At 36.6% G+C, this 121896-nt stretch overlaps 10 protein-coding genes, 2 long non-coding RNA genes, 1 other non-coding gene and 3 pseudogenes across 26 annotated transcripts; 6 read left to right on the top strand and 10 right to left on the bottom strand.

The window, feature by feature from the left end:
• Window positions 1-1062: 1062 nt before the first annotated feature.
• On the top strand, window positions 1063-2141 carry LOC137715203 (photosynthetic NDH subunit of lumenal location 3, chloroplastic). Its single transcript, XM_068454446.2, has 3 exons — window positions 1063-1431; window positions 1510-1796; window positions 1883-2141. The coding sequence occupies exons 1-3, from the start codon at window positions 1155-1157 to the stop codon at window positions 1979-1981; spliced, it is 663 nt and encodes a 220-aa protein (XP_068310547.1). The 5' UTR covers window positions 1063-1154; the 3' UTR covers window positions 1982-2141.
• Window positions 2142-2195: 54 nt separating this feature from the next.
• LOC137715202 (kinesin-like protein KIN-14N) lies at window positions 2196-8176 on the bottom strand. The gene is made up of 16 exons (XM_068454444.2): window positions 6740-8176; window positions 6425-6569; window positions 6238-6347; window positions 6035-6154; window positions 5745-5927; window positions 5257-5466; window positions 5095-5169; window positions 4831-4977; window positions 4622-4760; window positions 4423-4532; window positions 3754-3915; window positions 3422-3636; window positions 3084-3165; window positions 2857-2961; window positions 2670-2774; window positions 2196-2574 (listed from the first exon to the last, which is right to left on the bottom strand). Exons 1-16 carry the CDS (start codon window positions 6929-6931, stop codon window positions 2395-2397), a joined length of 2280 nt encoding a protein of 759 aa, XP_068310545.2. The 5' UTR covers window positions 6932-8176; the 3' UTR covers window positions 2196-2394.
• Window positions 8177-12274: 4098 nt separating this feature from the next.
• LOC137714781 (uncharacterized) lies at window positions 12275-29903 on the top strand. 4 transcript variants are annotated; one of them, XR_015960565.1, is made up of 7 exons: window positions 12275-12434; window positions 13283-13622; window positions 14052-14695; window positions 14829-14944; window positions 15120-15249; window positions 15394-15490; window positions 29752-29903. It is a non-coding gene; the product is annotated as an uncharacterized LOC137714781 (long non-coding RNA). The 4 variants fall into 4 exon arrangements; XR_015960568.1 differs by lacking the exon at window positions 29752-29903 and having other exon boundaries at window positions 14838-14944; window positions 15132-15249; window positions 15394-15830; XR_015960567.1 differs by lacking the exon at window positions 29752-29903 and having other exon boundaries at window positions 14838-14944; window positions 15394-15830.
• A 204-nt stretch (window positions 29904-30107) lies between these two features.
• On the bottom strand, window positions 30108-31291 carry LOC148697813 (uncharacterized). Its single transcript, XR_015960569.1, has 4 exons — window positions 30997-31291; window positions 30801-30862; window positions 30454-30599; window positions 30108-30309 (listed from the first exon to the last, which is right to left on the bottom strand). It is a non-coding gene; the product is annotated as an uncharacterized LOC148697813 (long non-coding RNA).
• Window positions 31292-41882: 10591 nt separating this feature from the next.
• On the bottom strand, window positions 41883-41955 carry TRNAA-AGC (transfer RNA alanine (anticodon AGC)). The gene has a single exon. It is a non-coding gene; the product is annotated as a tRNA-Ala (tRNA).
• Window positions 41956-42096: 141 nt separating this feature from the next.
• LOC137716463 (21.7 kDa class VI heat shock protein) lies at window positions 42097-44028 on the bottom strand. 2 transcript variants are annotated; one of them, XM_088690787.1, is made up of 3 exons: window positions 43346-43713; window positions 43166-43256; window positions 42097-42509 (listed from the first exon to the last, which is right to left on the bottom strand). In XM_088690787.1, the coding sequence occupies exons 1-3, from the start codon at window positions 43466-43468 to the stop codon at window positions 42208-42210; spliced, it is 516 nt and encodes a 171-aa protein (XP_088546913.1). In that variant the 5' UTR covers window positions 43469-43713; the 3' UTR covers window positions 42097-42207. The 2 variants fall into 2 exon arrangements, with proteins under 2 accessions (XP_088546913.1, XP_068312024.2); XM_068455923.2 differs by lacking the exon at window positions 43166-43256 and having other exon boundaries at window positions 43346-44028.
• Window positions 44029-48047: 4019 nt separating this feature from the next.
• On the top strand, window positions 48048-55751 carry LOC137716253 (formin-like protein 5). Of its 4 annotated transcripts, none has more exons than XM_088690786.1 (10): window positions 48233-48521; window positions 48709-48811; window positions 48911-49056; window positions 49658-50333; window positions 50424-50492; window positions 50587-51112; window positions 51203-51405; window positions 52772-53007; window positions 54079-54976; window positions 55133-55751. In XM_088690786.1, the coding sequence occupies exons 3-9, from the start codon at window positions 48916-48918 to the stop codon at window positions 54955-54957; spliced, it is 2730 nt and encodes a 909-aa protein (XP_088546912.1). In that variant the 5' UTR covers window positions 48233-48521; window positions 48709-48811; window positions 48911-48915; the 3' UTR covers window positions 54958-54976; window positions 55133-55751. The 4 variants fall into 4 exon arrangements, with proteins under 4 accessions (XP_068311781.2, XP_088546911.1, XP_088546912.1 ...); XM_088690784.1 differs by having other exon boundaries at window positions 48382-48521; window positions 48618-48811; XM_068455680.2 differs by having other exon boundaries at window positions 48048-48521; window positions 48618-49056.
• A 2681-nt stretch (window positions 55752-58432) lies between these two features.
• On the top strand, window positions 58433-61605 carry LOC137716283 (putative U3 small nucleolar RNA-associated protein 11). 6 transcript variants are annotated; one of them, XM_088690780.1, is made up of 9 exons: window positions 58433-58559; window positions 58842-58930; window positions 59034-59087; window positions 59203-59294; window positions 59375-59530; window positions 60207-60287; window positions 60945-61044; window positions 61131-61226; window positions 61343-61605. In XM_088690780.1, exons 4-8 carry the CDS (start codon window positions 59254-59256, stop codon window positions 61221-61223), a joined length of 471 nt encoding a protein of 156 aa, XP_088546906.1. In that variant the 5' UTR covers window positions 58433-58559; window positions 58842-58930; window positions 59034-59087; window positions 59203-59253; the 3' UTR covers window positions 61224-61226; window positions 61343-61605. The 6 variants fall into 6 exon arrangements, 5 of the variants coding, with proteins under 5 accessions (XP_088546906.1, XP_088546907.1, XP_068311815.2 ...); XM_088690781.1 differs by having other exon boundaries at window positions 58842-58955; XM_068455714.2 differs by having other exon boundaries at window positions 58453-58559; window positions 58874-58930.
• A 1246-nt stretch (window positions 61606-62851) lies between these two features.
• LOC137715251 (histone H2A.6) lies at window positions 62852-64381 on the bottom strand. The gene is made up of 2 exons (XM_068454506.2): window positions 64081-64381; window positions 62852-63361 (listed from the first exon to the last, which is right to left on the bottom strand). The coding sequence occupies exons 1-2, from the start codon at window positions 64267-64269 to the stop codon at window positions 63146-63148; spliced, it is 405 nt and encodes a 134-aa protein (XP_068310607.1). The 5' UTR covers window positions 64270-64381; the 3' UTR covers window positions 62852-63145.
• Window positions 64382-73693: 9312 nt separating this feature from the next.
• On the bottom strand, window positions 73694-74948 carry LOC137714519 (putative 2-oxoglutarate-dependent dioxygenase AOP1; annotated as a pseudogene).
• A 5434-nt stretch (window positions 74949-80382) lies between these two features.
• LOC137714137 (uncharacterized) lies at window positions 80383-82967 on the top strand. The gene is made up of 2 exons (XM_068453419.2): window positions 80383-81525; window positions 82215-82967. Exons 1-2 carry the CDS (start codon window positions 80838-80840, stop codon window positions 82844-82846), a joined length of 1320 nt encoding a protein of 439 aa, XP_068309520.2. The 5' UTR covers window positions 80383-80837; the 3' UTR covers window positions 82847-82967.
• Window positions 82968-88520: 5553 nt separating this feature from the next.
• On the bottom strand, window positions 88521-96611 carry LOC137714776 (putative anthocyanidin reductase). The gene is given in 6 exon segments (XM_088690228.1): window positions 88521-88693; window positions 95174-95278; window positions 95280-95355; window positions 95807-95966; window positions 96136-96348; window positions 96452-96611. Coding segments are annotated over 6 exon segments (744 nt in total). The 5' UTR covers window positions 96485-96611; the 3' UTR covers window positions 88521-88536.
• Window positions 92048-93928, top strand: LOC148697812 (uncharacterized; annotated as a pseudogene).
• Window positions 96612-102239: 5628 nt separating the features above from the next.
• Window positions 102240-103459, bottom strand: LOC137715360 (NADPH-dependent aldehyde reductase-like protein, chloroplastic pseudogene; annotated as a pseudogene). The gene has a single exon (XR_015960563.1). The product of XR_015960563.1 is annotated as an NADPH-dependent aldehyde reductase-like protein, chloroplastic pseudogene (transcript).
• A 1524-nt stretch (window positions 103460-104983) lies between these two features.
• On the bottom strand, window positions 104984-107322 carry LOC137715709 (large ribosomal subunit protein uL24c). The gene is made up of 4 exons (XM_068455049.2): window positions 107131-107322; window positions 105941-105979; window positions 105418-105648; window positions 104984-105318 (listed from the first exon to the last, which is right to left on the bottom strand). The coding sequence occupies exons 1-4, from the start codon at window positions 107233-107235 to the stop codon at window positions 105115-105117; spliced, it is 579 nt and encodes a 192-aa protein (XP_068311150.2). The 5' UTR covers window positions 107236-107322; the 3' UTR covers window positions 104984-105114.
• A 1807-nt stretch (window positions 107323-109129) lies between these two features.
• Window positions 109130-113615, bottom strand: LOC137716183 (calcium/calmodulin-regulated receptor-like kinase 1). Its single transcript, XM_068455591.2, has 8 exons — window positions 113389-113615; window positions 112137-112501; window positions 111210-111363; window positions 110808-110934; window positions 110592-110677; window positions 110404-110475; window positions 109991-110194; window positions 109130-109741 (listed from the first exon to the last, which is right to left on the bottom strand). Exons 2-8 carry the CDS (start codon window positions 112448-112450, stop codon window positions 109409-109411), a joined length of 1290 nt encoding a protein of 429 aa, XP_068311692.2. The 5' UTR covers window positions 112451-112501; window positions 113389-113615; the 3' UTR covers window positions 109130-109408.
• Window positions 113616-121896: the final 8281 nt, after the last annotated feature.

Raw genomic sequence — 121896 nt, 5'->3', positions numbered from 1 at the left:
GTCTTAACCATTAGGAAGACAATGTCTCTTTTACGTGTTAAGTTGACTCGAAACGTTATAAAAATAACGAGATTAATAATTTAATATGATAACTTATTAGATCGTTATACAAGATTATGAGTGAATAACCCATTTTAATCTGATAAGATAAAATTATATTTGCTAATTTTAAACTACTAAAAACATTTCTACAATGTATTTATTCTCACATAAAATTTCAGAGCACATTAAGAAAACCTTACTATAAGTGAGATTAAAAAAATTTCAAAGAAAATTAAAAATACCAAAGCACATTGAAAAATTCATAATATTTAATTTTACAATTGTAAAAAATGTAAAAAATAAAAATAAAAAAATAAAAAAGCAAAAGCTCATGAACACATTATCTATGCTGTGACAATGGATACATCGTCGTTTAGATTTTTAAATCCTATAAACCCTCGTGAACAGGGCTTTTAGGAGAAGTTCAAAATAAACAAAAATTCATAATAGTTAATGTAAATGTGTGAAAAAAATATACAAAATGCTCGTGATTGTATTCTCTGCGCTTAGATCATGAATAATGTTTATCATTTGAGTGCAAAATTAATAAAAATTCATAATAATTAACATAAAAAATGTGGAAAATCAGAAAATGTACAAAAAAATATACAATTACTCGTAACGACAAGATTTATAACTATTGTGAAGAGGTCAACTCCGAAATTCTTTACCATAATCCATAAACACTCTATTTATATTTAATCATCTATTGTTGTTTATATTCTATTTCACCGAATCTTGTTTTTCAGATTTTTTTTTTTTTTTAAGCATGATCTTTTAATAGATGCAGAAAAATCAACGGTTCGATATTCATGGTTATAAAGAAGAAAAACAGAGGGTGAAAAAGAAACCAATGGTTAATGGTTTTCCTGACGGTAAACGTCCCAAACACAGGCCAATAATTTGTTTGTAAAATCTTCTGACCTGGGCCCATATGGGCTTATGCATATATCACCGGGCCTTGTTACAATGACCAAATTATCCCATGTGAGGATATCCTTTTGGTGGTCAGTAGTAAACCTGCAATTTTGAAAAGGATATAGCTCGAATTCTTTCCAGTCCACTATCTCTGTTCGTTCAAGACTGCCATTTTCTCAGCCAATTCTTCTGCAATGGCTCGCTTGGCAAACTTAAACGGAGTCTCCGAAACACTGCCGGTCCTTCCAAGGTTTCCGAGCGTACAAACAACCCGAAAGAAAGCGAGCATTATTTGCTTTACGTGCAAGAAAAGCGATGATTTTCAGGAACAGCCACTACAAACTACAAGAAGAATTGCATTAGGCCTGGCCTCTGTTGCACTTGTTGGCAACTTCTGCAATGGTGTCTCTCTTGCTGAGGGCAACGGGTTCTGGCTCGACGGCCCTCTGCCCGTGCCTTCTGCTCAAAACAGTAAGTTTTGTACTGAGAAGTTTAGTGGTACAGCATTTGCTACATTGTCACTCACTCCAACCATGTGTTTTGATGCAGAAATTGCAAATGAGAAAACGGGAACGCGATCTTTTCTGAAGAGGGGACTCTACATGGCAAATATTGGAACCAAAGGGAGGAAGTTCAGGCTTAAGAAATATGCATTCGATCTCCTGGCAATGGCGGATTTGATTGCGAAAGATACACTAAACTATGTCCGAAGGTATCTGCGGCTGAAATCCACATTCATGTACTTTGATTTCGACCAAGTTATCTCTGCAGCACCAGTCGATGAGAAACAACCCCTCACAGATCTTGCTAACAGATTGTTTGACACCGTCGAAAAGGTAACGATAAAACAAACACATAACTTCTTAGATCCTACGCAGCTGCTTGAAAAAGTTTTAACTTGTGTCTTCCAATTTGTCAACAGCTTGATGGCGCCGTGAAGCAACGTGACCTCCCACGGACAGAAACATACTATAAAGACACAACAGTTGTTCTCCAAGAGGTCATGGATCGAATGGCGTGAATTCTTAAAACCTGTTCATCTGATAGAGAAAAATTAGTCTTTTCTACCGATGTGTAAGTCTCCTTCAAAGCATATAACTTGTACACGACGAATGAGTTATGATTTTGTGAGATTATGACTGAGGGCGGACTATTTTTCGCTTCTAGTCAGTTTTACTTCATCGACGTTCAACAAGCAATCAAGCATTACTACAGAAGACTCGAGAGGAAAAAGATTATCGAGTAATGAAGCTCAATCAAATCACTAGTTAGAGTAGAGAGTTCTCCGAATTTACTGACACGCATATCCTATTTCTTCACTATACAGACAAGCCTACGTTAGAACAACTCTTGAATTTCGCTTCACTGTACTACTGGTACATAATACAAACCAGTGGTTACTTTTAAATCAAAAAAGAAGTCTTGGATCAAAGATCAACCATAGCTCATACGTGACTCTGGAGGCCGCATGCTGGTCTGACGCCGTGGAACCCCAATATCGCAAGCGTTTACCCTTGAGGCAAAACGAAGGGAACAGAGTGATTCACCTGCTGAGGAGGGCTCGGGAGAAATGTTTACGAACATCAATGTCTTTGAGTCTCCTCCTAGACATGGCTGGTCAAAATTTCATTAAGAATTTAGAATATGATAGGATGTTTTAAAAATAAACTTAAAATCGTTTTCGCATATCACTTAAACAAGTAAACAACCTGAAGAAGATATGTAAGCTTTGAGTTCCTAAATGGTACGTGGTCCTCCTTCTTTGCCAAGGCAAATATCACGTCGCTTAAAGATGACAGACTTTTGTTGATGGCCTGATTTCAGGAGAAAACGATTACTACAAGGAAAAATAAGAAACATATAAACAAATAGACTAAGAAGGTTAACATAAAATACCTGAGTTTCTTTCAGTCGGTCCCCCGTTGACCCACTCTTGGAAAGTCGTTCACTCCCAGCAAGATCAATAAGATTCAGAACACCTTGAACTTGTTGTTCAGTGCTCTAAGATGAGATGATAAGTTAAGAAAAGTAAGCACAGTAATGAAAATATGAAAAAAGATAAGGCCAAAAAACTAATTTTTGCATACAGAAGAGTATCTGCAGAGAAAATGGATGTTGCTTACCTCATTAACACCAGATATCCGTAGTGTGAAAACAAAATGGCTTCTTGAAGATTGCTCGTTCATTTGAGTTTTGCCTACAGACCTGAAAGGAACCAAGCGGAACATAAGTAAGCGCCTTCTTTCAATAGCAATTTTCATCCTTTAAACAAAATCAGCAAATCCAATTTTCATTGAGTTAGAGTTAGATCCCCACTGTCAAGCATTGGTACTGCTGGGGAAAGTTAAGAAGGATTTAGAAATATGCATTGGAAGACTAGTTATATGTTGTAGTCTTATAGACAACTAAATTTCTCCAACAAAACAAAACTAAAAAAAGGCACATAGTTAGATTTAGAAACCTGCTATGCTCAGCCCGTTCTAAGAGATATGAGACCTCTTTAGCAGTGCACACATCCACAATGGTAAGATCAGAGACATGAGTGTTCCCATTTGCATCGTGTTTGATTGTATATTGCTTTCCACCAATACCATTTTCTCGCAACATATCTGAAGATGATCGATTGGGTGCTAACAGATCACGAATAGTTTCATTGTATATTTCCAACATCGACACCTACATATATTTGTCAAACAAAAATGAAAATTACATATGAAATGAATATATTCATTAATGCATTAACAGCAAAATAACTGTTTGTGTGAGTGAGTCAGAGAGAGAGATTTCCCCCACCTGCATTTCATATTTCCAACCTTGTGGTTGAAGAGACTGTATGGTTTTAAAAATTTGTTCTAATGAACGAGGAACCAACCCTTTTTGGTCTCGATCTCCTGGTTTACCCATCATGGTATAGGTTTTCCCTGATCCTGTCTGACCATAGGCAAAAATGCAAACCTGAAACAAGAAGCCACCATCATTAGGCTAAGAGTGTACAATTCAATCGCTGAACGGATATATAAAACCAATAAAGTGAATGCAAAAGAATATGCATGTTACCAAATTCCTAACCAAATACAATACACACTCCTAAAGACAATCAAGCACATAACATGTGTGTGCTTATGCACCATATGTTCCACTGCCCATACAACTTTCAGGTTATCAATTTGTTAAAAAGGAAACAAAAACGTGATAACATTCTAACAAATATACAGCATGCATCTATAAGTATCTTCACATATTGCATGAAAAAAAAAAAAAAAAAAATTAAAGATCCTAGATGAAGCATTTAGTATAACATGGATATAAAGTTAAATGTTGCTACGAAATTACAAATCGAAAGCTTTTCTACCAAAACTAATAAGACAAATTTGGAATGAAATTGATAAAACTAGATGATAAAGGCATTGCTTCGATGAAATGCAAAGAGTAACTTAAACAAGATAACAGGCTTTTAATCACCTTATAACCATCAAGAGCACTTTGTACGAGCTGTGAAATGTCTTCAAACACATCTTCTTGTGATATTTCAGGCATAAAAACTCTGTCAAATGTGAAAGAATGCTTTTGCCCTGATGACAAATACAGGCAATATGTGAGTTTGAAAAACACAGAATAGGACAGCCTACAAGAGAAAGCTATCTACTATTGCTTAACATACCAGGTTGCACTAAATCAATGCCCCGTCCAAGAGCATCCATTGATGTTGGATAAGAGATAACCTTCCCTTCAGTGCTTACGTCTTCATCCGCCAACAAAGGTCGCACTCGACAGAATACACGGATGTTCCCTTTTAGTTCCTATAGAACGAGAGAATTTACAAGCTGATAGCAGAAGTAGCAGATAAAAATGCTAAGGAAAAAGTTTTACCAAGATAGTGTTGTGCAACTTTTTACGCAGCATTTCTCCTTCAATAAGTTTGAATTCTGCATCTGCCAGGCGAGTTTGTAACTCACTTATAAGTTTCTTTTGCCCTTCATATTCAGTTCTTGTTTCCAGTGTAGTTAAGTTGGACATCTAGAAGAAAACATATCTATACTTAGAAAGTTTAATCAACATGATGAATAAGACGTTAAACATTGCATTTAACAACACCAACAATGTAGTAGTCACAAAAGAACCAGATATTATCACCTGTACTTTCTCCTCTGCAATCATTAGTTGGTCCTTCAATGTCCTTATCTGGTCAGTCTGAGACAGACATCTTACCTGAAGAATACCCGCCACTATAGTATCTTAACAAATGCTATTAGAAACAAAACCCACAGAACTACCAGAAAAGAATTATAAAATGACCTCCAGTTTGGTATATTTTGATTTGAGGTTATCCACATCAAAACTAGATTTCTCGGTGGATTCTTTGTATGTTGTATATTCAGCTGTTAGGGTCTGCACTTGGAGTTTATGACGATCCCGATCATCTCTCACTTGCTGCAACTCCATCCTAAGGGATGCAACTTCATTTACCAAAGCATCCCTTTGCTTTATAGCATCATCTTGAGTTTGCTGTATGTCATCCATCAAATAAAGGTTTGAAACAGTTCATTTTCAGAAGCAAAAATCTAAAATGCACCGAAGAAACAAAAGTCAGGACTACAAAACACGGTAAGAACTTTTTCAAGATTATTTGATCATAATGTGAGTCATAAAACGTACTAATAACAACACCCTACATAGAATTTTCAATACATGCCTACTTAGGAGAACACAGAAGTCAGATTTATAGATACATAATAGGAGAAATTCCTTATGCAATAAGAAACAATTCAAGATAATAAACTCACTCTGGACACTGAAAGTTGACCCCTTAGCATGCTCAGGTTCTCCACCATACAAACTTTTTCCTTCTCTACGCGCTTAAAGTCTTCCTCAACCGTAGAGAGGTCGTTGTGCAGTTTACTATTGTACTGTTGCAAGCTTGCAATGTATTCTTGCAATCGTTTGTACATATCATTCAGTGAAGTTATCTGCGGAGCTCATAAAAGAATATCATTCAGATTAAAACATTTGTAAGGAATTCCATACCTGTCAACATAAAAGCAAAAGAAGGAAGGGAATGCATATTCTACTTTACCTTCTGCGTAGCACTTGAAAGCTCTCTTTGAACTCTCCCATGCTCATCCGATAGGGAATTTTGTGATCGCTCAATTTCAAGTCTAGCCTCTCTTTCCCTCGCGAGAGATTCCATTGTAGTCTGATAGGCATATCCAAACATTTAATAATCTACAGAAATTAACCAAACTCAGCCAGATTGGATATCAAACCCACCCTACTTACCATCTTATCCAACTCTTCTTTCGTAAATTTCTCTTGTAAAGAAGCATAGTTTTTCCTCAGCTCCGCAATAATCGAATTCAGTTCTTCTTCCTTGTTTTTCAGTAAGATCCCTACAATAAAACAAGTATAATTACTCTAGTAAACAACTTCATTGAGAATTCAAAGACACAAAAGTTGTTATTCATACCCATTTCATCCCGTTGCCGCTCTGAAACTTCCACATCATTCTCTAACTTCTCGCGCCCAATTAAGTAGCTTTCTTCAAGCTCTTGAAACCACTTTATGCAAAGTTTCAGCCTTTTAATATACTCACTCATAGTCTCACATTTTTCCTAGAAAATCAATCAACATAAAATTGAAAAATACCCAAAACCCATCTCAGGTAAACTAATCCAAATAAAAGTTCAAAATCTCAATACATTCAATTTTCAAAGACAAAAAAAAAAAAAAATAATATATATATAATAAAAATTAAATTAAATTAAGAAGTGAAAGCTCAGACCTTGAGACTGAACCTGTCCTTCCTTTTGGGTCTCTCATTCAACAGTGCGTCAACATCCTCTCTGGTAAACTCAATACCACCGCTCTCCGAACCGGCATTACTCGCCGGAGCGCTGCTCGGACCCAACTCTTGGCCCCCGTTCACCACCGAGAAGGCGTGCCGGACCCTCCCATTTTTCGCAGTGCCCACCATTTTTGCCCTCTCGAAAATTTCGACACTTGTCAAAAACCCCACTTCAATACTTCATCATCTCACCGACCCAACACTTGTAAAAAGAAAAAGCAAACAATCTTAAGAACAACCCAGAAAAGAATGGCGAAAACAAAAGCAACCCATTCGTGAGAATGTGAAACTTGGTGCCCTAGCTATGTTTCTCCAGAAACCCAGAAGGGAAAATCCACCAATCCACCAAGTATACAAATTGAGCACGGATTTCAAAAACCCAAATGTGAAAAATCCAAAGAACCCTTGAAATACTAGTGGATGGAGTTGTATTGTAATCTTGTGGGAAATGAAGACTACTAAATCTGTCTCTTGAAAACTATTTGAATAAGCAGAGACAGAGAGAGAGAGGAGAGAGAGTTCAGAAAGTGTTGTTGTGTGGGGCCATGAATTGCATTCAAAGCTAACAGTGAAATCTCAGCCGTTGGTTCAACGAGCAGGAAGATGGATGATCTACAAGCTAGAAACCCAGAGACTGAAATACTTGAAATCTTTATACATTTGTTTCTCAGAAATAAATCTTATTTAAAAAATAAATAAAAACAGTTAAATTATTTTTTCAGTGATTGTTTCATTATTTTATTCATTGGCTGTTGCCCGGGTAAGGCTTGATTTTGAATTTGGGATCAGGCGGTGTGCCCTACAAGGCTCCAAGTTTGTTTTCATTCACTTTATTTCCTAATTTGATTTTTAAGTTTCATACGTTTTTTATTTCGGTTGGCCTCTTGAATTCGACCTTCCACTCAAAATGATCACTGGCATAGAAAATTCATCAACTTGATTTCTGAAAATGCCAAAATGGGTCTTGCAATCAATTTGATCATTCCATTAATTTTCCATGAAACTTTTTGTTAGTGTGCTGACGTTGTAAGAAACATTGAAATTTCAGTATGACAATTAAATTGGCAATTAATTTTGGATTGAATTTTTACATAAATGATCTATGAATCGAGAATTACAAAATAGACCATTCAAATCATTGAATTTCAATGTAGAATGAGTTTCACACTAATTCTTATCTTTCTTTCTTTTTTTTCAGAAACAAAAAACGAAAATCTCTTCTCTTAAAAACTTTGTGTGTGTGTATATATACGTACATATATTAGTAATGATCTCCTTTACTGGAGCTGAAGCAACCAAAAGCCAGATCCGGCTCCCCAACTTTCCAACCAGATAAAAATTAAAGAATTTAAAAACTGTACATCTCTTTCCCTTGCGTCAAATGGAGGTCAAGTATTTCTACTTTTATAAATTTTCCCGGAAAAGTTCCCATCATGCATGGTGGTGTGGTGTAGCTGGTAGCTGTGTTGGTAATATTGCCTTTTCGTTTCTTGGTGCTCGGCTGCATTCTTGACGACGTCACTTTCTGATAATAATTATATGATCCTTTTCTGGAAAGCTTCCTCATTAGCCATTCATCCATTTTATTTTGTTACTATGGCGTTTGATCCAATAATATTATGTTATGTGTTACGTGTGATTATCATCACCGTGACGTTTTAGTTCAATAAATATAATATTATGTGTTTCATTGGTTTACCGCTACTAGAGTGTTTGAGTCTAATAATACATTACATTATTGAGATTAAACTCATTTCCTTTAAATTGTTCTCGTAAACTAGACCTCTCTCTCAAGGTATATGCCAAACGTGTAAGCTGTGCTTATGTAAATTAAAAGAAAAAGAGATTATAATCAAGGTGATATATGCGCTATCAAGATTGATGATGATCACTTTTCCTGCTGAGAAGATGCTGATTAATATGGATTAGTGACTTTATTTAACAAATGGAATAAAGAGCTAAGTTCTTCCTGTCTATTTTGATGTTCATAGCTTGCCTTTCTATTTTGTCAGTTAATTTGTATGTGGGACCAAAAAACCCAATAAAATGGTGACATGTAGATTATACAAAAGAAAGATTTTTATCTTCATGACATTGATCAAACTCCTCATTTTGGTCACTGAGTTTCAAAAATCGATAAATTTGGTCTCTACCTTTCACTATCGCACATCAATAGAGTTCTTCTATTAAAATTTCATCAATATTTTTTGTTAGTGTGCTGATGTGGTTTCACTAATCCAATCATATGGCGCCAAGTAAATTAACTATAAGAAACTATTTTTTTTAGAGTGAACCAACTGACAAGCATTCCATGCTGACATTTCTCTCGCATCCCCCAATCCCAATTGGAAAATAAAATTCAATCTAAATTCGATAAAATCGAATCCAAATTATTCAAATATGATAGGATTATAACCAACTAGAGAGAATAAAAAGTGAGTTCATAGAGGACAAGAGCTTTAGTGTTGTCATGGTGCCTTTCTTTTCTTTTTAAGCATACCTAGATGAAGACGATGATTTATTTTTTTTTCTTTTAGTTTTTTTTTTTTAATTTCTTATAGTACTTTTAGTTTTAAATGTTAAAAAAAAAAAAAAAAATCATAGTTAATCTATGTGGGACCATATTATCACATTAACAAAAAATATTGACAAAATTTTAATGGAATGACTAAATTGATGTGTGGTAGTGAAAGTCAGAGACCTATTTGATTTTTGAAACTCAATAACCAAAATGAGGAGTTTGAATAATGTCAGTGACTATTTGAGATAAAAAAATTTCTTTTATGTAATCTACGTGTCACCATTTTATTGGACTTGTGGGTTCCACATACAAACTAACAGAAATAATTGACGGAATCTAAATGGAATGACCAAATTGATGTGCGGTGGTGAATGTCAAGAACTACATTGATTGATTATAAAAGTGAGGAACCAAAATGATGACTTTAGTCAATCTCAAGGATCATTGGTGATAAAAACCTAAAAAAAAATCGAATACTTTATATGTTTAGTTACTTGAAATGAGAAAATGAATATTTTGCTTTGACAATGGTAAATCACGCGCACTTAACCAACTAGTAAAGAATTAATTAAAAATGGTGACATATCTAAGTTGGTAATGGAAAACCAAAATAAACGCATCCAAGTAGATTAAGCTAGGTTTAATTAAGCTGTCTCTATAGTCAAACTATGAATAATTTTCTTTTTGTCACAAAGAAAAAGATATTGGTATATAATTCCTCATTCATTTTTTGATATAATGCTAATTACGTTTCACACCTTTAAGTTTGTTTTAGTTTTTAACATGGGACACAAAGTTTAAAATTTTTTTTTATATTACATCATAAGGTATTGAAATTGTATGAAGTTATGCTTTCGGCATAATTGATTGTTTGGCCTAATTGATTGTTTTATCTTGCATAAAATTAATGATATGATTGTCATGTAAGCCACGTTTGCAACCCATTGAATAAAAAGTTTATCAATTAAATGGTGTATTAAAGTTTATACAATTTCAGGATGCTTGAACGTTGTAGACTATAGATAGCCTTTTATATAGAGAATTGTTATTGGCACTTTAAATTTCTCATTTTACATTCCAAACTTTTTATATTTAGAAAGAAAAATACACTTGTGAAGAGTGTAGAATGAGATTTTTGGAGTGCCAATAACACTTCCCTTTATATATACTGATTGATGAATGAAGTTTGCATAAGACACTTTATTGCAATAAAGGAAAGCGATCATGCCGACACATCCTGGTGTGGGTTGATCCTACTTATTTCTCTCTCCCTTAACAACTAACAATTTAACCTACAAAAGCTATCTTAAAATAAATAAAAAATTTAAAAAAAAAAAACAATTGATAAATGAACTTTTGTATCTATTTTCATATATCTAACTCTGGTGTGTAGATTCGATCCCCAATATTTGTCTAGAGTGTTGGCAAGTGTTTGTTCTTTTTTGAATGCCAATTCGAGCCCTAATCCAATAACCTAAGCATTAAAATAAATAAAGATTTCTAAATGCTTGGGCGGCTGCATATTCCAATGAACTGATTGACCAGAAAACTTGTATAATAACCATGGTCTTCAAGTTTGTGCGTTGTACGGTGTCCCATAATCTTTGGATTACTTGGAGTGTTCGCCTGCATATGATTAAGCTGAATAATAAATCATACATTATGAAACAAATCGGGATTGCTTATTTATATACGTTGAATTAATCAAAATGTTTGAGTGGCGACATATGCACATCTTGTTGATTGAGTAATTATTTCTCAACTTGGTATTAGTTGAACAAAAAATGTAGGCTTCAACGCAATCTTATGTTCGATCGTCAACATATGACATTAGAGACAATCAGATTAGATCAGTTTAAAATAATTGTGACTATTGATCTAGCTGACAAATTAATGGTAGACTAACGGAAGGTATAACATTGACACAAATTCGTAAAATGAGGTATGACATTGTCAATTTTAAAAGATGAGGTATGAAAGTGTCATGACACCAATAGTTGAGGTAGTTTTTTTGTACTTTACCCTAAAAATTATTATGAAAATTTGAACTAACTTAAATTAAAATGATATAAGACGCATCCTAATCTCAAACAGGAATGAGAACAGACATTTGTATTAAACGAAGCGCTCCACACCTTAGTGGGCGAGATTTGACGGCTGCTAGTACTAGTATTCCTAATTTTGTTCTTTCTTCCACATTTTGATCACTTGATTTATCAGCATGACAATTTAAGCAACTAACTGGTTAGGTAGTGATAAGGTCTTCCATAGGACGTGAATTCCATTTAGTGTATCTTTCATCCGGTCTAATTATAATCGAATTTTATCCTTCACAACTATGGTCCAAATCCATTTGATTTGGAAATCCAATCCAAAAGAGAGTTAGCCAAGTTTGGGTTTTCATTATTTTAGTGTTTGATATATTCTCATATAATGATGGAACAAGTGAACAACCACGTGCCTTCACTTTTACGTTACAAAATTATTAGTGACGATTATCTATTTGTTGTACTTAAGAATTACATGCTCCCGCGTTACATAATAAAATGTTAACATGTGTTAAATTTAGTAGACTTGTGAGATCCTATATTTTTATGTATTATTTAGAGATATTAGAATGACTATAGTTAGACGTTATGCATGTAGCATGCAATGATTTATGCTCACTAGCTGTTGCATTCTAAGCTTTTAGGTTGGAATAGTCTAGATTAGCACTATGTGTGCTGCTTGGAGATGACTAAGTTATGTGCTTAGCTTGCTGGCGGATTAAGTTAGGAGGTGTCAGTAAAGTTACATGCAAATGGGATATGTAGGTGAGTCATAGTCATAGCATGAGCTGTGGATATCAGGCAAACATTTATCCACATTGGGATGACAGGTGTGCTTACTACCAATTCATCCAATAGGATGTGTTGTTTTGCCGTTATTCTTGTACTATAAATAGGAGCAAATGCTCCTGTTTAATATCGTGCAAGGGGCTAGTTTGCATACAAGCTAAGGTCTGATGTTTATATATATGTTGGGGATAGATTAGGAAAGAAAAGAGTGGAAGAAATGCATGGTGTTAGGAGTGATCAGGAACGCTCAAGTACGTGGAGTTCAACTATTACGGTAATGACGTGGTTCTTCGTTTTAGCTTTAGGGAATTGATGTAGGGGTTTCTTGGGAAACTTATCATTATTGGGGTATTTGTCTTGTTTAAGCTTTGTGAAATATGTGTTATACTTGATCTATCTCTACAATTGATATAATTGTGTATTTTGAAATATGGTATTCATATTACTAATATTGATAATGTTGATTATATGCATATGTCATTGCATATTGGAGCGGATGGACTCTATTGGAATATTTGAGTGGTTATGGAAATGGAATTATATTTTGTGTGGTTGAGTTCGAGTCTCGTAAGGACCAGTAAGGGTGGCAGAAGTGAAATTATAGGAATGATACAAAGTATTGAAGACTCTGGCGACCGAGAAGAGAACAAGATGACAAACAAAATGGGAAATTTGGGATGATTGAGTTATGGGGGTTAGTTTAAATAATAGAGCATTCAAACTACTACTGAAGTGGTAAAATGCATGGTATGAGACATGTAAGTTCGCGTGTTTTATTATAAATTAACGGGCTAAGTAATTGAAGTTAGGATGCATTCATGGAATGTAATATGTGTTTGATAACATGTTAAAATTGATTACATGTTGCATGAACCTTGGTTTAGCCTTGACAATTATCCTTGATAAGAGTTATGTTCCTACTAAGCTGTGGTTTTGCTCACACTATTTTAGACCTTGCAGACTTGGTACAAGATTAACATAGGGTAGAAGAGCTGAGGTTGTGTTAGACGAGGGATTTTAAGAGTTTTTATTATTTTTGTAAAGGCTTTTGAAGCTATTTGTATAAGAGAAGTTAGTTTTTTGTTTTTTTTAATATTTTTTTTACTCTCATGCCAAGCGTAGAGTCGTATTTTCCCGCCGACCCTAAGTCCGGGGCATGGCAAAACTTCACAACTAAAGGAGTGTTGAGAGTTCCGCACATTGAAGATGGAAGTCTTGAAGTGCTTAAAAAATCGTTACGTGCTCTACCGACAAGTAAATGATTTTATGTTAGAACTCACGTTGGAATACACATTTCAATTGAGCAAAAACTCTTCTATCAGTCGCTGGGCATATATTATCGAAGATTCAAAGGCGTTAATTGCCATAGTCATTAGAGTTTCTTCTATCCATGTTCGTTGTCAAGCTAATGGCATTGCTCATCGCCTAGCGCGTTTTGCTCTTCGGGAATCAATTGTACTTGGTATGAAAATCCTCTGGACCTAATCCCATACTTGTTATTTGGCGAAGCTTTGTTGTAATTGCTTTTGGTTGTATCTCTCTATTTTGTGGGCAATAATGTTATTTTTACCATGTTTTTGTACCACAATTGTATACCACCTTAGGTGACATCTGATATAGATAACTACATCATTTAAATTAATTAGCATTTAATTTTTGTTAAAAAAACTATTTAATTAATCAATAACTAATAAAAAGATGGTTAATTAAATGATGATTGTGGTATACAAAGAGTCTCATTCTTCCTTCCCCTTTCAATTCTTCTTCTTCCCTTCCCTTTCTTTTTCACGCCAATTTTTTTTATTAATTTATGTTGATTTCCATGATTATGATCAACTTTATAGAATTCACTCGGGTACCACAATCACCTTATATTGATTTCTATTTCCAGACTCATGCCTCGTAGCCCCAGTCCTCATTCCGCTTCAAGTATTTCCGTCTCCAATCTTCATTGGTCCACCATGGCTGTTCATCTCGTGATTTTTTTGTCTTCTTTTCAAAAATAAATAAATAAATAAAATGTTGCATCCTATTAAACACGGACGACGTGAAACTAATCGTAGTTTTGCCTTCCCACCGACTGGGGACTATTGGGCCATTTCGAAGTGGTCCACCGAGAAAAATCTTTATAGCCGTTAGAAAGAAAGAGCTCCCTTCCATTTAAACCGACGGTTCAGATTCACTCAATTCAAAATTGAATGCAATCAGAACACTACCCTCACAGATCCCTCCGGTTCTATAAATAAACGGTCTCTTTCTCTCTCTCTAGCTCTCCGAGATCTTCGTCTAAAATTCACAACCCCCCTCTCTCTCTAGAACTCGCATTCTTGCTGTGATTCGATTCAATGGAAGGTACACTCCTGAGCGTCCTCTCTCTCTCTCTCTCTCTCTCTCTCTTCAATTATTTTTTGTTTTTTATTTAATTTTTTGTTAAATCGTGGAGCGAGCGGTGTCAAACGGTGGAAATATTCCCCCAAAACTGCAAGGACTTCGTTCCAAATCACGACTCCAAGCCCTCTTCAACCTCTGAAGCAGGTTCTTGTTTTTGTTTTAATTTATTCAATTTGCCCACTTTTTAATTTTTTGAATTACAAGAAAGTGTTGAATTTGAGGTTTGGATTCGATTATTACAGCTTCTTATAGTTTTAATTTTGTTTTCCGGCACAAGAAAATGTAGAATCGGAGAATTTTCTGATTCGATTTCATCCCTCTTTGTCTGCGGAGTTAAAACTTAAAACCCTAGAGCGATTACAGCAAAGTTGGACAGTGACGTGAGCGACAAAGGTGGGTAATTTCTGCAATTCTTGGTTTTCAAGTCTTTAATTTTATAAAAGAAATTAGGAAACTTTTCAACTAAACTGTTACATTTTGAATTTCAATTGAGTAGTTGAGTTGTAAGAAAATCGAAAATTTTTGGGGTTTCGTTGAAGTCATGCTCTGATTATATCATTGTTTTCAGAATGTACTCCAGATTCTGATTTGATTGGTGAGACTAGCACATCGAACGGAACGCAACTCAACAAGGTTCTCCATGTCAGATGGTCCTTCCATTTTTCCAGAAGATCACTGATTTGGCTACCAAAATTCAGGTAATTCATTGTTCTAGCATTGTTTTTTGTTAATGTCGCTTTGAGGAAAGCTCAGAAAGTGATTGGAAGCATTTGTATACTCTTTCTGTTTTGAAATTTTCGACAAATTCACTAAACGTTTTTTGTTTTGTTCTCATGCTTTAGGATTTGAAGAGAGAGCATACTGCCTTGTCTGATGAGGTCAAGCTCACTATGAATTTCTTTCCGGACCCTGCAGTTCTAGACACCATTCAATTGCCAAGTGAGCCTTTTGTTTTAATCACTCACAATTATTTTCTAACTTCCCTTCTCTCTTTGACTGTAATTTGTTGTTTCTGGATATCCAAATCCATAAGCTTCATCGGAATTGCCCTGGTATGCTTTTTGATAACTCACTTTATAACTGCTGTTTGCTGTGACTGTGCTTAGAAACATGCATAGGAGTTAACTGCTAGACAAACAAGATTAGGAATGACTTTAGAGACCTAGCAATTCAATGAAAGACTAGGAACCCATATCTGCTTGTCTGCTTTGACTGTGCTCTGCGTGATATTCGATTGCTTTGAACTGCTTAAATTTTATGTAATATGATCGTCTTAGAACTGCTGTGGTTGATGTCAATGAATGAATCTGCTACTGGATGCAGGATCCAGTTTTTTCTTTATTTGCCTTGCACGTCTTAGATGAAATAGGGCCGCCTTGTATGTCTTGATTGCAACCTGCAAAAGCTAAAGTTTTTCAATCAATAATTTATTTTTATCAACTCAGTTTTTCATAATATAAGTTTCTCCAAGCAAAAATTTACTTTGATAAGATAAGAATTTTATCCAACAAAACAAATGCTTTTTCAAATTAAAAACACACTTAGGCAAACAACAATTTTACAATGATTTTCACAGCTAACAATTTGTACACACGAAAAAAATACTTTAAAATACAAAATTTTAAACTAGTATTATTGAAAGAAAACAAAACTAAAAGCGAAACGTAGTTTTTGAATTTTTTTTTTTTTAAACTTAGTGTTAGAAAATTAGGCTGCCTTTCAATAAACACTTTAGTTTGTTGTTACCACTTTACTCATTAATAATGTTGACAACCCCATAAGGATAAATCTTAGTAACCCAGTGTTGTCTGTTCCAGCAAGTCTTCAACTTCCCTAGAAACAACTTCAACCTTGAATTAAATAACATCACTTTCTGCCCTAGTTGAAACTCTTTTCTAAATTTGATTGTCATGAAACCCCTTAGTTTTCTCCTTGTAGATCTTCGCAGTTTCATATGCCTTATTATGAATTTTATCTAGCTTGTTGAGTTGCAATTTACGCTTACCACCAGCAAAATCATAGGCAAAATTTAGATGTTTGATAGCCCAGTACGCCTTATGCTCTAGCTCCATAGGTAGATGACATGTTTTCCCATAGACGAGCTCAAAGGGGAACATTCTAATCAGAGTTTTATGCGTTGTTTTGTACGCCTAGAGAGCATCGTTTAATTTCAAACTCCAGTCCTTGCAAGTGGAGCTGACTGTTTTCTCTAGGATGCGTTTTATCTCTGTTGGAGTTTTCAACTTAATCAGATGTCTGAGGATGATACGCAGTGGCTACACAATGGGTGATCTCGTATTTCACAAGGAGTGCAGCAAAAGGCTTATTCAAGAGGTGCTTACCTTGATCGCTGATAGTAGCTCTTGGAATACCAAAACTCTAATAAATCATACCTTGGAGGAAATTCAGGACCACTGACCATTGGTTAGTAGGTGCTGCAATTGCCTCGACCCACTTAGGCCATCTCCAACCGAAGGTTGGCCAGATGACTTGTTTTAGCCTTCTGGCCCTCCAAGAAATTAGGCTATCTCCAACCGAAGGGTTCAGAGGGTCGAAAATAGCCCAAAAATCGTCTCCAACCGAGGGCTAGGCCATAGGGCTCGTGAAATCTGAGAAGGCTCCACGGAATCTGAAAGGGCATACAGCCAGCCAGCCAACTAGCCCGGGGCTGGCCAGAAAAATCATTATTCCTGTCAGTTATAACCAACAGGAATCCTTAAGCTAAAATTCAAATGCAATGGCTAGCTGACGTCAGCTAGCTGTTGCATTTGCATTTTTTTTTTTTTTTTACAGTTTTATTATTATTTTTTATTTACAAAATTTTTCCTATAACTTCTATTTCACAAAATTTGTTTCATATATTTTTTTTAATTATATTTTTTTCCTATAACTTCCTAAGCTTATACAACATTAAATTAAATTAAGTAACATGCAACAACATTAAACAATATGAAACAACATTAAATAACATTAACCAACATACAAATTATACAACATGAAACTTAAACATTATTTTTCAAAATATTTAACAACATAAAACTTAAATGCCTACTCCATGCTTCTTTTGGTCCAAAGATGGGCAACAAGATCCTATTGTAGATACTTGTTTGTGGCACGAGAACATATCATTCTATAGCGCCTCATGTACTCATTTATAAAGATACTATTAGTTCTTAGATTGAAAGGCAAATTAGGCCCATCATATATTTTTGCACGAGCCCTTTTTGACCTATTTGGATTTTCTTGGTCGTCTTCAGACTCTCCATCAATATACCCATCTTGTTTATCCTCCACTATCATATTGTGTAATATGATGCAAAACATCATGATGGAGTCCAAATTTTCTCGACTCCATCATCTTGCCGGTTCGCTAATGATCTTCAATCATGCTTGTAGAATACCGAAAGCTCTCTCAACATCTTTTCGGTATACCTCTTGGTGTAAAGTAAACAACTTTTATGCGTCATTCCTAGGGTTTGGAATTGCTTGGACAAGTGTCGTCCACTTTAGGTAGATGTCATCTACCAAGTAATACCCCACTTTGGAATTGCTTTACCTTCCGTCAAGTTATTGAAGGGGGTGAACGCCCAAGAACTGTAATTTCATTTTGGGATCGAACTCTAAAGAAAGCATGCCGATTCCATGTGTCATATGAGGTAACCGCCTCTAACACAACAGTTGACTTTCTTGACTTTCTGCTAAAACCTCATTGCCATTCGGTGGGACAGTTCTTCCAATCCCAATGCATGCAGTCTAATAACCCTATCAACCCCGAAAACCCACGATCTTCAACTTTGCGAAGGAGCCGATTCAGATCTTCTTGATTTGGCTTGCGGAGGTACTTGTCTTTGTAAACCTGAACAATTGTGTCACATAATTATTCAGGAGTATTAAGCATTTAAACTCAGACATACCATGGGTTTTATCCATCAAATCAGTTGGGAAGCCATAGGCCATCCATCATTCGGAGTGCGACAGTAACCTTCTGATGAGGTGAGAAACCAGGGCGGCCTGCTATGTCCTGCTTCTGTCGAAAGTATGGATTTGACATGCTGGACATCATGAAGTAAATGCTCGAAGACATAACGCCTAATCCGGAAGCGACGTTTGAAATCCTCTTCTGTGTACACCGAGTTGGGGTTGAAGTAGTTGTTCATCATATTGGCATATGACATCGATCTGTTTCGTGGTTTGCAAGAGCAACCAGCAATAGAGCCACCCTATTGAGGTTGTTCCTCAGTTGGCTGACACACCATGGCCGCATCCATGGTTGCTACTCTGTTTTGTTTGTTGGATTTGAATTTTTCTTTTGCTATAAATAGGGTAGATATTGGGCTATAATTCACACAACTTTGAGTTCAATTTATTTCAATTCAATCTCTTTCAATTCAAGTTTGCAAATTCACACAACTTTGAATTTAATCTATTTCAATTTAATAATCTCTTTCAATTCAATCTTTTTCAATTCAAGTTTGCAATGAATTCCAACTTTGAATCCTTTTCGAATTCTAACTGGGGGCAAATGAGACGAGAAGATGAGGAGTTTGATGAAGAAGTTCAAGTAAGGCGCAACAAACAAAACAGAGCAGCAGTCATGGTGTGTCAACCAATTGAGAATCAACCTCAATGGGTTGACTCTATTGCTGGTTGCTCTTACAAACCACGAAACAGAGCGATGTAGTATGCCAATCTGATGAACAACTACTTCAACCCCAACTTGGTGTACACAGAAGAGGATTTCAGACGTTGCTTCCGGATAAAGCGTGTCTTCGAGTGTTTACTTGGTGATGTTTAGCATGTTAATCCATACTTTCGACAGGGACAGAGCAAGCCGCCTTGGTTTCTCACCTCATCAGAAGGTTACTGTTGCACTCCAAATGATGGCCTATGGCTCCCCAGCTGATTTGATGGATGAAACTCATGGTATGTCTAAGTCTACATGCCTTGATACTTCTGTGACACAATTGTTCAGGTTTACAAAGATGAGTACCTCCGTGAGCCAAATCAAGAACATTTGAATCGGCTCATTCGCAAAGTTGGGTCATTAGACTGCATGCATTAGGATTAGAAGAACTATCCCACCGGATGGCAATGAGGCTTTAGCGGAAGGTCGAGAAAGCCAACTGTTGTGTTAGAGGCATTTACCTCATATGACACATGAATCTGGCATGCTTTCTTTGGAGTCCCTCGATCCTAAAATAACATTATAGTTCTTGGGCGTTCACCCTTATTCATTAACTTGATGTAAAACACCTATTGACTACTACATCAACAACCGTCAATACAATATGGGGTATTACTTGGCAGATGACATCTACCCAAAGTGGGCGACACTTGTCCAAGCTATTCCAAACCCTAGGAATGACGTAGAAAAGTCGTTTACCTTACACCAAGAGGCATATCAGAAAGATGTTGAGAGAGCTTTCGGTATTTTACAAGCACGGTGGAAGATCATTAGCGAACCGGCAATAGGTTGGAAGATCATTTTCTACATGTCGAGAAAATTTGGACTCCATCATGATGTCTTGCATCATATTACACAATATGATAGTGGAGGATGAGCGAGATAGATATATTGATGGAAAGTCTGATGACGACCAAGAAGATCCAAATAGGTCAAGAAGGGCTCGTGCAAAAATATATGATGGGCCTAATTTGCCTTTCAATCCAAGGACTGGTGGTATCTTTATAAATGAGTACATGAGGGGCGCTATATAATGATACGTTCTTGTGCCACAAACAAGTACCTACAACAGGATCTTGTTGCACATCTTTGGGCCAAAAGAAGCATGGATTATGTGTTTAAGTTTTATGTTGTTAAATGTTTTTAAAAATATTGTTTAAGTTTCATGTTATTAAATATTTTTTTATGTTGTATAATTTGTATGTTGGTTAATGTTATTTAATGTTGTTTCATATTGTTAAATGTTTGCTTTGGCCCTTTGGACCCTATAGTTGGAGATGGCCTTAAAAACATATTCCATAACCACAAGAAATATTTAATAAAGTTTTGGCCCTTTGGACCCTATAGTTTGGTTCTCATGGGACGATGAGAATGGTCCCATGAAATCAATGCCTTAAACATCAAATAATTCAACAACTAGAATACGCTACTGTGACATCTTATTCTGCTTAGACTGATTGGCCACTCGTGGACAACGATCACAAACTTGACACCAATTATTTGCATCTTTGAAAAGTGAAGGCCAAAACAACACACTTTGCAAAATCTTAGTTGTTGTCCTCTTTGGCCCAAAGTGTCCTCTAAACGCATAATGATGGGCAAATATGAAAATATTTTCTTGCTCCTCATTTGGAATACATCATCGAATGATCTAATATAGGCAATTCTTGTACAAGTATGGTGTTAACATTGTGTGCTTTTAGGCCCACAGAATGGTGCAGGCCCAAGGAAATACCTAAAAGCCTAAGGCTCAAGGGGTTCATAGAAGGCCGCCTCAAGCACTTGAGCCGATTGAGATAAAAAAGGAGTTGCCCCCGATCGCATAGAACATGTGAGCAAACTAACAGCTTTATAGCAAAAGTCTCCAAGGGCAAAACTACTCAAGTGCCATTTAGAATATGTGGCGGTTCGTAGTTAGCAACAAAGACCTAATATAAGACGTAAAGGTAGCCGGGACAATGCTCATTTAGACCTAAAAAGATGTGCCACCCTGACTGCAGAAATGTCATTTCACTTATGAGAGCCTGACCGAATAAATGGAAAGGTGTTAGTGAGTTAGTACAAGTTGTTGGCGTCCAAGGCAACGAGTAAGCAGAAGCTTTGGCACCATCTATTAGAAACACATATGATTTAGTTGTGTTTTCTGCCCTGCTATTTTTGCTTCATAGTTTGTAGTCCACTAAGCAAGATGACTAGCAGACCTAAGCTGACACTCTGAAGAAGACAATGAGAGAAGAGGACTAGGCTCGCCACCTATAAGGAGAAGATAAATGACATACTTGCTGGTTTTGGATATATGGTAGGGAACCTTTTCCACACCTAAGACACCATTCTCCAGGAGAAGCACGATGACTTCCTAGAACAAATCAACCAAATGAACGAGAAGATTGACCAACATATCCAAGGGAGGGCTCGTGCTTCCGTTGGGGATGTCGAAAACGGGGGGGGGGGGGGGGGGGGCAAAGATGCCTATCAAGTTATCAACAAGAATCTCAAAGTAAAGGATGACGCTGGACGCTTGGGATGAATAGGCGAAAGTCGTTGAGCAAGTGCTGAAAAGCTTGATAGGAACCCTGGTTGGCACCCTGACCTGAAAAGCACCTTCAGAGAAGTAATGGGTAAGAAAATAATAACCTTTACACTCGAACGCTCAAGATACGAAGCTACAAGGGGATTATATACGTCATCGAGGGTTGAGAAAAACAACACCACTACCAAATGTAGGCTATTTCTGACTATCCTCAAGGGAGTTGCTCGGGATTGGTTTAAGCAAATAGTCTCAGGGTCTATATGCCTTTCTTGAGACTGAGGCAGGTTTTCCTTGACATTTTTATATGATCATCTTTAAGAGGCAATACACACCGAACAACCTTGCCTCTGTGAAATAGAATCCAGACGAATCCTCAAGTTATTATATAGCCAGATTCAATAATGAGTACACTAAATGCATAGGATGTGATGAGGTGATGACACATAATGCCTTAATGGAGGGATTTGTTGGTGGCAATTTATACTTTTATCTAACTCAAAATCCTTTTAACGCCTTTAAGGATTTGCTGTGTGAGGCAACGAGTTAATACTAAGCCAAACAACTAAACAAGACGACTGCCTTGAAATAAATTGGCATTTCGGATCAGAAGCTAGCTAAATGGTGTAGAGGCATCGCATTGGCTGAGTCATATCAAAGTGGTAGGAACCTTGATCTCCTTGAGGAGGGTGTAAAAGGTATCACGTGGAGATTTTGTTTCCAGTTAGTATAAAAGAGAAAAGAGTTTGTTGAAAAACAACTTTCCAAATTAGTCCCCCTTACACTAAAAAGTTTAAACCAGTCATCAGTGTTATGACGAAGAATAATCCATGTCCTATCAATCGCCCAAACCACGTTAAAGGATAAAGAAAAAAATGCTTAATAAAAATATTTAAAATGACCCTTAAAAGAAAAATTATTGCAAAAATTATGTTGAGGAGGCTAGTCTAGTCTTGTTTGCTGGGTCGACAACCAAAGAGTCTACGGCTGGTCTAGTTTGGTCGAAGAGGGTTTCTCTGGCTCCATCTTCCTCACCTTCGCCCTGCTCAGCACTGTCTTTATCATCTTGTAAAACTCCACATAGCACTGGAAACAGTTTTTTTAGTAAGTTTTTGGCTTGTTGACGATTTGAGGTTTATATCCTTACTCCTTACGGCGAATTTGAAAGAATTCATCCAAGGCCCTTTTTTGTTGCTCGTTCTCCTCCCTCAAGGCCCGAGCAACATATTTAGCCTCGCCTCCAACTCCAGAAGCTTGAAATTTCTTTGTACCTATCTCCCCAAGCGCTCGTTCCTTTGCTCGGCTCATTGCGACCCCAAACTTCGTCTCTTTAGTTGTTAAGGCATCTTAAAGCCTCTTAGGTCTCGGTCGAGTTGAACACTATGCTTCTTTTCAGATAAGAGGTGTCAGAATCTCTGGTATTGAGCAAAGAGATAAAGAAAAAAAAAACTATGTTAATTAACCAAGGAAAAGACGTTGCTTATGGGCATTCCACTCGGCGCACACCCAATTTGTTTGCGACGCTCGCTTCACGGAGTCTCCTTTCATTTGATCTGCAAGTTGGAGTAAGTTCTTCTTCCTATTTCACTTTTTTATGCTTACAAAACATATTTTCCTTGGTTTTCACAGTCTTTTTCATGAGCTTTAACACCTTTTCTATGACAAGAGCTCAACTAGAGCAAATGAACAAGTGCTTGTGCAGGCAGATGAGCGAAGCTGCCATAAACAAACTTCAGTTTGCTCTGGAACTAAAGAGGGCTGAACAAACTCCGCTTCTAAGGCTAAATGGAGTTTTACAATAAAGTGAAGTTATATGAGTAGGGCGGGGAGGAAAAAAATGGAGCTGGAGAAACCTTCATCGAGTTTATCGTTTTCAAAGCCTCAGAGCATTGGGTGTTCCTGCCGATTAAGAGGCCCAACAGCTCCACACTTAGCATCCGTAGACTCCATGGCTGCCGACTCTGTAACAGTGGTCGCCCAGACCAAACCAACCATCCCCTTAACATAATTGTTGTGTTGTTAATTTTAAGTGTTTTGTGACAGTGGTCACGATAGTGATGATTGGTTTAAATTTATGAGTAATTAGTGGACGGGGCAAAGATGTGTATGTGCAAGTTTTTTAGTGTAAGGGGGATTGATATGGAAAGTTTGTTTTTCAATTTATCCCCCCCTCAAACTAAACCCAACCCTCGACTAAAGCCAAAATGTCCCATTTATTCCCCCCCCCCCAAGATTTAGCCCACATGCGTGTAGACTTGCCCAAACCCAACCCAATCTCAGCCCGAGGACGTGCCCCACTCTCCCCACGCGGGCTGAAGCCTTCAACACCCGACATGGTAGGTGTGCAAGTTTTTTAGTGTAAGGGGGACCGATATGGAAAGTTTGTTTTTCAATTTATCCCCCCCTTCAGACCAAACCCAACCCTCGGCTAAAAGCCAAATTTTCCCATTATTCCCCCCCCCCACAAAAACCCAACCCAACCCTCGGCTAAAAGCCAAATTTTCCCATTATTCCCCCCCCCCCCCAAAAACCCAACCCAACCTAAATGTTTGGGCTAAAAGCCAAAAGCCCAATACCCCCCAAGATTTAGCCCACATACGTGTGGACTCGCCCAAACCCAACCCAATCTCAGCCCAAGGGCGCGCCCCACTTTCCCCACGCGGGCTGAGGCCTTCAGCACCGGACATGGTGAGACCTACTGTCAGGGTCGTTGTCGACCACCATCAGGAGCCCAGTGGCTCTTTTTTTCATCCAACGGTTGCTACTTTTGGACTGTTGGTTGATCCAACAGTCCAAATTCAAAATTTGTTTTAAAAAAAAAATGTAATTTTAAAATACATTAAATCCAACGGCTGAGATCGAATATAATGAAATCTAACAGTAAAAAAAAAAAAGATCTAACAGCCTAAATTTATATCCAATGTCTAAAATAATTAAAAAAATTATTTAACTCAAAATTCACCCAAAAACTCTATAAATACCTAGTATTTGTTCAAACATCCACACAAAACTCACTTTTCTCGTATAATTCTTCCAATTTTTCTTTCTACCATTTCTTCCCATTTCCAAATTTTTCAAGATGTCAAGAGAGCATATTAGAGGTCGTAATTGGACCTATGAGGAAGATGTTGCTTTATGCTTGCATGAGTTTCTGTTAGCGAAGATGGTGCAGTTGACACGAATCAAAATAAAAAGGTTTTGTGGGATAAAATCATTGAAAAGCATGCACTTTATGGAATTGAAGCTTGGAGAGAGCCGTGGTTGGCATGGCTAGTGGAAGGAGCGCCGCGAAAATTGTGAGTTTTTTTGTTGATATTTTATTTGTCATGTACATAATATTATTTTGCAACTAATTGTTTTTATGTATTTTTTGCATAGGGTGACAAAGCAATGGAAATTTACAAGACAAGAGTAACACCAAAAAATCAACCTTTTAAGTTGCATCAAGCTTGGGACGTCCTCAAGGATTGTTTGAGGTGGGGAACCGATGTGGACCAACAATGGGGAATATTATTTCAATGTGAAGATGCACCAACAAATGATGAAGATGAAGGTGTCAATGAAGGTGTCGATGAAATGACCCCAACTCCTTCTTTTGCAAGGCCCCCAGGAAGAGATAAGCAAAAGGAAGCAAAGAGAAAAAGGAAGTCCCAAGATCCGATGAGTGCACTCATTGCTACCAAATTTGCAAGCTTGATCGAAACCCATAGCACTCGCCAAGAAGAAACGGACCGAAACCTATAGCTATATTTGGCATGATGCTTATATTGCATAAACGAGTTTCCAAATTCGGCTTCTGCGTTGATCATTTCTGCATCCTCATTGTTAAGGCTTGCTTGGTATTGTGCCATCTGCATTGCCCTGCTACGCCTTCTTCTATCACCCATTGATGAGATATTGAGGATTTTTAGAAAACAAAAACACTTTGAAAGTTGAAAGATTAGTGAACATGTTGTGTGATGGTTTGATATTCAACTTGTGTTTATATAGAGAATGATTGAAGGTTTCAGTTTCATGTGTGTACGTTTGTGTTTCATGCATTTCATGTGTGTCATGTGTTTCACATGTGTTAAGTGTGTACTTCATCTCTATTATGTGTTTTCTATGTCCTTTACATGTGTTTTGTTATGTTTCACATGTGTTCTGTGTGTCATGTGTGTTTTATGTATTTTGTGTTTATACATCTCAATCATGATTTTCATATTCTTCCATAGTGTTTCATGTATCGATTTAGTGATTTTTCAATATTTATCAGAATTTAATTATTTTTAGATTAAAATGTTCATAAAATTAATTTACGATAGTCTACATAATTTTTTTTTTTTTAAGTTAATTTAAGAAAAAAATTAGTCTAAGTTCATTTTTTAATAATCTGAGGCTAAAATTTAGGCCAAAAGGGTTGGAGCAAAAAAACTGTTTCTAGACTAAAAATTTTGGCTTTTAGCCCAAGGGTTGGAGATTGTCTCAGGGAGATTAGGCAAGCTATTTACAATCAGTGGTTTTGATGTTCCTACTCTACACCAATTTAGCTTTTTTTTTTTTTTTTTTTCCCAATCCACACCAATTTTTCTGATAAAAATGCTTAACTTCTTTCAAGGCGGCTGTTCTTCCAAAAACTCTCTTGTTCACATTCCTTTGAGCGGCCTTGATGATTGATTTTGGGTAAAGTCCCGTACTGTTTTTCATTATGGTATTCTATCATATTTTATCTTTTTTTTGTTTTTGCCCTACCTACCTCTAGCTCCTAGCGCTTGACCCTACGTTGTGGTCGTTGCGAAACTCTTCCTTCTACTGTATCAATCGAAGACTTATTCTTCATGCTCAAATGTTATCATCCATAAGCAGGCTACGAAAGTCTTGCTTATAGAGTGTTATCTGCTGCTCATAGTAAATGCCTCAGACTAGGTCTTCCTTAACCTGCTATTATGTCCCCATCTTCCTCAACTTGTAGAATTTCATTAACGTGTTACCTTTCTGCTTAAACTAGCGGTCGGACCACTGTTCTAAAAAATGCCCTAGGCGCTAGGCGCCTTGGAACTGAGGCGATTTTGTACATAACAGCTGGAAAAATTGGGGTGGCTCTAGGCGGTGCTAGGCTACTGGGTGGTTTTTATTTTTTTTTTTGAAATTTGTTTAAAGTCTAAGTTCTAATTATACCTTGAAATTTTGTTAATTTTATAGAATAGGTGTATTGTGTATCAACTTAAATTCCGGGATGCTAAAGATAAGTATCTTGCATTACTAAATTTCCTTATTTTCCTCCTATTTTCCATTTTATGTTGTTTTAAATTGTGAACTTGTTTTACATGTGTCATCCTACAATACTCCTCACTATAGTTATATGACATATATGCTTAATGTGTTTTTAAATTTCGACTTGTTGGATACTCTTTTTGCATATCATTATTTAATTATATTATCCATGGATTTCATAAAGAATAATTTTTTGTGAGTGTCAATATGCACTTATTTATAAGATATACAATAAATTTACCTAAATCCACCTAGGTGTTAGGCTCTAACCCGCCGCCCGACTAGCGTCTAGCGTTTTTTAGAACCTTGGGTTGGACCATTTAACAAGTATTGTGATCTGGTGCAGGCGACCTTTTTATCATTCGTACAAACTACTATGTTGTCACCTTGGTCTTCATTTTTATTGCTGACGCATATCATACTTTTGCCAACGCCTGATTGCATCTGACCATTCTTACCTTTATAGAGGTTTAGAACTTCATCGCTAGCATCTTTTACAACCTAGTAGGCATATGACATTGGTTGCATGATGCCCGAGCATAAGCCTTCCTAGACCGGTTAGAATTCCCCGATAGTAAAGATCTTCTAGAAAAAGTGTAGATCACCTTGCTTTCAACCGAACCACAATTTGTAAGGGAACCCGACGTCGATGGAGCTCGACTGCGTCAACGATCTATCAGCTACGTGTTTCGCGAGTAGCAGAACGAGCGGTTCTAAGTCGACCTTGAGATCCATGCAATCGCCGATAAGGTGGTCGTGGTCTCTGTGATACCGACAATACCCTCATGTCTCCACCTGCGAAAATTGGGTTGCACCCTTCGTTCAAGTGATGGGAAGTTGACGCTACACAAGAGGGAAGATCTCCCCTTGAGACATATTCATTGAGGCTCTAAGATTTGTACCTGGCATATCGTTCGAGGTGACTCTGCGTTGGGCTAGTAATTCTTATACCTTTTCTTTTTAGGCGGGCGGTCACACACAACTTCTTGCTTGGCTTTAGCTGACGTGCTCGGCTAACTAATCCTTATTGCCTTTGTATCTTTATCTTGTTCAATTGTTCACAGAGCAAATCCTTAAAAGTCTTAGAGGGTCAGATAAAAGTAGAATTTGCCTCCAGCAAATCCCTCTATGAGGGTTTTATGTATCGTTGCTTCATTACATCATATGCATCTAGCGTACTTGTTGAATATGGATATATAATCAGGGATTCATCCGAACCCTATTTCATGAAGGTAAGGTTGGTCGGTAGCATATATGAACCCATCGAGATGGTTATACAGATCAATAAGCCCCTTGTAACTTTGCATCTTGAGTGCTCGAGTGTCCCGCTCGTAGGCTCATCGTGTAGCTTATTGGAGAATGGCAGTGACACATCCTCCTCAGAATAATCAGGGTTCTTTAGTTTGGATAATCGCTCAATGTCTCTAAGACGAGGTCGATGGGGTTTACCAGAGTTGCCATTGAGCATCCTAGCTCGTGCTCAACGATTCTTGCCCTTTCATCCCAAACGTCGTCCTCTTCTTTGAGCTTCTTGTTGATGACTTTACATGCATCTTCGCCTCCGCTTCCGAGCCTTTCCCTTGGATGTGTTGTCGATTTTCTTGTTCATCTTGTTGATCTTGTTGATTTATTCTAGGATGTCGTCATGCTTCTCCTAGAGTAGGGTGTTTTTGGCATGGAGGAGGTTCCCCACCTCATTCATCTTTCCGACACCAGCAAGTATGTCATTAATCGTTTCCTCATAGGTGGCAAGTTTGGTCCTTTCTTCTCGTCTTCTTCCTCAAGATTGCTGGTCATCTTGCTTGATGGACTACAAACTATTAAGCAAAGATAGTTGGGCAAAAAACACAACCAAATCGCATGTGTTTCCCATAGACATTTAAAACTTTGATTGGGATATCCCCCTTTCAGCTCGTCTATGGGAAAATGTGTCATCTACCTATGGAGCTAGAGCATAAGGCGTACCGAGCTAGCAAACATCTAAATTTTGCCTATGATTCTGCTAGTGATAAAAGTAAATTACAATTCAATAAGCTAAATGAAATTTGTAATGAGGCATATGAAATTGCGAAGATCTATAAGGAGAAAACCAAGGGGTTGCATGACAATCAAATTTAGAAAAGAGTTTCAACTAGAGCAGAAAGTGTTCTTGTTTAATTCAAGGTTGAAGTTGTTTCCAAGGAAGTTGAAATCTCGCTGGAACAGACAACACTGGGTTACTAAGGTTTATCCTCATGGGGTTGTCGACATTAATAATGAGTATAGTGGCGTAACATATTCAAGGTATTCAAAAGCTGAAACCATACATGGAGTCACTCTACGATGTCACATGCGAGTCAATGACTCTGAAGAAACCAGTGGTTTGAACATCGGACTTCTACTACGTCTAGCTATAGACTAACTAAAGCGTTTATTAAGAAGTAGCCTAATTTTCTAACACTAACTTGAAAAAAAAAACTAAAAAAATACGTTTCGCTTAGTTTTGTTTTCTTTCAATAATGCTAGTTTAAAATTTTGTATTTTAAAGTATTTTTTTGTGTGTACAAATTGTTAGCTGTGAAAATTCTTGTTTTTAATAAAATTGTTGTTTGCTGTGTTTTTAATTGAAAAAACATTTGTTTTGTTGGATAAAATTCTTATCTTTTCAAAGTAAATTTTTGTTTGGAGAAACTTATATAATGAAAAACTGAGTTAATAAAAACAGATTATTGATTGAAAAACTTTGGGCTTTTGCAGGTTGCAATCAAGAATTACAAAGCGGCCCTATTTCATCTAAGACGTGCAAGGCAAATAAAGAAAAAACTGGATCTTGCATCCAGCAGCAGATTCATTCATTGACATCAATTAACCACAGCAGTTCTAAGAGTATCATTTTGCAGAAAATTTAAGCAGTTCAAAGCAATCGAATTTCACTCAGAGGACAGTCAAAGCAGACAAGCAGATATGGGTTCCTAGTCTTTCATTGAATTCCTAGGTCTCTAAAATCATTCCTAATCTTGTTTGTCTAGCAGTTAACTCCTATGCATGTTTCTAAGCACAGTCACAGCAAACAACAGTTATAAAGTGAGTTTTCAGAAACCATACCAGGGCAATTCCGATGAAGCTTATGGATTTGGATATCCAGAAACAACAAATTACAATCAAAGAGAGAAGGAAAGTTAGAAAATAATTGTGAGTGATTAAAACAAAAGGCTCACTTAGCAGCTGAATGGTGATTAGAACTGCAGGGTCCGGAAAGAAATTCTTGGTGAGCTTGACTTCATCAGACGAGGCATTATGCTCTCTCTTCAAATCCTAAAGCATGAGAACAAAACCAAAAACGTTTAGTGAATTTGTCGAAAGATTCAAAACAGAAAGAATATACAAATGTTTCCAATCACTTTCTGAGCTTTCCTCAAAGCGACGTTAACAAAATACAATGCTAGAACAAAGAATTACCTGAATTTTGGTAGTCAAATCAGTGATCTCCTGGAAAACTGGAAGGACCATCCGACATGGAGAACCTTGTTGAGTTCCGACGTGCTACTCTCACCAATCAAATCAGAATCTCACTCGACGAGTTTGGTGGCAATATCTGGAGCATTCTGAAAATAATGATATAATCAGAGCATGACTTCGATGACACCCCCCCCCCCCCCCCCCCAAAAAACAAAAAAAAAATTTCCATTTTCTTACAACTCAACTACTCAATTGGAATTCACAATGTAACAGTTTAGTTGAAAAGTTTCCCAAATTCTTTTAGAATATTAAAGATTAAAAAACCAAGAATTGCAGAAATTATCCACCTTCGTCGCTCACGTCACTGTCGAACTGGGTTGTAATAGCTCTAGGGTTTTAGGTTTTGACTCTGCAGAAAAAGAGGGATGAAATTGAATCAGAAAATTCCTCGATTCTACATTTTCTAGTAATAATCGAATCCGAACCTCGAATTCAACATTTTCTTGTAATTCAAAAAATTTAAAATAAAACGAAAACAAGAACCTGCTTCAAAGGTCGAAGAGAGCTTGCAGTCGTGATTTGGAACGAAGTCTTTGCAGTTTTGGGGGAATATTTCCACCGTTTGACACCGCTCGCTCCACGATTTAACAAGAAATCAAATAAAAAACAAGAAATAATTGATGAGAGAGAGAGAGAGAGAGAGAGAGAGAGAGAGAGAGAGGGGACACTCAGGAGAGTACCTTCCATTGAATCGAATCACAGCAAGAATGCGAGTTGAGAATTTTAGGCGAAGATCTCAGAGAGCTAGAGAGAGAAGGAGAGAGAGACCGTTTCTATATACCGGAGGGTTTTGTGAGGGTAGTGTTTTGATTGCATTCAAGTTTGAATTGAGTGAATCTGTGCCGTCGGTTTAAATGGAAGGGAGCTCTTTCTTTCTAACGGCTATAAAGAATTTTCTCGGTGGACCACTTCGAAATGGCCCAACAGGCCCCAGTCGGTGAGAAGGCAAAACCACGCTTAGTTTCATGTCGTCCGTTTAATAGGATGCAACATTCACGTCGTTTACCAGTAGGACTAATTGCAAAGGGTAATGTTAAGAAGATCAACTTTTAAATTAAAATTTTGATGTGATTATTGATGATTATGTTATTGCTTAAGTGTTGATTAATGTACTTATTTTCTAATGGGGACACATTATATTATTTGTAAATTTAGTCTAAAAAATTGGTTTACGTAGTATTACTCAATTGCATATACAATTTGAAGTGTGATTCTACTTTCTAATAAGGCGATAAAACATTTTAATCTTCTCACGGTAGTATCCTCAAATACAAAACGTAAGCTCCACGCATGCTACATAAACGATTAACAAAAGCCTATGAAATTATATGCCTTAGTAGTTTGACTGGTTGATATTTTTAACACTTTTTCGATTAATACATAAAAAATGAAAGACCATATCCCTTTACGGAAATTATTTCTAGAACTTCCGGCGAATGTTAGCAACCTTCTCACTTTCTTTCTTATTCAACATTTTCACTTCTACTTATGTCAAGTGTATTCTACTAGCACGCAAACTAAAAAGCTAATTATTTTGTTTTATTGAAAAACTAAAATTTTAATTATACTAACAAAGTAAGAAAAATTGTAGAATTTTTAATAGGGTGAACTACCAATTTAATCCCTGAATTATTACCTCAGTGAAAATTAGGTCTCTAAACTATTTTTTGAGAAAAATCAATCTTTGAATTATAAAAATATGCCAATTACATTCCTAATATTATATTCGAAGCTACTATATTCAGTTTTTTGACAATTTAAGTCATGTTACTTGCATGTGATAACCATTGGATAGTAGATTGGTAGTTTTTCATAAAGAAATAAAGTTAACTTTAGAGGGTAAATTGGTAGGTTTTCATAAGAAATAGTGTAAGTTAACTTCGAAGGGTAAATAGACGTTTGATTTGTAACCTATATGAAATGTTAAGGGCTTATAGGCGAGAAAATAACAGTGTTACACTCTAAAGTGTGTCAAGTGACTTAAGTTGACGAAAAATTGGATAAAATAGCTTTAAATATAATGATAGGGATGAAATTAGCAATTTTTAATGAATTTAGGGACTTATTTTACCAAAAAAATAATTTAGGGACCTAATTTTCACTGAGATGATAGTTTAATGACTAAATCGGCACTTCACTCTTTTTAATATAATTAAAATTATAGCTTTGGGTGCTAATAGAGCACACGTGACATTAAAAGAAATAAGAGAGTTGAAATGAAAAAATAAATGAGAAGGTTGCTAGCATTTCTCAAACTTTAGTAGTGCATTTTATAATTATTTCTAAAATGTATAAATCACTCAAGACTCAAGTCAATCACAAAATAAATAAAAATAATATTTATCTATAAAAAAAATAAAATCTCTGCAACTTTTGTACAAGTAATGGTGGTGTTAGTGGGGAAGAGATCCTCTTCGGATCTCTCCTCCCAAAGCCCACCAATCAATTAATCCGTACCCTTGAAATTTGATCTAATAACTAAAATTATTATAACTTTTAAGGGGGGGCCTGTTTGTAGCCGTTGTATCCAATTTCAAAGACCCAGATTAATTGACTGGTGAGCTTTGGTAGGAGAGATCCGAAGGGGATCTCTTCCCGTCTCAGTGGCCGACTTCAATGATGGCATCCTCCACATCTCTGAACTGCTTGTTTCACTTCTGCTTCCTTTCTTTTTCTATTGCATTTTCACTCACCAAGTCTTCTTCTTCTTTAAGAATTCCCGCCAAGTTTGATAAGTTCCAAGGTCAGACTCCCCAGGAAATTCTTGAAGATGCCACACCACCATCTTTAGAAGCCCTTGAAGAAGATAATGAACAAGAAGACGATGACAAGTGAATTTTCTTACAATCAATATTCTACTTTAAACTAAGATAACAGGAAACTTCGGACCGTACTTCGTCGATCTCCACATTGGCACCCTTCCACATCATTTCTTTCTCGTCCCTGATATCGATAGCGATCTCGTTTGGCTTAACTGCTCCACATACACCTACTGCTCCAATCGCAAACCTAAGAAGAAGACCCATCTCGTTTTCCTAGCAATTGGGTCGCCTGTTTGGGAACAAATTCTCGTACTACCTCATGGACTACACCCTGTCCCCGTCGTTGACAAGTTAACTCCAAATCTGAGCTGCTATCCAAGAGTCGTTGTTTCGAATTTGACACTCGACCTTGATCTTTACGCTAACATGTTGGGGGCGGGTGAGGCCGAGTTTGCCCAGGCTGAGTTTTAAACTCGTTGGGAACTCGGTGTTTTAATTCCCTTCGTTTTTATTTTATTTTTTATTTTTTAATATTCACATGAGCCCTTGGTTGACACGTGGCACCTAGTCATTGTCCACGTGGGTGCCACATCACAAGTTAACTGCTGTTTTAACATGAAGCTTAACATATATATGAAACTGTCTAATAATTATCACTTTAGGTAGCAGACTAGGATGAAAAAAACTTGATGTATGAAATGTAGAAAACCAAGAAATTTCAGAGTAGTATAAACTGAGATTTACCCTAGTTTTTAATTTTTAATTTTTTTAATGTCCACGTGGCGCCAAAGCACACATGTGGGCAATCATTATCCATGTGGGCGCCACATCATTAGTTAACGAATGTTATAACAGAAAACTCAAGAGATGTATGAAAGTGTCACATAATTATGATTTTAGGTGTGGATGCAAATTTCTTCCTCCTTGATCTTGGTCAAAATTGCACCTATAAAACAAATAACAGCTTAGGTCAAGGCCAAGAGCCTTACACGCCCATGATGAATGGGGGAGGCTTTGGCCGAAGAACCTCCGATGCCAAAGTTAGAATTTTGAGGGAAAAATGTTGGGAGAATTTAGCAAAAGAATTGGAATTGAGTTTTGGAGAGAATTTAGCAAAAGAATTGGAATTGATTTTTGGAATTGGCCAAAAGCCTCCACTGCTTGGGTTGCTCGACTTGGCTAGAGCCAATGGCAGCTTGTGCGGTTGGGGTCGCGGATTGTAGTGTTGGGGCACAGTGCTAGGCAAGTCGCATGGCTCATGTCATTTGGGCTCTTGGACCTGATGTGGGCTAGGCCGGCGATTGAGAAAAATGAGGAGGTCGCGTGCCTCATGGGTTGCTAGAATGCTGGGCATGCAAGGTTTCTGCCTCCTAATCCGAGAGAAAAAAAATGAGGGAAAAACCAGTATGAGTTAAGCTCCCCTACTGAGTACTGTGAATGATGTTGGCTGCTTAGTTCTCTTTGCCGGGAGAAAGGTGGGCTGCTCTTGAGAAAGAAGGTAAATAGGATCAAGGCGGATGCCTTGGCTCGTCTGATCACTATCGTGGAGCCTACTGTGAATGAAGGTAGAAAGAAGAAATCTTCCCCGCTCATAAGGGTCCACCTGCTGCTGAGAAGCTTGTGATTGACATGACATCTTCCAATGGGAAGAAAAATAAGGCTGCTAGATCTGAGCATGTGGCGCCTACCATGTCGAGAATGTCTAGTACGATTGCTGATAGGATTGCTCAGTGTAAAGGTCTTGTTATATCCTCAGTGCCGAAGTCTATACCAAGATGTCCGTTAGGAGCTAAGTTCGGTTCACCTTTGGATAGACTTGCTATTTGAAGAGTGATAAGGTGGACTCTGTTGCTAAAGTGGCGCTAAGGCTCACTCTCTTTGCTGATGTGACTGATTCGCCTACTAGGAAAGATGAGACTGCTCACATGGGCAGCTGTGAGAAATCTATTAAGCTTGCTTCTGGGGAGGCTGTTGAGATCTGTACGCTTTTGAAACCAAATCTGCTTGAAGACATGGATGCTTGTGCCAAGTTTGTCGATGACGTTAGAGGGATTGTTTACCCAAGTTCCTTTGCGAAGCATACGGCCGAGTATAGGAAAACTGCTCTACTTGCAATGATGTATAAAACGGCTATTCTGACAGTTGAGTCTATGCTCATTGACCAAGAGGATACCAAAGCTGCCAAGGAGGTGGCAAAGGTTGTGGCAGTTGAAACTTATTCTTCTGTCGAGAAGATCGAAATGTTGGATTTTGAGCTCGTTGTTTTGAAGGGGTCTAATATTTCTACCTTCATTTCTCTACAGCTTGAGACCACTCACCAAAAGATTATTGACTTGAAGACTAGGCTTGACGCAATCCAAGTTAAGTATGAAAGTGCAGAGAATGAGATTGGATGTTACATACCTCATATTTAAGATCTTAAGTTTGCAGTTTCTTTGCTTCGTTTTGCTGTTTATACAAAGGATGAAGAGTTGATTGCTGCTTGTAATCAAGTAATCCACTTCAAAAGAATCGTCGATAGGCTTGAACCCCAAGTGTTGGAACTTCAAGGTGTACTGAAGATAAAAAAAAGTCTGAAGAAGGAATGGGATGAGCTGCATTGCATCCGTGTTTGTTTGCTCGAGGAGAATGAGCAGCTGAAGGGTAAGAAGGCTGGGCTCGAGGTTTCGAGACCTTCTCTCTCTGGAAGACTTGATTGCTTTTACTTTTGAGGCTTCCATTGGTGAAGTAGTTGGAAAAGTTGGTGCCCAGGCAGGAGCAGCCGGGGGTGAAGCATTGGATGATGCTGCTGCTAAGAGTGTCGCGGCTGTTGAAGGTGTGGTGACCGAGTAGTCGTGGGATGTCTAAGATGCTGAAGTGCAGTCTTCAAGGTAGCCATTAGGATTTTCTTTGTTTTCCTTGTAGCTCTTGTTTTGCTTGAACTCATTCGACCTTTGCTAGTCATTTATAAAAATGATTCCTTCATTTTTCTTCATCTTCCCTTTTTTTTGTTCATACCTTAACCTTAGACTTTATAAACCAATGGCAGACATGCTACTTTTCACGCAGTAGGAGATGCTCAACTGTCGGTATTGGGCCACTATAGAGTTAAATTATGGAGCAATGGTAGGCTGGGGTCGTGTGACACATACCAGAAGGTGATGTTCAATTGCTGGTACATGTTGCTCCTATGTAGAATCTTTTGGGGCGACGATGACAAAACTTGTTTTCGAGTATGTCCTTTTAGTATTTGTCTGCCCTTGGCTAGCCTTTTGGGTCGAGTTTTTGCTTTCGTCAAAAAACTTTTCATCCACCAATGTCTATGCCTTTATTGTCACGTGTTTGGATTGGTTGGAATAGTGGGAGTGCATGGTGAAACTTGAGCTTCCAGTTGCAACAATTATCGCCAAAGTTAGCTTTTGAATTTCTGGTAGCTAGTTTCCGCATCAAGGAGAGCTTTTGAAATGTGGAATACAGGTAGTTGGGCCCCCAACTCTTCTCGTATAAGGGTAGAGCTTATTGTTGCTTCAGATGCGGCTGCTCATCTAGTTAAACCTTGAATCTCTCCTTCAGAGTAGTGGGGGACTTCATATTCAAGATCGCTCGAATTTGCCTTGAATGAGCATCGGCGAACTTTGTCCCAAAGTGCATGCTTCTCTACCAGAGCGAAAGAGTCTGCCAAAGTTAGATCTTCTTTCATGATCGATTCTCCGAATAGCGAGTGATCTGTTGTGAGTCCTTTTTGGAAGACTGTTCTAGCTATCGAGTCGTTGCATCCGACTAACTTTATTTTCTTTGCTTTGAACCTCTTCACATAGTCGTGAAATGACTCTTTTAAGGTCTTCTTAACATTGAACAAATAATAGGACTTTTTCTTGATTGAGCGATATGATGAATATTCTTTGGTGAAAATCAAAGAAAATTTGTTGAAACTCCGGATGGATTGTGGCGGCAGGTTGTAGAACCAATCTTGCGCAGTGCCTTGTAGAGTGGTGGCGAATATCTTGCACATGAGATTGTCGTTGTTTTGATAGAGGATCATTGCGTTTCGGTAGTGCTTCAAGTGTCTCTCCGGGTCTTCATCTCTTTTGAATGATGTGGAATGTGGCATGCTAAACTTGCGTAGAGGCTCTGCCTGCTCGATCTCGTCCGTGAAGATGACCTACTTATGTTGGTCATGTCTCGTCGTAGTGCCTCTTTGGTGACCTTGTTACGATGGAAATCATGCAATCGCTCGGTTAAGAGTCTCTCTACTTCTTCCTAAATTTACCTTTGTTGGGGGTAACGGAGCTCTCGGATGCTTCCGATCGAGACCTACTGGTCTAGGCTGATCTTCTACTTGCTCGGCTCGTTTATGTCACGGCTGCGGTGCATGTGGTTCATTCCTAGGAGGTGAGGGAATTTTTAGCAGGTTGCTAGTTGATCTTAAGCCAGACTAAGTGACTGCTTCTTTCTGTCATTCAGCTGCCTACTCCGACTTGAGATGGAAGATGTTTTTTGCGGGCCTAGTCACGAATGAACGCTTCAATTGTAAGGCTGTTCATCTTGATTATCAGAGTGTGGCCCCAACCGTAAGTGTATGCTCGTCCGTGGGCCTAGTAGAGAATGCACGTTCCTCCGCGTGCTAAGATGCGAATATACACTATCTCGGGGGCTCAATCGAGAGTGTACACTACCCAAACGCTTGGTTCATAGCTGGTCGAGTGGCTGCTTATTGGGACGATGTTGGAGAGGTTCTTCATCTACCCTTGTCCTATTTCGGAACACCTCATATGGGGCACGTTGCATATTGGTGTGATGCAAGAGTTGGTTCAACAAGGCCATCTGCTGTGCGAGGGCACTCGTCAACTCTATGACTTGTCGAGACAAGTGTTGTTCTCTATTTGGGTTGAAAGAGCTTGGAAGGAATGTGTCTCCTTGAGCAGTGGAAGTGTGGTAGACTCCGAGCACAAGATTTGAGTTGGGAAATGTCAAATCCGTGGATAAATGTGGTGAAAATGCCCCCGATTCGATCGTAGGCCTAGAAATTTGAAGCCGGGATTGTTGAACTAATCTTGGATTAATTTGAGCTTCTTGGAAGGCCATAGAAGCAGGCTAGGCCACAAGAGTAGGTTGGGCTGCGGAAACAGGCTAAGCCACTAGAGTGGGCTGCTCGGTATGTAGTGCATACAGGTGCAACGCTTGGGCTCGGCTTAGCAATGCATTGGGCTCGTGTTGGGTTTGGGCAGCATGGGCCGGCTCGGCTAGGGCTTGGGCCCTTGAAGGTTAAGGTGGCACGGCTCGGGCCGTGGTTGTGCCGCTATGAGCCTTGTCGTGGGTGGTTGCCATGGTGGTTGCCAACGTGGTGCTTCGTGGGGGTGCCGCTCCACTCATCGCTATGTTAAGCCTTGTAGATCGATGTGGTTATACTCTTTGAACGTTGGAATTTCCGTTCGTAAAGGTTTCCAAATCTCTTACTATTGTACTTTTCTTTTACATTTTATCAAAGGATTTTTAGAAATAAAAATTCTTAGGACAAGAACGTACGAAAAATCTACAAATAAGCAAGGAAACGAAAAACCTTAAATGCGAGAGTCTTCTACAAGTGTGTGACTCTGCTCTCAATGAAAGCACCAATTTGTGGATGCAAATTTCTTCCTCCTTGATCTTGGACAAAATTGCACGTACAAAACAAATAACACCTTAGGTCAAGGCCAAGATCCTCAGGCCCCCATGATGAATGGGGGAGGGCTTTGGTCGAAGAACCTCCGATGCCAAAGTTAGAATTTTGAGGGAAAAGTATTTGGAGAATTTAGATAATTTAGTAAGAGAATTGGAATTGAGTTTTGGAGAGAATGTTGGGGTTTATATAGGGGTGTGGTCGGCCCCCTTGGGAGAGGAAGGACCGGCCACTTGGATGGTTTTGTGGATTAGGTTCTTGATTTGTGGTTAAGTAGCTAATTAATGGAATAATTAATTAATTAATTAGCTAATTGATATAATAAAAGAGGAATGATTTAGAGGTTACCTTGTGGAGAAGATATGATGAGGGATTGATGAAATAAGTTATAAATAAATACCTATTTGAGCACTTTTGACTTGATTGAGGGCTAATTGTCCACTGCTCACAAGTAGGGATTCCGGTGTGCCTTGAGGGTAATTTTGTTATTTTCACCTAAAAATTCACGTGTCGCCTCTTGATTATTTTTTGCTCTATATTAGGTATCAGACTGGGATGAAAAAAACTTGATGTATGAAATGTTGAAAACTAATAAATTTCAAGGTAGTAAACTGAGATTAACCTTTTCTTCTATGTACCAAAAAATGTGAGAAAAGATCGATGGATTCATTGCCAACAGAATGGAGAGACACAACCAAAAGCAATTACAACAAAGCTTCGATAATATGCCCAACGATTGACAAATTGATAGAAGAGTTGTGAAGTGCAGCAACAAGCTGGAGTTTTTAACCTGAAAAAATAGGAACGAGGGATTAGATGATGCTGATCCAAATCGACAAAAAGTTTTTGCTCAATTGAAATGTGCATTTCAATGAGTTCTAACATAAAATCATTTAAGTTATCAGTAGAGTAAGTAACGATTTTTAAGCACTGCAAGGCTTTCATCTTCAATGTGCAAAACTCTCAACACTCCTTCACTTGTGAAGTCTACCAAATTTTAACACATGTTAACATTTTATTATGTAATATGGGAGCATGTAATTCTTAAGTACAACAGATGGATAATCGTCATTATTTATTTTGTAACGTGAAAGCACGTGGTTGTTCACTTGTTCCACCATTATATGATAATATATATACCAAACACTAAAATAATGAAAACCCAAACTTGGCTAACTCTATTGGATTGGATTTCCAAATCAAATGGATTTCGACCATAGTTGTGAAGTTAAAATTCGATTATAATTAGACCAGATGAAACATACACTAAATGGAATTCAATTCCTATGGAAGACCTTATCGCTTCCTAACTAGTTAGTTGCTTAAATTGTTATGCTGATAAATCAAGGGATCAAAACGTGGAAGAAAGAACAAAATTAGGAGTACCAGTACTAGCAGCAGTCAAATCTCACGTGGAGCGCTCCGTCCAATACGAATGTTTATTCCCACTTCTGTTCGAGATCAAGATATCTTATATGAATTTAAGTTAATCAGCTAGATCAATAGTCGCACTCATTTTAAACTGATCTAATTCGATTGTTTTCGATGCCATATGTTGACATTGGAACGTAAGATTGCGTTGAAGCTTACGTTTTTTGTTCAATACCAAGTTGACAAATAATTAGACTTAATCAACAAGATGTGCATATGTCGCCACTCAAACATTTTGATTAATTCAACACACACACACACGTATAAATAAAGCAATCCCCGATTTGTTTCATAATGTATGATTTATTCAGCTTAATTATGCAGGGAACACTCCAAGTAATCCAAAATTTATGGGACACTGAACAACGCACAAAGGTCTCGTTTGGCAGCTTGGACTGTAGATAAGATAATCTATCGTTAGATAATATTGACTATTTAGTCACGCGTGTTGACTATTTAGTCAGGAGTTTGGTGCAAAATCGGATTAAATACCGATTTTTTTTATAAAAAATAAAAATAAAAATATTATCTATACTTTTTAAGAGTATAAACAAATTAAAGAGTATTGATTAGATTTGTTCTCAGTTGAAAAATAAAAATAAAAACTCAGTTCATCTTAGACTTGTTTTTGTTTGCATTTCTTCCTTAATAAAAGTTGTCACTAAACAAAGAATCAAAGTTTATCATGTTGATCTACTTCCTCAAAAGAGATTGAAGAATATTTAATGGCACTGAGTTTTAAAATCAAATTTGGTATTAGAGCCCGTGGATTTGATGGACAAAACACTAGAAACCACCACCTTTAATCCAGAAGCAGACGATGCTGCCATGAATATTTGCCACGAGTATCTGCAAATGCATGTCAACGGCCTATTCATCGATTAGCCCCAATTCCAATTTATTCCACCACCCAATCCCCATCCCTAACAACCATACACAGCCGCACCCCCAAACTCCAGTTCCTTTTCATCGAGAGAGAAAAGATGGAATATTGGTTGAGAAGATGGATCGGGATGGTGCTAAAGTAATCTACGAGAAAGGGATGGAAAAAGAGCCATCGTGATTTTATTTCCAACAATCTGACTAATAATACCAAGGATTTGGATAAATTATCCGGCATGCGCCGTATAAAATAAATGGGACCGCATAAAAATTCGATGTTAATTTAATACGGAACGGCACAAACTACCAAATAATATTAAATAGTACTATTCGATATCTAATACAATATTGCTAAACGAGGCCTTGAGGACCATGATTGGTAAACTAGTTTTCTGGTCAATCGGTTCATTAGAATATGCAGCCGCCCAATCATTTAGAACCTTTTTTTTTAAATTTCTTTTAATGCTTGGATAATTGGATTAGGGTTCGAGTTGATATTTAGAGAAGAATAAACACTTGCCAACGATAAGAGACAAATATTAGTACTTTTAGTTATATGAAATTCCAGCCCGTGATTCGCTAACTTTGGCGTCGTTTATTATTGACAAGAAGCTAAATAGCCGTCTGAATAAATATGAAAAAAAAGGCAAACATAATGGAGATGCGGGGTATCGATCCCCGTACCTCTCGCATGCTAAGCGAGCGCTCTACCATCTGAGCTACATCCCCTTTTTTCTGTTATTTTTCCTTTTTTAATCATTATATTTCCGTACTTAAGCTCAGCGGGGAACCGGGTTTACCATTACGTTGGACCGAGACGTCAGAATGACCGTGAACTTGTTTCATGTACGTCATTTTTTACAATAGGTATGAAAAAACTCTGTTGTATAAAAGTACGTCATCACATCACACAAATTTATGTCACAAGTATGTCAAAATTTAACAAGTCACAAATAGTATGTTATTGGGTTTTATTTGAACTTAATCTGCATCATTATCTTTTGCATTAGCCTCATAATCCAAGGGTTTGTTGTTGATCTTGTGAATTTTGAGTTCCAAAAGTAGGTCATTAGTGAGAGAAGCCTCTATCCTTTTGGAATCTGCATCTTGTGGGAGCTCAAGCCTCCGAACATAACCATGTTCCCACCAATTCCCACTTCTCCAATCCTTTGCGCTCTTCGAGGAGTTGGACTCTCCTCCTTGCTGCTGCTGCTTCCACTGCCCACTAATTTCCACCACCTTCCCATTTTCAGCATACACCTGAATATTATTTTTCCCTTCTCCTGTTTCACCAAATCATTAGTGTTGAGTACGTTTTCGATTTTTCTTTTCTGATACAAACGATTTCGGGTACATGAAAATAAATTTAAAAGCGTGGATGCAGAGTAAAATGCTTTTAACCTTTTTAAATAAAAGTCATGTTCATCAAGTTATAGTCTCACTACCCTCATCAATTTAGTTTCTAGTTAAAACCACTTTGGACTCTAGGCCTTATCCCTCGCTCTTCATTTATAAAACCTATGTAACACAGAAGGGTGATAATCCTCTTGGGCTAGTAAGTTAGAGCAAGTTCACCAGTTTTAGGTGCGTAAGGCAGTGGAATTGCCCTTACTATCCAATTTAAACATTAATTGTCTTTGTGCAAGTTAATCTGTTATGAAAAAATAAGACGATTACTATTCAAAAATATATATATTGTCCAACATGTGTCATTATCGTCCTAAGTGTATCTAAGGAGATTAGTAGTAAAAATAAATATTGAGTTGTGGTGAGGAGAATGAAGAAGATGGTTATCTATTTCTAGAATTAAATAAAAGGGTTTTTTTTTTGGATTTTTTCGCCGTTGGATTAATCATGGCCGTTGATTTTCAAAATCTTTTAAAATTAGACGCATCAGAATGTTCCACGGCAGAACCTATAATTTAAAAAACAAAATTACCGACGAAAATCCAACAGTCCATATGAGAAGACTGTTGCAAAAGCAACGGTTGAGGCCAAGGCAGACTTCTTGGGTTTGTAGATGCAGTCTTCTTAGTTCATGAAATTTAAATCATAATTAGGAAATTAAGAAGTCTAATTTCTGAAAACAAATAAATTAAAATTAGTTGAAAAACCTTACCTGGTAGCTCAACTTTAAGGACATAGTCTTGATCTGTTTGAAACCAATCAATAGTGTTTTGACCAGCGCTTCTGAGACCAGACAGAAAGATATCTGACTCAAACTCCCACAGTGGGAAGGCATCAGAAGGATCAAAAAATTTCCCAAACAACAAAGGACTGAAAAAAGATGCACCACCAAAGACCTTCTGGATTGTTGGATTTGGACTGCCCTGAGACATGAATCTTCTGAACACGTCTTCTCTCAATAAAACACACCATTTCTGCGGAGTTTTATCGTCTCTTACGACTTCAAGCTGCTTCCGAGTAGTAGAAGTAGTAGCCATTGGAGAAGATGGGAGGAGCTTGAGAGAGCAACTTTTGAGTGGACGGTGGAGAGAGGTTAGCGTTGTTTGGTGTTTATAGTGAAGAGGAAGCACTATGGAGAAAGCTAGAGCACCAATTCCTTGGTGAGAATATTTGGAGGGCTGTAAAGCAATTTGGAATATTTTCTTTTTCTAGATTTTTGCTCATGGGTGTGAAGAAAATCAAGCTAATTAAATTTTCTATCAAGCTAGCTAGTATTTCACTTGTCTCTAACGACACAAGGTTGGTTTTTGTTTCTTTTGTATACAAGACGAGTTATGATCCATCTCTATGACAATTTTGTAACTTTAGGTGAGTGCCAATGGTTCGAAGGGAGTTAAAACGAGTATCCAACTTAAAATCAATTAATAATGTAGATGTATGAGATTTTTCACGTGAAGTATCTTTAACATATTTTTTAATGTGTAGTATTTCTTGTGCATAACATGTGTTTAATTTATATAAATGACGTGAAAGCGCATGTGACTACGACACTTAATAAATTTATAAGTTATAAACTCTAAACCCTAAACCCTAAATCCCAAAGCTAAACCTAAACACGAATTTGTTACATCAAATACATACGTCACGCAGTTCTCCATTCAAACTATACTTTATCTAAAGTGTATTTAAAGTTCCAATAAATGAGTACCTTTGCTTGTTAGATAGAAATATACCAATTAATTTGCACTCATAAAGGTTGTGGGAAAGGAATATTTGTAAAGTAAATGTGAATGTAAATGCATGCACCTCCTCTCATAAATAAATAAAAGCTTTTGCGGAGAGCAGCTTTTTACAAAAGCAGGATTAGTATCTGCTTGATTGATGCTGAATTTCAGAGTCCACAGGGAAACTCTGCAGCAACTTTGGATAGTGGGGCACAGCCACAAAGATTGGTGCAGTTTATCATGAAAGGTAAGGACTAATCATCTGCTGCAGATGCTACAATGGTTGACCCTGTATTTTGATTCATCATCTTCATCGTGACGTAGTATGCTAGAAGCGGCTAGGATATGGCAATTATTTATTTATTTATTTTTCTTTTTGGAAACTAATAAGGCAATTATTTCCAATGCTGGATAATGCAAATATATATGGTCACAAAAGGGTAGAGAATTTTATTTTTTAAAAATGGAAATTAGTTATAGACTCGCTCCATATCAAACTTCAATGATCAGAATTGTCTATTTTGTAAGTCTCAATTCATATATCATCCTTGCAAAGATTCAATTCAATCCGAAATTATTTGTCTATTTAATTATCACGATAAAATTTTATTGTTTCTTATAAAACAAAGTGTTCGTCAATTTCTTTAAACTCTCTCAAATATTTTCGATTTGACTAATATGAGGAATGAGGATCCTCTCCGTATCCTCTTTGTGAGGATCCCGGGAATCCTCTAATCGTGTCCATTCATCGTACATCGTGCGATTATAAATCATTTTATATTTTATATTTAAAATTGAATACACATAGTATCTAACAAAAAATGGCCTACGATTTATGACAAACAGGCACAATTAAAGGATCCGAAAAGGATCCTCACCAAAAGGATCCTCCTCATTCATCTATGATGTGCAACTTGAAAAAATAAACACTACAGCACATAAAATTCAACATTTGGATTAAAGTAATCTGTTTGTAAATTATTTTTCTTTTTGTTATTCCTCTTGTAATTGTCCTATAAAGTGAGCGGAAAATATGATAAGTGCACAGACATATCAGCACTCTTGTTAAAATCGAAGATAATAGAGGATATTGACTTACTGCCCAATTGTGAGAGCTCCTAATGAAATTAGGGAGAGGTGTTACCGTATAACATTTCCTCGCTGGCGATCTTACAAAACCGCTAGTAACAAAGAAGAAAAAACCAAGTTTCGAAACCGAAATAGCACTTGTCAATTAAAAACAATCCACCTGGTCACCACGCTCTGAGCTTCATTTCCCATCATTTGTTTGCACAAATATTATATCGATCGAGTTAGGATTGGGAGACAACTATTTTTTGACATTTATTTTAAGAAACTTTAACGAAAAGCTCCTATTACTGTTCATTTTAATGAAAAATCATATTTTTACAATAAAAAATCAATCTTAGTACTATTCATTTTACCTTTTATTTTGTTCTTGTCGTTAAAACTTGAAGTTTTCAAACTATTTTCATTAGTTTTTCTTTTATTTTAGAGGCCTCCACTTCGTAGCCTTTTTTTAAGGATTCGCATTGGTGGAATTATATCTTATCTGGATCTCTTAATTGGGGATTCTGAAGATCAATTAATAACAAATGTTCATCTAACATCGTGCAATCACAGTTTTTTTATTTTTTTATTTATATTTTTCATACAAAATAAGGCTGTTTACTGTTGAAAATATAAAAAGAATTCAATTATGGCCGCACGATCTTTGATAAACAGTTGGTATATTGATCTCTGGGATCGCCAGTGAGGAGATCCGAAGAGGATCTAATTCCTGCATTGGTTATGTTTCAATTCATTATTTATACATCATTCTTACAAACAATTAAATAACTCCTAAACAATTAAGACATTTACTTTTAGTGAAAAAAAATAGACGAGTACAGTTTTGTATATAAACAGTGAAATTACTATCATTTAATCCAATAATCATAAGGTTTCAAATTTTTAATAGACTTGATCTTTAAGAGAATACCTAAAAGATGAATAGTTTAAATTGTTAAAATACATTACAAAGTGATTCTATAAAACATGTGTCTCGGAACCTAATCCTTTTTTTTTTTTTTTTTTTTTTAACTAAATAATGATTTCACCTATGTATAATTTCCTGTTTTGTTTTTTCGAGGCCATTCGAGTTTGGGGCCCTGTGCGTGGAGTCCAACTGCTCACTGAGTAACACAGATAGATTATAACTCATGGTAAACATGCCGACAAGATTTTGACCAATACGAACACGATTTTGACGAACCCAAACACGTCCATTGCTAAAATTTCAATAGACAATGAAGGGTTGGAATTTGTGATGAAAATTTGTCGACCAAAAACCTGAGGAAGGACATCTTTATAAGTGAGTCTATCTCAAGCCGCGCATCAAGCGCATAAACTTGTGAGGGAAATTTGTCGTACCAATCAAGCAGTGCAGAGACCTGCTCGGTTTGGTCTTATTCATGAACGTATTTGGGATGTTAACGCCTTTCGAGGATTTTACTGTCTCTTCCGTGAGCGAACTTTGTAATGACTTTTCCTAATATATACCATCTATCGTTTCCTTAAAAAAAATTAAAAAATAAAAGTGAGTCCATCTCACTTGTTGTTAAATAAGAAATAAGAACTGATAAGACTGTTTACTGGAAACAGTTGTAACCCTTTTGAAAGGATAAGATTGAATTCAAACAGTCATAACTGTTGGTTTAAGCCATTACAAACTATGGCTCTAGTATTAGTAACATAATGATCAATTTACAATGTTATCTCCCTATTTTTTCACTGAGATACACACATCAATTCGCTGAGAATCCAAGTTTAAGTGCAGGAACTTGAATTAGAAGTAAATGTCTAAGAACTACCACACATCAATTAGCCGCCAAGAATCCAAGTCTAAGTGCAAGAACTTGGATTAGAAGTAAATGTCCAAGAACTACCACACATGTGTGGGAACGTTTGATATAAGCCATTATAAATATAGTTGTAGTATCAGAAATGTAATCATCAATTTCCAATGTTCCCTTCCTATTCTTTCATTGAGAAACACACATCAATTCGCTAAGAATCCAAGTTCTAATGCAAGAACTTGGATTAGATAGTTGAATCCAAGAACTTGGATTAGACAATTGTAGCCTACAAGATAGACGTCCAAGAACTGTCATATATGTGTAGGGATGTATTTCTGCATTAGGAGATTGTTGGTGCAAGCCTTTATCTTTGGAAAACCAGGTTAGTAATATTATTGTGACTCTAGTTACAACTTATGTTTAATTTTCATATTTGTGATTAAGTTATATATAGTTCAATTTGATTTCTATATAAAGTGTGTAATTGTTACACACACACACACACACACACACACACACACACACACACATATATATATATAATATCATATGTATTTGGTTGGTTTTAACACTATTTCGTAATATTTTCAAATAGGATTATCTTGTGTGTCAAGAATTAACACCCCTAAATTGCAGGTCTAACTTAGAAAAGTACTTTAATTATTTTTGGATCAATCACTTGGAGAAGTATTAGAATGAAAAAAATAATAGTAGAAATGCTTTTACGAGTCTTTTCGACCTCCGTAAATTGCCATAGCGAATGTATTTTAGTAACTAACAAAGAAAATGTCTTTTATATTTCATAAAATTAGGGGTGTAATTACTAATTAGTGGATAAGACAATGATAATGCACATCTCACATTTGATCTGTTGCAAATATTCCAATTAGGACACAAACACATGCATGTGGTAAAAGAATGGGAGTTTTCTACACAAAATTAAATAAAAAAAGAAAACAATTTTTATTTTTCTTTTTTTATTTAAATTTTAAAAGGAGAAGGAAAGAGACAGGAAACATAGTCGTTCGACTCGTTCCCTTGACAGCTTTGAGACGAAACGTTGTGAAGAAAAAGAAAACTTAACCTGTTCGACATCTTCCGGTCAATACCGCCAATGCATTTTATACAAATATATAACAGCTGACATACGTTCCTTAAGCTCCTCTGGGTGGATCTGGTCAGAATCGAACACGCATTTATAAGGTTTTCACACGAGGAGCCTTTGAATTTTTGCATTCCCGGCTGCCATTTGGAAGCCATTTGGAAATTTCTTCAATTTCAGGCTTTTTCTTCAAGTGAAATCAAGGTGAATATTGAATTCTTACAGCTCCATATGAGCTATTTCTGGTCTGTTTCTTTCTGGGTTTTAAATTTTATTTGATTTGGTTCAATATTTTGGCAGCTTCGAGGAAGAAAAATTCTGGGTTTTCTATTGAATATCTTCCTATACTATTCAGAGTTCAAATTCTGATGAGAAGATATTTGGTGGGTAGGTGAAAATTTGCTTGCATTTGCTGGAAGTTGGGATATCATAGGTGTTCTCTTGAGGAAAATCGACTTGGGCCGGTGCCAAATCGCGGAAGTTTGAAACTTCGTGTGAGTTTTGCGTGATGAATGTGTTCTAGGGTTTTGGTTATTAGAGGTTTACGGATTGATGAAATGAGAAAGATATTAAACGTTTTCGGCAACAAATAGGTCTTATGAAGACAGGCTGCTTCATTGCTTTGGTTATTCTGCTATGTGCTTCAGCATCAACGAGCTCAGAGGAGAGCAGGACCACAGAGGAAGTTTTTCTCAGTCAACTGGTTGATCCAGCAACTGGAAAGATTGATGGGGACATGGTAACACACTATATAACTTGTTTTTTGTTTGTTTCAGCTTGATAACTTATCCTATGAGTGTGTTGTTTCTAGTTTCACATAGATTAATCCTATATATGATAAATTTGTTCATATGAGTGATTCCGTCATTCGCTTTAAATTTCTATAGAACGTCTTATGTATGGATTACTCTAGTAGAGAGCATCATATCATATTTGGGGATCGAAAAGTAGATTTGAAAGTTACTTAAAAAGTCTAAGCTTTTGAGTACGTGGAAGTACGTTTGGAGCTTATGAAATGTTTAAGGCACAAAGCTAATTTTACTAAAATATATCTTGATTATGTTAAGCCAGTGAAGAATGTTTGGGCGTAACTTATTTCGAAACCAGAAGTAGTATTTGACATAACCAGTGTCTTGGTAATTTTAACGAACTTTTATATTTATTGCAGATAAACAAGGCCTTAGCAGAAAACAACTTTTATTAAAAAGATACTTTGATGTGTTTGAGCTTCACTTTCACCAAGGCCTTCACCAATGAAATTTTTATTCTTCATTAACTCTCTAATATGCTCGTTTTTCCGAAAGTTGACATTAAAACTTATGAAATTCTGTGGCCTGCAGGCACAGCTATTATGGATAAGTTGCAAGGTTGATTTGTTCCGTTTGACGGAAGCTTTTGAACATCTTGACTTGTGGTTAACAGAGGAAATATATAGTGGCACAGATGAAATTATTTCAAAAACACGGTTATTGGGAAAAGAAAAGTTTCAAAAACTTATTAATGTCCTGCATCCTGAGGTGAAACGAACTCTATCAGATTGTTTAAGAAAGCATAATCTCCTATTCGGTGTCTCTGGAGAAGAGGGTGACTCTAAGATTTGGTCTGTCAAGTATATCAAGTCCCTGTTTCCCATACCTTATGTTCCAAGAAGAAATTTGGCTGATGTACCTTCTCCAGCCCCTGCACCAAGATCTTCTCCTGGTGTAGCACCTTCCACTTCTCAAAGTCCTAGTCCTACGCCTGCACGCCGTTCTCCACAAGGATCATTTTTTCCTTCCATTCCCAGAAATTCGGGTCCTCAAGCTTCAGGGCCAGCTTCTGGCTCAAATATACAGGAACATAAAGGACAAGATGAACGTAAAAAAATTGTTACTGCTGTTGTTATAACTGCATCAGTGACATTTATTGTTGCAGCAGTGCTCTTTTTATGCTGTACTAAAATATGTAGAAATGGGAAAAAGGATAGACAAAATGATGACAGGCCCCTTCTTAGCCTGAGTCTAACTGATTCTGCTGGTATAATTCTGAAATATCTTGTTTTTGTTATCTGCAGTTGTTTGGAGCCCTTACATTTTGACATTTCTTTGAAATTTGTTTATGTTTCAGGTTCTTCATACAATTCTTATGCTATGGGAAGTTCAATGAAAGAAGAGAAGCTTGACCATCAATCATTAGGTAATAACTCAAGTCATCTCAGGAAGGCCTAATCTTTAATAGCATTTTTGCATTGAGTCTCATGTTCTCAATGCTTCACTAAATGAAACTGCAGAATTAGGATCCCCTGAAGGTGCTTCCAAGTTTGACGTATCCTACAATATCAATGGACTAGTACCACCTCCTCCCGGAATGTCTCTTCTGAAGCCTCCGCCTGGCAGAGCAAATCCTCTCCCACCTGAACCACCTTCTTCATTTAAGCCACCTCCTAGCAGGGCTAGTCCTCCTCCACCGCCTGTCCCACCTCTCACTTTAAACCCCCCAGGGAGTGCAGGCCCTCGGCCCCCACCTCCTCCAGCAACTCCTGGCCCTCGGCCCCCACCGCCTCCAGCACCTCCTGGCCCACGCCCCCCACCACCTCCAAAGAGCGGCGTTCCTCCTCCTCGGCCACCTCCAGCAATGGCTATTGGTTCAAAGGTAGCTCGACCTCCACCTCTTGCACCAAAACAGCCATCGGATGCTGGATCAGAGGTTGATGGTGATGCTCCTAAAACCAAGCTGAAGCCCTTTTTTTGGGATAAGGTTCTAGCAAACCCTGATCATTCAATGGTTTGGCATCAGATTAAATCAGGATCATTCCAGTAAGTTGCAATTTTTTTACCTTTTTTTCTTTGTGACCCATGAGTCATTAGATGTTATAAGCCTCTGAAAACAATGTGATTCTTAAACAGATTTGATGAAAATATGATTGAAACTCTCTTTGGGTACAACGCTGCTGATAAAAACAAAAATGAACGCAAGAAAGAGTCTTCATCGCAAGATCCTATGCCACAGTTTATTCAAATTATTAATCCCAAAAAGGCACAAAATCTATCAATTCTTTTGCGGGCATTGAATGTGACCATAGAAGAAGTCTGTGATGCAATTCGTGAAGGTAACTTTTCTCCTTTCTTTCCATGGCATTAAATAATATGCAAGTATTGTCCTTTCCTCATTTTCCAGTATGTCGAGATGAAATGTACTAGAAGGGATATATGATTTTCCTAGAGGGAAACCTGCAAATTAGCCATTTTATGAGGTTTGACTTATGTCAGTTCCAAGTGGCAGATGCACTTAGGGATATTGTTACTCTGCAAATTCTTGGTGAAACATTTTCTTTGAGGAGTTACTTGTCCACTTATCTGCACAGTTTTTTATTTGAGACAAAATTTCTTCTTTTCGTAGAAGAATAATTTGTACAGAAAACTAAAACAAAAGATGATAATGAACCTAGTGTTTGTGGAGGGGCAAGTGCGTTTGTTATTTTTCTGGATAGGGTGGTTAGAATGATATAGGAGAAGTTTTGAAGATTAAGGGAAGTGAAGGGCTTGTGGGAAAATGTTTGTTGTTAGGATTTGATATGTTTTGATTTCTTGATATACCTTTCTTCCACATTTACGCAGCTTGGAAGGCAGCAATCTTTAATGTAGGTGTGATTAATTGTTTTGCTGTTGTATTATCTTCAAATTTTTATGGTGGATTTTAGCAGCCGGTAGACTAGAGATTCTGCACATCTTGATGTGTAGATAGTTTGGTCACTCTGCTTCTTATTGTTAAGCTTTTTATAACCATTTCTCCCTGAACTGTTTTCCTGCAATCAAATTGGTCATGGAAATGCATCAATATGCCTTTCAAACTCGGGGGTTATGCATCAATGTACCCCATGGCGTCTGATCATTAGTTTTTCTGTTAAAAATTGTCGTGCAGCAAGCACTTGATGTAATTTCAGGGGTAGAAATAGAATGGTAGACCCTCAATTGAAGATTTACAAAAGAACTATCTGCCTCTTTTTCACCCTCCTCTCTATCACCCGTTCTCGCCTCTTGCTCCTCCCCCTCACACACAGTCAATGTACTCTAACGTGCTAAACAAACATTACAAAACAACCTATTTGAACCAATTAACCAGGTAATCAAATACTGTAGACTAAGAATGACATAAACTACCCAAAATGCTTACCTGCTATAAGACTTCAAATTATTGTTTTTGAAAACCATAAGTGAAAATGCCCTCAATATTTGGTCATCTGCTTCGCATGTGATTGAATTGAACAGAAATTGAACAATCAGAAGTCTGGAGCCACATTGATGCATGGTAATAGAGATTGAAAGTTCGGGGACCACTTTGATTACGGGAACATCTTCTCAAATTCTTGAGGGAACATCTTGTTTGACTAATAGAATAACATATAAAGAATTCTTACTAAAAACTGTTTCTATAATGACCCATTAACATGTGTTTACTTTTCTTAATTGGATCAGGGAATGAGCTTCCCTCAGAATTCTTACAAACTCTTTTGAAGATGGCACCAACACAAGAAGAAGAACTAAAGCTTAGAATGTTCAATGGTCCACTTTCTCAACTTGGGCCTGCTGAGCGGTTCCTAAAAGCATTGATTGACATCCCATTTGCTTTTAAGCGATTGGAAGCACTACTTTTTATGTGCACTCTTCAGGAGGAGGCCACCCACCTTAAAGAGTCTTTCGCGACCTTAGAGGTACTGTATATATGAACTGCATCACTTATATGATTTTGCGTGTCATAGCTCACCTACCCATGCTTTAGTTTTCTTACATTAACTTCTATTGTTCAGAAAGTGTTAAAAAGAAAGAACTAATATAGTTACCTAAACTATGTTTATACAACCATAATAAACATAGAACACAGTGCAGATCTATGTTAAGCTAGCATCCTATGTTCTCTACCCTACACAAAGACATATCGTTGATTAAGGAGAAAACACACCCCTAGTTTGCAAACCTGAACCAATAAAGAGCCAAGAGCCAAATGCCAATGGCAAAAGAAAAATGTACAGTTGAAATAGCATGAAAAGGTCTGATGTAACCAGGGGACAAATGATGCCATGATTGCAAAGTACGCACGGGATTGGTTGCTACTATGCACATACGTTGAGAACTTAGTAGTGGCAGACCTGTGGTCGCTTTTATTTCTGGTGGGGTTTGGACCCCAACTCTTGCGTATTACTTCATCTAGAAGCCTTCAATTATACATGTCCCATGACTGCTCTTTCTCCTTAATGAGATTGCTGAAGAGATTGGAAAATGTTGGCAGATATTTTCTACATTATGCTTATGATTTTCAAAGTTCACGTCACTTCTGTGATGACTAGTTTATTCAGAATTCAATTTTATATTGCTAATGATATTCAAATGTTGAAGCAGAGGACAATAGCATATCAAAACTATGTGTTAGATAGCTTTTTTAAGGCGAAACGATAGCATATCTATTAGATAGCTTCATCTTAGTCATGTCAGCAAAGCTGAAGGCTCAAATGGCCCAGACCATACTGTCCTTGGGAGTTGGACATTAGATATGTGATCTATCTGCATCTAGAGGAGATTCCTGAAGATAATCTGGCATGAGGATATGTACAAATGTACTTGTACGACATTTATAAAAATGTCTATCAGTTCCTATTAAAACGGGGCACAGTTTTTTGTTGTTGTAACCTATCATTTTTTGTTTCCCTACCAGTATTTTTTGGTCTATATATCGAAACATTGCACTAAAAATATCTAAATTATATGGCACCTCATTTCTACGGCAGGTTGCTTGTAAGGAACTAAGAAGCAGCCGGCTTTTCCTCAAGCTTTTGGAAGCTGTTCTTAAAACTGGCAATCGCATGAATGACGGAACATTTCGTGGTGGAGCACAAGCTTTCAAACTTGACACACTCTTGAAATTGTTAGATGTAAAAGGAATAGATGGCAAGACAACGCTTTTGCACTTTGTTGTTCAGGAAATAATCCGCTCTGAGGGTGTCAGAGCTGCTCGTACAGCAAAAGAGAGCAGGAGTTTCTCTAGCATCAAAACAGATGATCTCCTTGAGGACACTTCCAATGAAACAGAAGAACTTTATCGCAGTCTCGGTCTTGATAAAGTTTCAGGTTTAAGCAATGAACTTGAGAATGTCAGAAAAGCATCTGTTTTAGATGCTGAAAGCTTAACAGGAACTGTTGCCAAACTTGGTCATGCACTGATAAAAACCCGGGACTTCCTGAACACGAACATGAAAGATTCAGGGGAAGATAGTGAATTCCATGAAACACTGAAGAGTTTCGTGCAGAATGCTGAGGTTGATATCGTGGGTCTTGTTGAAGAAGAAAAGAGAATCATGGCTCTGGTGAAGAGCACTGGTGACTACTTCCATGGGAATTCAGGGAAAGATGAGGGCTTACGATTGTTTGTTATTGTGCGAGATTTTTTAATAATCGTAGATAAGGTTTGCAAAGAGGTAAAATTGGCACCAAAAAAGTCAACAAAAGTTCAGAAAAAGGAGACACCTTCCTCTGATCCCCACCAGCCTTCTACAACATCATCTGCCTCTGATCTTCGGCTGCCTCCTCCGCCTGATCTCCATAAGCGGCTTTTCCCGGCAATCCAAGATCGACGAATGGATAACTCTAGCTCAGATGATGAAAGTTAATTGATTTTACTTGGAGAAGGTATGTTCTAACCTAGTTGAAGAAAGATAATCTCTCGTATATTTTATAGAAGTTCAATCCATGTGTGTGCGTGCGTAATTTAATTAGAAAAAAAGCAAGTCAAGGATATTTATCTTGATTACCAAATAAGAAATTATTTTCTTGGCGTGTACTCAGGTGAACATCTCTGTAGAATCTCAACAACGACATGCCCTTTTGGTTCGTCTGAGGATGTTATCCGTAGGCAGTGATCACATAAGGATTCGTGAAAAGGGAGATAAGAGTTGAGCCTGTGGCATATACTCTTCTCTTCAAGGTGGAATTTCACTGGATTGAATCTATGCTCGCTTTCGAAGGTACCTCGGGTGATGTTTAACCCCAACTTATGGCTGGCCGTGTACATCAATGACTCACCACTGATCAGGCGGACGACAAGACTAGCGTCGCACAACGCCAGTACCATACCGAACTGGCTGAACTGTGGCTGCTCATCCTCCTTTCAAAGGGCTAACAATTTCTTGATTGACTAGCTATTGGACCTAACATCGCAATAGTAGAGTGACCTTCCTTGTAATTTGGTGTCCTGTGGAGAATGAACTTATGACAAAACAATGTTATTGCCCTCAGACAGCCGGATGTCCGCAGCAGCGATTTAGACTCGGTGATTTTTTTTCCTATTTCTTTGTTCTTCTCACCTATGATTATTTGTTTATTACTTTTGTTCATAATTTTGACCTTTGGGGAGTGAAAAAGGTGTAGCAAGGTAGTTTTGTGTTCAATAGAATTGTTTTAACTTGCTGTCGGGAGTTTCTTGTTTCATATTAAACAAAGAACAATGTTACGGGCATGAGAGGCTTCTGTGGCGATAAAGAAGTTAAAAAAAATTGCTGCTGGGCTCTTCTCATTTTCTTATTCTTTCTCATTCTCATTTAAAAAACAAAAATGAGACAATTGTAGCAATAGTCCATCAATTAAAAATTCATGATCATTGGTCCTTTAACGTATCATAACGTGTAGTTATGATTCTTTTCGTCAACTCCATCAGAATTTCGTCAAAAGACTTATGTTGGAATGACCATTTCTACAATTAGGTTAAAGTTGAGGAACCATTGCTCCAATTGGGTTAAAGTTGAAAGATCATTTCTCTCGTTAGGTTAAAGTTGAGGGATCATTGTTACAATTTTTTTTTCATTTGATTTTCTATATTTGCCCCTTGATCAGCCTCATATACACATGTGACTCATTTTGGCTGATGTAACGAAGTTGAAGAAAATGATCATAACTACATGTTTTGAAGAGTTAAGGGACGAATGATCATGAATTTTTAATTGAGTAACCATTACTCTAATTGAGTTAATGTTGATGGACCATTACTGCAATTTTCTTTTAAAAAATTAAAAAAAAAAACATCCCTGCTATTTTGTCACCCACTTTGTCTAAAAAATACCCTCAACATGACAGTGTTATCCAGTGACCCCAACCTGACCTCTCTGAATTCCAGAATCCGGTCCGATTACCTCTTCCCTGCCCCCTTCTCCAGACCCCAAAAGAAAAGCATTCCCATTCCTCCTCCCTTTTTCCAATTCTTTGCGGCCTTCCTTTCCTGGATCCCACATCGAAATCAGCTCCTCCTCCATTTCGTTTTTCAATTTAAAGAAAAATAATAATAATAATTTCACTATTACAAAAGTTTTAAATGATTATATATAAGGAAAAATAATGAAAAATGTTTGAAAACTTTATATTTTAATGATAAGGACAAAATAAAAGGTAAAGTGAATAGTACCAGGATTGACTTTTTAGTATAAAAATATGGTTTTTCATTAAAGTAAACAGTACTAAAAGTTTTTCATTAAAGTTCCTTTTATATATATGAATAAACTAGAAGAATTAAATGAACAGAAAATGAAGAAAAGATTAATCTAGGAGGGTAAATTTGTTACTAAATATTTTACTAAAATGTGGGCGAATAATAAAAAACATATTGAGTGAAAAGTGAAACCTCAATTTTGTCCATTACTATTGAGAGGAAAAATAAATAAATAAATAACAAGAAAAACACATCTGAACACACACCCAGCAGCCGTAGGCGCCCCCCACCCCGCCTCCCCCCCCCCCCCCCCCCCCCAAAACACCCCACAAACAAGAACCACCGCTTACTCCTCCTTAGTTGTAATCACTAATTCTTAAACCCTAGGGTTTTAGTCTGCGTGTTCCAAAGTCCAATTCTCTATTTATGGCGCGTTTACAAAACAGGAATGAGGTACGTGGAATCATAATTGCATTCCTTCAAATGCATTCATGTTGTATATAGAGAATGAAAACAAAGATGGGGTCCATCCAAAATGGGAATTCAATTCCGGATTTGTTCGGAATCCGATTACCAAGATATAGGTGGTAATTGAATTCCGGAAGAAAGGGTCCATCAGTAATCAAACTTTTCTTCCTAAAGTGCCCTTGTACTTCTTTTTATATCCCAATACACCTTTGCGGCTCCAACACTCTTGCTCCTTTCTCAGTGGACTCCTTGCAACTTCTTCTCTAATTTCTCTTCGTTCTGCGATTTGGGACTGGAGCTTTCAAAGTCCATCTTCCTCCTTGCCTTCAGTCATCTGTTGTTTATCCCAAACCCGATTCATGTCCCTATTCTTATAAATTCTCATTTCGATTCTTCGATCTGCCGAGTCCATGGTTAAAAACTCATTCACTGCCTCAACTAGGAAACTCAAAATTGGGGTAAAAAAAATTAAGGTTGGGACATGGAGGGAGGGAGCATGAAAGGTTCTTCGCAAACGTGGGATGGGTTGGTAGCAGAGAAAGATTAGAAAGGGGTAGGTCGGCAGTACGTCAGCAGCAGAGAACGATGGGGAAATTTTAGAAAATGGGTAGGTCGGGAAAGACGGGGAAGAGAGGGAGAGACGGGGGGTCACAAAAAAAATTAGAAAAATGAAAGAATGAGAAGAAGAGTTTCTGGAAAATTGAAGTTGCAGAGTTTCTAAAAGATTTTTGAAAGCGTGAATGAGAAGAAGAAGAAATACTAAAGAATAAAAAAAAATGAAAGATAAAAATTTTAAAATAATTAGCATAGAAAATAGATTAGTTAAACTAGGGGAATTTTAGCAATCACATCAGTTCAGTTTTCATTCTGATTCAAGTGAATTAGTATTTTATATAGATTAATATCATTCTTACTCCGATTTTAAATAGTTTTAGTAAATAACTTCAACAATAATTTGATTCTGATTCCATCTCATTTCAATTCCTCTTTAATTCAATTCCTCTAAATCTGATTACGGATTAATAAACGTGCCCTTAGGGTTTTGATTCCATTCGGCGAGACGAGAATCCTCTCTTGAGCTCAGAATGAGGATCCTCCTGATCACGAAATTTGGACTGTTCAATTTTAATCCATCGACTCAATATAGAAGGTCCTCTGAAAAGTTATAATAATTACAATCGTTGAATTAAAATTGAACTGCTCGAATTTCGTGAAGAGAAGGATTCAGCATATGGAGAGGATCCTCTTAACCATTCGGCGGAACAGTAAGGAGAGCTTTGGAATTCCATTCCGATGCTCAGGAATCCCAACTTTTCATCGTCAAAGGTTTTGCTCGCTTTTAATTTTTATTAATGTTATTCATCTTTCCAATTGTTCAACTTTCACTTGCTAATTGCTACTCAGATTTCAGGGTTTCAATTCAATTATTGTAGGAATAGACGTGTAAAGATTTGAGCTTTTGGAACTTACCCAAGAATTAATTTCCCTAATTGTTCGACATTGTGATTTATCAAATTTGTTCGAGATGGTTATGTATATTTGGTGTATCTGCAATTCCGCAGCTTAACAAAAAAAAGAAAAAAATCAGTTTTTGTGATACCTTCGCAGTTAATTTGTGGCGGTTGCTTTGAACTATTCAGCATGTCGTCCTTAAGGAATGCTGTTAGCCGACGGGCTCACAAGGAACGAGCTCAACCGTGAGTGACCACATTCCGTTCGCTGGTAGACTTTCGGATAATGTTGTTTTGCTTCAGATGATGGGATTAATGTTTTTGTGTTTTGGGTCCAAATTTTTTATAGGGAATCGATGAAAAAATTTGGGCTTCTTGAAAGCGTGCGGAGGAGACTTTACGGGTAAATTTATGATGGCTATGTTGCTTGTCTCCTTGGATTTCATTATCTACTAATAGCCTGGTAGTTTAACTTCCGGATATGGTATACGTCTCTCATCTGTCTTTTCACCCAACAGAGACTCAAGGAGAAAGCATTCTTCAGAAACCCAGATGAGTTCAACTTCAAGATGACCAAGACACGAACTGTTAATGGAGTCCATAAATTAGAGTAATTTAAAACTCTACTTTACTCTTCTATATCGTTTTCCTTTTTCACACTTGCTACTCAAATGGTATAGCTCACTACAGGAGTCGGGCAAACAAGTACACTCCAGAAGAGCTCCTGCTTGTGAAGAACCAAGATATTGGATACATATTTCAGAAAGTGCAGAGTGAGAAAAAGGTTATAAATAAGTACATCATGAAGCTATGGGCTACCGAGCGGTTTTTCTATTATCCCCGGAGGTTGCGTGTTTCCATTGTTCTAATTGATTTTGTTATGTGTATTTTCTTATATTCATTGAATTTGTTTTGTCATCAGTAGGCACAAGTATGTAGAGTGATTTGTTAACCCCTTTTTCGAAGCAAACACACAACACAAACACGAACACGAACATATATATGGTGTACATGAACCCCAACGTTCATATGCACACATACATTACACACATTGAAAAGGAACTGCAACAAATGGGAAGATGTATACATAAAACTTGTGTGTTTCTCCTGATCCTGTTTTGGACTTATATGGAATGCTTTTCATCCTGTTTACTTGAGTATATTTACAAAAAAAAAATTATGGCCCCGAAAAAGGGGACATAGAAATACCATGATACTACAAGTGTGTTATTACAAATCTGCAAACTGCTTCCTTTCAGGCCCATGTACTTGTAGTAATTCTGATTCTGTTGAAAGTAGATCCTCATGGCTTCGACTGGGGACACTAGGCTAATTTCTTAGTGTTGTTAATTGTTTCTTGGGAAGACATTATTATTCAATTCTTCACATGGGGTATGATCTATAATGTTATTAAATTCATGTTCTTAACTTCTCATCATTTATGTTCCCTTTGCCAAATATTTTATCTTGTTTTGCACATTTTTAGAAATAAGTTTTATCGTGTTAATTATTTTTTTGGCAGGAAGGAGGCTAGAGAAATTCAATCACGTCCAAAAAGTGGGAAAATGCCGGTTTCTGAGGACATTCCTGATCATATAAAAAGGTACAAACAAAAGTTTCAGTGATAGGGGACATACTGAGGAGTTGAATTTATACTGGAAGTTTAATTTAATTTTTTTTTTTATTTCATCAATATTAGTATCAATTATGCATTTCTATGCATCGCATTATCGTAGAAACAAATTCCCATCAATTTTGCTCATAAGATCTTGGCATGTTTTGCTATCTAAGAATAATTGTGCTGTGATTGGTTTGCACTTTTGCATAGTTGCATTCTAAAAGCAATAAGATTACTTTGTGATACAAATCCATCAACCATGAAGTGAATAGGACTGGATTGTTTCGTAATAGAGGAAAGGTTTTAAGCAAAACTAGTCTCTCAAGACCAAAGGCTGCGATTTGGCTTTTATACTGTAATGTGATTGTGATTTGTGAATATGTCAACTGACCTAAAAGAGCATAAACAAATCTTAATGGTTACAAGTATATGGCAAAAAAAAAAAAAAAAATCACAATAAATAAAAAATTATCTTGTAAAAGTTGTTCTGTATGCTAAATTATTAACCTGTTTGATAAACAGCTCTTTGCTGCCATGCGAACCAATGCTTGCATCTTCCTTCTTGTCTCTATTGTCAGCAAGGATTCTTGTAGCCCGATATTGTTGTTTTGTTTGTCTTATATTGTTGTATTCAATGTGCAGGAAAACAGCTGGTTCCTGCAGAGAGCTTGAAGGAAGGAGGAAGAGAGTCAATGAGTTGGAGAAAATCTATATGGACATGGCAATGCAGAAGGAATTACAGGTAGTGACATCTACATTTGTTTGGTTAGTTCTGGGTTTTTTGTTGTCCATGGAAAGTTTTGAAAACAATTCCATCTAAATTAACAGAAAAGGGGTAAAAACCGCAGAGTATGTGAAGATGAGATTGTCTCCCCAACATCCAACGCTGTATGCAAGTGGTGGGCAGAGCGGAAGCGTTAAAAGGTATGTGTTGATCCATTATTAATTTATTAGCCTTGTTTATCAGTTAAAACATTGTGTACTCCTCTGTGCAATGGAAATCACGCACTTAACTCGACATGTTTCTGTGATTTTGCAAGGAATGAGGCTGCTATAGATACCTAGGACCCCGGAAAAAAGTCTGGACCTGATGTACCATGACTTTCCATGTAACGGAAGTTTTGATCTACATATGAACATGTCACAAGTGATATAGTCAGATATATATTTGCTCGCTTTTAGGGAAGAAGCAACTGCGTTTTTTTTTTTTTTTTGTCTCTGGTAGTCCGACCCTAGCGGGATTTATAACAAACTGACATTCTTGTCATTTATTAATATCATCAGTAAGTATTAAGCTCTTCAATGCGTGCAACTTGGTAGACAACTCTGGTTTTACTTTTTGTTAGGTTATGTGGTGGTGCAATTCGACTGCCCCATCTCCGACCAAATACTTTTCAAGAGAATATATGTGATGTGTGTAAGGCCTGATTTGGTATTGCTGTGTTTTGAAAAAAAAAAAACTGATTTTGATGTGTTGTGAGAATAATCTCATTTTTGCTGCTTCACGTTTTCAGCTATTTTTCATCAAAAACTGTGAAAATAAGTTGCTTTTAAGTGTTTGCCAAACATCTTTTTTAGTTTAGCTTCTTTTTCTTATACCCGCTTTTTATAAAAGCACCTTAGTACCAAACCAGTACTGCACAAACAAGGATGCAACAATTTGGAGGAAGAAAAGAGAAATATATTGTTTGCTAAAAAGCAATAATATTCATCCGATACGATTCAGAAGAGAGATTAATTTGTCGGAAAGATTAATGGGGACGAAGAAGTTGCCGGCAGCAGCTAAGAAGCGACCGACGGAGAAGCAGCTCAAAACTGTTTTCTGTTGCCCCTTCTGCTACCAAGGCAGCTGCGTTGAGTGTTCTATTGACATGAACAACTCAATTGGTGTGGTGGTTCTGTTCCGTTTGCCTTGCAAGTTACGACACAACCACCACATCGTTGACTAAACCCATCGACGTTTACAAGGAGTGCCTTGACAAACACGGCCGCACTCTTGATCAATGATATTGCTCATTGCTCACTGCTTGATGCTCTTAGCCTCAGGAAGCTGATCAATAGAATTCTTCATGTCCAAGTCTTTCTCCTTCTTGACTTGTAATTTCTGACTTTCAATAGTTTGTTTATGGATACATTAGGGTTTATATTTGGAATAATCCATCTTAGAATTCTTCCTTCTCCCTTTTGTTTAATTTCTCGTTCATGTTGCATGCTCGTCTTGCACGTTCATAAAACGGTCAACCTGAACACGACCCATTATAAATGAGTGAGCGTCCTCTTGACGCGCTCACAAAACACAAATTGCCATTTGTGTCCATCGCCATAACTTTATAAAAATATGTTTATAACGGTTTCACGATCATGGAAAGTGCAACCAATTTCCGGTAAACAAATTTCAGTTTCATAATTGCTAGCAAATATTTGACTATTAGATTTGATTCAACGGTCTTCAATCACTCAATTCAATTCAAACTGGTAAATCAAATTCAACGGTCAAATGTGCCACCAAGTGCTTGTAAGCGTTAACAAAAATGGTGTGAACAGAAGAGTGAAAGTTGTGAAACCATACAGCACAAGAACCATATGATTTAAAGCACTGTCATTAAGTATGTAAACCCACAAAGAACACATCCAAAAAGAAAGAAGCAAAAGAAGTTCCCACAATATCTTCTATCTGTTAAGGAGCTAGAAGAAGACAATTATATACACAAACATTACTAACCTACAACCCTAACTTTAAAACCTGACTCGATTTCCAGACACAAGAGAACCAATTACCTAATTTAACCTACCAGACAGCTAAATCTGAGATGGAACACATTAATCCCGCAACGATTGTCATTTCAGTCATCATCACCACCGACGTTCTTGGATGAGGCACCGGTCTTCTTTGGGAGCAGAAGGTTGTGAATGTTGGGCATCACACCACCATTTGCAATTGTCACATCACCAAGAAGCTTGCTGAGCTCCTCATCATTGCGCACAGCGAGCTGAATGTGGCGAGGTACAATGCGAGTCTTCTTGTTGTCTCTTGCAGCATTACCAGCCAATTCCAGAACCTGTAAAATTGACCAAATTAAAACAACATTAGAATCAAAACCCTAATTTGAAAAAAGAAAATCAACTCAGTACCATAACTTCAGCAAAGAAAAGATCACAATTTTGAAAGTCAGACAAACACTAACTTAATTAACAACTAAATTGGAAGGGAAAGCACATTGAGGGAACAAATTCTAATTCAAATCCCCACGATAATCCACCAATCTATTTAGATCACAGTAATCCGATAACCGTATCCTCACGAAAAATTAATAAAATAAATAACCAACAAAAAGAACCCTAATTTTTAAAAATTGAACAATGCCTCAACAATATCGACCTCCGGATCATAATTCAAAGATTAACAGATGACAATTCGATTAACTTAAGCTCAAAGCCCCCTACTTTCATACGAAAAATGAAATAAAACCAAATTAATTCAGCCACCAATAAAATAAATGAATAAAATTATTATGAAAAATATATTAATTAATTCAAGAAAAGAAAAAACATGGATCCAGGATCCTAACATTGATTTATCAGAAGCAGATGAAGAACAAATCATCAAAATTTCACATTTTCTCATGTTCTATGTGTAATTCCTGCACAGAAAAGCTAAATCGAAACAAAATATTTCCCAATTCGAAACCCTAACCCTAGATTCAGAAAAAGGGGAGAAGAAACACACACGCAGATGCAAATAAAGAGGAATAACAAGATCGAGAAAGAGAGGTTATACCTCAGCGGCAAGGTATTCAAGGACAGCGGCGAGGTAGACCGGAGCTCCGGCACCGACACGTTCGGCGTACTTTCCTGCTTTCAGGAAACGAGCAATACGACCGACAGGGAATTGCAAACCGGCCTTGCTGGACCGCGATGTGGCCTTCTTAGCGGCTCCGGATCCCAAAGCTTTGCCACGACCCGCCATTGATGGACCTCCAAGAACAATTTGAGAGAGAGAGAGAGAGAGAGGAGAGGACAAATAGAAGAGACGCGATCGAGAGAAACAGAGAGTTTGGTGGTACGGAGGAGGACTGCGACGGTTTTCAGGTATTTATAGGGGTTGGGATTTGAATATGAGCCAATAGGTTGAAGTTTGCGGATCGTGAACGAAAGCCGTCGATTAGATAGCTATTGCACGGAGAGGATTCGTTGAGTGAGAGGTTTCAAACATTCTGTTCTGGTTACATTTGTTGAAGTGACGAAACTAGCCTTGTCTTCAACAATTCTAAGGAAAGAGCCAATTCTCATAATTGTTTAATACCTAGAGTGTTCTTTGGAATTGACCTTGAACAATTCACTAGCATATTGTGCCCATAAAGGATTGTCAATTTAAAATGTACAAAATTTCGACATGCTCAGTATTTGTAGTTCTACGAGCATATGCTATTATGCTCTATCACGAATCAACTATCTATAATTACAATCCCACCACGGGACCCCAAAGACCCAAAATCTTAGTTTTGATTTATTTAAGTAATATCCAATATTGCCACTTAATACTACCGTTTTGTAGTATTCATCTTCACTTGTAAGTGAGAGATCTTAGGTTCAATTCTCGTCAAAGGTGAATTTGAATCACATTATTGCTGGCCCATTGTAAGGCTAAACTCACCTCCTCTCCCTTAGTGTAAATAATATCATTTGTTAAAAAAAAAAAGGTAATATCCAATATTAAAATAATTAAAGGTATAGATGGTTCAAAGCCCACTACTGTGTAATTATGAAATAGACACCACTACCGTATAACGCGAGTTAGATTTAATACGTGTTATGGTACTAGCTTTATGAATTGGTCGTTAGGTAAATACTAATGAGCCCTAAAACTCGATTTTCAAAAGTTTTTTTATACTAGCATTCATGTTTACTTAAAAAGTTGATAAAAATGTGTTATTGTTGTCAATTTTTTTTTGGTTATGTCCAGACTTGTCCGCCACACTTAGTAATAGATATTTTTTGTTATTTATTTTAGGTGATTTGTGTAATTTTAGCAATTTATTCATCTCATGAAATTAAAATGTAGACTATTCAAATCTCCTTCCAATTCCTACCTCAACAGAAGCTAATGTGAGGTATTTATGGAGATATAATTTAACCACATCTAGTACGAATAGATCACGCATACTAGAATCTCAAGATGACGGTTTTATTTTTGAACTCGTGAGCAAACCATCTTCTCCACCTCGATTGGTCTAGCATAAATGTCCATCATGATGTATTTCCAACACATGAGTCTCTTTCTCACCTCTCTGCCAATTGGGCTTAAGCAGGTTGGGCATAGATCTTCGGAGGTCCCTTGGGTGTTTCCTCTGCTATAGCATGCCAATTGCCAATGGGGAGAGTGAATGTGGAGTACAAGGGGTGGTACACCACTAATAAGGCAGAAAACTCAAAAGGGATGACTGGGTACACCTCTTGTCGATATGACTGGGTAGCCCTTCACCAGTTTTAGTTTGCTTGGGTTCGTCATATTTGTGTTAAGATATTTAGTCATTTGTTTTTCAATAAATTCCTATTTGTTAGGAAGCCTGTTGCTTTTACCTATTCCTTAGGAGAATCTCAGATTATTAGGAGTTGTTAGTCGTGGGATTAAATGTTGCTTTATTTTCTAGCTTTCAGTTATTTGCATTTGTACTTAATTAGACTTCAAGTCAATGAATCAGTATCGCATTCCCTTTTACTCATTTTGCAGCAAACTCAATTTTTAGTTTTACAACAATTGGTATCAGAACTCCCCACTGAGGTCAGATTTGAAAAAACAACAGCTTTCATTCTTGCCGCAACAACATATTCAATGGCTTTTGAAAACAACTTTGTGCAACCTGTGATTCCACGCTTTGATGGTCACTATGATCATTTGAGTATGTTGATGGAAAATTTTATGCGATCCAAGAAGTACTGGACTCTCGTGGAAACCGGCATCGCTGAGCCTGCTAGTGAGATTGTTTTGACAGAAGCATAAAGAAAGACGTTGGAGGATTAGAGATTGAAGGATTTGAAGACAAAGAATTATTTGTTTCAAGCAATAGATCGTGCCATTCTTTCAACCATCCTCAAGAAGGACAATACTAAAGACATCTAGGATTCGATGAAGAAGAAGTACCAAGGCACTGCACGGGTGAAACGTGCACAACTCCAAGCTATTCGCAAAGAGTTTGAAATTCTTCACATGAAGGAAGGAGAGTTAATTAATGATTTTTGCAAGAACACTATTGATTGCGAACAAGATGCGCATTCATGGCAAAAATTTGGAAGATATTGCAGTCATTGAGAAAATCCTTCGCTCAATGACACACAAATTTGACTATGTGGTGTGCTCCATTAAAGGATTGAATGACATTGATAGTCTTTCGATTGATGTGTTGCAAAGCTCATTGTTAGTTCATGAGTAGATGATGACTAACTATGTTTGTGGAGGAGCAAGCCTTGAAGGTCATTACTCATGAAGGAACTACTTCTCCAGGAAGAGGTAGAGGAAGTGAGGGATTTTGAGGAAGAGGCAGAGGTAGAGGACGCCAACTTTCTTACAATCAATGAGCACAATTTGACAATGAGAGTGTGGAATGTTATCACTGTCATAAGCTTGGCCACTATCAGTATGAATACCCTGACAAATAGAAGGAAACCAAGGTAAATTTCGCTGAGACTGAAGGAGAAATGCTCTTGATGGCTTACATCAACAAGAAGGAGAATTCATCAGGTGATACTTGGTATTTAGATTCGGGTTGCAGCAATCACATGTGTGGAAACAAGTCTTTGTTCTTTAATTTGGATGAAACATTCAAAGAAACTGTGAAGCTTGGGAACAACTCCTGCATTTCTGTCATGGGGAAAGGGGATATCAAATTCCATATGAAAAACAACATTGTGCAAACAATTTATAGTGTGTTTTATATCCCAGAATTGAAAAGCAATCTCATCAGTATGGCCCAACTGCAAGAGAGGGGTTATATCATCATCATTCAACAAAACCGATGTCAAATTCATCATCTATAGAATGCCTAATAGCAGAAACAAAAATGATAGCCAATCGTATGTTCCCTTTGCACATTCAATATGATGCTCACAAGTGTGTCTCAACAAGAGTGAAAGATCCAACATGGATGTGGCATCTTCGTTATGGTCATTTTTAAAGGCTTGAAAACCCTACATGAGAAGAACATGGTGGAAGGACTGCCTAAGATTAATTGTCCCACAGAAATCTGTGAAGATTGTATTGTTAGTAAACAACATTGTGATCCTTTCCAGCAAGGAAAAGCATGGAGAGCTGAGCAAATCCTACAGTTGGTTCATTCAGACATTTGTGGACCAATCAATCCAACATCGAATGGAAACAAAAGGTATTTCATTACCTTCATTGATGATTATAGTCGAAAAACATGGGTTTCTTGCAAGAGAAATTTGAAACTTTTATTGTTTTTAAAAGCTTTAAGGCTCGAGTTGAAAAAGAATCTGGCAAGTGTATTCAGACCCTTCGTACATATCGTGGTGGTGAATTTAACTCACATAACTTTGCAAGTTTTTGTGAATTGCATGGAATACGGAGGCAACTTACTGCTGCATAATCACCACAGCACAACAACATGGCAAAAAGAAAGAATCAGACGATTATGAACATAGTGCAAAGCATGTTGGTAAAAAAAAGTATTCCGAAGACTTTCTGGCCAGAAGCAGTCAATTGGAGAGTTCAAGTACTCAACCGAAGCCCTACCCTTGCTGTAAAAAACATAACACCACAAGAAGCTTGGAGTGAAGCCAGGCCATCAGTTGACTACTTCAAAATATTCGAGTGTACATCGTATGCACATGTTCTAGACGAAAAGAGAACAAAGCTTGACAATAAAAATGTGTGAAGTGTGTCTTTATTGGGGTTAGTGAGGAATCCAAGGTGTATAGGTTATATAGTCCCATTACCAAGAAAATAATCATTAGTCGAGATGTTTTGTTTGATAAAGAAAGTACATGGGATTGGAGCACCAACGAACAACAACAAATTTTAATTGATTTTGAGGAAGTTGGTGGGGAAATTGAACAGCCACTGCAACCTCCTCTTGAAAGTCAGGGGCCTGAATCACAATTGCAGCTTCCTGGTCGTTCTCTTGGAGAAGTTCCACCAAGTTCCTCAGAAAGTGTTTCAATTCCAAATGAAGATCAAGCATCTAACTCAGAACCACAACGACAAAGGAAAAGACCATCTTGGATGATAGATTATGTGAATGGAGATGAATTATCTGATGAGGATACTACTGCTCATTTCGCTTTATTTGCAGGCTCCGATCCTATATCATTTACAGAAGCAATGAAAAAAGAAAAGTGGAAAAAGCCATAGATGCAGAGATTCAAGCTATGGAGAAGAATGAAACTTGGGAGCTAACCAATCTTCCTGAAGGGCAGAAAACCGTTAGTGTAAAGTGGGTTTATAGGATGAAGCTGAATCAAAAGGGAGAAATTGACAAGTTCAAAGCAAGGCTGGTTGTGAAAGGCTACAATCAAGAGCATGGAGTTGATTATCAAGAGGTGTTTGCTCCTATTGCAAGACAGGATACAATTTGGCTGGTGATTTCATTAATAGCACAAAACTCATGGCCCGTTTTCCAACTTGATGTGAAATCGGCCTTCCTTGATGGTGAACTACTTGAGCAAGTCTACATTGAGCAGCCTCCTGGTTATGTGATAAAAGGTGACGAACATAAGGTTTATAGACTGAAGAAGGCTTTATATGGACTGAAATAGGCACCTCGAGCTAGTTACAATTGTATAGAAGCATACTTTGAAGAGGCAGGTTTCAATAAATGTCCATATGAGCACACTCTATTCATCTAGTCTGGAGAATGAGGTAAAATCCTGATAGTTTGCTTATATGTTGATGATCTTATTTTCACGGGCAATGATGAGGCTATGTTCGTTGATTTTAAGAATTCTATGATGGCTGAATTTGACATGATTGATCTGGGAAAGATGAAATATTTTCTTGGTATAGAAGTAATACAAATAGCTACTAGATTTTTTATTGGGCAAAATAAATATGCTCAGGAGGTTTCGGAGAGGTTTCATATGGAGAATTGTAATGCAATTAGGACTCCAATTGAACCGGGGTTGAAGCTCACAAGTGATCTTGATGGAGAGTGAGTGTTAATATTACTTACTTCAAACAAATTGTTGGAAGTTTAATGTACTTGACAGCCACCCGGCCTGATATTATGTATGTAGTGTGTTTGATTAGCAGGTATATGGAAAGACCAACGAAGCTACATCTCAGAGCTGCTAAAGAGCGTTTCGTTACTTGAAGGGAACAACAGATTTCAGTATTTTCTACAAGAAAAATGGAGGATCTATTTTGACTGGTTTCACTGACAGCGATTATGCTAGTGATTTGGATGATAGGCGAAGTACATCTGGCCATGTGTTTATGTTGGGTTCAGGTGCCATATCATGGGCATCAAAGAAGCAATAGGTTGTTACTTTGTCCACAACTAAAGCAGAGTTCACAGCTGCAACAACTTCTGCATGTCAAGCAATTTGGTTGAGAAGGATTCTTGAAGTGTTACATTTTTATCAACATGGGCTTACTGTGATTCATTGTGATAATAGTTCAATTATCAAACTCTCCAGGAATCCAGTTTTACATGGAAGAAGTAAACATATAGATGTGATGTATCATTTTCTTTGTGATCTTACAACTGAAAAAACCATTGATTTGGTTTATTGTCGAAGTGAAGACCAAGCTGTAGATATCCTGACCAAAACTCTAAAGCTGGAAGCATTTGAGAAACTGCGTGGATTACTTGGAGTTTGTTCAAGTTCTTTTTTAAACTGATTGCGTAGATGGCATTCAGTTTAAGGGAGGGTGTTAAGATATTTAGTCGTTTGTCTTTCAATAAATTCCTATTTGTTAGGAAGTCTGTTGCTTTTACCTATTCCTTAGGAGAATCCCAGATTATTAGCAGTTGTTAGTTTCCGTTATTTGCATTTGTATTTAATTAGACTTCAAGTCAATGAATCAGTATTGCATTCCCTTTTACTCATTCTGCAGCAAACTCAGTTTTTAGTTTTACAACAATTTGTTCATTCTGAAAGTGTAAACAATCAATGGAATGTGATCGTTGTGGTACTTCTCCACACCGTAATTTTCAAACACCATTCTTGTCACAGTTCGATCTAGTTCTGCCAGCACTTTTGCATAAAGGCCAGCACTCTCACTGGCCAGCCAACAAAGAACAAACTGTATATTAGGAGTGTAAATTGAAGTAAATGATCAATATATGTTTGTGTGTGTGTATATGTTGGGGAAATGCAGCAGAAATTATTATATCTTATACATACCGAAATTGATCGTTTCCATTGGGCCAAAAAAGACGTGTGAATTATTGAATATTTTGAGGGTTTGTGCCGTTAAAAATCCCCGTAGGATTATTGGCCAGAACTGGAACATGCAGCATAAAAAGGCTTTTCAGGAAAATAGTTAGAGGGATCAAACAAGGCGCCAAATGTAGAGAAGAAGGTGTTGGCAAGTTCCTTTAGAACTTTGTTGGGTAGGATTGCCGCGAAACAGCCGAGCTCTTGGGTAGGATTGCTCCAACGTATAATTTATATAGAACAAAAACTTCAAATTTTCTTTTATGATACCTATCAGCGAATGATTAGGAATAAAATATTACTAATGAGAAACTTGCATTCGAAGACCTTGGTATTTAATTAATTAATACATCGTACAGCTGTGCAAGTTATTAATTAACAATTTGTCCCACCTCCATCTTGTGAAGAAATTTTTCATTGCGACACATGAGGTACACTACGTGTTATTATATAAGTGGAGGAAAACTTTATTTTTTAAGTTGTTAATTTTTTTAACACAAATATCTTATCAAATGCTTATGTTTTCTTATGATTTTTCTTATTTGGATACTGCAATCTTGTTCTAGGATTAGGGTTTTTTGGTTTGGGGTTTATCAGGATTTGAAACCCTAATTGCTGAATATAAAAGCGTGTGGTTTTCTGGTTTGGGATTTGTTGTTTGAATAGTACTGCATATAGAATTATGAATATATATGCGTGCAGTTTTCTGGTTTCGAATCTGTTGTTTGAATGCACATATAGGATTATGAATAGGCGTGTGGTTTTTTGTCTTTTAATCTTGTGATATTTCCAAAGCAACTCGTTGGAGAGTTGTTGTGGTTGTTGTGAAATTTGGATTCCAAACCTATTTTCCCATCTTCTGGAGAGTTGTATTACTTCTTACATCTTCTGCGGAGTTGTTTTGGTAGTGAGACATTGGATGGATTGAGGGTGTAACTTGGGAGTGAAACATTCATTGTTTGGTATCTAACGAAGGGAAGGCAGTCGGTGCATGTCACGTCAGGAGCTATGATTTTCGGCCATTTCGATTGTAGTCCCATGTGCATTTGCTCAGTTTAATGATTTTTGTAATTGTTATCTCTAGGTTGTTTTTCTTTTTATTTCATTATTGTTTGACCGGTCTTTTATTCAATTTGTTTGTTTTGAAATTTTATGCGTGTAGGAAATGTATGACTAATAAAAGAATTATAATGTATTAGTAAGATTATAAATGGAGATTCACAACAAGAAATGGGAAAAGGAAACTATAATCAGTAGTTCGTGGAAGAGAGCAACATGCTATTACAACTACTTGTTGAAGCTGTAAAAAATGGATAGTGACATGCTACTATCAGCGAGTGATTAGGAATAAAATATTACTAATAAGAAACTTGCATTCGAAGACTGGTATTTAATTAATTAATACATCATACAGCTGTGCAAGTTCTGAATTAACAATTCGTCCAACCTCCACCTTGTGGAGAAATTTTTCATTGCTACACATGAGGTACACCATGTGTTATTATATAAATGGAGGAAAGCTTTATTTTTTAACACAAAAATCTCACCAAATGCTTATGTTTTGTTATGATTTTTCTTATTTGGATACTGCAATCTTGTTCTAGGATTAGGGCTTTTTGGTTTGGGGTTTATCAGGATTTGAAACCCTAATTGCTGAATATAAAAGCGTGTGGTTTTCTGGTTTGGGATTTGTTGTTTGAATAGTACTGCATATAGAATTATGAATATATATGCTTGTAGTTTTCTGGTTTCGAATCTGTTGTTTGAATGCACATATAGGATGCGTGTGGTTTTTTGTCTTCTAATTTTGTGATTTTTCCAAAGCAACTCGTTGGAGAGTTGTTGTGGTTGTTGTGAAATTTGGATTCCAAACCTATTTTCCCGTCTTCTGGAGACTTGTATTACTTCTTACATCTTCTGGAGAGTTGTTTTGGTAGTGAGACATTGGGTGGATTGAGGGTGTAACATGGGAGTGAAACATTCATTGTTTGGTATCTAACGAAGGGAAGGCAGTCGGTGCATGTCACGTCAGGAGCTATGATTTTCAGCCATTTCGATTGTAGTCCCATGTGCATTTACTCAGTTTAATGATTTTTGTAATTGTTATCTCTATGTACATTGCTTTTTATTTGATTATTGTTTGGCTGATTAATAAAAGAATTATAATATAATGTATTAGTAAGATTATAAATGGGAGATTCACAAAAAGGAAACTATAATTAGTAGTCCGTGGAAGAGAACAACATGCTATTACAACTACTTGTTGAGGCCGTAAAAAATGGATGGCAACATGCTAGCGGCATAATAAGCAAGCAAACTATAGAAGCCAAAATTGTTCCCGTCCTCAATGAAAAACTTGGGTTTCAAACAAGTCAAGATCACGTTAAGAATTGTGTGAAAACAGTGAGTGTTTAGAGTTTTTTGTATAGCGAAAAGTTTACCAAAATTTGGTGAAGATGAAGGTATTTAGAGAAGGAGGTGGCTGACCATAGTGTTAGGGAGTAGCCCTACACATGGCGACATCTTATTGACCAAGGTATGTCATTCGCTGGATGAATGAGGAAATGAAGCACCTATATTAAAACGTCGTTTTGTTTATAGTATAGCTAATATGATGTTGTTACCCTATTTATATCTTGCTAATGCAGAATAATGGTTTGATATCGATATATTCTTTTTTGGGGTAAAGGTAAAATATATCACAAACAAAACAAACTTACAAGAAAGAGTTCCAAAAAAACAATATGCAAACAAAAGAGAAATGGACCCCTACAGAACAGTGAAAAAGCACAACAGAAATTGATATATTCTTGGATCGGAACGCTATGGCCACCTCAGCCGTCCAACCCTCCTCAAAAGAAAAAAGAACCCCTCGTACCCCACATTCCCTCTCCCCCTTTAGATTTCTGCCTTAGTATAGGAGTGCCCATACACAAGAATATCTCCTTAAATATTTCAATTCAACATGTACCCATAACTCGTAAGCAGCATGCTTATTAATTTGGAGAAACAAAAAGTAAAAGAAGAAAATAGATGAAAGGAAAAAGAAAGAGAAACCGAAGAGGGATTTGGACCAAAGGATACCAAATGGGACAATATGCCTTTGCGGCATACTCAGTTGCACCTGCACCAGCATTTCTCGGTGCTCTAAGGAAGTCGAAATGGTTTAAAGGCTTGTACAGTAAAGGGCGGTCTTTGTCCACGAGCTCATTTGGTACGTGTATCACCCCTTTATTCAATGCGAAGACATCATACATATATCTTACATCATTTTCCTTCAAGATCACTTTATGTATACAAGGTCATATTCTGTTATTGCTCCAAATCTAGCTAAAAAAAAAAACACGCACATATCCTAGTTGAGATACAGTAATGTTAACTAATACGAAATATGAGCCAGTTAATTAAGCTCCATGAGAAATACAAAGATATATTCAAAAGTAGACTACATAAGTATTATGCGATAATATATTTGAAATGCGTCAGTTGCTAAGAATATGACCGACGAAGGTAGAGGATAAAAAAGTAGTCAGTCATCACCCTTTGTATTTATTTCCAGACCGCTAACATGGTTTTGATGGAGTATGGTGGAAAATGTCCTGTCGGTATGACTGGGTAGCCCTACATCAGTTTCAGTTTTCTTGGGTTCGTCATATTTGACCATTCTGAAAGAGTAAACAGTCGATTGAATGAGAACCTCGTGGTACTTCTTCACACCGTAATTTTCAAACACCATTCTTGTCACAATTTGATCTAGTTCTGCCAGCACTTTTGCATAAAGGTCAGCACTCTCACTGCCCAGCCAATGAAGAACAAACTATTAGCAGTGCAAATTGAAGTAAATGATCAATATATCTTTGTGTGTGTGTATATGTTAGGAAATGCAGCAGAATTTATTATATCTTATATATACCGAAATTGATCGTTTCCATTGGGCCAAAAAAGACGTGTGAATTGTTGAACATTTTGAGGGTCTGCGCCGTTCAAAATCTCGTAGGATTTATGCCCATAACTGGAATATGCAGTACAAAAAGGCTTTTCGGGAATATCATTTGAGGGATCAAACAAGTCACCAAATGTAGAGAAGAAGGTGTTGGCCAGTTCCCTTGGAACTTTGTTGGGTAGGATTGCCGTGAAACAGCCGAGCTCTTGGAGTGCATGGCAAACGTCATTGCGTGCCGAGATCCAACAACTTGTTCCTGGCTTCAAGCAGTCCTCTTTCGAGAAATCTACCACTGGAATTTTCGCCATTGTTTGCTATTAATTAGCTAGGCAGCTGTGAGATACAAATTCTCAGAATGGCAACGCTAACTTTGCTCCAAGGTATAACTTATATATAGATAAAACTGCGAATTTTCTTGAGTAATGCTACTCATACCATGTTTTTGTACCATATTTTCATACCATCTTAGGTGGCATTTGATGTGAACAGACACATCATTTGATTTAATTAGATTTTTAAATTTAATTCATTATTTATTCTTGTTCTATTATTGTTCTTGTTCTATCTGCTCATTATTCTTTTCCATTCTCGATGATATCAAATGAACATCATGAACGTATTAAACTTAAAGTTGCCTGGAATTAACGCATTAAACTTGATTAGTTGACTTTGAGAATGAACGTCATGCCCATGAGTTAGCAATATTATATTGTATATTTTTCATTGAATAAGATTTATTTTTTAATTAGTTTTAATTTTCTTGATTATTGGGTTGTTGTTTTATTCTTGTTCTATCTGCTCATTATTCTTTTCCATTTTGGGTTGTGATTTTTTTGGGTTTCTTTTTCACTCTTAATCTATCCTATTTGCAGCGTAGGTTGCATTAGTATTCGAATCCATCTAAGGGCAATTTTAGATCCGGCAAAGCATCTGGTAATATCAATGTTTAAAATATTCAAGAAATTGTCGATATTTTTGTTGAAATATCCAAAAAATCAAGGATCGATATAGAAACAGTGAGTGAAATGCAAACTTCACCCTATATCGGCAAGATATAGAAAAATCAATGAATATCGATGATATTTACCGATCAACTACAGAAATTTGTCGGAACTCATTGCAGATTTTGAACTTTTAAATTTATTTTGAAAAAAATTTCTCTCATTTTGATTAACCCTGAATTAGTTGATATACTCGCCCTATTGCAAATTCCTGTAATTCTTGTGTAAAGCAATTGACATCGATATATTCATCGATATTTCAATAAGTTTGCAGATTGATATTTACACCTGTATTAATATCTTACACACTAATAATATAGATTAAGTATTGTATTCAATCCCTTCAAGTTGATGCAATTGTAAATTTGCCGATCAAAAATAAAAATAAGAGAAAATGATCCCAAAAAATAAAAAGCAAGATAATGTTTGAAGAAAGAAAAAGAAGAACGGATTGAATCGATGTACACAAAGCAAACAAATAAATGGACTACGAATATTCCTGGAAAAAAAATACAAAATTATTAAGAATGTTACATAACTCAAAGATACTACATCTGGCTAGATTTGTATCAACTGAGTTACAATACATGCTATTTATAAAGAACTAATCATAATCTTAACAGGCAAGAATCCAACCCTTATTCTATAGTAAAATTCTAAAACATGAAATACAAATATTGCATTTTCCTAGCATTTTAGTTAAGAACATTGTTTACTTTTGAATATTTTAAAAATAATATTAAAATTGGTGAAGGGGTAATAGCCCACTTATTTGTGTGCACCGCACAATGTGATGCTGAAATTTGGCCCAATAAAATGTCGAGGATATGTCGAAGTTCAAGTTGTTTGGTTCTCCAAGGTGTTATAAATAGGCTTCTAAAGGACTGGGCTACTAAATTGGATGAAGCCCTTCCCCAACACAAGTGTGAATTGTAGAGAATAGAGATTTACAAATACGGTGATACTATCTAAACACTCATTTTAATTATCAGTCGTCAGATTGAATGCATTAAAGAAGGTTAATGGACAAAAATTAGCAAAAGTTTGTGAGAATATTTGGGTAACTGGACTTGTTCTTAGTATTTCAAAAGAATTACGTTATAATTTAAATTCATACAAATGTGAGAGAAAGGTCATTTAAAAACAAGCGCATGAGGAGTGTCAATAATAACAGTCTTAAGTAAAATGTAAATCATAATTGATCGTTTAGGTCAGTGACCCTTTGTACTTAATTTGTTGAAGGAGATTCTATGCCAAATTCTAAGAAAAAGGGTTATTTTTTTATTGAAAAGGATAAATTTAAATGACCTTTCTTGCTGCAACAAAGGGAAAAATTGGGCTAAAGATTAGCATCCAAAACAACTTGTAAGTTTGTGCTCATGGTCTCATTTTCCCGAGAACAATTTACATAGCAAGAATACATTGTCACATGAAGTTCTGTGTAAATAAAATAAGGACACAGAAATTTACATATACTATTATTTTGTTGACACAAAACGTCAATACCAGCATATCCGTTCCATGTAAGTCTTTCACTTCACCTCCTTTTAGATTAGTGGTCAAGGCTAATCAGGATCATTGTCTTTGCGAAACCCCAAGTTGTTTTTGAGGTACTTTCGCCAAGAAAAACACTTTGTTTGTTGTTTGTATTCTTTTATTTTTAAGTTTGGTTTCACTAATCGAAGTATCAAGTTTAGGTTCCAATTTGTCCAGAAAAATAAAAAATGAAAAGAAAAAGGGTTTGGATGCATTTGGCCGATTATTTCTTTCAGCATCAGCACCACAACGCACCAATTCGGCAGCCTTCATTTGTCTCTTCTCTTTGTGCTGTTTGTTTCTGTGAATTCCCGCAGGAAAATATTGGTTTCTTCTGTGTAAATATAGAGAATGAGAATGCTGATTCTCTTTACACCATATATATAGACACACACACACACACACTAGCTTCCATGCACGTGCTCACGCGGATGCATAAGGCATTTTTTGAATCACGATGTGCTATGCGTGACTTACACATTTTAAATGTATATATATATATATATATATGTGTGTGTGTGTGTGTGTGTGTGTGTAAATTGACAAAAGGAAAGACAAATATTTGAAGTAAATGAATAATCTTAGATGATGCTAGAAGAAACCCTTCATAAACCAATTAAAGCAGTTGAATTCACATAATAAAACCGGTCTCTATAGAATTTACATTAAGAATAGAGAAAATAATATTTACTAAACAATTGATTGAATCACATTATTGCTAACCCATTATGAGGCTAAGCCTACCTCCTTCCCTTTAGTGTAGATAGTATCGTTTATTAAAAATATAATAATCATCATTTAACAACTAATTTAATCATATTATTATTCGCATGCCAAAGACTTTTTTTATAACCGGCATTACACGCCTCTTAAGATGTTTTGAACGTGTTTAAAATAGAGAAAATAATATTTAATAAACAACTGATTGAATCACATTATTGTTAGCCCATTGTAAGACTAAACCTATCTCCCTCCCCCTTAGTATAGATAATATCGTTTGTAACAAAAAAAAAACAATCATTTGACAACTAATTTAATCACGTTATTATCCACGTGTAAATGATCTTTTTTATAACCGGCATTACACGTCTCTTAAGATGTTTTGAACGTGTTTAGAAATAGATAAATTGAATCAAATTATTGCTAGCTTATTATGAGGTACTAATTTAAAAAAACAAAAAAAAAACCACAAAATAATTTAATTATTAAAAAAAAATACTATTAAAATAACGAAAATACCCCTACCTTATTTGATGCATTATTTTGGAATGCCTTTGAAGTTTTTTGTTTTAGGGGCATTTTTGTCCAATTTCTTTTGTTGAAACTTGGTGACACCAAAACACTATTTACATTTCCTTCTCTCTTTATATATAATAGATATGAGGATTGTTACGAGCCCATTTGATAATAATTTCAAATTTTCAGTTTTCATGTAAAATAAAATAGTTATTCAACTGCTTTTTAATTTTGTTCTTCGAATATTCATGCTTACATGCAAATGAAAGTAACATTTTATTCATTTTCATTTGTAAGTAATCATTATATATAATTTAGTGAACTACGTCAACAGCTAGACATTAACGCCGAAACTATTCAAAACTCAAAACCACATTGTTTTAGACATGAACACGATATAATCACCAAAACAAAAGTAGATAATCATATATTATGTGACAATCACAACTTAGTGTTCAAACATTAGTGCATCCCATATATTAGTTTGTGATATAAAATCATTGTTCTACCCGTTTAGTGCCGCCTAGGCCCCCCCTAAGCCCTAGACGGCTAGTTAAGCCCCAATTAATGCCTAGACTTTTGAAAATTAAGAAATGACGCCTAGACCTGCCTAGGCACCCGCTTAAATCACGACTTACACCCGCTTAAATCACGACTTACTTAGATAGAAAATACATAACTTTTATTTTGCATTTTTTGTTTTTTTTTTCAGTAAATTATAAGATACTTATTGCATACTTAAATGAACGCACATTATATATTTGTTCTTCATGTTTTCATTATGTTCTAGTACTTTATAATATATATGTCATTCTATTTTGTAGTTTATGATGAAATTATATATATTTTAAGTATAAATAGACACTTATTTAAATATAATATAATATATTTATTTAAATTAGCCTGATCCGCCTAGGAGATAGGCTTCAATCCGTCGCCCGACTATCATCTACCGTCTTTTATAACCTCGTTAAAATACCAATTCTTTTTAGCAATAATCTAACTTTACCAATTATCATCCTTTTTAGTTTTGCAAATATATTCAAAACTCACCATTTTTACGAAAGTGCAGGGATCCATAGGAAAGCACGAAAATGTACTGAATCGTTGAATGAGACTCCTCACTAGTCACTATTCACATAGGTCTTCAATTTTACCGCGCGAATTGGCAAACGCGGGGACAGAAATTGGACTTTGAGCTTTGGACTCCATGGTTCAAAATTTTTAAAAGAGACTAATGAAAAATGTTTGAAAATTTTGAGTTTTAACGATAAGAATAAAATAAAAGGTAAAGTGAATAGTATCATGATTGACTTTTTAGTGTAAAAATGTGGTTTTTCGTTAAAGTAAACAGTATGGCGGACTTTTCGTTAAAACTTCCAAATTTTTTCCTTCTAATTTTGTGTGGTGGTACAACAATGAAAATGGTTTAGCCATGTAGTACTACGGTCTAGTAGTATTTCTTTTTACTTGTAAGTGATAGGTTTCAATTCACGTCAAAGATGAATTTGAACCATATTATAGTTAATTTATTGTAAGACTTAGCTTACCATCATTTCATTAATGTAAATACTAAATAATATCACTTGTTAAAAATAAATAAACAATACAAATTCGGACCAAGTATTCGAGAGAGACTGAGAGCGTAAGGTTAAATTTAATAAAAAAACAAAGATATGAAACCAGATTCATAAGAATCCATGTAATTAATGCCAATTCAGATTTCGGGTTTAGTGTCTCTTTCTTTCATGTGTGCCCTCCTCAGTAACGATGCCCCATTTATTACTGTTACTGACTTAGGTTTTGGTGAATTAATAGCTCCAAGATTTGTTTGAATTTTTGTGAATAACTGTTTCATGCACATGTTTACTGTGAGCGACGTCTTAATTGAATATAAAGTATTGCTATGTGAAAAAGAAAAAAAAAAAACCTTTGCATATAAGACATAGCAATACATAATTAACGTTATATGACAGTAAATAAATGTCAATAAGTTCTTCTCGATTTTGAGACCACATGTCTATTTTGGAGAAACTTCCAAAATGCTTCATTTGAAAGAGAGAGCCTATAAAAAAAACATTACCTACAATATTTTGAGTGTTTATTTATTCAATTTTAAATAATATCTGTGGGTGTTTCATGAAGGTTTTGGGTTAGCTTTTTGAACATTCTTGGACTGATGGCTGGTTTGGAAATGGGAAAGAGTTAAAGTTTGAGTGAAAGGGAGTCGTGTGCCCAAATAGAAGTTGCAGTCCAAGAGAAGGTGATTGGCATCCCAGCTTGCATTTTCCAGCTTTTAATGGCAGTGGAGAGTGATGACTTGCTTTTCAAAACAATGGAGAAAACTTGAAGAAAAAAGTGGAAGGGTTTGAAAAGTGCTTTTGGAGGAAGCAGAAAAAGGGGTATTATCAAATTAATCCAAAAATGCCAACAGTGTGGTTTTCTCTGAAGAAATCTCTTCACTGCAAATCGGAGCCATCAGATGTTCATGATCCAAGGGGCAGGAAGCAACTGAGCACAATCTCGACTAGAAAAGCAGGAGGAGGAAGATCAGGGTGCTCAAGATCCATAGCAAATCTCAAGGATGTGATTCACGGGAGCAAGAGGCATATGGAAAGGCCACCAAGTAATTGCAGCCCAAGATCCATTGGAAGTAGTGAGTTTCTCAACCCGATAACACATGAAGTAATTTTGAGCAACTCAAGGTGTGAGCTGAAAATCACCACCAGCCTTGGTGGCTTCCAGGACGGAGTTGGGGGTGGAAATGCCAACAATGGCAGCGGTGGTGGTTCAACTTTTGTGGATACCCTAAAGCCAGGCACACCTGGTCCTGGTGGGCACCCTACAATGCACTACTTCAATCCATCTTTTAGGCCTTCCTCAACTCCTCCAAGAAAAAGCCATTTTCTGGCTTCTGCAGAGAGTACAGAAGGGTCTGCTGGCTTTAAGGGTTCTGCTATTTCTGGAAGTGCTGGTGGAATTAGACAAAGCAATAGGATTTCATTTGACACAGAAAATTCTAACGGCTCTTCTGCAATTACTTGCCACAAATGTGGAGAGCGTTTTACCAAATGGGATGCTGCTGAAGCTCACCATCTCTCTAAACATGCTGGTAAGAAATTACCCTTTTGCTGAAACTGAATGAAATTTATCATTTTTCGGGCAAAGTTTTTTGAAAATTAATATTTTTTGTAATTTATTCCAACCCTTTCTTTGTGTTGTTCTTGAGTGTTTTCTACCTCGTCTGTTTCAACTTTCCTTATCCTCTTAGGACCTATGTCTAAATTCTTCTGACCACAGAAATATTAACACTTTCGTTTACAGATTCTAAATATTTGCCAATGCATTTTTCTTCTGACCAAAATATTATTTTTCCTTTTCTTAGGACCAAAGTATATTTTTTATGACCACAAAAATATAGGCACTTTCTTTTCGGACTGAGGAAAGAGGACCTTTGCAAAGATTTATCCTTTGTTTATTTTTTTTATTTTTTTTAACAAACCTTTGTTTAATTAATCCAGCAGAAAAGACTGAACTTGTTTAATTAATATATCCTTACCACATATTTTAAGTTTGAAAATTAGAGCAGACATTGTTTAATGAATCTAGCAGAAACTGGATTTTGGATTCAAGTGCATCTTTTGGTTTGGTATACCATGGGGATTGTTTTCATTTCCAAAATGGTTAATGATTCTTTATAAACTAATCTTTTGATTCATCAATTGCTTGCTTAAGTGCTTTTCACTTCAGATTTTAGGGTAGATTTCCCACTCACACTATCCCTATATATATATTTGGCAGTTACTGAGCTCGTGGAAGGTGACTCATCTCGAAAAATCGTGGAGATAATATGCCGGACAAGTTGGTTGAAATCCGAGAACCACTGCGGCCGCATTGAGAGAGTGCTCAAAGTCCACAACATGCAAAGGACCCTAGCGCGATTTGAAGAGTATCGAGAGATGGTGAAGACCAAAGCCAGCAAGCTGCCCAAGAAGCACCCTAGGTGCATTGCTGATGGGAATGAGCTCTTGAGGTTTTATGGCACCACTGTGGCCTGCTGTCTCGGCCTAAATGGATCCTCGAGCCTTTGCGCGTTGGAGAAATGCAGCGTTTGTAGGATCATACGTAACGGGTTCTCTGCGAAAAAGGAGCTCAAGGAAGGTGTTGGTGTTTTTACAACATCTACAAGTGGAAGAGCTTTTGAAGCAATTCAAATAGTGGAGGAAGATGCAACTCTAAGGAAGGCTTTGATAGTGTGCAGAGTAATTGCTGGGAGAGTGCATAAGCCATTGGAAAATATTCAGGAAATTGCTGGGCAAACAGGGTTTGATTCATTGGCTGGAAAAATGGGGCTTTATTCTAACATTGAAGAGCTTTATCTGCTAAATCCTAGAGCTCTCCTTCCCTGCTTTCTGGTCATCTGCAAACCTTGAAGATTCTTTTCATCTTTTTTTCTTTTGGAGGAGGAGGAAAAAATAGCTCAGTAAATCTGTTCTCTTCAGTTGGTGTTTGGAAAGTTGGAGCATATAAAAAAATGTGCTTTTGAGTGAAAAATTATTCCTTAGTTAATCTGTTGTTTTTTTATTCAAGCAATATTCTAATTCAATCTGAATTCTAAACTATTGGGTAGAAAAATTGAATTTAGATGCAGAAGCGAGAACATATTATTCTAATCAACTTGACTATGTTTAGCCAAAAATATGAGCGTAATTTGTAGTCTTAAAAAAAACAAAAGGTTCATCATAGTCATTGAATTATTGAATAGTGTGCTTGCTCTTGCCTGCATCAAAGTTAATAACATCCAAATGAGTGATAATCTCTAACCCCAAAGTGTGAACAAATAGTTCTTGGGAATGCAGAATATAACAAAAATAATCCTGAAATAATAGACCTAGCACTATTGGTACAGTAATTAATGAAAAATTAACTAACAGATTAAAAATTAATGAAAACTTCGATTCCATCTAATTGTTAAATGGGAGGGACCATATGAGAAGGGCATCAAGTGGTCCTTGTTGGAAAGTTTATGTCAAGGTTAGTCCAAAACCAGAGGACAAAAATAAAGAAGGATTGCATTGCATGACATAAATTCACTGTCCAGCCCAAATTTGTTTTTTGTCTTTTCTATCCCTCACTCTTTGGTTGGTGCTTACTCTTGTGCATTAAGCAGCTAACATTCAAGATAAGGTCAGGGACTCGTTTCTCTCTCTCTCTCACCCTCTCCGCGCATATTATTGTTTGTGTCCATAATACTGTCATGTAATATTAGCGTGTAAAAGTATTCATGTTTTAGGTGAACTAGTAGCACCGTTTGGCAACGTTATGATCATAACTCACACCAAAAGTCAAATTCTCTCTTCAATCACATCATGTTACTAATTCATTAAAATTACAACACGTGCTAATGAAGCGTTTATGCTTTAGGTTGAACTGTCTGTCGGTGTTAACGATGTGTTTAGATGAGTTTATGCTTTAGCATCATTGAGTGAAATCTTTATGATCACGACTGACACTAAAAGTTGAATCTTCCTTCTTTAACCGCATTGTGTTACTAATTTATCAAAATTACAATTTGCTAATGAAAATGAAGCATTTATGCTTTAGGTTGAAACTGGTAAAACTACATGCTGATGTTAACGGCCACACAAAAATTTACTCCTCCCTCTTCAATCTTCAATCACATAATGTTATAAATTTATTGTAATTACAACATACATATATACTCATGATGCATTTATACTTTAAAATGAATTGATAAAATTACGTGACGATCTTACGCCACACAAAACTATGCTCCTTTCCTTCCCCAAAATAGTAATTAGCTGTGAGCTTTAGGAGTGTGCATCTACCTTTCTATTGGGAACACCATACCCTTACTGAAACATCTGTACAGCTTTTGATGGCAATGTGGCACATGCACCTCATAAATGAATCCTTCCTACCCCTCCAGAACACTAGTCTGAAATTATGATGTGAAGAAATTGAATGAGTATCTTATTAAATGTTTTGAAAGGAGGTAGCTTTTGCTTTTGGGGTTGCATTTACATATGAACTCAAATACTTGAAATCTTTTACTGCATGCAGAGGACAATTACTCCTTTGACGGTAACTCTTCAGTTCAGCCTTCATCAAAGGCAGGCTGGGCAGCCAATGACAATGGCTGTAGCAATGCAGACAGAGATCATGTCAAGCTTCTGAATGTTATTTAATTGGAAGCGGCAGAGAGGTGGTTCTGAAATGTTGTATCATATGCGGGCACCGCTAGGACTGGGAGTTGATGACAATTTATGAGCTCTTTTCAGAAGAAATGATGTTATTTAGTGTAAACAGGTGTTAACGAGAGAGAATTTGCAGTAAGAAAAATAAATCTCACTTATCAAATGTTATATCCGAGGCAATAATAGTTAGGTACAATAACACTCTCTCTCTTCTTTTTTTTTCCTTTTTTTTTTTTTTAACGAAATATGTCATTGATGAAAAGCAACAGATACATAAGATAAAGGACCCCAAATAAATAAATTGGGAAACCCAGCAGCAAGTAAAGACCCCCAAGGAGGCAGTGGACCTAAAGGTGGATAAAGAGGACCAAGAGCGCAGCTCGGGTCACCACCCGAAAGCCATAAACCAAAGAGAGCATTGGTGGGGGCAAGGAAGGCCATCAATGGACAAGATATGGACCAAAATGGATGATGGCCTGATAATTCAGACTTCCGGTCGCATCCCTCTTTTAAAAAGTCAAAAAATTTCTTCTCTTCAAAATGGAGTTAGAGGAATGATTTATGGAGAACGCGTTGAAAATTACAAGAATTGCGCATCAGAATTATGAAAAATTATGTCACTTATATTGGGCGGTTCCACTCTTAATTACAATACAATATTTTATGATAAAAACTTATACACCTGTTGTGTTTTGCAAGTAATAAGATGCAAATTAATTAACAATATCAATGTGCTTAATAGTGAACTGCTAACCCGTCTCTATAGCATCTGAACTCTAACCCTGGAGTACTTTTCCAAGCCTTTAGTTAAAACTCAAACATAGGCAAATAAAGGTAAAATTTTTGCTTGTTTCATTAAAGATTCTCTCTCTCTGTCATTCTCCTCCAATTAGCAAATGAATACTTATTTGAATACATATTTGTTTCACAGATGAATCTCCACTTTATGCAGGTGGCAACAAACTTGTCTTCTCACTTGGGCTCTTTGGCCAAAACATTTGACTTGGATATTACATTTAGTTGTGGTGCAGACTAAAGCACGCCAAGCTGGCTTTTAACTTCAATTTGACAGATAGACAATTGCTTTCCGAATATAGGGCACGTTTGGTATTATAATAAAAAATATTAAACGTTTTTAAAAATATTTCTTAAAATCATTTCTTTAGAATAATTTTTAATGATTCAAAAATTTTTAATATGAAATTCAAAATTATTTTTTAGAGTTGGGCATTTTGTAAGAAAAATCGAATGAACCATTTGAACCGCATCGACGGTTTGGTTTGGTTTGATTTGGATTTTTATTTTATTTTAAATTTTCGGTAGTTAAATCGAACCGCACCCACTTTAATCGGTTTGACAATCCGTTTTCAAAATTCTTCGGATGCGGTTAACCAAACTGACCTGCATATATTTATTTTTTATTTTTTTAACCATAGTTAATACTAGTATAAATGATTAGTTATTTACGAGTTACCATGTTTTTACCACATGAAAAAAAAACTTAATTAGTCTAAGAGTCTCTTTGGAGAAGAACAGGGGGACCATTTGGAGAACGCAGTAACTGCTGCTTTGGTGCTCTCATTGGGCTCCTTCATTTGTGCTTTCCGTTGAGCAATCACTCATATTGGTGCTACGTTTTATAGCTTTTGGAGTGAAATTTGTTACATATTTTCGTCTTCACACAAACTGAGAACCAACCCAAACCAACTTGCCACCATCGGTTAACTGACTTGATCGATTTTAGACCTAACTTGGTCAGTTTCGGTTTGCAATCTTGACCCGACCAACTAGGTCAGTTTGGTTTTGGTTTTGGCCTAAAACTAACCCAAACCAACGCACACTCACCCCTATTATTTTTAAATCTAAACAATTAAAGAAATAATCCACGCCCACCCCTATTATTTTTAAATCTTAACAATTAAAGAAATAAGAAAGGAAGAGAGAATAGAGAAGATAGAATGAAAAGGAGAGAGAATCTAGAGAGAGAGAGAGACAAAGAAAGTTGAGGGACATGATTGAAGAAGGAGATGAGAGAAAGGAAGATGAGAGATGATAGAGAAAAATCATAATAGATTGGAAGAGAGAGGAGATAATGAAATGATCGGATGAGAGGGATGGGAGATAAAAAGTGGAAAGAAGGGAGAAAGATCATAACATATAACACAACGGAAGTGAGATGATAGAAGGAGAAGAGGATAGAGAAATAGGTTTAAAAATTGACTTAAGCTAATTTTTCAAGTTAGTTTTGAGTTGACTTTTTAAAAATAGTTCTACTAAACAAGAATTATTGATTGGAGAGTCAAAAACTATTTTTGAGTTAAAAAAATTAGATTCAAATTGCATACCAAACAGGCTCTCAACATTTCAGCAATTCCTGAAAGGCTTTTTAGCCAAAATGGTCCCTAAGATTTGCATAACACATCACTTTAGTCCCTAAGATTGAAAATCAATAGAAATGGTCCCTGAGATTGTTCACTATCCATTATTTTGTTTATTTAAGTGTCCCGGAGCTCTTGGCTGGAAGTTTGGACAATTTTCAAAATTTCGTAACTCAATCGTTTCTTAACCAAATTCGACCCATAATATATCAAAATGAAGATAGGAAAGTGTAGAATACGACCCAATGGTTGCTGGAGATGGCTAGAAAATAGCCTGAAAAGTGATTGGTCCGCAGTGAAACTGAAAAACTCGCCTGAAACTGGGTAAGCTTTAAACGTTCATAACTTCTTCAATACTCAACGAAATAGAGTGATTCAGAAACAAAAATCATACTTCTCAACGAGAAAAAGAGAATGGTACCTTTCTTGATGGATAATTCGCTGTGATTTGGCCAAAAAACAGCTCGAAAGTGGCTAACTGAAGACCAAGATAGCGACTTTCGAGCTATTTTCTGGCCAAACCACAGCGATTTAGCCGTCGAGAAAGGTACCATTCTCTTTGTCTCATCGAGAAGTATGATTTTCGTTGTAAATCACTTGATTTCGTTGAGTATTGAAGAATTTATGAACGTTTAAAGTTTACCCAGTTTCCCGCGAGTTTCCAGTTTTCCCGAGGACCAGTCACCGTTTAGGCTATTTTCTGGCCATCTCTGGCAACCATTGGGCTTCCAAATAGGTATAATCTTGTTCTACACTTTCCTATCTTCATTTTGATATATTATGGGTCGAATTTGGTTAAGAAACGATTGAGTTACAAAGCTTTGAAAATTGCCCAAACTTTTGCCCAAAAGCTCCAGAACATTTAACGGAACGGAATGGCCAAAATAATGGATGATAGACAATCTCAGGGACCATTTATATTGATTTTCAATCTCAGGAACCAAAATGATGTGTTATGCAAATCTCATGGACCATTTTGGCTAGAAAGCCTTCCTGAAATGAACCTTAAAAATGCTTCACAAAAACACTACTAGCAAAAGTACTTCTGAGGAAACGACTTCATGTAGATGCGTTCTGATACCTACAACAACTCACATGCGGTAAAATTTCCAAGCTTGTGGAGTACTAAATGGTCCTCTTTGACTTATCGATCCGTGGTTCTTGCCGATCATACCGTAGCGTTTGAAGATGTTATTTTTTCTATGTATTGTTGTGGTTGGACAATGACCGCTTTATTTGCCCCATCGGAGTGGCTTTAAAATACAGAGGGTTGACAATGTCTGTTTTCCAACAGGCCCACATCTTTGATCGATGATAAAGGATTTAGTTTAATAAAACTTCAAACAATCTTTTTGAGTTGCGGGTAAGTGCACTTGAAGATAAAATTATCTAGATGTACCAATAATCATGACATGACCATATATTGACAACTGTAAGTTCATCATATCAAAGATATGAACAACATCGACAACATGTCCTCATTTAAGAAAAATTGTAGTTAACCGCAATGTAGAAAAACTCTAAACTCTAAATGGGAGGTAGAAAGCCACAACCTAAACAACAAGAAACTGTCTGATGAAAAATATCTTCAATGCCATGCTTGTAAGTGAATCCCAAATCAGTTAGCTTCTTTGAAGAGATCCCAGAAGGTACTACATCATTTTCTTCCTCGAGAACTCTGTACCTACAAAATATGTGCAGAATAGTAAGGTTAAATATTGAAGGGGAAATATCGGAGACGCATGTAATTAGTAGTAAATCATTTGAGTTTCAACCCCGAACTGAGAAAATATATATTGAGTAGAAATAAGGTGCTAAATCCACTGAGACCAGCTCCCAAAACAAATTTAGACTTTTGGCTTTAGTTATTCGGCCAGAAACTATGTTTTTGCTCCAATTGTATGGTCTACATTTTGGGCTAAAAAGTTGTTAAATTTCGTTTTAGCCTACTATTTTTGTTTCTGATAACTTTTTGAAAAATGATATTTGTTTAGATTAACTTAGTTTAATTTTGTGAACATTTCAACCTAAAACTATATAAATTTCAAGAAAGCATGAAAAATCACACAATAGACATATTGAAACCGGAGTTCCACATTGATTGTGTGGATGCATGAACAAATGGATGAATATTTAGGGTGATATTTGAGTCAAATTTTTTTCTCAAATTATTCAAACCATTGGATAATTTTTTACTGTTAAATTTGGTCTCATTTTATCGCAGTCATTGAATTATAAGCGAAAGTAAATAATATAAATATAAATGTTTGAAATGTAATCATTGGATCAATCAACGATCATTTGATTTCAGCCTCATGATCTGCAAAGCTGTTAATGATGACCTACTCGTAACCATTTAAATAGGAGGGAAAAAAATGAAAGAGAGATTAAAAGAGGAGAAAGTCTTTCTCCATCTTCAGAATCAAGCGCATCACTCGTCTCGCACGTCGTTATGCCGGTATTTGGTATTCGTCGCGAAATCCCAGAGAGAGATGAGTCCCACTTATTTTGGTCAGGCCGAAATCTTGCTTTTTCAATTTTTCTTTTGATTGGGCCACTCTTTCGGGCACCACTAGAAGCCCAGCCAAAAGGCAAATGCCTAAAATTATAGGTCTTCAGCCAGAGTTGAAGTTGGTCTGATCAACTCTATTTTCATACTATTAGTCATTCATTTGGTCTTTTGAGAAAATGGTTATTGAAGATTTTTTTTTTAATAAATAATATTATCTATAAGAGTTAAGTACAAAAAACTACCTCAATTATTGGCGTAATGACACTTTCATATCTCTTCTTTTAAAATTGACAATGTCATACCTCATCTTTATAATTTGGTCCAATGTTATACCTCCGTTAGCTTGTCCGTGAATTGGTCTGTTAAATGCTGACATGGCATGATCCGGGGCCCAGTTCCTTGCCTAGATGGATTCCACGTGGCACCACACCCAATGTTTTCCCGCCAAATGTCATCCAGCTAGATTCCTAATACACGTGGCTTTCTCACAGGACGACACGTGGATATTCCATTAAAATTAAAATTAAAATTTTAAAAACTTTAAAAAAGTAAGGGAACGTTGTAAATTGTGCCTATTGAATTGGTTTCCTCCCCCCGCTACCCAAATCTTGTCGATCTAATTCCCCATTCCCATTTCCAGATATCAAGAACCCTAACCCTAGTTCTCGCGGCTCCAAATCTCGAACAGAAATTCAACAAAAAACCCAAACCATCTTGTCGACTCGCTTCCCTGACTTCGTTGGTGTTCGAAAGGGCTTTCATCTGGGTTCCATTGGCTTCGAAGGAAAATCAAAGGATTCGCCATGGGGTGGTACGTGCGCGAAGATCCTGACGAAACGACTCCTACCTATTGTAAGTTTTTTGTGCTTTTGATGATTCCAAATGTATAGTGGACTTATTTTTTGTTTATTCTTGTTTGAAAAGGTGGATTTATGCTTTGTTAATTTGAAATGGTTCCTACGGTGTGTTGGAATGGGTTGAATGTGGGTATTGTTTATTCTTCTAGCATTGTTTATTCTTGTTTGAAAAGGTGGATTTATGCTTTGTTAATTCGAAATGGTTCCTACGGTGTGTTGGAATGGGTTGAATGTGGGTTTTGTTTATTCTTTTAGCATTGTTTATTCTTGTTTGAAAAGGTGGTTTATGCTTTCTTAATTTGAAATGGTTACTGAGTTGTTGGATAATGGGTTGGTTGCTTTGTTGCTTTGTTTATTGTTGTGAAGATAAGGTGGTTGGATAGTGGGTTTGTTGCTTTGTTTATTCTTGTGAAGATAAGGTGGTTTGTTGCTTGGTTTGTTGTTGTTGAGAAATGGTTAATATGCATTGCCTGTTTGCATATAGTTGTGGTTTGTTGCAATTGCATATAGTTGCATATAGTTGCATATAAAATGTTGTGCATTGATTTCTGTTGTTGGCTTTTAAAATGCAATTAGTTGCATGTAGAATGTTGTGCATTAGTTGCATATAGAATGATTTGTTAGGTTAAAATGCAATTGCTTATGTTTGTTGTTGGCTTTTAAGTAGGGTTTGTTGTTGTGAATTTCAGTTTTTCCAGAACTATTCTCTATTGAATTGCATCATGGTGGGGAGATAAGTTATGACATGTACGTTGGGGGAAAAATGACATATATAGATAACTGTGATAAAGACCTCATGTCACTACCGGTGATAGATGATATGGTGGAGGCAGTTGGATACATTGAGCGGTTCATGAACTATTATTTCAAGATTCCCAACATGGACCTTTCCAATGGTTTGAAGCAAATTCAAAGTGATTCCGATGTTCAGTCCATGTGCAATTTTGTTCCAAAAGATAAAGTGATTGAGATGTATATTGAAGAATTGACGACAGAAGAAGCCATAACCCAAGAGCAACAGTTTCTGAAGTCCATAGAAGTGACAGGTCCAAGTAAAGTGGTTATTGAAGAGATAAGCAGTTCAGAAGAGGATGTTGGGCCAACAGCACTTAAACCAATAAGATACAAGGGCTTGCTAGCTATTGAAGGGCCAGAAGTGGATGATTGTTGCACATCTCAAGTAGTGCAAACATGTGTGACTGAGGTAGGAGAGATAAATGCTGAAGAAGGGAATGGTCAGAAAGAGAAAAATTGTGAAGGGCCAGAGAAGAGTAAGGGGAAATCTGTGGCTGAGGTAGGCGAGGGGGATACTAAAGTATTCTTTGATGTACCTATTAGTTTGGAGGGGAATGTTGAAGAAGAGAATGAATAAGCTACTGAAGAAGATGATTGTGACTTTGAAGAGAGTGAATATGGGAGTGATACTGATAACCCAGTGTTTTCCAAGTTTGATGAAAGGGATTCTGAGCAAAGAAGTGCAAGGCAATCTGAGCAAAGCCGGGAAATAGAAGAAGAGCAAAGGGAAGAAGAAATTGATACTGCAAATGTGGAACAAAATGTGGTTGATGATCCAGATTATAACTTTGATGCTCTTAAGAGTGTACACTCTTCGGATGATGAAGGAGGCAAAAAACATGAGCGATTTCCAGAGTTCAATGAGAAAACTGATATGAGGAATCCCACTTTTACACTCGGGCTTGTTTTCAGGGATCATGACCAATTCAAGCGAGCTGTCATCATGTACTCTCTAGTGAATGGATATGGAGAAATCCATTTTCCTAGGAATGAGAAATTGAAAGTCGTAGCAAAGTGTGCAAAGGGGTGCCCTTGGAAGTGTTGTGCTGGAAAAATGTATGGTTCGAACAGCATACAGATCAAGACCATACTTGATGAACACACATGTGGGAGAACTTGGGCAAACAAGAACATGAAGTCCCCTTTGCTGACTGATTTGTACATGGACAGGATAAAACTGAATCCCACATGGCCTGTGGATTCCTTTTTGGCAACTGTCCAATCAGAGTGGAATCACGGTTGTACAAAGAGGAAGGCTTACAGGGTTTTAGATAGGGCTTTAAAGATCATTGAGGGAAAACATGCAGAGCAGTACACAAAGTTGTGGGACTTTGCTGAGGAAGTGAAGACGACTAACCCTGGAAGCACAGTGAAGGTGAAGTTGGATAGAGGGAGGTTCCAAAGGATATATGTGTGCTTGGGGGCTTGTAAATAGGGGTTTAAGTCAGGGTGTAGACCATTGATAGGATTAGATGGGTGTCATTTAAAGAGTGTATATGGAGGTCAGCTACTTTGTGCTGTTGGCATTGACCCAAATGATGAAACATGGGTTATAGCGTATGCTGTTGTAGAAATGAAGAATAAGTCCAGTTGGATTTGGTTCTTAGAGTTATTAGCCGTTGATGTTAGTATTGTCAATCAAGAGGGATGGACATTTATCAGTGATCAGCAAAAAAGGTTAATTCCAGCCCTTAAAAAAGTCCTCCCTAATTCCCACCACAGATTTTGTATGAGACATCTGTATACCAACTTCAGAAATCTGTTCAAAGGGAAAACATTGAAGGATGCTTTGTGGTCAATAGCCAGAATAACAACAGTTCCCTACTTCAAAAAAGCAATGGAGGATCTGAAGAAGCTCGATGAAAAGGCCTACGATTGGTTGGTGAAGTTGCCTGCACATCATTGGAGCAAGTCCCATTTTGAAACACATCTGAAGTATGACATGTTGCTAAACAACCTCTGTGAAAGTTTCAATGCTGTCATACTTATACCGAGGCAAAAACCTATTGTCACCATGTTGCTCCTTATTCATACACTCTTGATGAAGAGAATTCAGATGAGAAGGGATATAATGGCGAACAAAGTTGGAGATCTCTGTCCTAAAATCAAGAAAAAGTTGGAGTAAGCCAAAATTCAGAGTGGCAGGTGCATTGCACAATGGTCAGGGGGCTCTAAATTTCAAGTTGATGCTGGATGGGGGGAGCAATATGTGGTTGACTTGGTTGAGACGACCTATTCTTGCAGAAAGTATGCCTTGACAGGAATCCCATGCAACCATGCAATATCGGCCATAAATTTCAAGAGGGAAAAACCGGAGGACTATGTCAATGCTTATTATTTGAGGGTGCGGTACTTGGAGCTGTATTCTCATTTAGTAATGCCGATGAATGGGATGTCTATGTGGGAGGAAACTGATAAACCACCAATATTGCCTCCTACATATACAAGGCAACCTGGAAGGCCGAGGAAGAAGAGGAACAAGGAAGCTGCTGAGAGGGACAATGAGGGTGAACAAACTCCCACAAACCCAACCAATAATCCTCAAGGTCCTCCTCAACCACTTAAGCTAGGAAGGAAAGGCCAAGGCACTTTGAAATGTACCGTATGCAAAAAGGAAGGTCATAATGCAAGAACCCATCATAGACATCTTCCTCCAAGGGACAAACAGGTAACATTTTCTACTTTATATGATTTTTTAAATCCCTTAACATCATATTACACTCTTAATCCTTTAACATCATTTTCTACTTTGTAGGCATCCACATCTGCTCAAGGACAAACTGCACCTAAAAAGAGGACAAGGAAAACAAAGGTAAAAACTTAACCATTTCCTTAGTTGTAAAACATTTGGATTTAGTTAAAAAGCTTGCTTGGTCTCTAAATGAACTTTGGATTTAGGCATTACAATCAGTAGCCGAATCACCTAGAAGCACCAAGCAGAGAAAGACCAAGCAATCCACTAACTGAATCATCCAAGGGCACCAAGCATAGAAATACCAACCAACCCAGCCACAGCCACGTTTTTTGCACAGATGGTTGTTTTTTGTAAAGGAATTGTAAAGTTTGAACAGGTTTTATGCATCCAATAGGCCTTTTGTGAATTGAATGGATGATGTAGCAGGTTTTATGAATTCAGTAGGTTTTGTAATGTTGGTTGGAGATGCTAGATGAATTCTGTTAGTTTTTTGAACAGGTTTAACAATTTATGGATAATTAACCAGGTTTTATGCTTAATTTGGTCTATTTCATATTTTTCTTGCAAATGATGAGTAGTTTGTGCTTGACTACACTTGTTTTGCTGTTGTTGTGGTTATATCCATTATTTTTGGGTGAGATTTTTTAAATTTCAGGTCAAGGATGATATAATATGTGCTTAGGGATGATAATCTGTGCTTAAAATGGTATATATCATAGGTTTTTTTTTTGGCGGGAAAATTCAAATTCAAATTAACAAAAAAAAAAAAACCAAATATATTTTCTGACGTGGATGACATTTGGCGGGAAAACATTGGGTGTGGTGCCACGTGGAATCCATCTAGGCAAGGAACTGGGCCCCGAATCATGCCATGTTAGCATTTAACAGACCAATTCACGGACAAGCTAACGGAGGTATAACATTGGACCAAATTATAAAGATGAGGTATGACATTGTCAATTTTAAAAGATGAGGTATGAAAGTGTCATTACGCCAATAGTTGAGGTAGTTTTTTGTACTTAACCCTATCTATAATAAAGGGGAAAATGGTGGGTTTAACTTCACAATGTTTATATAGAGCGATCTGATGAGGATCTAAGTTGAGAACTTAACTCGAGGAGGAACATATTGTTTGTCTAAATACTTCAACTTGAAGGCCACCCATCGTCTAATATGATAGACCACCTAGTTTTTCAATCAATTTGGATGGCGAAGGTTGAACTCAAGATTTCATCCAATATTAAGAAGAGAAGTACCATTGAACATAATATGTGACTTAAAACGGCTATAACAGAATAAGTATACCTGTTTGAATTTGAGCAAGAATATGCCTGAGCTAGATAGTTAAGCAACTTGGATATTGGATAACTTTGGACAACGCATACTTAACGACCTTCAGCTTTTGCATGTATCTTCAATGTGAACTAACGCAATTGATCCCATCCTTGCATTTACAGCAGATAATATGCCACAGAGTTCAGAGTCACCTGCATAAAAGATCATATCCACAGCTTCAATTGTCTTTACGATATCCCTACTTTCTATTTGTGGAAATTCTATAATAGCACATTGCATTCAATGCAACATAAAATGGGTAAATTTTAAAGAAATAGATTATGTACTTTCATCTACCCCCGTGCACCTAAGGCCACATGGTATTGTAACCGCACCCCTTATTTTATTTACAAATAAAAATAAGTTTAAACTATATTATATTGAAAAAGTTAGCATAGTTTATTTGTATATTTCAAGAGAAAACTAATAAAAATGATTTGAAAATTTTGAATTTTAACAAAAATGACAAAATAAAAGGTAAAGTGAATAATACTAGAATTGACTTTTTAGTGTAAAAATGTAGTTTTTCGTTAAAATGAACAGTACCGTAAACTTTTCAAGCATTTTAAGAAGGGAAGAAGAAGATAGATACAGCATAACCACCTGTTACTGGAGAAAGAAGAACTTGAATGCTTGATGGAACTTTGGAAGTGAGAAAAGGCCCCCCAACAGTACTTGTTATGACTGATACAAGATTAATCCCTCTCTCACTTGCAAATCTGAATGCTGCTTCCTCCGTGAGAATATTCAGAAGTACATAAACCTGTCAATTAAAGAAAGAATGTTTTTCATGCACAATGAAGCCTCGTTTGTTACATCAAACTATACTGATCATTTCAACTGGATAGACTCGGACCACTGACTATCTCGGACCACTGACTATTTTCTAATTGTAAGAATAAAGAAAGAGAGAGAGAAGAGGAAACATTTACCCATCCACTTGCTTTTGCAGTTAGAACTTGATCAACTGGAGTTTGGCAAGACTCATTAACAACTCTTGCATTTCCGTTGCCGTCTTTGACAGTGATAGTACTAATAGAAGAGGTGAGTACAACCCTTTTCACCGTTCCGGAATTCACACAGGATTTGAGGAGGTCTAAGGTTCCTTTGATTACAGGCTCAATGATATTTGATCGAACATAATTCTCTAGAGATCAAAATTTCAGATAGGAACTCATAAGGGTTTTATGTACTAAGAGTGCATATGTGCAATTTTTGTCTAGTGAAAATGTAACATGATGCATTAACAATGTTTTCTTTGACAGTAACACTCAATTCCATGGATGCTGCTACGTGACATACGCCGTCACAGCCCTTCACAGCCTCGTCGAAGCTTCCTTCTTCTCCCAAATCCACTCGGAGCAATCTCAACCGGTCAGTGTTTGTCCACAATGAAATAGGTGCAAACACTTGGAAACTCATCACCCTTACTGAAACATTCATAGAAGAGATAAATAATCATGCCTATGAGTTAAAAAGGATATCTGAAGAAACTCATCACCCTTTTGAAACAATATGACTAGTCCAGTTTTTTCGGCTGATTTGGCCTTAATTCAAAGAAAACCCAGATGTGCAAAGCAATTTTTAACTTGGGCTAGTCGTGGCTTTGGTAAAGGCGGTAGCCTTCGGATTATTTAATTATTATTATCTGGCAGCAAATAGGTTGCAGCCCTACAATTGAAGTGACAAGGAGCATATGGCAGCCAGGCCTTAGCTGAAAAGCATTTTCTCATAGCAGAAATGGGTAAATAACGAAAATCAAAGAAGAGACTGACTCTTTACCGAAGGCAATCATTTGGAGAGAAGTGTACTAGAAAGGGAAAATTTGGACACTCGGGTTAAAAGTTTATAAAAGCAGCAAGAAAGGCAAGCAAAAATGACTCTCAACACTGTGAACTCAACAGCAAGAACCCTAGACAACCTTGTTATTTTCTGTTATTTCCTTTGTATTTTCCCACTAAAAACTTTCTTTTGTCATTTTTTAGAAGCTCTGCTACATGTACTTATGTAGTATCGATTCCCTTTTGTGAAACTTTTAGTGCTATTCCATTTAAGAAACTGCTTGTTTTGTAAAACACAAGAAGAGGTGCTCAACGAGGAGACAAACCTCGTCTGCCAAGGTTGAAACCTTGCCCAAACCTCCTTTATTTACATTTCTGTGAAGTAGATCTAGCTTTTATGTATTTTCCTTAATCTTTATCTTGATCTCCAATGCTTGTTTCAAAGTTTTTACATGCTCAATCATGTTGAACTAATTGTTTTTGCTTACCTTGTTGCTAATCAAAGTTGGATCTCAAGAAAGTTAGCAACTTGAATGAAAATAAACATTCCTATACCTTGATATATGATGTACAATCAAAAGTCCTTGTTTACTAGGGATGCAACTTGGGTGGGTTGGAAGGTCAACCTAATCTTAACCTAACTTTACAATTCGGGCTCGGGTTCGGATTGGGTTTCATTCGGGTTCATTTGGGCTAAGGTTTAATTGGGTTCGGATTTACTTGGGTTGGGTTCGGGTTACCCAACTCTTTCAAGTTTAATCTTGTAACAACTTAGTTTCCAAGAATTCCTAAAAAAATTAAGCCAAGTAGCATCAAAGCTAGCTAACTTTAATTTCATAAATCAATCTACTATAAAGCTTTAGGATTTAGAGACTATGAATATGGGCTGACTAATCAAAACCTCTTATTCCCTAAATGCTTAAGTAATTATTAAGGGTAATTTATTAAAAAAATATTAGAAAGGGCGTTGGTTTTTGGACTTAGCTCACTTGGGTGTAGTATGAGCATTAATTGATATGGTTTACAATCTGGTTAGATTGGGTTTGGTTAGTTGGGTTGGGTTGGGTTGAGGATGGACGGGCAAATGATCAACCCAACTCAACCTAATCAATTAACGGGTTGAAATAGGGTTGGGTTCGGACAGGTTATAACAAAAAAAAACCACTTGTTTGGGTTTAAATTTGGGTTGGACATGGATGGATTCATATTGGTCCAACTCGAGTTGCACCCCTATTGTTTACAAGGCAGAGAAAAAAACTTTTTGCGGACTTAACCAATTTGTAAACAATCCTTTTTGAACTGAGGAGTCTAAGTAAATTGTGGCGCAAGTAATCGGCTTATTTGAAACTAAAAACTCAATCTGTTTCCATGGAGCACGTGTAACATGAGGAGTATTCCAATACTTATAAGCACATGTAATGTCCCTCCTCCTATCAATGTGGGATTCATTCTCAACACGCACTTCACATGTGGAGAATTTTGAAGCCTAACACGTGAACAACATAAATGAGGTGACATGAAGTACGTGCGGGCCTTGAGCTTCACATGTGAGACAACCTCTCTGACACCAAGAAGAAGTTGAGGTTTTCCAAATAAAACTAATTGACCATATAAGAAATAACTTAAATACTTATAAGCACATATAAAGTCTTTTCTATCCCCATTGTGGGGTTCATACTCCTAACGATATCTCAACCAGAAACTAGACCTATAAATTGGGCCGGGCCAGCAGAAACTTACATTCGTAGTGTACCAATCAAAATGCCATACTTGGTTTGTTCTCTAACTCTTTTTTGGAAGGGTTAATTATAGTTATAGTATGGTGCAGAAATTCCATTCATACACGCATATGTATTTTTTATATATTGACATTGGGATATAATTTAAAATGCATGTAATTATTATCTAACCTTGGCAGTCACATGACTTCTAAGGCAGGCCTATTGATGATTTTTCTAGCTAAAACAAACTTTGACTAAAAAAAACTTTACCATTATCAGAATCTCAATTTTTTTTTTAATAATACGGAAAATGACAGTCATGATTGAATTGGAAAAAAAAAAACTATTTTTGTATACTTATCAATCTAATAGATATAAAACTCAAATATTAAGTAATTCATACTATTAAAAACTTATCCCAAAAGCTAATGCCAACTCAAATATGATCCTTCTTTCAGCTACTATGCAAGTATTGATGCCTTGACCTAAAAATTATGCACATTTTAGAAAGTTAATGGTACTCATGTGAAGGACTTGAATCCAACAGGTTAATTGTCACCATGAGTTGACCATTAATATAAGATTTATGTGTAAGACTCTCCCAACATGACATTATATTAGTTGGTCAGGCTTCCCGCTGGTGGTGAAACCAGAAATTCTCTCTCCTAATTCAGAGTTCTTCTGCCATCTCTCTTTCTCCCTTTCTAGTTCAAAGATCAACCATAAAAAAGTCACACAAACAAAAATCTAAACAAAGAAAGTTATGTTGTTCTACTTGGATGAAAATAGAAACTTGAAAAATAAAACCAGAAAACATTAATAGCTTAGTTAAAGAAATGAACAGACCACGATCACGGACTGTGGCATGAACCATGTGGCCTTCGAGGAGGCTCTTCACCAACCAAGACCCTATAAAACCGGTGGCTCCGGTAACACAGTAAGTTGCCATAGCTCCCCCTTTCTATATATATATATATATATATATAAACACACACAGAGATATGCATATATAATCAATAGTGTTGGCTGTTGTAATCATGTAGCATATATAATATTCATATCCGAAAAATAGTATAATAAGAAACCAATAGGCGATTAACGAAGCATGTGAGGCGATAGTAATAAATCGTTTTTTTTTTTTTTTTTATTTGGAAAGCAAAAATATTTCCATTTCTGGTCTACCATGTATGGAAGTTACATTAATCACAAATGTACTATTTTGGAGATATAAGATAATGAGTGTGTGTTGTCAATGCATGCATGTTTGCCAAATGTTAAATCATCCATTTGATTTGAGTTGTACACGCTCTCCACATTCATACAATTGGGATAACATATTTACCCAAAAAGGCAAAAAAGGAAAAAAAAAAAGAAAAAAAAAAAAAGAAAAAAGTATTTACTATTGTTAAGAGGAATTTTTTACAGTGGGACTTTTTCAATAGATTATATACCACCTTATACTTTCTACACAATGTTATGTAGTATTGACACGAAAATTGACGTTAAACTGTGAAGTGACAGAGAGTTCATGAAAGGTCCCATTTTTGAGAAAGTCCTCTTAGCATTTCTATTTCATATTAATTTGTCCATCATGTATGATGTAGAAGTGTTTGATTTACAGAATTCGAACTTGAGACTTGACATATCACTAAATTAAGAACTAGATAAATAAATATGTAATAATAATGCAAATATTAAGGGAAAAAAAAGTTTAAGGGAAACTACACCACTTTGCTTGCTAAAAAATGACTAGAGTTGTAAACGAGTGGAGGAAAACCGAGTATCACTATGTGCTATCAAAACACACTGTGAAAAGAAAAGATCAATAACATCAACATCTCTCTCTCCCTCTTTTATCTGTCAACCTTTTTGTGTTATAATTACAATGTAATATTTTACACATGCTTCGCTCCTGTCACTAACAAAGATTATCTCTCTAACTTTTACCTATTTATAACATGTGAGAAAAAATTTTATTTTTGTTTTTGAAATAGAAGGAGAGAGGAAGGAAGTGATAGAGAACGTAGGAGTGAGAAGTTTTTTTTATTTTGTATTTTATAATTAGATATATGTTGTGATTACATGTAGGTAACACTTTGAAGAAAAAAAAAACAAAATTTGGTTGTGTGAAATTACATTTCTGCCCCATATTTTTTATTCGTGTTTTGTTTTAATTAGATGGTTAAAATGATAATTTCATAAGATTTTGGTTGACAGTAAATGTTTTATTAATTAGTAGAGATATAACACAATTTCATACATATATATTACTTTGAGACAATCACATAAACGTCTTTTTCATTTTAGATGACGGAAATTCGGTAGGAGGCTAGATTCTCACGCAAGTAGTTTAGAAACCAAAGAAGATGGGACAGTATAATATCAATCTCCATCTGAGAAATAAAAAGTCCAAATGAAGATAGTCAATCTAAACTTAAAACAAAAGTAAACATAATCCAAACTCACAAACATGATTTTTCATTCCAAACAAACTTGTTGAATAGTATGCAGTTCAAATTGTCTCATTACGAGCTGCCGAAGAGTTGTCCGAGCCAAATATACAAATGTTCAAGCTCGGTGTCTTTTTGAGCCGAACTTAGGCTTGGTTTGTTCCGCTCAGTAGCCAAATATGAGCTGAACTCGATGCGAGTTCGAGTTGCTTGAAGCCACTTGCAACCTTAAAATTGGTGTAATCTCATTTTTCATAACTTTCTCATTTTTAGTTTTTTTGGGTGATTCGAAATCCCAAGCTGAATCAATTTTTGTGTACATGAAGATAGTAAAATTGGTTTTGCATATCACCACGAAAATCACATTATTCGAAAGTTGTGTGTTTTCAGTTCACATAATTCAACTAGTTCTTCAAATTGATTCAATCTTAGGCGAACAAGTATATGGAACAATTCTCGTGCACTTTTGAGTGTCATGGAGTGGTGAGGGGAGCTTGAAATTTGAAACTAGAACTTATGAAATATTCTTGAAACTGAATAATCTAACGGTAGCTAGATATTTTAGCTTAAACATTCCATGTTACACTTTTTTTTTTTTTTTTTTTGAATAAACTATACAATAAGTTAACAATAACGTAATTCAAATTCATTGAGAATCGAACCTAAAACCTCTCACTTATAAATGAGGAAAAATATCACTAGGCCGTAGTATTAAGTAACCCGCTCCATGTTACACTTAAATAAAGTATTAATTGATAAAATAAAATAAAATAAGTAATGCTAAGAAGACTAAATTTGCAGACTAAATGATGTGTCACTAATAGGAATGAGCACGTTTATCAACGTCTAAATAATAAATCAATTATCAACTACCATATCATTTAGTTGCCAAAATTTTATCTACAAATTTAATCTCTCTAATATTACTCAAAAAATAAATAAAATAAAAACAGAGAAGAGGGTTTCACGTATCCACTCCTGCAAAACCACTATTCCTCATCATTATATCTCAAAAAAATTCAGCTTGAATGAAACAATGCAAAGAAAACCCAAAAAATCCAATTACATTAAAAACCCTAATAACTTTGCGCAACCAATTCCATTCTTTTTTTTTATTTTTTATTTAAATCCAGCCAATCCAGTTCTACAAATTTAATAATTTTCAATAGGCAAAAAGGTAAAATTTGACATGGAGAAAAGATTGCTGACTGGAAGGGATTCGATTACGTGCAATATGGTGATAAAAAAAATATCGTTGAGTTTCTTGCCATATTTTTTCTTACCAAAACCGGCGGCACTGCGCGGACAATTTTTCTATTTCTTATCTAGACAGCAAATAAACGAGTTGATCAAATGCAAAATCCACCGTTGATCCGAATGACTTGGCCATTGACCCACTCGCCTGCATCCGCCGCTAAAAACCCCACAATCCCAGACACATCCTTGGGCTCGCCCAATCGACCCAGAGGGCAAGCATCCTCAAGCCTCTTAACCGTCTCCTCACTCTTCCCGGCAAAGAACAACTCCGTCGCCACCGGCCCCGGCGCAACGCAATTCGCAGTTATTCCGGTGCCCTTGAGCTCCTTGGCCAAAATCTTTACCATCGTCTCCACCGCCGCCTTGGAGGCCGCATAGGCTGCGTACCCAGGCGTAAGCCCCCCGACGACCGACGACGTTATCATAATAATTCTCCCGCCGCCGCCGCGCTTGACTCTATTCGCCGCTTCCCTAGAAACCAAAAACGCCCCCTTGGTGTTGACATTGAATGTGTTGTCCCAGTCCTCCACCGCCGTATTGGCCACGCTGGGATATTTGGGATCCAAAACCCCCGCGCTGTTCACGACGATGTCGAGTTGGGTCCCGAATTCTTGCTCGGATTTGTCGAAGAGCTGCTTCACCTGATCCGGGTCCGAGACGTCTGCTCGGACCGCAATAGCTTGCGATTTTGGGGTTGTCTGGTTGAGCTCTGAGACTAATTGATCTGCTTGCGCCGAGTTTGATGAAGCGTAATTGACAACGACCTTTGCGCCAAGGGAGTGGAGGTGAGCTGCAATGGCACGGCCGATGCCTCGCGAACCGCCGGTTACGATGGCTACGCGGCCGTTGAGGGGCAGGGAAGAGGAAGAGCAGTGCTCAGCTTCGCTGGTAGTAGTTTGCGCAGCCATGACTTATGGATCTGAGATGGTGATTATGGAGATAATATACTATTATTTGGCATGCAAATCGTTGGATTTTTTAAAGGGATGATGCGTCAGCACTTACATAAGCGTCACCAAAACAAATTTTTCTGTACGCTCGAACCCCGAAACACTAAAGTTACACGTATCAAATGTTGATTTGTTTATCCACGTGACAGTGACAGAGGCGGATCACATGGGGCGGTTACGTCTTGTGCTAATTATTTAAGAATGTATAATATTAGATAGAGTGATTTTCAAATTAAATTTGTAAATTTAATGATGTTAATAATAAAAAACAAACACATTAATTAATATTTAAATAATAATATAATCATCAATAACGATATCATTTGATCTCTTTAACATCATCCTTCAAGAATATGTTAAAATTTTATTTCACGCAATACATTTTTATAATAACTCTTCATATAGTATGTCAGGTGAAATGTTGCGAATAATCATAAAATGAGATTTAGTTCACAAATTTCTACACAAAAATAGTTAGTGATCAATTCGTGAAAACTCTTAATTATGATTCCACCAGTGGCAGATCTAGAAAAAATTATTCTTAAGGTCACGTATAAAATTTGCAAATATTTCCTTAACAAATAAATAGCCTTGGAAATTAAATCATAACTCCAAAATCCATAAAATAACATTACAAATTGCAATTGTTTATCGTTGTTTCATATTTGAAATTGTATTATAACTTCATTATTAATAAAGGGGAATTGAAATTTTAAAGATCGGTGATTGATAGAAATTATGATTAAAGACATGGGTTTATCTATGTCTAGAATAGAAGGTTAAGTAAGTTTGTATTTTTTTTAAGTGGTCAAGTCTTATGGTTAAGAGAATATATAAAATGGCATGGTTTTGCTGCAGATCAGCAGTCTCAGCAGCAAAGAGACTTTGTATCAACAGCAAAGGCATTTCATCGAGCAGTTGAAAGGCATACCTCAAGGACAATTCTAAGCTTAAAAGAGGCAGCACTTAGGTCTTCCATAGAGATTTGCCGAAGTTGGGAGGGTCAGCTGACCCATCCCGCCCCTCAGTGGGTCCGTCAATGCTAATTGGTAACATTATAAAGAGTGTTAACGAAATACTTCTGATATTGTTCATTTTTAACGTTAAGGATATTTTTACTGTAAAAAATCACTCCTGGTACTATTCACTTACAACACCTTTTTGTCCTTTTGGTTAAAACTTAAAGTTTTCAAACCATTTTCATTAGTTTTCCTAATATGTGTAAAGAATTAATAAAAGTTGAGATCATGTAATCAACATATAGGCCGTATTGAAAATATTATGAGTGAAACCCAAAATTATTTTCTCTAAAAACGCTTTCAATCGTTTAAAAGCACTAACCAAACGAGCTCTTCGATGAATGAAACTTAAATCTCCCAATCTCAATCCATCTGCTACCTTCAACTTTGCCATATTTGGAAGTTACCTCCAGTTCTTTCTACAATATTGAATCTACCGAGTTATCTCCAATCCTATATAATCCTAGGCACCAAACGTGTACGGCGCATGAAGAACAATCCCTCGTGACAAATCTGCGTTCCAAATGACCAAGTCCGGCATGCTCAGTCTCAATGCATTCAAAAGATAACTTGCACGTTTTGGAGGACGAGCAACATTCTAATTTCGCATTCAACCAACACAGAAACAAATTTATATCACTCAGCTGCAGTGCATCATTCAAGAGAAACCAAAATGATATTAATACATCCGGAGTTTCTAATCTACAGCCGCGTTCAGGCAAGAATTGGATCCTTACGCAGCAGTGACGGCTTCTTCAGTTTTCTTTTTCTCTTCCTTCAATTTTTTCCAGTTTTCGGCGTTATCTATTATTTCACCAGTTTTGATGAGGTAGCGAACTCGTTGTCCATTTTCCAGAATTTTATGACCCACCCTACTTGCTACATTCTTTTCTTTCGAGAAAAGCATCACGTTCGAGCTGTGTATAGCTCCTTCTACCTGGAATATGAAATTTAAAATGTTTATTTGTAATTAAATGAAACTAGTAAGCAAGGAAACAAAAGTTGACGGTTCCAAAGTTCACGAAAGAAAAAGAACCTTAAGAATCTGTCCTGGTTCTCCCTCTTCCCTGCTCTTCATATGCTTCGTCTTCAAGTTTATTTCCTTCACTATCACAGTACTATTGTGCTTAAAGATCTTTGTTACCTCTCCAGTTTTACCCTTTTCATGTCCCGATATGACTTTCACTGTATCCCCAACCTTAACATGCATTTTGTGCAAAACTGGAAGGCTGTTTGGCTTGCATTCCTTCCGCTCCCATCTTTTGAGCTGCCAGACGACGAAAAAAGCAATACTTCAGGAGATGAACAGCCTTAATATGCTACATCATATCCCATTACCAAAAATAGCTTTTTAAAAAGAAAAAGATACTAAATTATGCAAACCAGAAATTGAAATAACGTTTTCTTGGTTTAGCCAGCAAATCAAGATAAAAGACTCTCCAGCTACAAACAAGCAGAAGCATCACTTTCTAGAAGCTAGTAAGTTTGCAATTCCACTATACATGCATCAGATTCTGATTGTATAGGCAGGGAAAATAGATAGGACTCGTGATACTAACCTTCACGACGATGAGGCAAGGCTTTGCTGTTAACTTGGCCTGCGCACAAAACAAGCAGATAAATTGTTACGAATGTTTCTCTTTTTTCCACCCAGTGATCAGAGTAATTCAAACTTAAACTACAATGTGAATTGCATAAAACCAATTCCCATCACCTTGACGGCATCAAATTTTGTTTCTTTGGGATTACAAGAAAGAACAAAACATAAAAGAAAACCCATGCAGAATTACGGGCTTGGAAAACATATCAGATTCTTTTTAAGAAACTTTCTAGTAAAATTAAAATATAGTATCAAAATTCAACATGACACGTTTAGTGAAAAACTTTACGAGATCCCATCTACTGGAGGCGTTAATACAAAAACTTTGAAAAGAAATGAAATTATCATAACAGAATGAACCGATATGTGTGTCACGATCAGTATATAGAGTTCAGAAAGCCCCGCTTATGACTATGTAAACCGAAAGCTCACTCTAGCTAAACGTTCATTTCATACAACTCAGTCTTGTGTCAATGAACTCAAGTATAAACATTATTATCCACTAATATAGGGCTACTTATAAACCCGGAAAACACCAAATCATTGATTAGGGCATTAGCACATTGTCATTATTAGGTAGTGGGATAGAATACAGAAACTGAATCAGAAGTTATTAAGAAACAAAGTACTTAAGGTCCTATTTCTAAATCTTATACACAAAATTGTGTTCTTAATTTCTTATATCCATCACAAATTTGAAATATTCTACCGGAAACCTTCGTTTACCACTAAAACTGTTCAACCAATTCCTTCATCTGTTTTTATTCACTTCCAACTTAATAATTCAAGTTTGTAATAACTTGGAAAATTTTTGAACAGAGAATCCAACAATGTCAGAACCATAACCAAAGGAGGTGCAGTTTCTTCAAATAGTACACAAACACATTAAAATTTATCAATCTCCTTTTCACTTCACCTATTTGTAGAAACCCCATTTTTGCATATTAATAGAGGAATTCAATTCCACAAAGAAAAGTAAAATCACATCAATTTGCAGAAACCACTGTAACAAAGAGTGTTCAGTTTAAGCAAAACCCACTTCCCTGTTACAAGCAAAGAACTTAAATGCAGCAAAATACATGTATATATAGAGGTATATACAGATATTTTATATTTGATACAAGAATTGGGGGAGAAAGTCAAGCATACCGGGACAGGGTAAAGAGTTGGGGGGAAGAGGCTTTGGCCGAGGAAGGAGTTAGAGGAGAGAGAAAGAGAGGTCATGGAGCTCTGCAGTGCAGCCATGGCTGCCATTTTCGTTGCTTGGCTATGAATGTGACTGAGAAACGGATAATACAGCGACGAGAGAGAGAGAGTGTAAATTTACAATAGGATTGGATTGGGATCAAACGACGGCGTAGCTGGTCTTTTGGTGGGTTTTGTGGCAATCTGACATATGCATGGAGGGTAAAGCCCAGCCCAAATTTTAGTGGGCTGGCTGGAATAACGACTGTGACTGGATTCATAAATCTCTTTTGGCCCTTAAGATTAGATTTGAATAATTGTTATTGACGTTTCAAAAATGTACTTAAATACTTCAAAATTTTAATATTTAGAAAGAAAAATACTCTAATATGAGAAGTGTACACTTATATCTTAGAGTGTTAATAATAATTTATTTTAAAAGTAATGTGAATGATTATTTATTTTGACAAAGTCCAACGTACCAAACTAGAGTGATTTTGTGGACACAGAGCTGTCTTTGGACACCCAAAACTTAACCATGTATATTAGAATGGGAACGATTTCCGCATTCTTTTTTCTCTATCTGATGATTTGTAGGAAAAAGAAACTATAATAAAAAAAAAAGAAGTGCAGTATTATTTTGCTATTATAGCACAATCATCGGTGATGTTCCCAACTTTTTTATTTATTTTTTGGTTGGTGGAAGGTTTGCTTCCAATAAGACACAAAAATTGTAAGGGGAAATTTTATTTGAACATGTATAACCTCTTTTTACACCTAATTTACTCTTCACATCCATATTATTTTTAATTAAACTATTAATATCTTTTTAAACACAATTTTATTACCTAAACTACCCTCATAAACCTAATTCAATATGTAAATGTATATTTACACCCATACTACTAACTTGTTGAATTTGTCTTCTTTCTTGTGAATTTGTGATAACTTTTTCTCTTACAGAATAACCAAATCAATATGATTTAGATTCTGATTTATGCATTCTCTAATTTTGGTTTTTACTAAGTTTGATTTCGAGACTTAAAGGTCCGAGGCTACTTGCAGTTTTTCTTTATTCTTGTTATATTTTGCATTTGTTAGAGAAACATCAGTTGCAATTTTGTTTGACAAGTTTATATATACAAGTTTAGGTATGGGATTGATGTCTGCCCCAGCACCCTTTTGCGGTCATATTGTTGCCAATTCCATCAGCAATTTTACTCTCTTCATTGTGTCCTTTTGGGTGATTACAGCTTTTATATTGACATTCGGCTTCAAATCTTTGTTACAATGTTAAAAAAAAAAACTTGGCCGGTGGTGATTCACACTCGATTGAATCTCTTGCACTCTCCCTTTGAGTGCAAAACACTTAAAGATGATTGTCAAAATTGCTGTTCAAAAGTTTCTGTCTTTTTTTTTTTTTTTTTTTCTTCCTTTAACTTTTTACCACCTTTTAGCAATAACCCATAATTTTTCTATAGGTGCCTATGCTCTTTTGCCATTTGAACTTAGTTTTATGAATATTTACATAAATATCATCAATCTGGTTTGTGCTTGACTAATTTTAACTAGTACATAATCTACATCTTCTGTCTCCTTTGGCTTGACGATGGAGTGATTGCCTCAATTTTCTATAGGATGGACTGGGAAGTCATATGCCTTCATGGACTAGTGATTTTTCTGTGCCCCACATTCAGTCACGAATCTTATTTTTTTCGTCACTTTCTAAGTTTCGTAGAAGAAAGATTAAATTGGTGATAGTAAGAATTTGATTATTAGATATGGGTTTATTGATAAAATTTAGTTTTATTGTTAATTACATCTTGTACTTTATAATAATTATGTAATATGTAAAAAAGGACACTTCAAAATTAAAATTTAAGTTGGGTGTAGAAAGAATTTATATGGGTTCAAATAAAATTTCTCAATTGTAAATTATGCAGACACTGAAAATAATGGGAAATAAGTTCAAAAGGGTATCAACTTTTCCTTCATTTCCATTGCAAAGTATGGTACATAAATCTAGAAATCTGTCATCTGAGCAAAACAGGGAGGAAGAAAGAGAAATGGATATGTTACAGGGTCGAATGTTGAACCGAAAACCTGTGTCACTCGACCAGAAATCTTAACTACTCGAAATCCACTAGTTCTAGCCCAAAGACTGCACATGTATCAAAAAAAGCAAACCCGAGAAACCAAGAAATAAGAAAGAAAAAGAATGAAAAAATGGGGAAGCCAGCGTCTATACTTCATAGGTATCGGCTAGGCTGTCCACAGACTCCTCTCTGTGGTGTTCGGCCATTTGGATTCTGGTTTCTGGTTGGTTCACGTCAGGTGTGCCTTCATCTGTTACAGATGACAAGGATTTCACATGATTCCTGTTGTGCCTCATTTTGAGCATCCGCGATAGCACTTGTACGATGTCTCTCATGGAAGGCCTTTTTTTGGGGGCACGACTAACACATTTATATGCCAGAGCTGCCATTTCGTTGAGCTCTTGCACATGGAAACTCCCATTAAGACGCGAATCCACAATTTCTTCCCACCCAAGTTTCCCCTCTGTATTCATCGCAGCCTATTTTTCATACAGAAATATCATTAGATGTGCAAAGTAAACAGCATTATTGGATCCAAGTGGACAAGTACATCTGCTAAAAAAAAAAGGAAATGATAGTCTACTATGATATTAGGTTATCCATATTGTCACAGGGTCAAATTACTTCAATCTCAGAACCTGTTTCTTTTGGATAACCTCTGTGTATAAGCATGCATGATACGTGCGCATATGCAGTGCGTGTGAGAGAGAGAGATCTAGAGATCTTACAAGTTCAACATATTCCATTAAACCCTGTTGAGGATTTCTTGCAGCTATGAGCTCAAAGAGCAAAACTCCGTAGCTGTAAACGTCACTTTTCTTGGTGAAATTCCTTGTAGATATATATTCAGGATCAAGATAACCAAAAGTTCCCCTAATATTAGCTGCATGTTTATCCACCATTTCTTCTCTTGAAAGTCCAAAATCAGCAACCTGCTTAATCCAACTTAACCCTATATAATATCTCAATTGGCAGCCTAACTCTTTATTGTTTTAAATACATATATTATGCAAAAATCCAAAATGCAAGAAATTTTTCGATATTTGGAAAGGAAGTAAATCAAATATTTCCTCTTCACACCACACGATATTATTTCGGAATCTGCAGTTGGTAATAATTATAGAAAAGTTGGAAGACATACCCTAGCTCTCATGGATTGGTCCAACAGAATATTGGATGATTTAATATCACGGTGTATTACAGGAGGAACTGCCTGAAGTAAAAAAGTGCAAAATAGACGAGTAAACACCCTTGGCATGAATAAAATCATGTGCAGGCATGCCCAGGCAGAGATGAAATTCGCTGTGTCACACAATACGATTTACTTACTCCATCATGAAGATACTCCAAGCCCCTAGCTACGTCTAGAGCTATTAGAACTCTCAAATCCCAGCTCAATGGCTCATGCTTTTCACCTACATAAAGAAAACCATGCTATTCTTATGTAACGAACTTATATATGCATATTGAGTGGAGTTCATACTGCGTGATAAATCTAAAACATTACATCAAAACGAACATATTTGAAGTTGACAGCCATCTTACTGTATAAATGAGAGGCCAAACTGCCTTTACTCATGTAGACATATATAAGCATATGTTGGCCTTTTTCTGCACAATATCCAATTAAGTTCACGAGGTTTCGGTGATGCAACCTTCCCAATAGCTTAACCTGAAGGGGAAAGAACAGAATCAACGTGAGGGACTACAACAGACAAGGTGGATAAACTTGAAAAGGAAAACTACAACATGACATTAAGCATGTTTATGATTTTTCGAAGTCTCCAAAAACAAATCTCCTGAAAATATCTGTAAGTGGATTAACTTTCTTATATTTCACCAAGCTCCCAAACATTTAAACACATTTCCGATAAATTTATACCATTAATCAATAACTGGTAATCGGGGCATAAAACTAGTAATTATCAACCATCAAATAACCACTACCTCTGTCTGGAATTCGTTCTCCCCTTGCTTAGAATCAGTTGCAAGCACTTTAACAGCGACAGTCTCACCCGTTGACATCTGAGCTTTGTACACAGGACCAAATGCACCTTGCCCTATCAATGTTGTAAAGTTATATGTTGCTTTCTGCAGATCCCTGTATGAACCCCATTAACAAAAAATTAATAAACCAAATGGGAAAGAAGATCGAGAACTTAAGTGTGCAAAATAAGCTGCATCTCGTTTAAAAAGAGTAATATATTAAGTCATTGTGAATTTCACCAAAAAAATAAAACAGGGAGTACTAAGCAGTTAAGACTTGGGAAGAAAGACACCAAAAATTTCATGATGAAGCAGGCGGATTATTTACCACTGTGTATCATCTTACGAGAATCCAATATGGTGTGGACCTATCTAGTAAATTTTGCAATTATAGATGTATGGCATTTGGTATCTCACAGAACAATTGAAGCAAACCACAGTAAATATGTAGGCATATAAAGCTTTTGTGATTGTGTCTGTGTTTTCCGTGAATATCAGATTACCATTCCTCTGATAAGAACTCAAGCTATCCACCCTATTCACATAGATTGATCGTCTGGCTTTCAAATGTTTACAGTAAGCATGCAGACTCATTATTTAGCGATTGCCGGTTACTTTATTCATATTATCACTAACATTCTAAAGATAGAATCTCGCATATTTCCCATAAACATGATCGATACATTTCCATATCAGTCAAGAAACGGTGCTTGCCTTCAAAAGTGCCAATTCTAGGTAATTTAGGATTCGTACATGCAAAGTTCTGAATAAATCATATTGAACATTCTCGTCACATGTAAAGATAAAGAATATGATAAAAAGATAATCGTTTAAGATAAAATCAAAAAGTAAGGTAAACAAGAGGAATAGGTTTTCTGCAAACATTACTTGTAAGAATACTCGGGAATTCCAGACATTGAGACCACATTGCTCTTCTTAAATCCTTCATGCCAGAAGGATCTACCATTTTGTCCAGATCTTACAGGCGAATCCGGACCAAGTGTCGAGTCTGACAATATAGTACAAGAGTCAGCACCATTAGCACGAATAGGAATAGTTGCTGCCCTCCGAGAACTGCTATTCCCTATCTGCAAGCGCCTCCTATGGTACCTAATGCAGAAGAATCCAGAAATTGCCAAAAGCACTCCAATCACTACCCCTATAGATAATCCAACAATAAGCACAGCTGGCTCGGCCTTCATCTCCTCAACTATACTTTACTGCCTGTTCAATTATCCATCCCAGTAAAAGACCTGAAAAACGCCAATCTGATATCAAGACTAAGGAAAAACAAAAGAAGGCGCCACTCGTTTGTAACCTACTAAAATATCAACGTCATGATCTTCAAAGTTGCGAGGTCAATTCCCAAAAATTTGTTGAAATTCAAGGCCATCAAAATAATCAAATACAAACTCCAAACTGTTCAAAAAAGAACATTCCGGTATACTATTCTAGCTTCCATTTCCAATTTAGACAGGAAACTAACATTGAATAAGCATTAACTAATTCTACTATTTATGAATTTAAAACCCTTTTAACAGTAATAAGAGAAAAATAACAGTTGGAATTAATCTTTTATCTGAATTTTTTATCTGGGGCAGGATGGAATAAAAACCCAACAGTTTTTATTCCAAATAAAAGCTTAATTAAAGTGGGAAAAAGCAAAATTCAGCAGTCTAACTGTCTATGTTTAGCAAACTCTAGTGAAAAACAATTACTTGATCTGCCTACCATCTAACCAAATCAAATTAAACTGAGATCCTATATGATACCAATAGATACTGCCAATAAAAATTTCCAGATAATCGACAATCTAAGAAATTGGGTCAGTCACAAACGCAATAATGCTCTGTTTGGTTGCTCACAAAATAAGCAAAAGAAAGTACATAATTTTAGAAGAAAAAAACACCCGCAAAGCCAAATGCAAGTATATGGGACCAAGTTAGAGTTTTTCCACTTTTCTTTCCTTTTATTCAACTCAAACTAATTTTCTCAGCAACCAAACAGAGATTCAAGAGAAACCCACCAACAGATCATGACCAGGAAACCAAAAACAACAGAATTAAACATTAAAAAATCAAAACAAAAACAAAAAGAAGAAATCAAACCATAGTGTTCGACGTACAGCTTTGGGTATTACCTGTATATGCAGAGAAACCGTTACATGTTCTGCAGGAGTATGGAAAACAAGTGAAAGTGAAACCAAATGATTTGAGATTTGAGAGAGATTCAAAGGGTGATATGTGCGATGATGAAAAAATAGTTGAAGAAAAACAAGTTGGCGTGTGAAAGAAATGGAAGCAAACACAGAAAGAAGGAAAGAGTGAATAATAGTAAATGGTATGTTTTGCTTGCTTTTTAAATTCCGTGAGTCGCCGCTGGCAATAAGGTAAAAGAAACGCGTCTCCCTACTCCCTGTAAATGTACTTCTTGGGATTTGGGGTTTTCTACAAAACAAAATAGGTAAAATATAACATTTTTTTTTTAGAGAATTGTTATTAACACGGTAAAAATCTCATTTAATATTTCAAATTTTCTATAATTAGAAAAAAAAATACAATTATGAGGAGTGTATAATGAGATTTTTAGAGTGTTAATAAAAGTTCCCTTCTTTAAATGAGAAGGCATTTTATTAAATAATTAAAAATGCCCCAAATACAAATAGTAAAAAGAAAGATACATCAACCCATATCACCCTTTTAATGAGAATGCATTTTATTAAGACCAAAACAAAGAAGTTTGCAAGTGGCAGTTTACTACAATGGTGGAAAGGAGCGTTGTTGTTGCACCACGGCGTGTGTTTGAATCTCGTCGGCTCCCTAATCTAACAAATCTATTGTTTGGCAAAATAAAAAAAATAAAAAAATAAAAAGTAGAAGCTCAAAATACATCAAACCCTACAAGCGGTCCTTTACTATAGTGGTAGAAACGTGTTGAGCTTTTGCATGACAGCGTGGGTTCAAACATCATCGGTTGCTAATCTAACATCTAATCTAACAAAATGTATTATTTGACAAAAAATAAAATATATCTGTTCAGGGAAAAGGTGGATGGCCCCTTGCACAGCTTCCCTGGGAGGTTGATGGCATTTTGGGTGAATGTGTTGGTATCAACTAACTTCTTGCTGCTTGGTATGCTACAAAAAGAATGTAAAGTTAGATTGAAATGTGCCTTTGTAAGGCCTTAGGTTTAGGCCTTGAGGCTCACAATCAAAACTAACAAAGTGCTTAGGCGTGCCACTGTTATCTCAATTATAACAGATGTAGAACATATTTGGTTTAAGTCGATTACTTGTGCCCCAAGTTATTCAAACTTCTTGTTATCAAATGATTATCAAAGATGGGTTAAGTTTGTATTAAGTTCTCTTTCTTGCCTTGTAGACAAGGACTTTTAGTTCATAATCTTGTAAGTTTGAATGAAGGGAGTCAAGAGCCCTTTTAAACCATTTCCTCCATTCCAGGGTGTTCTTAATGAAAGTAGATCTATTAAGTTAACCAGATCCAGATGAAAATGAGACTCTTAAGTAGAAAACATATGGAAGTAACTTGAATACATGCTAAAAAGTACCTTGTCGGGCAAGGTTGAACCTCTTGCAGCCACTTCTCATTGTGTTTACAGAGGTTGTATGCCAAAAAGGATGAATGGTAAATAGGTTTTACACGAAGGAGTCGATATTACAACATTAGGGAAGGTAGCAAAGCTTTTACACTAGACAAAAGATAGCTTTTTCTAAGGGAACTACCGTTAAAATGACTAAATCTAGGTTGATTTCAGCTTTCTGGATGCAAATCTGGCTTGAGAGCAGAGTTTGTATATTGTTTGTTTGATTTGTTGAGTGTCTTTGTCTTTATTGTCCCTCATGGCTTTTATAGGCGCTTTGGCCCTTTGGCTTCATTCTTGGCCGAGGGCTTTTGGAGGGTAGTGAGTCATCAGCTTTTTACCTGTAATGCCACTAGAAAGTGATTTTTGGCTGATAGTTGGTTGGTCTCCATCACTTGTCACTTCAGTCATAAACAAGTGACTTATTCTTGGCTTATAAGGCTTTTAATCAGCATCAGGCTTCAAGGTTGGGCTTCGGGCAAATGCGACCTGTTTTAGCGCCTTTGGGCTTTCTTTATACTAAGCCCAATATTCAAATATTAACCCAAACAATCTCAAACCTTACATCCAAACAACTGTCGTAGTCGCAGCGACTGCAAAAAACGTTGCCATCGTTAAAACAAGTCTGAAAACAAGGAAAAAAACAATCATGCCAGAATGAAGATATATTCACTCACATAATATGTTGACAAATAAAATACAATGTGATCCTGGGATCCAAAATCTGTTGAGGCATGATTCGACAACCCACCAAGGTGTGGTTGAGAGAGCTGAAGAAAATGAGGTACGTGGTAGAGACTAAAGATATTTGTAGCAAAGAAAAACTTTGGCATACTGGAGAGTCATTGAGCATGTGATTTGGGGCAAGGAGGAATGCCATGCCATATCTGGTAGCGAAATGGTGAGTATAGGAGTGCAAGCCCAAGAGAATGGGGGATGTAAGGGAAAAGCAACAGATAACAAAGCTTGGGTTGACAGAACGGAAGATTTTGATGGAGAAGGCAGATGAGTGAGAGAGAAGAAAGCTCAACTTGATCACGGGATAGGTGGTCAGAATCTGGATCGCCGGAGGTAGCCTCGGGTTGGATTGGGTCGCGAACCAGGCCAACCCGGCTAAGTGGCTGGATCGTGCGCTGCGCGTTGGGCTAACACCTATTCGCCTCGGGCTTGCACGGGATTGGGCATTCCTGGCCGTTAGGCTACCACGCCGTGGCCTGCTAGCTGGGTGTCTTGGGCTTAGGCTCGTTAGGTTGCCTGGCTGGTAACAGCTGCCGTGGTCTGGGCTCAAGTCTGGGCCTGCTGCTGCAGTGGGTTGGGCCTCTTACCCTAGGTTGTTGTGCCTTAGCAGCGTGGTGGGCCACTGCAGCATGCATTTGGACCTCGACTTGGGTTACTGCTGCTGCGGTGGTCATTGACGTGGGCTGCAATGCGGTGGCCACAATGGTGGCGTGGCTTCGCAGCGGTGGGGTTCCTCCTGCCATCGCGTTGAGCCTCGAGAATCTCTGTCGTGGGGCTATGTCCTCGTTTCCACTCTTCAGTCCAAATCCTTATACGTACGAGGTTTCGTTTGTCGTGGTTTCTAAATTTCCTACCATTATATCTTTTCTCCGGGAATTGATCAAGAAACTTTTCTAGGAAAAATTAACTGATACGATGTGTGAGAAATTCAACATAATAGGAAATTCAAGAAACAAATGCAAAAGGCTTCTTCGAGTATTTGAATCAGCTCTCAATGAAAGCACTAAGTTGTCGATGCAAATTTCTGCCATCTTTAATCTTGACGAAAATACACCTGCAAAACAATTAACATATTTGATCAATGACCTAAGCCTCACGCGCCCACGAGGTAGTGGAGTTAGGCCAATGGATCTTCGATGCCTAAGTCAGTTTTTATTAGAGAGTAAAGTGTTTAGGGCTTTTTTATGGTAGCCAAAGCTCCTGAAATTTGGTAGAATATGGGGTATATATAGGGGAGAGGGTCGGCCATAGTGTTAGGGCTTTACCTTACACATGACGACATCCTATTGGGCAAGGTTTATGGAGAAATATTCTCAAGATATTAAATAGGAAATAATATCTTGAGATAATAGAGTAATTATCCCTAATTGATTTAAATTGGGATTACTTATTTGATTGGAATCAATCTTCAATTGGGAATGTATTAAAGATAAGATTTAGGTAATTAATCTTTATCTTTAATGCTTTGACTTTTCCTTGTCAATGGCAGGTGAACTGTGGGCAGTCGTATTCAGATGCTGGGACCTTCAGGGGTGTAAGCTGTGCATGGGACTATCTGAGGAGGCTGCCCATTTATTGAAGGCAATATTGTCTTTCTTGAGCAAAAGTACACATGTCACCTCTAGAATTTTTGGAATTATTTTTGGCTTCACAGACGGCATGGAGAATTATCTCAAATATCGTCCATACGGTTGAAAACCTCTGTCTTCGAAGAGTCCACATTGATCCGTTGTGTGTGCTCTGTGAATCAGCCTCGGAATCGACTTATCATCTTATGCTTAAGTGCCCGTTTGTAGTTGGTATTTGGCGAGCCTCACCCTTAACATTTCGCATTTCTCACTGGAATGATTGCTCCTTAAAGGAATGGGCTTTACTTATGGTGCAGAATTTAGATTGTATCCTTATGCTATTTTGGGCGATTTGGACGGTCAGAAATGCTAAACTGTGGGGTGAGGTTCCTATTCCAGATCCTATAGCGGTAATGGGTCGAGCTATAGATTGGTGGCAGGATTTCCTGCGTGTGACCTGCTTTTTTTCCCAACCGGTTAGTCATGGTGTCTTTCCTCGATGGTCATGTCCTCCAACTGGCAGACTGAAACTTAATGTTGATTGGGTCTGGGATAAGGAACATTGAATAGGGGGAGTGGGGAAACTTTGTGGGTGCGGCTACCTGTGTGTTCATGGAAGTGTTTTCCCCTATCCAGTGGAAGCACTGGCCATTAGAGTTGGTCTTGAACTGGTGGTTGAAAGGGGTTTAATTAAGATTAATATTGAAAGTGATGCGCTTCAGATTGTTTTGGCGGTGATGAAGTCCTCGATGAACTCGTCTCCTATGGGACTTATCATCGAAGATACCAAATTCTTGCTGGCTCTAGTTGCTGAAGCTTCGGTTACCCATATCCATCGTCAAGCAAACTCGGTAGCCCATCATCTGGCTCGTTTTGCGTCCACTCTAGAGGGAATTGTACTTGGTTCGATGAACCTCCTTTTATTATTAGTGATCTTCTTGTGGGGGATGTTTCTTTACCTTATACCAATTAGCCTTACTGGTTTTATGAAATATATGCCGTTCTTTAAAAAAAATAAAAATAAAAATAAAATAAAAAGCAAAAAAAGAGAGTAAGCGTTATTCTAATAAGACTGAAGAAAAGGAGAATGTATTGAGTAGGGCCACCTCACGTGCAACTACTTACAAAGAGTAAGCCTGAGTGGGAATCATATGTAGTAATCCTACTCAATTTTGTAACTGTATTGTTGCATGAAGCGGCTCTACTCAAAATTTTCTCCAAACGGGGTGGATTTTGAACATTTGGTTGGTGCAAGGTTCAAGGAGTACTGATTTCATATGAAAATTGGGATCACTTTCCCCACTAAAGCATTAAAATTCCTACCCATATTATTCTCATGGAATGCAGGAATGGTCCCAAATGTAGCACATAAATTTGGGGGTCTCACCTTGTCACCTTGATTAAGGAATATGGGGGGTTTGTAGGTCTGCATTTGATCGCCTAATCAAGGGCTTATTTAAAGGGATTTAGGGATGGGATTAATTGAGGTTATGGTCAGGTGACATTGAATTTGTAGAATTTATTTCATGTATATTGGTCTTGGACTTGGTATGAATTCAAATTCTCCTCAAACCATTTGATGTCAATTTTTAGGAAGTTGGTTTATACGGCATCAAAATTCAACGTTTAATTATCATTAGGCATGTAAATCATGGCTCAATTTTTGAATAATAGAAGAAGAATTGCAAGATTTTTTGCTAATGACTAGGTATAAGGGAAAGTCAAAGATCAACTTTCAGTTGCGAAGGCTACAGCTTCTCAAGAAAATGTTTTGGTGCAGCATAGAGATTTTTTAATAGATACGATATCATCTACTGGAAGGAGGCTCTCTTCATATTGTGATGGCTCTAAGTGATCCCTTTACTAACCTATCAACAATTGGGCAACTAGTTGAAGACACAAAGAGCATTCTCGCCGCAATCACTAAAGACTTATGCACCCATGTCTGCCGTCATGCCAACACAGTTGTTGACAGACTAGCTAGATTTGGTTTGAATGTTGGCTGCCAATGTGAATGGTTTGCTCATCTTCCTAGCTTTATCATTGACCTCTTTGTTGAGGACTCTATGTAATTGAACTCTGTATTTTGGCTGAGACTATTTTGGTCTCATTCCTGAATGACATCTCTATCGTTTGTACTAAAAAAAGAAGAGATAAAGGAGTGGGTTAAACCTCACAATGGGCTCGCCATAATAATTTGGTTCGAAATGCTTTGATGAAAATCGAACGCAAGACCTCTCACATAAGTGAACAAGAATACTACTAAATTGTAATACTAAGTGACATTTTTCTTAGATTGTTTAAGTTTTTTTGAACAAACGATATTATCTACACTAAGGGGATGGGGGAGTGAGCTAAGCCTCAGAATGAGCTAGCAATAATGTGGTTCAACTTCACCTTTGGTGAGAATCGAACCTAAGACCTCTCATTTACAAGTGAAGAGGAATATCACTAAACTGTAGTACTAAGTGACATATTATTTAAGTTTTTTGTCACAATCATATTTTCTTTTTATAACTAATCACTTCGAAAGAGAGTAACACAATATTCAAAGAAGTTTGCATATACGCAAATGAGAAATTTTTTATGCTACTTTTGAGTCCAGGATCCTCTAGACATTTTAATAATTATGTTTTTTAATTAAAAAACACAAAAACTAAAATCGAACGATTTAAAATCCGACACCATGGAATTTTTGCCCAAATAATAGGGTGCAACTGTAATATCTCAAACTAATCTACAAATGTCATTTGACAAGGGGTTGTAATTTAAGTAGTTAACTTGCTCCCAAGATCCTAGATTCAATTTTCCCATGTACATTATCACTTGTACCAAAAAAACAAGAAAAAAAATACAAACCTCATATAAAAAGTGATTTTCAAATAGCATTAATATGATATTAACATGAAAGTTACAGTAGACACATTTATTTCAAATTAGTCACTCCCTTTCAGAACTAGTTTATAAACCACATGATGAGTTTTGATTTGACATTTCAAGTTTGTTTAAAAACATTAAAAAATAATAATAATAAAATTAATCAATATCTAATATTAAACATATCATTTTAGCTAAAATGAAATTAGCACATTTAATCGCATATTGTCTCCTTTGTTTTTAGACCAATATTTTAATTGAATAAAGTAATAAAGAAATATTCACAATTTCTATGTGAGATTCGTCTAAATGAGAATGTTATTTACAGAGCATAGAATCCATAGATGTGTTGCAAGGGAGCATGTAGCTCAACATTTTACGTCTGCACCCAAAGTCCCTTCTACCAAACCTATCACTTGTATTAATATATATATATATATATATATATATATATATATATATTTAGATACAACAATTTTAGAAAACCGTACATTTATTTGATAAATTAGAAAGAATAAACTCATCGTATTCTACTTATAAAAATAAACAATAAACTTGAAATTTATCAAGGATTTACTACGTCAATTTGATTAATCAATATAATAGATACAATAATTTTAGAAAACCGTACATTTATTTGATAAATTAGAAAGAATAAACTCATCGTATTCTAATTATAAAAATAAACAATAAACTTGAAATTTATCAGGGATTTACTACGTCAATTTGATTAATCAATATAATCAATGTAATTGGAGTTTGGATTACATGTTTACCAATACTGAATAAAGGGCGACTTTTAGCCAACATGGCTTCCCACTTTGCAAAGGTGAGGGGTAGAACATCTATCGTACGCAGTCTTACTTTTACTTTGCAAAAAAACTGTTTCCACAACTCAAACAAAGGAGCAACTTTTCGTTGCGGTAAGACTTGTCCTCATGATTACCAATACTGAATGAAGAGTAAATATGTAGTAGAGTAATGAGTGGTGGTCTCAGCTGTTTCTGTTGATGTGTTTAGAGTATATGGAGTGGTTGTTGATCCTATAGCAGTTGGGGGTCGTGAAATATAGAGATTGGTAACTTGGCAGTGAGCAACTGTCAACCAAACACACCTAATAGAATATGAAATTGAAGGGAATAAATTAATAATAGACAGATGACCTCAATGAAAATGACTTCAGATAATCATCAGGTTTGAGATCAAGTCATGTCATGATGCAATTAAAATACAGTAATTATATGTCTTAGACTGTCCTATTTGGTTTGCAAAACCCACCTCATGCATCTCTATATATATATATACACGTGTGTATGTATGTATAAAACCAAACAGTCTTGTTTGAGCATTGAGTGTATATATAGTTCGACTTTTGAATGGCATGATGCGCTGATTACTTAAATTACATAATATGATGGTTGATGATTATGTTTCAATTTTAATGATTTAAAAAGTGAATTCAACCGTTAATCGTTACATTATGTGATTTGTAAAATATAGTCTAAAATGATGATCTTTTTAACATCATTGATTATTAATATATCTCTTATGGCGATGCTAAAAAGGTCATCTACTTTTTAAGTAATTTGTTAAATATAGTCTAAAATGATGGTCTTTTTAACATCATTGATTATTAACATATCTCTTATGGTGATGTTAAAAAGATCATCTACTCTTTTTTCTTGAGTACATCGATATTTTTAAACTAAGGAGAGGGATAGTTCAACTAAACCACACAATGGACAACCTAATTTGGTATCAAATTCATCATCCATGAGATTCGAACCTAAGATCTCTCACTACTAAAGAGATCATCTACTTAAACCACATTTTCTATAACACATGATGTGGCAATTAAGGGTTAA

Source organism: Pyrus communis, chromosome 3 (genome assembly GCF_041283825.1).
Source record: "Pyrus communis isolate YQ-2024b chromosome 3, ASM4128382v1, whole genome shotgun sequence".
Taxonomy (NCBI): domain Eukaryota; kingdom Viridiplantae; phylum Streptophyta; class Magnoliopsida; order Rosales; family Rosaceae; genus Pyrus; species Pyrus communis.
This window is presented reverse-complemented; position numbering and strand designations above follow the sequence as displayed.

Excerpts from the sequence above, each read along its gene's own strand:
- LOC137715203 (XM_068454446.2), top strand. The coding sequence starts at position 1,155 with ATGGCTCGCTTGGCAAACTTAAACGGAGTCTCCGAAACACTGCCGGTC. Across the intron at positions 1,432-1,509 it reads CGTGCCTTCTGCTCAAAACA|AAATTGCAAATGAGAAAACG; the intron begins GTAAGTTTTGTA and ends GTTTTGATGCAG. Across the intron at positions 1,797-1,882 it reads TGTTTGACACCGTCGAAAAG|CTTGATGGCGCCGTGAAGCA; the intron begins GTAACGATAAAA and ends ATTTGTCAACAG.
- LOC137715202 (XM_068454444.2), bottom strand. The coding sequence starts at position 6,931 with ATGGTGGGCACTGCGAAAAATGGGAGGGTCCGGCACGCCTTCTCGGTG. Across the intron at positions 4,533-4,621 it reads CATTGATTTAGTGCAACCTG|GGCAAAAGCATTCTTTCACA; the intron begins GTATGTTAAGCA and ends ATTTGTCATCAG. Across the intron at positions 3,166-3,421 it reads GAACGGGCTGAGCATAGCAG|GTCTGTAGGCAAAACTCAAA; the intron begins GTTTCTAAATCT and ends GGTTCCTTTCAG.
- LOC137716463 (XM_068455923.2), bottom strand. The coding sequence starts at position 43,670 with ATGGCTACTACTTCTACTACTCGGAAGCAGCTTGAAGTCGTAAGAGAC. Across the intron at positions 42,510-43,345 it reads CCTTAAAGTTGAGCTACCAG|GAGAAGGGAAAAATAATATT; the intron begins GTAAGGTTTTTC and ends TTGGTGAAACAG.
- LOC137716253 (XM_068455680.2), top strand. The coding sequence starts at position 48,916 with ATGAAGACAGGCTGCTTCATTGCTTTGGTTATTCTGCTATGTGCTTCA. Across the intron at positions 50,334-50,423 it reads GAGTCTAACTGATTCTGCTG|GTTCTTCATACAATTCTTAT; the intron begins GTATAATTCTGA and ends TTTATGTTTCAG. Across the intron at positions 51,113-51,202 it reads ATTAAATCAGGATCATTCCA|ATTTGATGAAAATATGATTG; the intron begins GTAAGTTGCAAT and ends ATTCTTAAACAG.
- LOC137716283 (XM_088690780.1), top strand. The coding sequence starts at position 59,254 with ATGACCAAGACACGAACTGTTAATGGAGTCCATAAATTAGA. Across the intron at positions 60,288-60,944 it reads ATTCCTGATCATATAAAAAG|GAAAACAGCTGGTTCCTGCA; the intron begins GTACAAACAAAA and ends TTCAATGTGCAG. Across the intron at positions 61,045-61,130 it reads CAATGCAGAAGGAATTACAG|AAAAGGGGTAAAAACCGCAG; the intron begins GTAGTGACATCT and ends CTAAATTAACAG.
- LOC137715251 (XM_068454506.2), bottom strand. The coding sequence starts at position 64,269 with ATGGCGGGTCGTGGCAAAGCTTTGGGATCCGGAGCCGCTAAGAAGGCC. Across the intron at positions 63,362-64,080 it reads TTGAATACCTTGCCGCTGAG|GTTCTGGAATTGGCTGGTAA; the intron begins GTATAACCTCTC and ends TCAATTTTACAG.
- LOC137714137 (XM_068453419.2), top strand. The coding sequence starts at position 80,838 with ATGCCAACAGTGTGGTTTTCTCTGAAGAAATCTCTTCACTGCAAATCG. Across the intron at positions 81,526-82,214 it reads CCATCTCTCTAAACATGCTG|TTACTGAGCTCGTGGAAGGT; the intron begins GTAAGAAATTAC and ends TATATTTGGCAG.
- LOC137715709 (XM_068455049.2), bottom strand. The coding sequence starts at position 107,235 with ATGGCAGCCATGGCTGCACTGCAGAGCTCCATGACCTCTCTTTCTCTC. Across the intron at positions 105,649-105,940 it reads CTTGCCTCATCGTCGTGAAG|CTCAAAAGATGGGAGCGGAA; the intron begins GTTAGTATCACG and ends GTCGTCTGGCAG. Across the intron at positions 105,319-105,417 it reads AACCAGGACAGATTCTTAAG|GTAGAAGGAGCTATACACAG; the intron begins GTTCTTTTTCTT and ends TTCATATTCCAG.
- LOC137716183 (XM_068455591.2), bottom strand. The coding sequence starts at position 112,450 with ATGAAGGCCGAGCCAGCTGTGCTTATTGTTGGATTATCTATAGGGGTA. Across the intron at positions 110,935-111,209 it reads AGAACGAATTCCAGACAGAG|GTTAAGCTATTGGGAAGGTT; the intron begins GTAGTGGTTATT and ends TTTCCCCTTCAG. Across the intron at positions 110,678-110,807 it reads TTTGGCCTCTCATTTATACA|GTGAAAAGCATGAGCCATTG; the intron begins GTAAGATGGCTG and ends TTCTTTATGTAG.